This window comes from Arachis hypogaea, chromosome 10 (genome assembly GCF_003086295.3).
Source record: "Arachis hypogaea cultivar Tifrunner chromosome 10, arahy.Tifrunner.gnm2.J5K5, whole genome shotgun sequence".
In the NCBI taxonomy this organism is placed as follows: domain Eukaryota; kingdom Viridiplantae; phylum Streptophyta; class Magnoliopsida; order Fabales; family Fabaceae; genus Arachis; species Arachis hypogaea.
In genome coordinates, this window is record NC_092045.1 from 4,848,100 (window position 1) to 4,990,730 (window position 142,631).

At 32.6% G+C, this 142,631-nt stretch overlaps 12 protein-coding genes and 1 long non-coding RNA gene across 32 annotated transcripts; 6 read left to right on the plus strand and 7 right to left on the minus strand.

Moving 5' to 3' along the window:
* Positions 1-3,889: 3,889 nt before the first annotated feature.
* Positions 3,890-12,208, minus strand: LOC112714798 (dynamin-related protein 3A). Its single transcript, XM_025766464.3, has 20 exons — positions 11,468-12,208; positions 10,013-10,295; positions 9,898-9,926; positions 9,694-9,795; positions 9,442-9,510; positions 9,299-9,358; positions 8,849-8,962; positions 8,689-8,737; positions 8,387-8,496; positions 7,663-7,755; positions 7,382-7,474; positions 7,171-7,308; positions 6,499-6,609; positions 6,284-6,379; positions 6,143-6,185; positions 5,846-5,994; positions 5,617-5,763; positions 5,090-5,142; positions 4,887-4,986; positions 3,890-4,690 (listed from the first exon to the last, which is right to left on the minus strand). The coding sequence occupies exons 1-20, from the start codon at positions 11,837-11,839 to the stop codon at positions 4,421-4,423; spliced, it is 2,481 nt and encodes an 826-aa protein (XP_025622249.1). The 5' UTR covers positions 11,840-12,208; the 3' UTR covers positions 3,890-4,420.
* A 2,344-nt stretch (positions 12,209-14,552) lies between these two features.
* LOC112714799 (probable glycosyltransferase At5g03795) lies at positions 14,553-17,274 on the plus strand. Its single transcript, XM_025766466.3, has 6 exons — positions 14,553-14,874; positions 14,959-15,246; positions 15,730-16,016; positions 16,147-16,379; positions 16,482-16,639; positions 16,827-17,274. Exons 1-6 carry the CDS (start codon positions 14,632-14,634, stop codon positions 16,929-16,931), a joined length of 1,314 nt encoding a protein of 437 aa, XP_025622251.1. The 5' UTR covers positions 14,553-14,631; the 3' UTR covers positions 16,932-17,274.
* A 1,080-nt stretch (positions 17,275-18,354) lies between these two features.
* On the minus strand, positions 18,355-30,399 carry LOC112714800 (KH domain-containing protein HEN4; the record flags this gene model as incomplete). The annotated part of the gene is made up of 17 exons (XM_025766467.3): positions 18,355-18,641; positions 18,766-18,837; positions 18,930-19,010; positions 19,229-19,297; positions 19,486-19,554; positions 19,803-19,859; positions 20,539-20,653; positions 20,757-20,864; positions 21,032-21,165; positions 21,261-21,356; positions 21,687-22,033; positions 25,959-26,070; positions 26,610-26,692; positions 26,766-27,437; positions 28,293-28,565; positions 28,677-29,219; positions 29,809-30,399. Coding segments are annotated over 7 exons (2,340 nt in total), but the record flags the coding sequence as incomplete, so codon positions are not given.
* Positions 23,180-24,379, plus strand: LOC112714802 (costars family protein). Its single transcript, XM_025766469.2, has 2 exons — positions 23,180-23,652; positions 23,957-24,379. Exons 1-2 carry the CDS (start codon positions 23,572-23,574, stop codon positions 24,134-24,136), a joined length of 261 nt encoding a protein of 86 aa, XP_025622254.1. The 5' UTR covers positions 23,180-23,571; the 3' UTR covers positions 24,137-24,379.
* Positions 30,400-35,461: 5,062 nt separating the features above from the next.
* Positions 35,462-39,243, plus strand: LOC112714805 (isocitrate dehydrogenase [NAD] catalytic subunit 5, mitochondrial). 9 transcript variants are annotated; one of them, XM_025766477.3, is made up of 4 exons: positions 35,462-36,494; positions 36,600-36,674; positions 37,199-37,369; positions 38,902-39,243. In XM_025766477.3, exons 1-4 carry the CDS (start codon positions 36,222-36,224, stop codon positions 38,911-38,913), a joined length of 531 nt encoding a protein of 176 aa, XP_025622262.1. In that variant the 5' UTR covers positions 35,462-36,221; the 3' UTR covers positions 38,914-39,243. The 9 variants fall into 9 exon arrangements, with proteins under 9 accessions (XP_025622262.1, XP_025622263.1, XP_025622260.1 ...); XM_025766478.3 differs by having other exon boundaries at positions 38,906-39,243; XM_025766475.3 differs by lacking the exon at positions 38,902-39,243 and adding an exon at positions 38,186-38,789.
* Positions 39,244-39,703: 460 nt separating this feature from the next.
* On the minus strand, positions 39,704-42,236 carry LOC112714807 (uncharacterized). Its single transcript, XR_011867043.1, has 2 exons — positions 42,002-42,236; positions 39,704-40,198 (listed from the first exon to the last, which is right to left on the minus strand). It is a non-coding gene; the product is annotated as an uncharacterized lncRNA (long non-coding RNA).
* A 4,336-nt stretch (positions 42,237-46,572) lies between these two features.
* Positions 46,573-50,361, plus strand: LOC112714803 (uncharacterized protein At4g38062). Of its 2 annotated transcripts, none has more exons than XM_025766470.3 (2): positions 46,573-46,748; positions 47,200-50,361. In XM_025766470.3, the coding sequence occupies exon 2, from the start codon at positions 47,213-47,215 to the stop codon at positions 49,964-49,966; it is 2,754 nt and encodes a 917-aa protein (XP_025622255.1). In that variant the 5' UTR covers positions 46,573-46,748; positions 47,200-47,212; the 3' UTR covers positions 49,967-50,361. The 2 variants fall into 2 exon arrangements, with proteins under 2 accessions (XP_025622255.1, XP_025622256.1); XM_025766471.3 differs by having other exon boundaries at positions 46,619-46,748; positions 47,205-50,361.
* A 104-nt stretch (positions 50,362-50,465) lies between these two features.
* Positions 50,466-51,745, minus strand: LOC112714804 (uncharacterized). 2 transcript variants are annotated; one of them, XM_025766474.3, is made up of 4 exons: positions 51,354-51,745; positions 51,107-51,278; positions 50,902-51,018; positions 50,466-50,787 (listed from the first exon to the last, which is right to left on the minus strand). In XM_025766474.3, exons 1-4 carry the CDS (start codon positions 51,464-51,466, stop codon positions 50,623-50,625), a joined length of 567 nt encoding a protein of 188 aa, XP_025622259.1. In that variant the 5' UTR covers positions 51,467-51,745; the 3' UTR covers positions 50,466-50,622. The 2 variants fall into 2 exon arrangements, with proteins under 2 accessions (XP_025622259.1, XP_025622258.1); XM_025766473.3 differs by having other exon boundaries at positions 50,466-50,821; positions 51,354-51,530.
* A 1,936-nt stretch (positions 51,746-53,681) lies between these two features.
* LOC112714809 (uncharacterized) lies at positions 53,682-57,858 on the plus strand. Of its 2 annotated transcripts, none has more exons than XM_025766484.3 (2): positions 53,682-54,324; positions 57,720-57,858. In XM_025766484.3, the coding sequence occupies exon 1, from the start codon at positions 53,773-53,775 to the stop codon at positions 54,280-54,282; it is 510 nt and encodes a 169-aa protein (XP_025622269.1). In that variant the 5' UTR covers positions 53,682-53,772; the 3' UTR covers positions 54,283-54,324; positions 57,720-57,858. The 2 variants fall into 2 exon arrangements, with proteins under 2 accessions (XP_025622269.1, XP_025622268.1); XM_025766483.3 differs by having other exon boundaries at positions 57,638-57,765.
* On the plus strand, positions 55,104-55,712 carry LOC140172887 (uncharacterized). The gene has a single exon (XM_072204054.1). The coding sequence runs from the start codon at positions 55,104-55,106 to the stop codon at positions 55,710-55,712; it is 609 nt and encodes a 202-aa protein (XP_072060155.1).
* Positions 57,859-58,085: 227 nt separating the features above from the next.
* Positions 58,086-65,829, minus strand: LOC112714808 (probable ubiquitin-like-specific protease 2A). The gene is made up of 16 exons (XM_025766482.3): positions 65,486-65,829; positions 65,147-65,403; positions 64,972-65,065; positions 64,837-64,886; positions 64,001-64,198; positions 63,855-63,930; positions 62,828-62,936; positions 62,284-62,358; positions 61,819-61,950; positions 61,218-61,418; positions 61,080-61,135; positions 60,912-61,005; positions 60,282-60,372; positions 60,077-60,196; positions 59,613-59,987; positions 58,086-59,002 (listed from the first exon to the last, which is right to left on the minus strand). Exons 1-16 carry the CDS (start codon positions 65,676-65,678, stop codon positions 58,400-58,402), a joined length of 2,724 nt encoding a protein of 907 aa, XP_025622267.1. The 5' UTR covers positions 65,679-65,829; the 3' UTR covers positions 58,086-58,399.
* Positions 65,830-67,719: 1,890 nt separating this feature from the next.
* LOC112718140 (MADS-box protein JOINTLESS) lies at positions 67,720-74,247 on the minus strand. Of its 4 annotated transcripts, none has more exons than XM_025770037.3 (9): positions 74,100-74,247; positions 73,690-73,872; positions 71,033-71,111; positions 69,970-70,031; positions 69,432-69,531; positions 69,290-69,331; positions 68,719-68,757; positions 68,429-68,526; positions 67,720-68,075 (listed from the first exon to the last, which is right to left on the minus strand). In XM_025770037.3, the coding sequence occupies exons 2-9, from the start codon at positions 73,869-73,871 to the stop codon at positions 68,057-68,059; spliced, it is 621 nt and encodes a 206-aa protein (XP_025625822.1). In that variant the 5' UTR covers position 73,872; positions 74,100-74,247; the 3' UTR covers positions 67,720-68,056. The 4 variants fall into 4 exon arrangements, with proteins under 4 accessions (XP_025625822.1, XP_072061776.1, XP_072061777.1 ...); XM_072205675.1 differs by having other exon boundaries at positions 73,690-73,859; positions 74,100-74,206; XM_072205676.1 differs by lacking the exon at positions 69,290-69,331 and having other exon boundaries at positions 74,100-74,237.
* Positions 74,248-92,597: 18,350 nt separating this feature from the next.
* Positions 92,598-108,403, minus strand: LOC112714811 (MADS-box protein JOINTLESS). Of its 6 annotated transcripts, none has more exons than XM_025766486.3 (10): positions 108,015-108,403; positions 107,659-107,806; positions 98,824-99,009; positions 96,675-96,756; positions 96,522-96,559; positions 94,115-94,214; positions 93,779-93,820; positions 93,587-93,625; positions 93,445-93,498; positions 92,598-92,857 (listed from the first exon to the last, which is right to left on the minus strand). In XM_025766486.3, the coding sequence occupies exons 3-9, from the start codon at positions 99,003-99,005 to the stop codon at positions 93,472-93,474; spliced, it is 510 nt and encodes a 169-aa protein (XP_025622271.1). In that variant the 5' UTR covers positions 99,006-99,009; positions 107,659-107,806; positions 108,015-108,403; the 3' UTR covers positions 92,598-92,857; positions 93,445-93,471. The 6 variants fall into 6 exon arrangements, with proteins under 6 accessions (XP_025622271.1, XP_072060579.1, XP_072060580.1 ...); XM_072204478.1 differs by having other exon boundaries at positions 107,750-107,806; positions 108,015-108,401; XM_072204479.1 differs by lacking the exons at positions 107,659-107,806; positions 108,015-108,403 and adding exons at positions 99,175-99,277; positions 99,458-99,524.
* Between the last annotated feature and the right edge of the window lie 34,228 nt (positions 108,404-142,631).

A 142,631-nucleotide genomic window follows, 5' to 3' on the forward strand; every position in this document is an offset into this window, starting at 1 on the left:
TGATGGATATGAGACAACAGAGGATGAGCCTTACAAGTCTCCTCCTTCTGAATTTGAGACAGATGATAGCAGTAGTGAGGAAGAAAAAAAAAAGAAAAAGGTTCCAAAAAAGGGAATTTTAACAAAGAAGAAGATGAGCAATGAGGTTGCTGGGTATGAAACTAAAGATAAGAGTACTGATGAGGACCTGCACTTGTAATGTTTGGCAACTTACTGGTAATTTTGATTATTGATCCATCCTTATTTATACTTTGATTTATTGTCTTACTGTGACATTGATATGTAATTCATACTTATATGTTGTGGATTGCATGTCTGGATTGTGTTTGTTTTTAGGAATGCCTTGTTGTCATGCTGTTGCAGCAATGTATAAAATTGATCTTAAATCAGAGAATCATGTGCATAAATGGCTCACCATGCAATCAATTAATGCAAAAAACATGCATTGCATCAAACAGTTAATTCAGCGGAGTACTGGACCCCTTGTAATGCTCCAAAGACGGAACCACCCAACATTAAGAGACTAGCTCATCGCTCCAAAATGAAGAGGAAGGTAGATCCTGTAGAACCTGAGATGCACGCAACTAAAGCAAGGAAAACTTTTGAAGTGACGTGCAGTAAGTGTGGACAACTTGGCCATTACTACAAGACTTGTAAGAATGACCCAAAAGATTCAAACTAGCAACCATTGACAAAGAAGGAGAGAAGAGCTGCTAAGGGAAAGCGGTTGCAGATTGTACCCTTTGACCCAAACCAGAACAGAGGTCAGGTAATTGGAATTCAAATTGGATCACTTTATAAATTGTTAGGGGTTTAAGAGTCACATCTGAAAATTGTGAAGGGTTTATGTGTCTCATTTTAAAATACCACTCATCATAGCTTGTTTATATGAATAGGATGGAAGTTCTAATGTTAATCTGAACAATGATAATGTACAACCCGCACCACCTATGTATCCATTGGTAATATCTTATTGTTGTTTAAGTTACACATTTGAATCTCTCTATACTAACATGTTTATGTTACTGTGATAAACAAAAGCAAAGAAGAACAAGAAGAAAATTCCAAAGACATTACCCAGGAAGGGTAATTCTGACCCTCAGGAATAGAGAGATGAAATTCCCCTTTTACAAAATGCATCCCAAGCAGAAGAGGTATAGTGATTTGTCACTGTTGTTTAACCTGCTTGTTCCTTTTAACTCATTAATTTTTGTTACAGGTTCCAAAAGAAACTATCAAACTGAATCAGTCACCCCCTCAACCCAACTCCACCCCCAACCTTAATCATGCCCAGAGAAGAAAACACCCTATTGTTAGGCCCCTGACTGCTCCTATATCGGCTCCAACTTCATTTGGACTATCTACTCCACCACCTGTTCAAGCAGCATCAGATCTCAAACCCTATGTTCCAACTGAACAGAATGTGAATCCGAGGACAACAACTGCTACTGTTCCTCTTCAACAAAGTGTTATTTCTGTTGAGACCATGGCTGCAATGAGTCCCGGGATTGCAGCAAGGCTTTTCAAGTTCATTCCTACCTCTGGGTTTAGACCTCCGAGACAGACTTAATGTCTGTTGCATTGCTGTTGAGATAGATGATATCAAATTGAACTCCTTTTGTTATTATTTTAATGTTGGTGTTTATAAATTTAGGAAAAGCTTTGCTTTATTTGAAAGTGTATGTATGCATGTTTAAGTCAGTTTGAAACTCTACTAAACTGAATTGGAAGATGTTTTGGGTTTAAGGCTACATGTTGGCCTTCTTTTTATTGTTAAAGGATTATATGTTGTCCCTTTCTTATGCTGAACAAGGACATGATTGGTTGTTTTGTGATGTTTTATATAAAGCATCTTTTTAGTTTCTTTATCCAACATTTTTCATTGATTAATTTGTGTAATTACATGCTGCTAGAATGCATCAAATTAGTAACAGACCATTTTCATTGAATCAAATCATTATCTCATCTGAAATAAATACTACTTCTGCAGTTAGTAACACAAATTAAAAATTTAATAACATACACTTTAAACCTAGTATCACATAAAGTTTCCTGCTAGCCAAATGCCTTAAACAAACTTGGATATCACAATTCTAAATACAAAAGCAATAACCGTAACTTTAACATTAACGCAGCTAGTACCACTATTGGTATTACAATTTTTAGCTTCCAACTCTAACCTAGTCACTCTACCCTCTAGTTTCTTGAGTTTTTCAGCATCAACAACAGCAGCATTGGGTATCTGACTTTGATCTAGCTTTCAACCCTCCATAAAAGGAAAATTTTTGGGTAACTCTTCAAATAATGCAACATAATTATCCAACCATGCAAAAAATTTGCAACTCTGTAGAATATACCCACAGCTAAGAAGATGTCACAGGGAGTTAAAATCAAAGAAACTTAAATTAAATTTCAGATTACTTTGAAGTGTGAACATTCATAAAATAACATGTTAGGATTTAGCTCTGTTGAAGAGAGAAACAGTATCGCATGCACCCCACAACGGCATCGTGGAGCAATGAACTTCTTCTTCTTCTTCGGCGCACCAACACTTCCTGCAAATACGCTAAGAGCACTTCTGCCTTCCTCTTTAAAAACTTCTTTTCCACTCTCATCAATGGAACTCGACGCTCATGCTTCCTGATGAGTTTTCTTGAAAATGTGATGGCTGGAGGATGAGGTTTTATGGAAACACCACGTTTCAGAAGCAACTGAAACGTTAATTTCCGCGCGAACGACGTCGTTTATAGGGTGAAGGAGTTGGATAATTTAACCCCTGTCCATTTGAACTTGTCCACCTAGCCACTGAATGAACACGTCATCTAGCTCATGTGACAGTCACGCTTCAAACATGACAGTTCAGCGTTTTCCGTCAAGTCTCGCCGGAAAATAACGTACAAGGACCGCGTTGTGTGACGGAATTAGGGGACAGGGACCGAAGTGGATCGATTTTATTTTGAAGGATCGCGTTGTCATTCTTGAAAATGGACAGGGTCGGGTTGGTAGTTCACTCAAAGTGAATATGAACTTCCAAGTTTCAGAAAAAAATAAAATAAAAAAGTCCTCTAAAGAGGTAGCTTGATATTCTTTTATAGTGTAAAGCTGTTTTAAGAAGGAGTCTATTGTTCAATGGTTACAATGTGATGTTTAATCTATTCTTTTTATCCCAAAGCTTATTACTAAATAAGGTAGTTGACAAAAAAATTTTGTAGATATTCTCATCACGTCAAGTCTTTTTAGCTAGAATCAGAAGAAATTGATTCCACAAGTTAAGCTAAAATTCTATTATGGGTGTCCATGACAAAGAAATATTTGGATAAAAAAATACTCATGATATGTGACATTAGTGAAAGAACATGTAATTTAATTTCTTTTTAACTAAATGACACTCTTTACACTCCAAATTCAACCAAATCCATTTTTATCAATTTAGTTCTTACTAAAGAAAAATTCAACTCCTCAAAATGTTCTTTTAAATTCCATCTTTTTACTCAACACCTTTAAAAAAACTTGACTTTTTTATTATATTTTTGAATCATTTTAAAATTATTTATATACAAAATAAATTTATATTTTGGTGTAAAATCATAGGGTGAGACAAGTAAGATAACAACCCATATGTTCAGCGGGAATTTTGATATCAGCATGGCGGGAGTGGCACTGTGGCACATAATAACTGGAGGGAGGACCATTCCTACTAAATTTTTACTGCACATTTTCTTACCAGAGTTCTGTTTACTTCATTACTTGGAACAATGTGAACTAAAGCAAGTCAACAATAAAAATTCAACAAAGCGATTAAATTAACAAAAGCAATCTAAATAATTTCCGTAACGATCACAATGACCGGGAAATCAAAGCCATAAAAAGTTTAGTAGATAGAGAGAGGTTTAAATTAAACATTACGTATAAAAAATTAAAAATATAGGTTCAAACCTTTTGGCGATCAATGTAACAAAATTCACAACGGAAATCCCTGCATCTAATGAAAAAAATAAATAAATTCAATATCGGTGGACAATTCGCATAGTTAATATTTCCTACTATTACTACCAAACAAACTGCGGAACTGCGAAATTGCTAGGTACGATGACTGGTCAACCGCAGGGGAAAAAAAATATACAATATTACTACGCAATCAACCCTTCAAAAATGTGAAGAACCTCGTGCTCCTGTGTTATTCTCTTTGGAGCCTAATAAATAGTGACGACGCAAAGCTATGAGGCAAAAGTGAACTTAAGCAACGAAAACAGTGACCGACATTCAAGACCACTTCAGTTTAGTAATAGTAAAATCTAAAATATCACGCATTCCTGCGAAGGGAGCAGAATTCCTATTTCCCGAATGTTGCAGTGTAATCAAATGAATAAAATGCCTTTTGGGTTAACTAATTGGACCAATGAGCAAGGTTAGATATAGCTCACGCATCAACCGCAGGATAGAACCCGGATGGGAATGGCCTTCCATTTCCATTGGAATCTGAATTAGCATGCAACGGTGATTGAAGTTCCCCAGAATGGGAGGACCTCTTAGACTTGGGGTTCTTAGGAGACGCATAGTAGTCTCCAGAACTGCTTGTAGAATACATTGATGAAGTTGGTAACCCATGAATTTTAGGCAAACCAGTTGTGTCAGGCAAACTGAATCCTCTTTCAACTGTTTCAGCTTCCAGAGGCAGTTCTTCCAAGTCCTACCAAGATTAAATACAGTCATCAGGCAAGGATTATACTTTTCAACCATTGTTATAATGGTAGAAATGCTAAATAATATAAATATAGGAGAATATGTATCAAGAAGTAATTTTGTATGTGTGTGTGTGCAGTGCGTGTGCCTGTTTGTGGGGGTGGGGGTAACAAAATGCTGAATATAGCATTCAGAGGACCCACCTTAAAAGCCTGCTGATAAGCACGGAGAAGGTCTCGACAGCGCTTCCTTTTCGTGGCTATCTCATCAGGTTCTTGCAACATCTCTTCAAATAGGTTGTCTCTGTTTCAAATGTAAAATACAAAGCACAATCAAAAATCAACGTATAAGAATTTTATGCAAGTTTAGAATGAATCTGCAAGCAGCAATTCTTCCACTACTTTACCTGTATAGCTTTTTAATGAAGACATTGTGCAGCTCTTTCTTGGTGTTGTTTACCTGGCATTATTCAGCGTGAAAAATCACTCATTCTCAACCATTCCAACATAAATAGCATGGACTATTTTGTCAACTATTTTGAAAAATGCCAATAGAACTTCCAGGCACCAAAAAAAATCTTCCAACTAGTCAACAACACCATTCAGATACCTAAATTCAATACTCATGAAAAACTATTCATATCTCTTTTAACTATGCAAAAGAATAAAGCTACCTACAAGTTAGGAGCGCAAAACACCTCCTGGATTAAACTTACTGAGAGCACTCCAAATATTTTCCACTGGTAAGAGGATATAAATCACATATAGAAGATACTGACATATTGTCACTTCAAGCAGATGACAAAATGGACTTAATATGGCAATATGTTTATGTATATTGCATATTGGAAGTTCAGCATTGATAACAAAAGGCTACTTGTTCAAAATGTATCACTGTAACAATATGCAAAGCTAAAAGAAGGATATGAATTACCAAGAAGTGCATAATAGCTTTGGGGACAAGATCCTCAACATTTTTTCTGACAATATCATAGTATGATTTCAAAAGCAACTTTATTACTGTAATTTCAATAGTTTCTGTCTCTGAATTGCTCTCAGATGGCCTCAATACAGGAGGTGGCTACAAAAGCAAAGCAAATTAAGATTAATACCCATGGAATATTTTGCTCAAACTAAGTATAAATGTTCACGTATGTATATACCTCTCTCAAATAGATCATAGAAAATGATTGCTCCATGCTGTTAACTGGTTCAATATGTGGTTTACTGGCTGTATTATCCTTCACAGCCATACGGCTGTCACCTCCGCCAAAAATGGATGAGATACCCCAGCTTGATCCGCTAGGGTTTCCTGATAAATTCCAAAAATTCAAAATTTAGAAAAACGAAGCTTGATGAATGCATCAAAAATATTTTATTGAAATTGGATAACCAGAAAGCACAAGCAAGAATATAATAAGATTAATAATATCAAACAATATATACAAGAAGTAAATTACCAGAGGGTACAACTTTTTCAGCATCCAAAGGAACACGAACACCCTGGTTTAAATTTGTAATTGGAAAGACAAAATAAGATACTCATTCAAATAAGAATCGTAAACAAAATTCTGGTCAATTGACAGGATATGATCACAAACCGGATCAGCAACTACCCCATTAGCCTGTCTGGCAAGAATACCTCGAGACTTCACACTTCTTTCAGAGGCTGATCCCTTATCAGAATCCAGACCATCCTATTGGAAATTCATATGAAATTTTTAAATCAAAATAAAACGGTGGCATAAATTAATATCATTTCTCTAATGAAGAAAAACAAAGAAATATTTGGAACTCAAGCCTGCAACATGTATACCTTTGGCTTAGAAATAGGTAGTACCCTAGAAGACTTGCCATGTTGCATTGCCATTTCTAATGCCTTACTTCCACCAATAAAATTTGGATGGGAGGTGTTTATATAATCCATCTGCAAAATTGTGTAGTATAATAAGAGATTATGGGCAAGGAAATTGCATATTCCATATGATTGAAACACCACTGCAATCAACACAAATGACCTGACTGATTCATGACATGTCAATGGTTTCCACTTGATTCTTCTATTTTTCAAACTTATTTCATGATATATAATACACCAGTGAACCAAAGTTTTAACACAGCTAATCAAGGCCCAAGCAATGCTCAGCCTAGTAAGCGGGAGGTAAAACTCATCCCAGTTATGAAATTTTTGAAACCCTGATCCCATCAACTAAAATTTGCAGGCTGATTTCCACAAAATGAATTCATTCTGCCAACAGCTATCAGTATTCACTTCCCAAATCTATTTGCATTGTATGATTCTGTCACATACTCACATGAGATAAATTTAGCAAACTTAGGAGTTGAAATCACTTTGAATTTTGAATAAGACAGACAGGTCAACATTGCACGGTTAAATTTTGGCACTGTAACCAAGTTTAGTTTGAGAATGAATCATACAAAATATACATACATTCACGTACTTCAAACTACTCAAATTTCAGTATACCTCCATTTCTATGAGGTGTCCAATCATGTTTTCTGAGGGTTCAAGGCCTTCCCGTAAAAAGTTCCCTATTACTTCATCCATGCGCTTCCGCAAGAAAGGGAATCGCTGCAGTTCAGTAACCATACACCGATGGCTGATCTGAAGAGAAAGATTTGTTTAGGCACATACTTGGTAAATGAGACAGCAAAGATGGTGAAACTTTAACCCCTACCTTTATTAATTCATCATATATAAACCTGGCACACTGAAGACTAGGATCCAATAGACGAGATATTTGCCTTCGTACAAGGACTTCAAATGGCACCTATTTACACAAATAACATATAAATATGCTCTTGAATATGGATTTTTTTTTATGAAACTGATTAGAATTTGGATGCACAAGATTAGGGGGAAAAAATCAACTGAGAAAATTATAAAATATATTTGCCTCGGTATTTTTCAGAGAGAAGGGTAGGTGGAAAAAACTGAGAGGGGGGCAACAAGACTTACTTCAGGAACAAATAATGCTGATTTAGGCCCAGTTGCATTCTGTATGGCAGTACGAATATCATCATCAGTCAAGCCTTCACATGGATCCACCTCCTGCAAGAAACATTAAGTTACACAATAAGGCTCAAAGGAATGAACAGAACAGCACAGTCTAGCCTGTGATGCCGGTGCTGGTATTTTTGCCTATTGCTCAATTTTCACCATAAATGAGCTCACAATAAACTAATGGTTTCCCCGACTTTGGATGGAAACATGGAAACCTAACCCAAGTAATTTTTCCAGCTATAAAATTACATGCAAAAGAATCATTTAACATCTACAACGCCAAGGTTCAAACGGAATTTGGATGAAAAATGAAATTGCTTAGTTTAATTGTCAAACAGTATATACACTTGCAAATATTTGATAATATTAGTCAATAAATAACGTATAAGTAATATAATATATGATAACATAGCATAAAATAAAAGAAGGGGTTGGGTTGGATTGGGTTTTTGTTGTGGTGGGGGGGGGGGGGGGTTTAGTAGTGGTCGAGTATCCAACATCCATCCATGAATTCCAATAAGTGATAGACAGAGTTAACAGAAGGTGGGAAGGTCAAACACTCCATATAAAAACCGAACATAGATCTGCTGATTTCTTTATTATTAATATCAACTGCAACATAGGCAAACATGTTAGCATTAGAACAGCTATACTGTTTAACACTGCCACATATAAATACCTCTAGACTCCTCACAAAGATAGATTGAAAAATGTAATGAATTCGTGCTCCACCAGATAGCTCAGATGTAGACATCTCCTCATTCTTTCCCTCAACCATGGATGAGAAAGCTGTTTTTACAAAGAGAAAAATCGAACAAATAATGAATAACAAATAACAATTTTAACGAATTAGTAAATACATAAGCTTGCAAGCATGTGCATGCGCACACAACACACATGGGGAGAGAGAGAGAGAGAGAGAGAGAGAGAGAGAGAGAGAGAGAGAGAGAGAGAAGAGGAGTTAACAAGCTAAATAAATACCTTCAGAGTATTTTGAAAGAATATTCAGGAGAAGAGCACCCTGTCCAGCCTATCAGAGATGAAAAGTCATAATTAAAGCAAAAACCCAGAGGAAACAAAACAGAGAAAAACATGCTGCTTTTTAAAACAACAAGATCCGCTATACAGTATAAGCACATACCTTAGACTCGGTGATTTCTCCATAGCTTGCGTGCTCCTTTGCAACAGCAACTAGTGAAGTGCTTATGCGTGCTCTCAGGCCTGGTAGCACAGCCTTGATATGTTGTGCTAGAATCTGAAAAATAACGGGCAGGCAAATACACAAATGGCATGTATCAGTCCAAAAACAAAAGGTAATATAAAAATTCACCATGTGATCTTTTATAGGATTTGAAAGAATTAAGCTCTATGTCTTTCCCATATTCACTCATCCATAATTCCCATACAATAAAGAAAAGAGGGAAAAAAATCCCAGATGTTTGAAGTGTCACATAAAGTAGGGGAAGGTAGCAGACGGATGACAATCGTGTAGTCTTCATGAAGAAGGCTGAAAATGGTAAATAAAGCTGGCATTCTGCAGAGCAAAGTACAAAATAAAATACAACTTGTGTTTTCAACATTGTTACTCTACCTGGTTCAATTTTTTTGCTAGTTGAGGAACGCCACAACTATCAGCTAGCCCGCTGTATACCTATGAATAGCATAAATGGATACAACTTAGTAGGTAATACATAATCAAGAATGCTTTATAACTGCTTAGAGGTACTCCCTTACAGGACGGCTGCGGAAAAACTTTTCTTCAGCAACAAGAGCATCCTTTATACTCCGGTTCATTAAGATATCCTAATTTGATAACACAATAAACAAACAATTTAGCATTAAATGTTGACCTGAAGCTAATCAAGTATTCATTTATTTATACACAATAAGTGTACCTAGTGACCACAAATCTAACATAATAACCAATAGAACATATGTGAATGTTAAGTGTTCAATGCCTTCATCACAGCAGGAAAATAACATTACCTCCTGACTGCGATTTACAACACCTACATAACCAAGTCGGAGGGGAATAACTTTTCCTAGTAATAGATTCCGGGCATCAGTACCTCTGTCCATGATATCCAACTACATTCCAAGAATGCATGCTTAACATGTCAGAACGAGGCAACAGCATACCTAAATTCACATTTCATAAATACAAATGTAAGCTATAAGAGTATTCTGAACCTTTGTGATCACGCCAATTGTTCTATTACCTGCAACCGAGAAATAAACATTCAAAAACCAATCAAAGACACATAAAAAGGATTATTGATTTAAGCACATGCAAGTAATAGCCTACCCTCAGGATCAGCAACTCCCGCCATCTGAAGAGCATCTGAATTGGCCAAATCTGAATTTGCTGGAGTGACAGCCAGAATGAGACAGGTCGGGGTTTTAATATATGACATGATCATTGTTCTGATTCGGGCTTCAATATCAGAAGGCTGGTCACCCACAGGAACCTTTGTTATGCCAGGGAGATCAACAAGCGTGATATCAAGAACATTTGGTGAAAAAATCTTCAGTCGAATCTGCTTGTCAGAGACACCTTTGTTCCCTCCTGCTTCCCTATCAGTTTCAGCCTAGACAAAGGGGGAAAGGATATACAGGTAAACAGTGAGATTGAAAAAAGGACTACACTAGGACATTGTATAACTTATCGACACATCATCAAGATTCAAGAGCAAATCGCATGCTATATAGATCCAAATAATGGAAAACTAAAGTTTGACTATTTCCAAGCTTTATTAACATGAAAACCTGTTCCAATGGATGAATGGAACTTTGACCAAGAATGCTACTAGATGCCAATATTGTAGCAATAAATCTACAGCAACTAGTGAGAATACAGTATCTTTCAAAATTCATTCTGTCATTTCACATTTAATTATATTGCATTTCTTTAATATCAGTAGATAAAGCCTCAAAACAAGAATGGCTTATTCAAGAGTTTAACATCAATTTTATCCACTCTAGAGACATGAATGTTGGGAATCACTATCAAATTGTTTGCATCCAGGTTCAACTTAGTTCCATGATGGTTAATATGACTGAGTATGCATGTCCCTAAGGGGAGCTTTATTCTGATGTAGACATGCGAAATAAACATCACGATAAGATGTCCAATAGCTGTAATATTGAACATAATTAATTTGCAATAGAGTTAGATTTCTCCTTTAGGTACATCTTTTGGGAGAAATGGCTGGCAATCTTAAGGTAAGAAACTAAGAAAATATTTTATGTAGCTTATGATTAATCGTTCAATCATGATATATCCTAAATAATTCGATGTAAACATAGTCATAATCCCAAAACCAGGAAAGTATGAGAGTTCTTTCTATGTTTTCAAGACATCAAATGCATTTAACTTTGTACCTCATTTATGAATTAAGAAGAAATTAAGAAGAAAATTTCAAGGTTATATTATTATTCTTGGGTGATCCCTAAGAATTCAACAGCAACTTCATTTCTTGCTCGTGTACTTAAAATGTGCCTCATCATCAGTCCCTACAGCAACAACTTTCAATGACAAAATGATCACAACCACCGAATGAAAAACTAAAAAACCATGATATTTGAAACTACAGACAGAAAAAGCGAAAATCAAAACTCCACGCCACTGTAAAAAATCCAAACATAGAAATCTCAAGCTACGCTCCTAAAACCTCGTTTCAAATTGTCACTTTCAGCTACTAATACAAAACTCAGAGATTATAAATGAAGCAAAAATGAAAAAATAAATACGAGTTTTCACCTGGATTTCCCTACGAATCTCGGAGAAATCGTAAAACCTTTTCCCAGACAAGTGTAGGAACTCGCCGTACTCTTCCTCGGAGCCGTCTGGCTTGCGCTTGGTCTGAACGAGCTGCAGAACGAGCGGGCGGCGCGTGCATATGTCGTTGCCGCGAGGGAGGAAGTCGCGGCCGACAAGGGCCTCCAGGACGCTGGACTTGCCACTGCTCTGGCTGCCGACCACCGCCACCTGAGGGAGGTCGATGGTGGACTGACTGCCGACGCGGGAGAAGATGTCCTGGAGGCGGTTCACGAGCGAGATCACGGAGGAGCCGAGCGGCGCGGTGGCGGCGGAAGATGATGGAGGAGGAGCTGTGGTGGCATCGTCCGCCATGATTGGATTGGATCAGTAAATGAGAAGAGAAGCAGCAGCAAGGGCAGAGGAAGGAACCCTAGCTAGGGTTTCTGTGATTTAGAGGCGGATGGGGGAGAAGAAGGGCTTGGTGAATGTGCCTCTCTTCTCTCTTACTCTTCTCCTCTTCTTGTGTTTCAAAAAATTGAAGTTGAAACGAAAGAGGTGATCAAATAACAGAGAGTAAAGTAAAGATGTGATTGGTCCTTGTGAGCTGTGTGGGGCTTTCAACTACTTGCTGGAATTGCTGCAGTGGTTGTTTTCCAATTATACGCCAACGGAACCAGACACGGGGGCCAAATGGGTAACTCAGACTCCGTAATAATCATTTCAAGAAGAAGTCTTAAAGTCAGTTTTTTTTTTTTCCAAAATTACTATTTATAAACCAATTAATCAAATACTCACTTAATATCTGTATAAAAATATAATCATTATTAATTAATTTATATTTAAAATACTTTTTAATTAAAAAAATAAAAAATATATATTTAATTGTTAAAAAATATTAATATTAAAATAGTATTTATTATAAAAAATATTGTTCATACCTTCACTCAATATACAGCTAGACCTAAAGTGAATAAAACCTAATCTACAGACATTTGTCAGGTCAACACCAACCTGATCTTATAAAAGTTGGTCATAATGACGTTAGACTTGGAATTACTTAGCTGAATAAGTAATCATTTCTTACAATCTCTCTTACTCATCTACAAAGGAGATTTTAATAACTCCCCTAATAAAAGGGAACAACTACCCACCATCAAAGGTGGAACGACTTTAAAAGACAGTTATTAACTCTACATCTATATTTATAAATACATTGATACCTTCAGATATAATTTGAACCCAATTTACTAAAAACCTGCATAAAATCTATACTAACTTAAGTATCAGAGTCCTTTGCAGGTACTACCCCCATCTCTGCTTACAAACAATTCGGAAGGATTCATTCTCGTTAGAGAAGACGTCGGACAAATCATCTAAAGGCATTTGTACCTCATGTTCAAGTCCAAAGCAACCCAATTTTAGGTAAACGTCAAAACATTGGCGTCATTGCCAGAGATATGGAAGTCTACACTCAATCATGACGGATGATCAACCTGAAGACGGACATACGACATTCGAGTCCGAACCAGAATATCACAACAACGATTGTGCAATAGTGATACTTCCACGTCAAGATAGAGCGGACGACTCAAATGGGAAGGGACTTCACAAAACCCTCAACCCAGATGGATAAACTCATAAATTCATCCACCTAAGGACATGGTGAACCAAAATCCGGCAAAACTTACAAGTTTGGTACACGGACATCATAGGCGGTTGGATCAGCTCGAGATGAAATTAAAGCGACAACGAGAATTTGAACAAGCTCTAAACAAGGAGGTACGACAACGAAGAGATCTGGAAGAAAAACTCGAGAAATTAAAGGCCAACCTTCGAGGTCAGAGACCTCATCCGGATCGGAAAGAAACTCCGTTTGGAGGTGAAGATCCATTCACGCAAAACATCATGCGGGCTAAGGTTCCCACGAACTTTAAAAATCCAGACATGAACATCTATGATAGAACGACCAACCCGAGACACCATCTTAATAACTTTAAAAGCCGAATATACTTGGCTAATACGTTGGATACAACTCGTTGCAAAGTTTTTTCTACGACGGTAACCAAGGTGACAATGAAGTGGTTTGACAGTTTGCTATCCCAGTCAGTAATTTGTTTCAACGACCTTGCAAGGAGTTCTTTACCCGATTCTCTTTTCATAAAGACAAGATCAAACACGCTTCAAGCATCCTAGGGGTCAAGTAAGAAGTCGGAGAAACTCTCCGAACTTACATAGAAAGATTCAATAAAATATGTTTGAAAATTTAAATTTTGTCTATAAAAACGGTTATAATAGGATTAGTCAATGGTCTCAAAGAAAATCTATTTTCACATTCCATATCGAAAAGGCACCCGACCTCTTTATGCGAGGTACAAGAGCAGGCCGAAAAGTATATTAACATGGAAGAAAATGCTCGGACGAGAGATCCTGCTCCGAGATAACATAATCAATATTCGCTTTGAGACAAAGATAAAAAAAGAAGAAGAATATAACTCAAACAAAACTCGAAGATACTACAATAAAATTTCTCAATCTCTTATTTATTAATTCGAACAATTTATTCTCATCAAAAAAAATATTGGACAAATTATTCAAAAACATTTAGACCTCACGATCAAGGCAAAAACAACCAAATTTTAGATAATTTTTGAAACAAGTATTAAACATAAGGGAATTATTTTTTTTATATTTGTGTGAGATATATTATGAGTTTATGACTCTAATAAGAAAGAAAACATAAGCTCATTCTATTAATGTGGGGAACATTAATATTCTTTTCTAGTATTTTTTCTTGTTATTTTCTTTTGGAGTCAATATTGCAACCATGGCATGAGTCATGACATATATGTTGTTGCCTTGTTGGGCTTTCTGGTTATGATCTATCTGATCAGGCCTTATTGACATTAAATTTGGGTCACGAATTGGCCCACGGGACCTTGATGCATGGCATTCACAGTCACATCACACTGCTGAGTGCTGACTTGCTAAGAGCTAGTTGAGACGTTGACTGGTTTTGTTTATTTTATCGTTAGGAGGTAGTTAGAAAAATTTTAAAAAGAGGAGCCACTTGAGACGTTGACTAGTTTTGTTTACTATCTTCCCACCAAACAAGTTTTGTTTACTTTCTCGTTAGTAGTTAGTTACGAAATCAGTAAGCAGAAGACATGAGAAAAAGAAATCTGTTTCAACTACCTTCCGAGAATCCTCATTTTCCCGCCAATTCCATGGCGCCACCTCCACTTTCTCGAGAAAACTCATTTCCCTTCCCAAATTTTCCCGGAATATTCCGCAACCACCCTCGCTGTCGATACCTCTGCGTCTCCACCGCATGCATCCTCCTCTACCTCCTTTACACCCTCACGAGCGTCTTCATCTCCGCACAGCTACTCTTCAACCTCGAGCTCCAAGTCTCTCTCTATCTCTCTCTCTCAAATTCTGGCTCACCGTTTTGATTTTTTGACCTTTTTGTCTCTTCTTTCGGTGATGCACAGCGCGATTTCGATGCGCCGCGCAGAGTAACGTTGCATTCTTCTAGAGTGTTCCACTCGCCGGAGGCATTCGAATTGGACTACGAGAAGATGGAGAAGGAGTTGAAGGTGTTCGTGTACCCTGACGGTGATCCTGAGACCTATTTCCACACGCCGAGGAAGCTCACCGGGAAATATTCCAGCGAAGGTTATTTCTTCAAGAACATCAAAGAAAGCCGTTTCTTCACTGCCGATCCTCTTCAAGCTCACCTATTCTTCATTCCTATTTCTTGCCACAAAATGCGAGGCAAGGTATGCATGCCCTAGTTTCACCTCCAAGAATGATTTGCATAATTCTCAGGGGTTAACTCACATCTCGCAACAAGAAACCTGTTCAATTGTGCAATATATTTTCTGTTTTTATTTATTCAAATCAATGTTTAGTTAGTTATTCTTGTATAGCAAATAGCTGAAATGTCAAATGTTCACAAATCACAACTTTTAGGTTGAAATTGCTTAATACATATAAAGCCAATTTTGCATTTGTGGAAGATTTTGGGTGCCACTTGTTTTCACAATTTCACAATTCTCATAATTGTTTCTCAAATCACGTAATCATTGAGGAGAACTGTTAATTTGTACATATCTAAGCCCGAATAAAATTATTCAAATACTATCAACAGATAATAGAATATGGAATATGCTTAGCAGATAGCACTACGCATGAATTCAACAACCTAGTGTCTAGCATAGTTCTCAATATAAGAGTCTAATGCGCGCATGTGAAGTATGCAGGGGTTGACTTATGAGCTTATGATTTATGAAGTTGGGAAGTATGTGGAGAGCCTAAAGTTCAAGTATCCTTATTGGAACAGAACATTGGGTGCTGATCACTTTTTTGTGACTTGCCATGATATCGGTGCCAAGGCTACGAATGGGGTTCCATATCTTGTCAAAAATTCCATTCGGGTGGTTTGTTCATCCAGTTATGACGGTTTGTTTATTCCACACAAAGATGTTACCCTCCCCCAAGTTCAGCTGCCATTTCTTCACCCTGCAGGTGGAAATGACATAAAGAGAAGGTGGAAATTGTTTTCTTACCATAAAATCGAATTCTTTTGCTTGTTAGAAACACAATTTTCAGTTAAGTCACCTGAAACTGTGCCATCTTTATGAATTTTAATACCAATTCCTATCCGGAAAATACTGCAGGAAAATACTTGCTTTCTGGGCTGGTCGCTCTGATTCTAAATTGAAAGATGAACTTGCAGCTGTGTGGGACAATGATACTGAACTTGACATTCAGAATAACAGAATTGACCGTCATGCTACTGGATCTATTGTTTATTTGGAGAAACTTTATAGATCCAAGTTTTGTTTGTGCCCTCACGGTCCTGTTGGTAGCAGCCGTATCGCGGACTCAATCCATTATGGCTGTGTTCCGGGTAAACTACATCTGCATGACTTTTGTTGCTCACTGATTACCCATCTCTTCTGTGAATTCAATCTTCTAAGTTCTAACAGAAATTCTTGTCCTCTATCTGCAGTAATCATGTCAAACTATTATGACTTGCCTTTTAATGAGATTCTGGATTGGAGGAAGTTTTCTGTAGTAGTGAAGGAAAGTGACCTTTATCAGCTCAAAGACATTCTGAGAAATATATCTGAGAAAGATTTTGTGACATTGAATCAGAATTTAGTAAAGGTAATAAGTTTCAGTTTCTGGTTTTTAAAAATATCAGTTAGCTGATAGTTGGTGCAATTATGGAATCATATCCGTCATGAAGCTACTTATGTTTGTGATTTAAGACAAAAATTTCATACGTTGAAATAAATCATGGCGTCTTGTAAGATGATAACACACTAGTTTTAATTTTCTGTTTATGGTTCAGGTCCAGAAGCATTTCCAGTGGAATACACCTCCAGTTAGACTAGATGCGTTTCATATGGTCATGTATGAACTCTGGCTACGCCGCCATCTCACTAGGTACTTTTAAGAAGAAACTCAGACAATGATATCTGAAGCAAGGAGTTTTATTTGTACATACGATTCACAGTACGATGTGACCCCAACCTGTGAATCCCCACCGCAAGCTGTATCCTCAAAGTGAAACATGTTTGACCACTTAGAGAATTTGTGTGTAAAATGAGCATTAGGAAGGCAGTCTTCTCAGTAAAATAACAAATGTATATGTCTGCACGAAACCCCCCAAACCCTGCAGAGATAAAAGATATTTGGTGATAGAAGTCGGTGACTGTTAATTGTGAAACAAGAGATGCTGGTGTTGAGCTTGGAATCCATGTTAGGGAGAGTACTCCCATAATCTTTTTCAGCCAAAATACATCGTTCGTGGTAAATAAGACATTTCTGAAGCATCTAATTTTAGCTCTAACAAAGAAAAAATGAGACTTGGTTCTTCTTTTTTCATTGTGTCATTTAACCATGTGTCTAACGTGGCAAATCAAAACTAGTTCAATATTCCATTTGTTGATCCAATGCCAGAAAGGGTTCAAGAACCAATATGGTGCCTAAAACTAGATTTCAAGAAATAGTATATTAAATTTTAAAAGTCATAAATCTCAATGATCAATATAGAGATTTAGTCCTACGATTAGAGTATAAAAGTATTAGAGTATAAAAGTATGAACTACGGACGATGTACTAAGACCATACTACGACTCCTTTGTCCAAACCAAATTCAAATCATCACAAACTCTTAAGTTGCATTTAGAAGGGAGAGACTCAGACAAAATTAAATCGTTTTATTGTGTTTGGTATAAAATATATTAGACTATGTTATGTGTAAGTATCACGTTTGGTTTAAAATAAATATGAGAATTGAAAAGTAAATTTAAAATTTGAAAAGTTAAATAAAAATATTTTAAAAAAATGTTATTAAAGTTTTCGTCTATAGAAATTTTAGTCTCTTCTATCTACACTTTCTGAAGTATTGAGTCCCAAAAATTTTAATTTCCTTTGTCTCCACTTTTTGTAAGTACTAAAAGAACTGAAATTTTATGTCTTGGAACTAAAATTTTAATTCTAGTTTCTAAGCACCGAACACAATACTAAATTACAGCCTATCAATCTCAGTTCCAGTCTTTTAGAAACAAACAATGCCTTATAGACCGAAAAAATTTATCTCTACTCATTTTTAAAAACTCATCATTGTAGACAACAAAAGAGACATAACAAATGGTAAATTCACCATTATTTGTTTGTTAACACCAACCAGCTTTGACGAAAGAGCTTTATAAATGTGTACCCCTATTCTGTTCCGCCCGAATATAGTATAGTAATTCAAACTTCCCAATATCCAATAATGCAAAATCCAAACTACGTAGATGTCTAATACGATATTTGTATTCCCTCATAAAACGGTAAAGAAAATAAATTCACTTATATTTTGAAGAGTTAAGGGCAAAAACGGAACTATTCACAATATATAAATCGAATCCAGTATTGATAGGATATACAGAAATGAGAGAGAAAGAGAGAGAGAACCTAAAAATCTAATTCTACAGTCATAATTCACATTGCTTCCAGAAATAATTTGTCTATAAAACACAAACCATCCCCAGAAGTCGTATGTTAGTTGAAGCAGCATAGCGTATTAGGTTGTATCACAGAAAATGCATGTGTGGATAATTGGCAACTCTCATAGCCAGTAAGTCCTCATGTTGGAATCATCAATGTCAATGTCAACCTGTAAGTGTGCTCACACAATTAACTGATCCACACACACAGGCTTTCAATTCAAGCCTTCAAGGGTCTCATCATGTTCTAAGAATTATGATTCATGATAAGTCATCAAAAACGAAAAAAGGTACCTGCTCATCAAAACAGGCAGGAATATCAAATTCTGTCCCAGAAGCGTCGGCAAAATCTTCAAGCTTATTATCCTGCAACCATCAAAAATATTACATACAAACTGCCAATTTCCAAATGTTAGGAGCTAATATTACCGCAAAACTCTTTCCAAACAAAAGAATACCTCTTGATGTATGCTGAGAGCATTATTCTCCATTTGGATAGATGAATCGTTGGTAACTGCTTCCGCAGTATCAACTGTATACTGTAAATCAGAGAATTCGACTTGATGACAAATATTCCAAAGTTGACATTTTTCAGTATATTCAAGACTACAGCATAAAATTAAATTTGATGACAAAATACTCCAATTTAGCTTCGTATCACATCCTTCGGTTATCTGGTCAATGGAATTTCTCATATGACCATATAAGACAATCATAGCTTCCACTGAGTAATAGAGGGATGAAAAACTTCTAGAACCTGATCATTGTTCCTCTCAGGTGACTGTCTCGAATCTATTGGCACAGGTTTGGCTTCCTCTAGGCAGATCTGATAGAAATAAAATTGAGTAAATATAATGAATGACAGTTCAATAGAACAGAATCAACTATCTATGTTCCACTCATGCAAGCAGAAGAACTCAATCTATATGAGCACATTTGATAAATAATGAGTAGCATTTTCCACATTAGGAAAAGCTTTATTAATTTGTTTAGTTCAATCCCATGGAAACATACATCCTCGTTCTGGTCAGGAGAAGAGTTCTCTGGTTCTGTTGGTGAAGGTTTTATATCAGCTGATGTATCCTGTTGATAAAGACAAATGATTAGAATTAAAAATCCAAAATCTTCTGTTGAGAATTAATTATAATAAGAAAATCTGAATTAGGTGATCACTAGGAGCAAAATTATAGGTTCAACACATAGATTAAACTCATTTATAACTAATATATACTCGAATCATTTGTAACGTTATACAGGCTACAGCAGTATCTTCTAAACCAGGAAGACAAGACATTGTTAGGTAGCAATATTATAAAAACACCAGTACGAACCTGTCCATTTTGTTCAAAGGTGATTCTTGATGCTTTGCTGAGATCTCTCAGAGTTCCCTTCAGTTCAATTAAGCATGTAATTAATGATAAGTAATAGCATGATATAGATAAGATTACTGTAATCGCATTCGGCGACATGGGAAAATGCAATTAAATTATTCATGCATGCTCATGACAATCCATAAAAGCAAAATAAACACCTTTCAAACAATTGCAATTCCATGTTATGAGTTGATAACAACAACAGGCATAAATGTTGGATGGAAGAAACATTTTCATGTTCAGGTTAAAATCAGGACAGTGGGTAGCATAAAGAATTTTCATCAATTTTACACCAAAAGTAAAAAGATAAAATTACTGAGGATACACATTATTGTCATCTATCAAGGATTCACCAATTAAACTTGAAAGCACTTACGGAAAAGTTGTTTGTTTCCCTCATAAACTCCTCAACCATGGTTACATCAAATAGACAACTATATGTTAACAGTCTTCGTGGCAACATGACAAGCTTTCAGAGACAAAAAGTGGACAAAAAAGACCTTCTTTTAAATAATTGTACACAAAAGTACTACTCTTTAGACATGGCATCTAGTTACTGTAAAAATAAAAAGAAAAAAACAACAAATTAGATACTTAATTGCATGCAAAACCTTATTATGGAGGGCAGCACTAGCTACAATCAATAATAAGAAACATAAATCCAAATCAAGCTTAATATACGGATATTATTCACCTTATTTGCCCACATAAGACCACAGGCGTTGCACAGAGATCTTGGACCAGAGGGTCCTCGACGCATAGCCGGAGTTGACTTCTCACCAGTTCCACAATGCTGACATCTACGTTCACTAAATCATGGCAGAGGTTGAACAGAATAATAGAACATATTAGTTCCAACATGTAAATTGTGAATTTTAAAAATAAAACACAGAGATTTAGCTTGCAACTCACATAGACTGTGAATAAGTATCACCTCCACCATTGCTTGAATCGAAATTTTCAGCGGGAGATTTGTAGCCTTCCTTCAGTGACGCAAACTGTCCATTCTTACGATGCATCCTGTTAGAGATTCAAATATAATCAATCTCAAGAAGAACAACAGCATCAATATCCAGAGGTCAAAGAGTGCAGTGGAATAAACCCATTTGAAATACAAGACAAGCAGTGGGTATGGGGGGAGGGACATGCCAACCATCTAATCCAATTTCCCAAAGCCCACACCCTACCTCTGGGCAACCTCTTTACGGCAAGTGTACCGGATTTTTTTCTCAAAGCATCGGTCTTTTCGCTTTTCACGGAACCTTACAAGTGATTCAATTCTTCGTGAAACCTTTGAACCGCGGGAAGCATCATTTATTCCCTGCACATATAAGAAAAGTAGAAAACCCAACAAATGTTAAGAGACAAGAAATGATGGAATCACCAAGAAAGAAAATTAATTTCCAAACAGAGCACCATAATCTGCTGACAATTCTGCTGCAACGAAGAATCAGAGCTGGCAGCAATCCTGGGCATCTCCTGGGCTCCCAAGAGTAACAATACAGCCTGCACCTATTTGTTCAGGAAAACAAAAATTAAAAATACAAAATACAAAAGCAGTGAAATTTTATTGAAGAAACGAAATTAATTTCATGATGCATCCAATGTAAACTAATGATAGCATGTAAGTATCCCAGCAATCACAACCTGAACCATATATAATAAGAGTTCTTTCTTCCCAAAAAACAGAAAAGTTTATCATCACAAATTCAAAACAAGGGCACCTAATCTATGGGAAACAATTCTCAAGCAAAAATTTCTAATCAAACATTGAACAACCAATGGGGAGAGAATAAAATTAAAAGAGCATCGATCACATAACAACAAAAATAAAAAATGGACCTTTTCTGGGGTAACCGCTGGGAAAACATAAACCTCGCCTTCAAATGCAATGGTGAGCTCACTGGTTCTTGGCTGAACAGAAGTAGCAGTAGAAGACAACCCAGAACTCACGAAAGCTTCTTCCACCTCGTGAGAACCTCCATCAAAAGGGTTCAACGCACCATTCACCTGCATGGGAACAAGCACAGTTTTTTGTTGCTGTTGTTGCTGCGGTTGGGCTTCATCATCATCATCATCATCAAAGGTTCTTGCTTGCAGCCTCTGCTGATTCGCAGTGTCCATTACTCAAGCATAACTAACAGCAGCTGCTCTCTCTTTTGTTTCTCCTCCAAGTCGTGAAATTTTCTCTGCTTCCAAACAGAAAGTTAGAAGCTTTTGGGTAACCCTAATGAAGAATTGAAGAAGAGTGGGTGTAGGAAAGGAAAAAGCATAGAAATGGGAAACATTGAAAGCTTTCCCTACGAACACTTTCGTTCTCGGAAAACACTGAAACTAGACACAGCAGCAAACAAGTAACAAAAAATTTCTAAGTCAAATCAAATAAAGCAAAAAAATTGAATTGCTATTTAATTATTTAATTTAAAATCAAAATATTGCACTTCGACTGTGGCACAACCTGATTTTTTTTTTTTTAAATGAAATTGAAATTTTTTACGATCACATTTTTATCCTGGTATTGGTACTTTAATTTTAGATGGAATCTTATTGACTCTGATATTAAGGTGGGGAAAAAGCTTATTAAATCTAGATATCAAATATAAATTAATTTCCAAGTTTTCGAACCTATATATATACTATCACACAATTAGAAAACGCGTATATTGTAAAAAAAAGAAATACTAAATGATTTTTTTTTTAAATTAGGAGTAAAATTCAAATATGGAATTTCTAGATGAGTATGGAGAAAGTTTGAGTATGGAGAAAATAAAACTCAAATTTAAAATTTTTAGATAGGTATAGAGAGACTATACTATAGTATAGTTCGTGGCATAAAAATGTAAAATTATTTATAGATAGATAATATTAAATTTAAAACAATTTTATCCTATGGTGATTATTATAGTTTCGTGAATTTTTTAATTAGGTCCTATATTTTTTTTTAATTGGATTCCTGCACTAAGTTTTTTTTTTAATTGAGTCCCTACACTTTTTTTCCTTTTATTTGAGTATTTGCACTAATTTTTTTTTAGTTGGGTCTTTATATAATGAAGTCAATTACTACTGAGAGGGATCTAATTAAAAAAATAATTTAGTACAGTGACTCAATTAAAAAAAAATATAAAGACCTAATTAAAAATTTTGTGAAACTATAACAACTAACAGAATAATTAAACCTAAGTAATATTCTAACCAACTTGTCATACTATATTTTTAAGATTAAATTTGTGAAATTCTCCAAGATAATATAACAATTTTAACTTAAATTTCTATAGAATTATGACATAAAGCGGAGCTTAATTAAGCAAAAGGGGACAATGCCTCTAACTTTAATTTTTTTTTCTCATATAATTATAGAAATTCAGTTTAGTCTCTCCTAAAATTTTTATTCTAATACACCTTTAATTGCAAAATAATTTTTATTTCCTCTCTAAAATTCACCCTAATTATGCCATCGGATATATAAAGTCCTTTCTTTTAATAATGATAATGTAAAAGTTGTTTGAATGAACTTTGATCGTAATACAACGTTAGTTATAAAACTTCATTTTTGCTAATGTAAAATAAGTAAATAATAAATAGTGTAATACAAGTGCATATTATAATTATTATATAAAATGGATTGAGGGGAAAGATATTTTGTATTGTTGAGAACTTGAGGTGGGTGTGATCTGAGGAGAAGAGAAGAGGAGAGAGAGTGGAAGTTGGAACCATAAATCATTGAAGGATGAATGTAGAAGAGGAGGTTGGGCGCCTCAGGGAAGAGATCAAGAGGCTTGGCACACTCCAATCAGATGGTTCTTACAAGGTATGAAACTTTTATTCTCTCTTTTCCTTCCCACCTTCACTATTCATTATGCTCCTTTTTAGTTTCAATCTCTATTATGTGAACTTGGAATCTATCTTTGTGGATCTAAGCCTAGTATCTGGAAATGAAAATAACAGGGAAGATTCGGATAATAATAAAAAGACCCATGTATCCTGATTTGTTTCATGGGATAGGATCTATATCATTAGATCATTGTAATTAGGATGCAGACACTTCACTGATGCCTTTTTCTTTCACTCTGTTGTGTTTTTTTTGTTCCATCTTCCATTGTGTTGATGTGAAGGTTACATTTGGGACACTATTTAACGATGACCAATGTGCAAATATATTTGAGGCGCTTGTTGGGACACTGAGAGCAGCTAAAAAGCGAAAATTGCTCACATACGACGGTGAACTACTGCTTCAAGGAGTGCATGATAATGTCGAAATCACTCTTAATCCAACCCCTGCTGCTGCCAACTGATCCACTTGTTTGTTTGCTTCTTCAATTAAATTAACTCATTTTCCCTAAGAGTTGGGGACTTGAGAATAATAATGTCTTCTTAGTATATGATTTGTGTAATATACCAATTTGTGAAGGTTGGGGGACTTCAGAAATTATGAGGTATCATTGTACCAATGCATGTATGTATGAAATGCTGCGGCTACCTTTGCCGTGTAGCATTCGATTTTACTATTGAGTTAAAGAAATGGTTTCATTTTCCCACTCCTCGAAATTGTTGTTTTGTTTTTTAATTGCCAAAAGCTTTATGCAGAACTTTAATAAATATATACTTTTACTGTGAGATAATCAAGAAGGATGCAAATTATGAACAATTCCCTGGAAAATAAGAAACGTTCATTGCATAGAGTGAATTGGAGAAACATAGTTTCAATAGTAGTGGCCAAAAATATAGATCAATAATTGAGTCCGGAAATGGTGTAAGGCAGACCAAACTGAATTCAAAAAACCTCGCTGTTACCAAGGTACGCACCAAAGAAAGAATCAAGTAACTGACGAAAAATAACTACACTGACAGTTCAATAGACAGCCTAGGCTGAATTAATTCAGCAAGGATGAGAATGATAAGGAATGAATGATACAATGCCAGGAAACCGGCATAATACATGATTTCAGGTTAGGGAAAAACTGTAAGTTAAAATACAAAATATATTTTCTTTAAAAAAGAAAAAGAAAGGAATTAAAACTACTAAAAAAAGTATCTACGAGGAGAACATTGGGACATGAGTGAGAGGATATTGTCATGATGATCCACTGAGAATGAATGCTTGGAGAAGGCTCTGTGCGGCTTGGGTTTCATCAGGAGTACCGGATATTACAATAGTCCTGTCACTTGTTCCAGGACGAGGTTCATGTATGACAACCTTAGCGCCTGAAATCTGTTGATGGCAATAACTTTTATGTTTTGAAAGACACAGGAAAAATCAAGGCTTCATAATATCTTTGTTAGCAGTTCAATATTTTATTATAGCAATTCCATATATCCAAATGAAAGTAGAAAAAAGACACGGGGGAAGACAAATTAGGAAGGGTTGGTCCAATGTTCAAGGCTCCACCTATGAGGCTTGAGAAGGGTAGATGTACCAAATCATGCCCCGGAAAGCCAGAGAGGCTATTTCCAATATCACCCTCTGATACAAGGGCACATGGCAACAATCTTACTGTTTGGTCAAACTTTACTCTAGGGCAAAACGAATTAATGCTTCCCAATATCAAATCTTTTAGCCAGAGCTTTGCAATACATTTCTATGTTATTTTTGGTTATGATATTTTTTTTTATATATAAATTATATTTAACAATTTTAGTTGTGATAGTCTGAAAGAGTACCTTCTTTTTGCATACTTTTTCCATAGTGTTCTACTATATTCTAGAGACCTTTTAACATGAATGTGAGATCTGATTCAGCATATGTAGGTTCTTTTTCTTATATAATGTAGCATGAGTGGCATGTCCAACTTCCCCAGTTTATATGAGAATTGAAAAAGTGCCATGCAAGTATATATTAATGAATGTTGTTTAATGTATAGGTTCATATATGAAGATTTGTTTGTTGGTGAAAGCTTAAGTATATATTATGGATTGAAAACTATGGAATCAATCATCTTGCAGCAATGAAATTGCTGAAAATAATTACTTTGACAAGGCCTTTGTTGCAGGAGCAAGGCTTAAAATATAAATACATAGGTTTCAGAATAATTGTTTAAATGTTCTTTTGTGAAAAACCTAACACTAAGTTCAGCATCAAAGTATCGAATGTGTATATGAACATGACCAATTACGTACCTGTCTTAGACGAGCCAAATTGCTACCATTTTCCCCATAAACAGAGTCAATAGTATCATCAGGAACCACAATTTCCACAGTTGTACTAGTCACAATAGCAGATTTACTTCCACTGAGGACCAAAAAAAAAAAAATAAGTAAAATATAAGTTTTGTGGCATCTTCTAGCTCAACTGTGTCCACCACAATCAGAAACCAAGTTCTAGTTAAGTTATAAATTCATTCCAAAGCAGGATTTGAAATGAAAGAGCAAACCAACGACGAACTAAGGAGTAACATCAAATGAAATAGTATTATGCACGACACAGAACTACTGAATATTATTGAATTCTAAGACTGCAGGTATAAGTAGAGTTGCAAGAGAGGTAACACACACAGCTACATAAACATTGCACAGATAGTGCAGCAGAATTCATACTAAATAACAAACTCTTTAGTGCAAAGAAGTAATTTCATTCAAGTCCATGATTTGACAAAGTTTAAGAAGGTTTACACCACAGACATCCATAACCCATCATATAACACCATAAATAGCACTTTATGTTATTGAAATATTGGAACTTGTGATGCTAAGAAGAACTGCAGTTTGTTTTAATAAAATATACATTTGCTTTGAAACCAGGATAATTTGTCATGAATGTGAACAAACTACCTGACAAGTTCCAAGCCTCCTTTTCGAGATGTCATTCCCCAACTAAGATCATTAATTCCCCTTGAATTTATGCCAGCCACTGTCTGCAGCCAAATTTAATATAAATAACTAATAACTTGTGAAGGTAAGCCAACTAGCCAAGAGAAAGAGATATACCGATGGTGCCCATAACCCTGGGGAAGAAGGATGGTCTACATTCCACGAAAGAGCATGATGATCATTGCCTTGCGACAAACCATGCCTACCTAGACTATAATCTAAATTCTGTGCTAAAGCATGATGATCAATGCTTTGTGACAAATTATGTCTACCCAGACTATGATCTAAATTTTGTGCAAAAGCATGATCATCAAGGCTTTGTGACAAACTATGTCTACTCAGACTATGATCTAAATTCTGCACAAGAGCATGACGATCGAGGCTTTGTGACACATGTCTACCCATACTATGATCTAAATTATATGGAAGAGCATGATGATCAAGGCTTTGTGACAAAGAATGTCTACCCAGACTATGATCCAAATTATGTGCAAGAGCATGATGATCAATACTTTGAGACAATGTATGTCTAGTCAAACAAGGAGAAACGCCAAAAGCTGGTTGGCCACTAAGAGAAACCGTATCTCTTAATCGCCCATACGGACTGGTATCAGCTCGTGCAGAGGATAGGCTGGTGTCAGCTCTTGCAGAGGAAAGGCTGGAGTCCGCTCGCACAGAGTTTTGACTCCTTGTTCCAGCACTGTTCTGTGAACTGATAATAAGATTATCTCTCAGTCTACCAGTTGCATTGTACAACGCATCTTGCACACTTGAAAACTCTCCTGATATCTAGGGAAAAGAAAAGAAGTATATAAATACGGTAACTAATTAATACTCAAACATCTAAGATATGAGCTGATATCTACTCAATTCTAGGGGTCTGCTTTTTTTATTTCAAAAACACCTCTGAAGGTTGTTTTGATAGCTTTACTTGTGATGTTTTTTAGATTTTCAGTAATCAAAAGTCATTACAACAGTTTTAAACTTTTAATCAAATTGGTTGTACAACTTGACATTTCGCAAAAAGCTATTTTTCGTACTCTTGAGAAATTGAAAATCAAGATTCTACAAACCAAAAAGAAAAAGTCTCCAACCAAATTTTCTAGGAACAAGTGCAAACATAGAACAGTATTTTTGTTACCACTTATCCAAATATGGAATAATTTGTTCATAAATTACTTTTCATATATCATTTTACATAAAATGCTAATAATTATGCAGGGTGAAATGGTGAATTCAGAAGCAGTATTACATTGTCATTGCACTGAAGTAATTATGAAGTACTGTCTTGGGGTATGCTGTTGGAGCAAAATTCTTGTAGCAAGAATAGAATTAGAATGCAAGTTTTGTGAAATAGGCTTAGGTGCTTGCTTTCAAGCAGTGCAAAACATGTTATATTTTTGGAGGATTTCAGAATCAAGAAGCAAACAAGCAAGAAGAAATTACATGTTTAAACTATGAATTATAAATATTTTGAAGCATGTATTCCACAATAGTGTTCTTGAGGTCTTCAAATTTCACAAGATTAAGAGGGAAAGACTTGTTTGAGTTTGTAGATGCAGAAAATAACATTTATCAGAGAAGAAGGTATTCCTCAGCATATTTTAATTATAAATGAAATAAAGAAAAGAATCATGTCCAGACCTGTACGACTTGATCATTATCTGATGAACATTTTGGAGCCTGATCAGAACCAATTATTCTAATGGAAGCCCCCGTTGCCTTCCGCATTTCTGAAACAATTACACCGCCTTTTCCCAACAAACAACCAACTTGGTTCGATGGAACCAAAAGTCGTGCAGTAACAGATGACCCCTTGAATCCAGAGTCTAGCCCTTTCTCAATACCAGCTTCAATGGACCTCGAGTAAACAAGCACAACAGCCTTCTGTGCTGGGGAATATTTTGACTCAGAATTCTGTTAAAAAAAAAAATTAAGCCACCAACGGCCAACTAAAAAAGTTAATCACCAAATAATAATAATGACACGCATACAACTACAAGACAAAAAAAAAATTAGTTAACATACCTCTGAAGCAGTGACAGTAATTACTCGATCCTCACACTCGCCTACTAGAGGACCGATACTTATAGTTGCCCCTGTCTCATTTTGAAGAGCTTTCACAATAGCACCACCTTTTCCAATAACACCGCCAACCCGATCATTTGAACAAAGAATTCTAAAGCAGACTTCCAGCTGAACCGCCTTTGGCTCCAAGGATGACCCTATATTATCTTCAACTGATAATGAATGAATTCCAGTGGCATAGCTGTTAGAGCTGCTGGAGAAAGAAGATAGCAAAGAGCTTCTCTGCAGAAGATGGTCCACATGAAGATCATTTAAAGTCTCACGAGGAGCTGTGGTGAAAGTCTCATGCGGAACTGCGGTAAAACTCTCGCGTTGAACTGCGGCTAAAGTCTCATGATGTGGAACTGAAACCAAAGTTTCATCCTGAACCACTTCATATGGTTTGCTTCCCATCATCTTTGTTCTATCAGGAGGAGGAAAATCTTGAAGACGGCGAGAAACCGCAAGAAGTGCCTTCTTAACGGATGACACATTGCCTTCTATCTACCACAGATCAGAATGTTTTCTCAGAATAAAAGGGAAACAGCAGAACTATTCACTACGCGACAATGGAATGAAGTAACAGCATTGATGTTGTTCCCCGATGATAGAAAGAGAAATTTAAGCAATTAATAAAAACTCATGGGTATCCAACCACACAACACGACATAACATTCTCGATTCATGTGTCATTTCATGAGTTGCAGTTTGTACAGCACCGCATTTGTTAAAAGCAAACGCTTTGCAATACATAAACAAACCAAATCTCATCTACCATGTTCAAATACCCTTTGCTTGGTCAGTTGGAAGATGTTACCAACTCCTAAGCCATGAAACTAAAATCCACTATCCCTAGCCCCCTCAAGACACTAGCAACCAAGTAACATGCAAATCCTTCAGGTTCAGCAATTCAACAACAGACCAATCACAAGCTTCAGAATTCAAAAGTCACCATCCTATCGAAAACAGATAAGATGCTAAACAAGAATAGGACATTCAATAAGACTAGTTTTGAGATTCCTACTCCTGAAAATGCTACACTAATTCGTGACTTGCAACTAGAAACTGGACATTCAATAAGTTACATCCATACCTCAATCACTTCGTCGGAAGAGGAAGTGGAAGGTGCCGAATTGTCGGTGAAAGCCCTTATTCTACACCCAGTGTCCTTCCTGATCTTATCCACAATCTTCCCGCCCTTCCCAATCACCGAACCAACCTGCGCCGCGTCAGCCACCAGCCGGCTGCAAACAACCCTATCCCCAACCTCAATCCCCTCAGTCTCCGCCGCAACCTCTAGAATCCTATCAAACACCTTCAAGAGCGCTTCCTGTGCCTTTGAAACCTCGACGGCCTCGCCGCCGCTTAGAGAAACCCTCCCGGAAATTGTCCCCTCGCCGACGACCACTATGAGCCTGTCCTGCACCTCCGCCGGCGCGTCCTCGATGCGGATCTTGGTGCCAGTGGACTGCTGGAGGCTCTTGATGACGGAACCTGACTTTCCGATGACGCCGCCGATTCGGGAGGCCTGGCAGAGGAGGCGAAATGCGACGTGGCCCTGAGGCACGGAGAGCGGCGGTGGCTGAGTCTTAGACGAAGACCTGGCGCGCTTGGAGGATCCGTTTGGCGGAAACGAGTTCGAGTCGGGTAGAGCAGGTACGGAGCGCTTCGCTGAAGGAGAGTATCAATGTTATACTCTCATAATACTAACAGTCTAACACTATAACTTCAAACTACATAATGCACACTCTATAAATTTAATGTTCACAAGAAAAAAATCCTCAACTTGTTCTCAACCAATTCATACACAGGAAACTAATGCCTATATCTCTTAACTAGTTGTCGTCTTCGATGGATCCCATGAATCTAGACAGCAAGACTGATTTGTTAAGACTCGTTATCGTCGTTGCCATCTCCCTCCTCCTCTGTCCTAGCATCCCTATGACCACATTGTCCACCACTCCGATCGTTTCTTTCAACTTCTTCTCTGAACCAATGTTCAGTAATCGTTTCAGTTTCCATATGAGCGGCAACAACGACATTGCTAATTGTAATAGCTTGGATGCGAGGTTGAAGCTGTCTGCCAACTTGGACTCCAGGAAAGAAGGAATGAAGCACTCGGTGTCTATTTCAAATGAGAATTTGCATATGATGTCGAAGAAGAATCTTCTCATGATGTCCTAATGTCCAACAATTTATATTACTTGCTGGAGAGTGGAGAAAGGCGTGCCCTTGGAGTAGTTGCGGGACTTGGTCTTGAGGATGTCGTGGACGTTGTCGGAATTGGAGGTGATGTTATCAAAGACGTGGAAGTGGATGCTTTTAGTGGGTGAAGTGCAGAGGAGGTGGATGTACAAGTCACAAAGATTTAGGAAGTGTGTGGTTCATGACATGTTGAGGTAGGTGCGACACGTGTAACAATTACACCATGGTTTAATCTTGGTGTTAAAGAGGAGGAAGAAAAAGATGGAAAAGAAGACTGTGAAGGTGAAGAAGGAGAGTATCAATGTTAGGGGTATACGAGATATGATAAAAATTGGGGAAGAACAGTGTCGTTTTCGAATAAAAGGGTCAGAGATCATTTTGTCCCTCGTTAGAGTTGGCAGGAATCATTTTTTCTCATGTTAGAGTTTTCAGGGACCATTTTATCTTCCGTTAGAGTTGATGGAGTTAATGACCTAAGTGATTGAGTGAATTAATTGTTAGAGACCAATCGAATAATTAATTTTAGTTGGAGACTAAAATATTTGGTTTAAAATTCTTTGATAACTAAAATGGATATATACTCTAAAAAAACTTAGTCTACAGATTACATTGTATTAAATAAATTTAGAATCATCCCACTACGTTTGTTTTTTCTATAATATCATTATTTTTTTAATAATCAAATACATATTTTATTTATTTTGTTAATTAAAAAATAATTTAAATATAAAATAAACTAATAACAAAATATTATGTTTTACATTCTCAACAAAAAAATTTATTTAATTTATCATATTTGACAAAATTTGATTATGTTTTGCGATCTTTAATTTTTGTGTCGTAAGATAAATAACATATTTTATCACTTTAACTTAACGACTAATAAAGAAATTTAACGTAGTGCTATATTTTAATGACATACATAAATTCCTAAAAATTATGGTAAAATGGCACAGATTTAAAAATACTAATTTATCTTATAATTATTTTTAAAACTTAATTAATTTATAATAAAATTGATTAAAAATTTATTTATATAATACATATTAAACATTTTATTGAAAACAAACGTGTTCAATGAAATTTCTTTTGAAGACCTATTTTAAATAGAGAAAATATAAAGAATCAATGTATGTAGTGTATAATGTGTATATGAGAGTTAAATTAAAATTAAAATCAAATTATAATCAATTAATTAATTTCTAATAGTTTTTAATTTGAAATTTAAAAGAAAGAGTAATACTTCAAATAGGTCCCCAAGAAATTTACCATCCGACAGTTTTGTCCTCCACAAAATTTAATTAAGATTTTGACCCTGAGGTTCTCAAATATCCCCCAGATACGTCCCTAAACCCGTTTGATCCAATTAAAGTGGTGACGTGTCAGGTTAACTGTGACATGTCACCTTTAGGACATTTCAGTCCCCATCCACGCTGGACAAAACGACGTCATATTGGAACCAGGGGCAAAACGACATTGTTTTGGGGAGGACAAATTCGTCCCCACTTAGACAGAGAATGCAAACGGCGCCATTTTCATGTGGGAACCTATTTGCCTTATAATAGTATCTTAGGGGACCTATTTGACCTATAATTCGTGATGTTAAAAGAAGCTATAATTACTTCAACGCAAACCTTAAAAACACATTGACATTGGTCTGCTCATTTATCAAAATGGTAACATAAACCTAAGAACCCAAACATGTTAACCACACAAATATTTGGCTTCAACAGCAACCCAAACCAAATCAAGTCAAAAGAAGGTTTATTTTCTTCAACACAAACTAAACGAAACCATTCCAAATAACATAACGTCTTCTTCCTCCAACATAACAAAAGGTGGTAACATAATTAAGACAACAACTTTCACACTTATTCTTAGAAGCATCATTTCTTGAAAGACTGGTTCAACCCTCGTGTTGGAATGAATTTGAACAACTTAGATACTGTGCCACTGGTTGCAGCTGATATTGTCTCAGCATTAACAATCCCCGAATTCTTGGCCATAATTATTGTCTCCTTTGGATGTCTAAAAGAAAGCTGAGCTTGGAATAAATAGTATTGTTATCACCATGTTTCAGCAATACTGAAATTTTGTGTGAAACATGGAGATAATAATACTGTTTATTCCAAGCTCACCTTTCTTTTAGACGTCTAAAAGAGACAGTAATTAGGGTAAAAAATTTGGAGAGTGTTAGTGTTGAGACAATATCAGTTGCAACCAGTGGCACAGTATCTAAGTTGTTCAAATTCATTCAAACACGAGGGTTGAACCAGTCTTTCAAGAAATGATGCTTCTAAGAATTAGTGTGAAAGTTGTTGTCTTAGTTATGTTACCACCTTTTGTTATGTTGGAGGAAGAAGACGTTATGTTGTTTAGAATGGTTTCATTTAGTTTATGTTGAAGAAAAGAAACCTTCTTTTGACTTGATTTGGTTTGTGTTGCTATTGAAGCCAAATATTTGTGTGGTTAACATGTTTGGGTTTTCAGGTTTATGTTACCATTTTGATAAATGAACAGACCAATGTCAATGTGTTTTTAAGGTTTGTAACATTTCATGAACTGAATATCATTTTAAAGTTGTTTTGCACACCTGTTTTGCATGTTTGGGTCTGCACCGTCTCATTTTCGCTCTCTGCTTTGCCAATTTTTTTTACGAGCTATTTCTTCGTTATGTGTGTTTTGTCTCTTTCCCCCCTCCCCCACTCCCCTCTCTTCATTTATGGCTCCCTCTCCCCGGTTTGACCCCTTAAATTTATTAATTAAATTAGTTGACTCGATTTTATTAAATTAATTATTATTTTAAAATTTTAATAATTTATTAATTAATTTATGTTTATTATATATTTTAGTATTTATTAAGAATTTTTTTTATTTTAAAAAATGTGTATCATTAAAAAAGATGATTAATTTGAAAAAAGTGAATATAGAATTAAAATAAAATTATAAATATAAAATCATTTAATTTAATATTATATAATATATATTTTAATTAACGTATTATATAAAATCTTGAGAATTCGGGTTCAAAATGTTAGGCATGAATTCTAGCTGTTGCATCCTCTAGGGTCAACCGCATTCTGTATATCCCAGCAGGAGAGCGGAGCATTTCAGGTTGGCAAGGCAACGCTGCAACCAATCAGACGAGTGTCGGTGAGTGTCGTATCCAAAATGTGTCCGACACACAGACACGACAACTCAGTGAAGTGTCCGTGCTTCATAGCTGCTTAATATAGGTAATTAATATTAGGTATACAATAACTCAAAGTTACTTTATATTTAACTTAATATTTATAATTTTATAGCAAAGATCATAATTGGATCTTGTAGCAAAAACAATCCAATCTGGCCCATTCTCATAACAAAAATATTCAGCCATAAGGATGAAAAATAATTTTATATCAATGCTAAATATTTTTAATCAAATTGGGCTTGCTGTATATTTCTTTTATTTTCGGCCCAATTAGCATCATAGTTTCAGCCATTATAATCACAATAAATTAATATCAAGGCTGAGTATGAATTCATGTTGGGCTAGCCAATTTCATGAACTTCTACTTCCTCTCCAATCATGATGTTATGGATCATGATAGCCCGATCAATAGTCACTTCGAATCGGTTGCTAGTAGGAATGATGGAGCGTTGGATTCTTGTATTTCCGGGAGTAGGTCGAGTTCTTCCCTTTGAAGTTGGGAGTTGGCTTCTTCATTATAGTGGATCACTCTAGGCGACCCTTCCTCAATCTCTACTGGGATCATTGCCTCCATTCTGTACGCTAATCGGAAGGGTGATTCCTTTGTGGTGAAATGTGGCGTTGTTCGATATTCCCATAGGACTTGTGGGATTTGTAAGTACAAAAACATCAAATTTTTTATTCACTATACATAAAACGAGATATTTATACATTTAAAAAATACAAATACATACATTTTCAAAAGAAATTGACCAGACTAAGTCTAAGCCATACTGAAACTTTTTAAAAATGTATTTAATATTTTTTTTCTTTTTTAGATCTATAACTCTAATTCGAAAAATTTTTAAGCTAAAAACTTACTTGTTTTTTTTATTAATATAACTTATAATTTCATGATAAATTTCTTCATGAAATAATTGGAAGCACAACCGCGTGCCCATGCTCCGGATGATGAAGAACAAGTACAGCTGGATGCACATGTCAAAACATAAACAAGGAATTATTCATGCAAGAAATAATCATCTATTCATTGTAACCATATTGTTGTCAAGACAACCATAATTTTTAAAACCAATGAGTTAAAGGATAAATACCTAAAACATCATCAAAAAGGAGTGTTTCCTTAGACGGATAAGCTGGGATGTGGGGTTTCGTCCTGTTGCCGATTTTCGACGCGCCGCTGTTGCCGTTGCTGCCTCCGGCGTAGCGCATATCAATTCTTATTCGTCCTCGGTCGTGTGAATCCATCATCCTTGGCAGACCCTTCCTAGCCACAGCAAGGGCTGTGATTGATGTTGATAGAGGAGAGTTGATCATTCAAGTGAATGGAGAAAAAAAGTTAAAATATAAAATTCAGAAAAGTAAAATATTAAAATATCAAAAAGAAAGAAGAGTGGAAGAAAGAGAAATAGGAATAAGCCACAAGTTAAATAGATACATCACTTATTCCTCTTGACTCATATGCTCTTCCCTGTGGGATCGACCTCACTCAACAGTGAGTTATTACTTGGCGATTCAGTACACTTGCCGAAAGAATTTGTGTTGTGCAAATTTCCTGTCATCAGCAGCTTCTTTTAACATCACGAATTATAGATCAAATAGGTCCCCTAAGATACTATTATAAGACAAATAGGTCCCCAACATGAAAATGGTGCCGTTTGCATTCTCTGTCTAAGTGGGGACGAATTTGTCCTTCCCGAAACGATGTCGTTTTACCCTTGGTTCCAATACGACGTCGTTTTGTCCAGTGTGAATGGGGACCAAAATGTCCTAAAGGTGACATGTCACAGTTAACCTGACACGTCACCACTTTAACTGGATCAAACGGTTTTGGAGACGTATTTGGGGATATCTGAGAACCTCAGGGTCGAAATTTTACTTAAATTTTGTTGGGGACAAAATTGTCGGATGGTAAATTTCTTGGGGACCTATTTGGGGTATTACTCTAAAAGAAATAAGGATTTCTGTCAGTTATCTAAACCCTCCTAAAAATTGCCTTCCTCTCTCTATTTGTTGTTACCTCCTTTTCAGCCGGTCTCCTCCTAATTCACTGGTGCCGCTCTAAAGCACACACCAGCCGCCGTCTGACACAGATTCGGCTGACGCCAATGTCTACAAAGGCGACCGCCCAGCAGCACCCTCCATTTGTGTGCGTCGTTCCCGCCGTCCTGCAACTCCCTAGACGTGCAGCCATTCCCTCGCAGCCGGCATGTTTCTCCCTCCCGACTCGCCCTTTCTCTGTGACGGAATCAACCACGGCCACCGCCACCGCCGTTCACGAACACTTGCAACGTCCCTGCAGCCACAAACAAGGAAGGCGCTTGCGTCATCCTCGCAGGTATCTGCTATTCACAAGGCCAATGTTATACAGAAGACTAAAGGTCTTTTCCTCAAGATCTATCATTATCTTCCAATTACTTATAAATATCTATCTTATTTTATTTGTGAATCTAATAATAACCATCTATTTTTGAATTTTGTTTTAGGACAGTCGTGAGGTTGTAGAGGAGTACTCTGAGATAAAGTATGAGGAAGTTATCATTGAAAATGGCTGCATGATGGTATATTTGTGAATTTGGATTTAGAGTGTAATTGTATTTGAAAATTCATTTTGAGTATTGAAAATGGAATTACTCTCATTTATTTTTATAATCTACAACTTGTAAAAAATTCTACTCTTTTTGCTATCTAGTGATGTCAAACCTCTATAGTAATATTATTAGTGACTTTTGTGCTGGCTTAGTTGGGAATTTAGGTTAGAATTTGGGTTTGACAGTAAGATAAATTTTGCACTTTGATCGATAAATTCTAGAAGTTACAATCTTATCATCTGACATCATTTCATACATGTTTCTGCTGCAAGATTGGTGAAGGAGGTATTATCATCAACTTATTATAGAATATGAGATTTGAATGCATGTTTCATGAAGGTGCTCAAGATCAGTTTGCCCTTGTGATTTCATAAAACTAATTTGATCTTCTCTTTTTTTGAAAAACAAAATTGTGAATAATAATTGTTGTCAATTTATTTTTGTGGTAGTGGTTATAAACATGTTCTAATCTATAAAACTTTGTGCTTGTGTAGAATATGGCAAATCCAACTGCTTTAATGTTGAGTGGTGTTTCAATATTGCGCCATTTGAATTTTCATAATAAAGCGGACCAAATTCAAAATGCCATCTTTAATACAATTGTAGAAGAAAAGTACCGAACTGCTGATCTTGGAGGCAAAGCAAAGACAATCGAATTTACCAATGTAAGTATTGATCATCTCTAAATTATGCTCTTGAGTAGACAAGGAATTCTTATTAACAAGGGAATGTGCTCTCATTACCGAACTACAAATTGAATATGACTTTATTGTATTAGTTTTAGAATAGTGCTATTCTTGATTAATAATGCAGGATAATATACAATGAATAATTTACTTATGTATTGCTACAAATAGACTCGGATAGTTCCGTAATGTCTTTTTATTCATGTAATTGATTAATACAATAAGTATTATTGCTGTTTATATTGCTCTTATTCATTGATTTTTTTCCACATCAATGATTAAGTTGCATCATGTACTATACTTTAAACCATTTAAACTAGTAGAATGTTCATTTTACTATGATTGCAGATGGTTCTTTTCATTCTAAAGTGGATAATTATTTTGGGTATACCATTTGTAGTATAATTTAGGGTTAAGTACTTTTTTCGTCCCTAAGGTTTTAGGTCAAAATCAAAATCGTCCCCAATCTTTTTCGTATTAAAACCATCCTCAACGTTACAAAACGTTATAAAATCGTCTTTTTGTCCATAAACAATTTTTTTCAGACAATTTTGCCCTTAAAAAAAATCCCTTTTCCTATTTCTCTCTTTCTTTCTCCAGACTCCTGCTCTCCCTCACCAAATCATCAAAACCAAACTTTTCCTTCCGTTTACTCTCCATGATTTAGAAGCACATAAAAGATTATAACTTTGATGGAATAGGATTCAACAGCTGAAGAAACTCGATCTGGGTCTGAATGGGAGCACGATTATGAGAAAATTTTTATTTTTGTTCTTTTTTTCCTCTAAAATTTAGGTAAGTGAGAGAAAGGACTGAGAAGAATGTTTGTTTCTGGGGGAGACGACAAAGCACCGCAGCAGTTCTGCATCAGAGCGATTATCACCGTCTGATTCGAGATGGCGTCGGGATGGGTGAGAGAGGAAGTGGAATTGGAGTGGGAAGCATTATGATAGGAGGAGGGGTGTTCAATGGGGAGGCCTTCGAATTCATCCTTGTCCAGAAATCAAAGGTGGTGGGCGGCAGTTTCGGGAGATCGGAAGGTGCGGGTTTGGGATCAAGTTCTGAGAAAGGGAGAGGTGGCGCTTGTAGTGGCTGCTGGCTTTCGATGGACGGCGATGGTGGGTGGCAGTTGGAAGGAAGAGGAAGAAGAAAAGAAATGGAGGAAGAAGGAGGGTGGAACCGGCGCACTGAAGGCGGCGGTGGCCAGAGGTTGATGGCAGTTGGTTCCCGCACCATCACTTTCTTCCTTCTCTATTCGTTCTTCCTTTTTTATTTTTTTTATTTTTGAAAAAATAACCATCATTTCTTTTTTTTTTAATTTTTGTTGTTGATTTTGAATCTGAAGTTGCGATTGATGATTGCTAAAATTGTTGTTAAATTTAAAATTTTTGTTCATTTATTTTGTGGATGTTGTTGTTGCTATTGATTTATTTTGTTGTTACTGTTGCTGAATTTACTGAAATTGCTGAATTTGGTTATTACTGTTGCTGAATTTAGTTTGTGGTTGACAGATAGTGATTTAGAAAGAAAGAAGGTGTGATGGTTATTGTGACAATGGTGATGACGAAGAGAAAAGAGAGAGGAAAAAGAAGAGAGATGCGTAGCGATGATGATACAGAAAAGTTAGTGGTGAGGTAAGAAGGGGTTTTTTTGTTTAAGGGTAAAATTGTCCAAAAAATATCGTTTACAGACAAAAGGACAATTTTATAACGTTTTGTAACGTTGATGATGATTTTAATACGAAAAAGGGTCGGGGACAATTTTGATTTTGACCCAAGACCTTAGAGACGAAAAAAATACTTAACCCTTTAATTTATTACCTTCTCTTGATATAAAAAAAATTTAAAGAGAAACTAAAATAGGCCGGATATTCATTTCACTAGGTAAGACGATGGTTATTTGCTTGTAATTTGGTTGTTTGTTTGATTTGGATTAGATTTAATATAATTTTTCTAGATTAAAAGACTTTGTTAAAAAATATTATGAGTGTGGTGTCTATTATAAACTAAAATTTTACTAACACGCTTGATCCTATTTAAGTTAGTTATTTTTTAAAACTATAAATTAGTAAATTATAAAATATATGTCACTACAATCTCATTATTACACAATTTATCATATGCACTAATGATTTTTTCTTTAAATCAATGATGTTCTAATCTTCATTTAGCAGGAAATATATTGTTATTGACCAATTATATTTCACCATGTCTTGGAAAAATTAACCACATCATTTTTTTCCTTTTTAATTAGTAGTAATTCGATAGTTAAAAAAAATTTATTCCTGCAATATATGTTCAATAAGATAATAAATAAAAAATATAAATTGATTGCACATTTGATAACCAAAAGAAAGAAATCAGGTACAAGAAAAATCCACCTTATTATGTTTTCTATACAAAATTGTAGAAAGATTAAAGCGATGAACTTTTCAATTTAATAGCTATTTGTTACTACCTACTACTACTATGCATATTTGAAATAGAAGATATAAACAAAATACTTAGCATAACTACCACTCAAAAATATCCCACTCATCATTAACAAGATCCTTGTGATCATGATTTTTTAATTTTTTCATCTTCTTCTCCGTCAACTTCAGCTTCTGCTTTAACTTTTGAAAATTGTAAGAACAATCCTCCGACATCTTCAACTAAACAAGTTAAATTGTAAACAACCTTATCAAAGAATTGCAAGAAACTTATCCCTTTCTTCAGACAAATCGAGCAGATGAAATTAAAATTCCTTAAGTTTAGTTGCAAGAATTTTCTTTTCTCCATAAACTCTAGCACACCCAAACAGCAATATCTGCAGTGAAAATCAACCATCCAGATAGATATTAAAGTAACCATTTGTTTTATGTCAATTTAGAAATGAATATTCGAGTCCAGAGCTTGTTTTAAACATCAAATATACATTTGGTTACTTAAAAAATAAGACATCCCTCAAACATCACTTGATTCAAACAAGCTATTAATAAAGTAAAATCTACATAGGAGTTACTATGATGAAAACCAACCATCCAAATGCATATTAAAATAACCATTCGATTTGTACCATATCACATCATGTTTAACATGAATTATTAGCAAAGACAAAAGCAACCATACATCTAATATTAAGGCAACATGGTTATATTGAATTATCCCCAAAGACAAAAGCAAACTGATATTTAATTGATCGACTTATTGAGTACATCGCTCGACTTGAGAACCATATATGCATTTAAATTACTTCAACAAATCTTTAAAAGGACTCAGATACAGAGCTTGGTTGCTTACAAACAAGAAATGCGTCAAACAACACCGGATTCAAACGAGATATGTTGCCCGGAGATTCTTTAAAGAGCTATATACACAAGAAGAGGTGCCAGAAGTTTACATTGAAGATGGCCTCCTACCAAGAATTACAGCTAAGCAGGCGGAGAAGCTAGAAATAATCCCAACTGATGAAGAAATACCAAGGTTGCGAGAACCGGATCGGTCAATAAACCGGTAAGGTCACTGGTTCAATGGTTCACTGGTTCGACCGGGATTGAACCGGAGTTCAACCGGTTTAATTAAATATTAAATAAAATTATTAAACTTAATAAAATTCAATAATTTATAACTTAATAAAATTTAATATTTCACATAATAAATTATCCATTACTTAAGATTAGAGGTTCACAAACAACTTCAAACATCAAAGACAAGAAAGTCAAAGACAAGAAATCAACTTCATGCAGCTTGACAGTCACAGAAATCAACTGAAGATTCACGAAGCAGCAAAATTCATGAAACAGCAACTCCAAATTGAGGATAATATTATTGAAAAAGACACAAGTTGTTGAAAGAAAAACCACCTGATGAGACAATATGATTAACCTCTTAATACATTAACAGGATCAAATAACATAAATTTCGACAAACTATTTAACTGTCTTAACTTAGTTTAGTATAACGTATAAACTTCAAGCAATCAAAGTTACATTGCACTATTTATTTCTATTTATTTATTTATTTATTTTTGAAGTGTGAGATGAATAAATGGCCACAATTATTGGTGGGTGAAGTTGTTAAAAAATTCCATTACTTGTTTTGAAAAGTCTTGGACAGAGTGAATAAAACCAAAACAGAACAGACAAGGCCACAAACGAATTTAAGTAATTGGTGCAATACTCAACAACATGGTCTCAGAGGTAAGTAAATGCAACATCGTATTAATATTAACTATTCTAGGTGTACACAAAAAATAACCAATAATATAGATATTGACCAAGGAATAGCTATAATCTCCATTTTTAGTGCGCCAAGTTACACTGTATTAAGATTTAAGACTCTTATCATGTGTGAATTTTAATCAGTTAAATCCATATTAAGTCGGATCCAGTGTCCAATGTTAACAGATAAAATGGAGATTCTGGGGAATGGGGTGGGATGCGCTCGAGGGACAAGCCATGAACAGAAACATCTTTAGCCCAATTTAAGCAGCAAAAAATTGAAGCATCAAAATTAAACAGATATAGGAACAGAAACATCAAAGATAAACATGAAGTCATGAACAGAAAGGAACATGAACAGAGAGCAACATGTTTTCTGTGATAGAGAAGAACAGGAACAAGAACAGAACCATGAACATAATCATGCCCGCATACATGAACCGAGGTGGAAGGAAGAGTATTACTGGCGAGCTGGGCGAGGTGGAGAGCTGGGCGACGACGGTGGAGGTGGGGAGCTGGGCGACGGCGATGGAGGAGAGGTGCGATGGCGATGAGTGGCTGTGGCCTGTCGGAGGGTGAGAGGGTGAGAGAAACTGAGTGGCTGTGGCTGAAGAGGGTGAGAGGGTGAGTGGCTGTGGCCTGTCCGATTTAGGGTTCGTGGCTGAAGAGTGAAGATAGCCCTTTTCTTTTTTTTTTCCCTTCAAAACGACGCCGTTTTGAAGTTTAATTTTCAAACTAATAAACCGTGAAAAAATCGGACGGTTCTCCCGGTTCACCGGTTAACCGCCGGTTCGACCGGTTTTTTCATCGGTTTTTTGTCAGCCGATTTCTGACCTTACCCGGATCGGTTAGGTGACCGGTTCTCGGTTTTTCCAGTTGAACCGGCCGGTCCGGTTCAGTTTTTAGAACCATGAGAAATACAGAATGCGGTATGGTCATGCGAGTCAACAAGAGCGTCGAGTCCGGATGGGTACAACCTTGGATTTATAAAAAAAATGTGGGGTACATTGGAAAAGGAGTTCTCAGGTATGGTGAAGGGTTTCTTTGTTGAAAGATGCCGGAAGAAATCAATGTAACATGGGTGGTATTGGCTACAAAATCAAGAGGCAAAAAAGAGATAAATGACCTTCGACCAATAAGCATGGTCAGGTGCGTTTATAAGGTGATATCAAAATTGATGGTAGCAAGGCTGAGACCGCTCATGCAAGAGTTAATTGGGGAGGCTCAAACAACATTTGTGCAGGCCAGATTTTAAATGGGACGCTTATAGCATGTGAAACAGTGTCTTGGTTGAAAAAAACAAATAAAGAAGGAGTTGTGGTAAAATTAGATTTCAAAACGGTATATGATTCCGTTAGGTGGAATTTTCTTGATCATGTGCTTCAGAGAATGGGGTTTGGGGTTACGTGGAGGGCATGGATACAAGGAATGTTGGAGACAGCAACCATGTCAGTCATGGTAAATAGCTCCCCGACTAAACCGTTCCGCATAGAAAGAGGACTCAGACAGGGTGATCCGATATCACCGTTCTTATTTGTCCTGGTGGCTGAGGTCCTAAATAAACTGGTGGAACGAGCATTAAGTGTACAGATGATAGATGGTTTAGTGGTGGGTAAAAGAGGGGTATCGCTTTCGTACCTTTAGTTTGCGGATGATACTATTCTCTTCTGTCCTCCTAAACCTGGGGTCCTGAGAAATCATAAAAGAATTCTGAAGTGGTTTGGCTTAATGTCAGGGCTAAATATCAACTTTCAAAAGTCAATCATCATCCCGGTGAATTGCAAACAAGAGGACATAAGAGGATTGAATGAGGCAATGAGTTGTGAGGTAAGAACACTACCTATTACATACCTTAGCATTCCATTGGGAGCAAGTCCAAGAAGAGCTGCAACGTGGCAACCGATCTTGGATAAGATAGAATGGAAGCTAAGTAGCTGGAAGTCGAGTTTGTTAACAAAGGTGGGGAGATTGGTAATTATAAAATCGGTGATAAATAGCTTGCTTATGTATTTTCTTGGCCTCTTTAAGATGCCAAAAGAAATTGCAAATAAAATTATACAGGTAAAAAGGAGATTCTTCTGGGGAAACAAAAAAAAAAGAAATTTATGCCAACAATCAAATGGAGCACTATTCAAAAGTCTAGAGAGCACGAAGGACTTGGAGTTGGGGATATAGAAATGAAAAATGCAGCCATGTTGTTTAAGTGGTAGTGGAGGTACTCGAATGAAAATGAATCACTGTGAAAGAGAGTAATTGGATCTTGTTATGATATAGACAAGAACATGCCGGTTGAAGAACACAATGATAAAAGATTTAATGGTCCATGGAAGGAGATTGTGAACATTGAAAAGAAGAATGAGTTGTACAGAGAAATTTGCAAGGAGGGATGGAGAAAATGTATTAGAAATGGTAAAGAAACAAGGTTGTGGAAAGATATATGGATTGGGAATGTATCACTACAAGATAAATTTCCAAGGCTATTTGCGGTTTCAAATCAGAATAATAGCACTATATATGAGTGTGGGGTGTGGATCGGTTCATCATGGGTGTGGAGTCTCCAATGGCAAAGGAATTTTTTTGAGAGGGAGAGAGTACAAATAGAAGAATTAAATAACATTTTAGATAGTGTGTTCTTATGTGCAGGTAACAGGGATAATGCCTCATGGAGATTTAGCTCGGATGGAAGATACAATGTGAAATCATTCATCAACGTAGCCGAAGGAAAAATATATGGGGAGCCAACTATGAAGTATGTCTTTGATGATCTATGGAGAGGATTGGTACCACCTAGAATTGAGATGCTCATATGGTTTGTGATAACAGATGGGTTAAATACAAAGGACAAACTAATAAAGAAGGGAATCATAAGCCAAGGTGAAGGGACTTGTGTTTTGTGTGAGAAGGCGCAGGAGTCGGTAAATCACCTTTTTCTTCATTGCTCTTTTTGCTCAAAATTGTGGTATATGGCCTTGAATGCGGGTTTTGTGTGTTAAGTAGGAGTAAATGATGTTAGAACTTGGCTTGAGGATTGGATCAATTGTGATGTGTGCAATATGTAAAAAAAAAATGGATTATGTTATTCTTTTGCTATTTTGTGGACTGTTTGGAATTGTAGGAATAGGAAAATATTTGAGAATAAAATTATTATTTTATAGAGAAGTGAGTGGAAAAAAAGTAAAAACAATAGTAAACCAATGGTATGAGGTGAAAAAAGTGAGAAGTCGTGTATATAGGAGAGAAGTACAATCTGAAGAAGACAGAAAATGGATATGGTGGAACTGTATTTGGTATAAACCAGATAGAAATATATTTTGTGTTGGTGGATATTTATAGGAACCAAATGAAGAAATACAATGTTATATGGACAATTTGGTGAGTCATGAGTCAATGAGAGATGCATTACTGTTGGGCTGCAAATGTCCTTACAATTTGTTCTCGAAGAGGTAGGTGTAAAAGAATATTGTAAGTGGCTACATGAAAATATGGATACAAATTGGAAGTTGAGATTTTTAAGAAACAAGACAAGTTTTATTCCAGAATACAAATGTGGAGTTCAAAGAAAAAAGTGAATACAAGTAAAAAAAAAAGTGGAAATCAAAGGCAATAATTGAAGACCATAGATGGATAAAGTAGGAAAAGTGAGTACATTGGCTTCTTATGCAGCAATGAAAGTACACAACAAAAAATTTCAATTCAACGTATTACATTTGAAGAATGTTTTTATTCTGTATGTATTGTTTACTTGTTTATTAGTTTATGAATAATCAGATACTTCAGTAAGATTCATTGCATGTAAAACTAATAGCAAGAGAAGCAGTTATCATCACATTAAGAAATCAACCAGTAGCCTCCGATAGATCGTCGACCACGTTAGGTGTTTGGGGTCTGTAACAGCAACGAGCTCGACCCCTTCAACTGTCACGGGTTCAAGGGACTGACGCAGAACGGTGGCTGCAGGACGCAGGGGGCGCATACGGCAGTCTCGGTACTGGCGTTGAGGCGAGCTGCGATCCAGCCTCCTGCGATGTGCAACTCGTCGACGATGAGGCCCTCCGATGAAACACATGCGTGACCCGCGATGGAAACAAGGGGCGACCGCACTGGCTGCTGCCGGTGACCAAAGAGGCGCACGCTAGAGGGTGAGCCGTGGGGGTCTGGTCAGCGCCGATGGAGGTGCGGTGGTCGGATGGTCAGTCGGAGGTAGTGAGAGTTGGGTTGGAGGGTTGCTGTAGGTGCACAAATAAAGAATTGGAAGAAATTTTAATTAGAGATTAGATGGTTATAATTAAAATAAAACTGAATGGAATTTTTGAAATTAGGATAAAAAGTGAGTTAATTTTTATTTTTAATTTATATTGGATCAAATAAACAACCCATTATAAAACATTGTAGAGATGCCCTATTATCTCTCCAACGAAATTTCGATAGTCTTAAATTTAAATAGTTTTATAATGTTAAAGAATTGGAATGTGTTTTTATTATGAGAACTTTTTCTTTTCTTAAAATTTGAACTCAAAATTAATAATTGTTTAGAAAAATTATAAGATTTTTTATGTTTAATTAATAAAATATTAAATTATTATGTACATTAATGAATAAAATATTTTTGTAACAGAAATAAATATTTTTTTATAATTTTTTTGATCGATAGATTAAACAGCTCTCAATTTTAGGTATTACCCACTGGCCTACACTACACTTACACACACAATAGGTTCTATCACACTCAGCAACAGCTGCGAATCAAACATGGGATGTGACTATATAAAGCTGTGACTATATAAAGCCAACAAATAGGCCATCGGTACAAAGCCTCGCCACTTTTATAATTCAATTGAAATGTGTGGGTAACAGTCAATTTGAACTTTCATTTATTTGGGCTGATGTCAGTTGTACGCAATGTCCAAAACCAGAAGAAACCAAAAGCCGGACAGCCCAATCTATCTATATTAGGTGGGCCTGGCCCGGAATGGGTAGATACAGAGCAAGATTCAAAAATTAAAGAACGCAGCGTTGGTGCGCGCTCTGTGACTTCAAAGTGAGAGATCTTCATTCACCAGCTTCAGATTGAGATCCAGCATTTTAACTCAGTGAGTTTCAGTTCCATTAACTCCACAGAATCCCTTCACTCTTTCTCAATAATAAATCTAAACTAAGGTAACCTCTCCAACCAAAATTCTAGTCGTTTTGTTTTGTTTTCTTCGTGTCTGTTTCATATGTTGGTATACAAATGATGTTGTTCAAATTTCATAAAAATATCATGTTTCGTAAAGCAAAAATGTTATTTGCACACTAAAATCAATCACTAAAATTAGTTACCAATGTATTTATGTATAAATACATGTGGTTTAATTTATGTTTAATGTGTATTTTTATTCTAACATGTAAAAATACTGATGGCCGATTTTGGTGGCTGATCTTGGTGTGCACGTAGCGACGGTAGCGTAGTCTGTCTATAAAGTTTCTGACTCTTATAATAATAACTACCTCAGAAGTAATACAAATACTGCTGCAGGTGATTCTGTAGCTTGTAGATCTATTACTATCTTCCTATCCTATCTATGAAGCTGTTGTGAAATTCCCAGGTTTAAATGTTTAACTGTATCAGGGAAGATAAGAGAATGGATGGTGTCCAGAGAGAGTTAGAGGAAGCAAAAGAACAGGTGGAGAAGCTTAAGGAAGAATGCCGAATCAAAACACAGCTGGTTGAGAGTTTGAAGAAAGATTGCTTTGAAGCTTCTCGTAAACTTCAAGAAGCTAAGCAGCAGGGTGAGAAACAGGCTAGCCGACTCCTTCTTAATTCCGAGGAGATATTTGAACTGAAGAAGATTCAAGAAGATCTCAAGTCTAGTTTGCGCGAGAAAGAAACACACATTGTGTATTTGAGTGCAGAGAATAAGAAGATCCAAGCTGATTGTAATGAGAGAATGGTGCAATTGGAAGAAAATAACAGAAAGCTGGTATTGGATTTAGATGAAGTAAATGCTAGAAACACTTTTCTGGAACATAATGCTTGTGCCAGTAGTAAGGAAATCTCGGGCCTCAAGACACTTCTTTCGGCTACAGAGAAGAAGTGTTTGGAGGCAGAAGAGAAGGCTAGAGAAGCTAAAATTTTGAGGAGGAGAGATGATGTGATTCTGCAATTGGAGGAAGAAAATATAAGCACACATGACAAAATTAAGTGGAGGAATGAACAGTTCAAACACCTCGAAGAAGCACACGAACAGCTGCGAGTTCAGTTCCAATCAAGCAGAGAAGAGTGGGAGAAGGAGAGAGCTCTACTGATTGATCAGTTATCTTCCTTGCAGATTAGTTTGGATTCTCAAACAAGAATTGCTGAGGGGCTCCAATCCCGTTTAGAGATGTGCAATCATGCATTATCTCGTGAAGAAAGCAAGAGGAAACTCCTGGAGGCTGAAATTTCCGAATTCAAGTCTCACTTCGAGAATGTTTTTACCCAGTGTGAAGAGAAAAAGTCAGAGATACAACAATTGAACATACTGAGAAATGAAGAGATAGTGCAGCTCAGAAGTTCATTAGGGGACAAGGAGATGCTGGTGAGGGAAATGGAACATAAAATTGTTCGCCTTGAACAAGATAATAAGGAACTGGGAGAATTACTCAAAGAACTTAGAGAAGCTCAAATCCATAATGCTGGGGCAAATTCTTTGGTATCTAAGCTCCGCAACAAGCTCAAAAAGTTGGAAGAGGTGCATAAAAACTGTTCCTTGATGCTCAAGTCTAAGGAATCAGAATGGAGTTGTCAAGCGGAAAAGATGGAAGCAGATATCAGTACTTTCAAGTCTACACTGAACACCAAAGAACAAGAAATAAGGGAGCTTCAAACAGAACTTGAAAAGTGTTTTTGTGCAATTGAAGAGAAACATATGGAACTCTTGATCTTTAAATCACAACTTGCAGAGGCTGACTCCAAATCATTTTTGGCAGAAACTGATAAAGCAGTTTGTATCAGTGAGAATGAAGATTTGCTTTGTCTCAGTACAGAGCATATGAGATTGAAAGATGATTCACAGAAGGCTATGGCAAGAGAATGTTTAGCGTTGGAGGAAGAGCTTGAACGACTGAAGAAAATGCTAGACGAATCATCTGAAGGCCAGCTTGTCTTGAAAGAGCAACTCTTGCTGGTGGAAAACACCCTAAAATATGAAAAGGGTGTCGCATTTGAGGCTCTAGAAATGCTGAAACTTGAAGTGGCCAATAAAAATGATGAGATCTCCCGATTAGATTGTGAATTACAGAATTGGAAGTCAACTGCCGAAGCCCTTGACATTTCTTTCAAAGAAATTCAGGCAACTTGTGAAAAGATGGAAGCTTCCCTTCTTTCACAGGCTGAGAATGAAGAACTCCTTAAGCATGAAAACGGAAACCTTATCCGCATTGTCAAGGATCAGGAGAGGAAAACTGAAGATCTTCAGCAACAGATAGCTTTATTGGAAAAGCAATATGCAGAGATAACGGAGGAAGCAGAAAGATGTAAGCAAGAGAAGAAGGAACTAGTCCAAATTTCAGAAGAAAGAGATTGTTGCATAAATAATCTTCAAAAAGATATAGCCTTTGCTTGCTTGAAGCAAGAATCAATGAGAAAAGAAATAGAAGATGCAATTGTTGCACAACTAGCTGCTGAAAATGCCCTAGAGCAAGAGAAAAAGATAATTTTGAACATTATAGCCAAGAAGGATCAAACTATCAACCACTTTCAGGAACTAGCTTCAGCAATGGAGCAAGATTTGTTAAGTGCAGCGTGCTTGGCTTTCTCAGAACAGGTGGAAAATTCGGTTGAGGTCAGTGTGCTTCATGAGGCCTTAAAGGAAGCAGAATCCCTGGCAAAACAGGAAATTGAAGAGAGGAACATGAAAATAGTAACATCAGAGTTGGAAATGACCAATTTGCTCGAGAACTCTCTGCGCACTGAACAATCATTCTTATGTTTAAAGCAAGATTCAAAGCAGCTTCAAGCGTCTCTCGAAGCCATGAAGTTGGAAACTGAAAGATTGTCTGATAAACAGCACAGCATGGAAGGTATAATTACAAAGCTCAAATTTGAGAGAGAAAATTTGCTCCAAGAAATCATGAAATTAACAACAGAAAGGGACAGTATGTTGCTATATATTGAAGATGTCTGTGATAGGATTGGAGAGATGTCTAGTGAGGATATGCACTTGATGGAGAAGTTGGGAAATATACTGAACACCTCCATAGATGAAAATGAAACAGGCATGGACTCGGTACTGTGCGACAAGCTGCACGATTCTGATAAAGCAAATGGTTTTCATTTTCCTCTCAGAACTAAAAGAGTTGAAGAAAATTTAGATGGACGATCGCCACTGAGAGAGGTTAACAGTTGGCATGTGTAACCAGAAAAGTAACTTGTTTTCTTGCTGAAGACATGCCAAAAGGTATACTTGATCAAGACTAACTTCCTCTTCACATTTTGCATGTTTAGTTCTATATTGGCTTCAAGTGCACTGTAGTCAAATGATCTGCAAAACAAAACTCTTTTGCTGAAAGATGCAATAGGTGTAGTCAAGTAGCTATGGTGCATGAAGCTCACAAGTTATAACACATATTATGAGCTGCATATGATTTTCTTTTGATTAGTTCACATGTTTTCGGCTGTTTCATTATTTTCCAGATGTAGCGTTCAGGGATGTTTTATATCAGCTAAGTGGTGAAAGCTGTGCATGTATGGATAAACCTTCTGTTGTACTTATTATATTAAAGATATTATCAATTTTTATTGAGAATTTAAGCATAAGTTGCATTATATCCAATGTTAGCTAACACAAATCACCTGCATTTTCATGAATTTAATTGCGCTGCTGAAAATATTTCACCCTTTTTTCATAGAAGGGGTTCAATCCACACAACTTCAGTTTACTATTCTATTTCATCAACAATATAGGACATTTCTGTTTGGAGATACTAAAATCTAGATTTCACCATTAAAAGTACTCCCTAGATTGGGAGTGATTGATACAACATATTTGGGTTTTATGAATTATGGGAGATTTCAACTGTTGGAAGTATCTGGCTTCTTAGAGTACTTGTCCAACCATCTCTGCTTGTTCTTCTGAGATGCATTCCAGTTTTGAGAGAATCTTGTAAGCCCTTCTCTTAGTGCTCCAAGGTTGACCCCATTCCCAACCAAGATGCTTGTCACTCCCATCTTTGATACCTATGATCCCAATCATACCACTCTTACAACTCAGCTGGAAAATTTTCAGAAAGCTAACATTGAACAACAACAACAACAGCAGAAACAATAATAACATGGTTTTTATTTGATTACCGCTTGGATGTTCCTATTCTCATCATCAAAAAAGAGCATAGAGTTGAAGGGAACCCCAGTTGTGGAATGAATTTTCTGGAAATGATCTGTTTTGTGGGTCCAACTTGAAAATATCTCCTGAACAATAAAAAAGAAGATAACAAGAATTGAATAGAAGGACGCATGTAATGAATGGAAAAGAGAGAGAGAAAGAGAGAGAAGGGACCTGGGCAACAAAGATGGAATTAAGGTTGAGTTTGTTAAGGAAAGAAGAAGCGATGTGAGGAGTGGGGGATCTAGAAGCAATGGCAAGATGGATGCCTTTTTGTTTGAGAGCGAGCAAGATGCCAGTGGCATGAGGATACAGAGAAGGCATCTCGCGCTTCGACCGGCACTCACTGAAAATGAAAATCAATCAATGATAGAAATAAAAAAAGAAATAACAAGGGTGGGTGCAGCGAGTAGGTAGGTACCAGTAGAAAGGCCAGAGAGTGTAATCGAGATCGAAAACCACCAGTTTAGGTAAAACCTCTGACGCTCCCAATATCTGCATAGCCTCCTCCTTCACCTTCTCCACATCCCCCATCTCTCTCTCCCCTGCCAACCGGAAGCTACAAATATTCCGTATACGGCCATACCACGAACTTTTTATTTTGATTAATGAGATTGTGGTAGTATTTTTAAATAGGTGAAAATTTCGGTACAATTTTTCATCTGAAGTTGATAGTCGAAAACAATTAGATAAAAATTTAGTCAAATCAACTAATAATTCTCAACTATTAACTTCACATGAAGTTAAGTGTACCTAAATTTTTACCTTTCAAATAATGCAAAGAATTGACGGTATTTTTCCTTTGTGTGAATGGTCACAATAATGTGGAGAGTTGATGTTTTTATTTTATTTTTTAAATATATAGATCTCATTCTCAAAATTATATTCTACTAAATTTTAACCCAAAACAAAAAGTTTAATTTGTGTAATTACAAAATTCACACAATTTTAAAATTGGAATCCTTTATTAATTTTATAATTTCTTAAATCCAAGGTAAGATTTCATAACTAAAAAAAATAGCATCCATAAAAAAAACACACCACCTTACCACTGATATTCCATCTCTAAAAAAACCTCTGTGGATGCTTGTTGAAACAAAAAAAAACACGAAAAAATAAAATAAAATATAGAACATTTAATTATATTATTTTAGATTGAGAGTGTTGCGAGCGGGGTGAAAAATACTAAGAGGGATAGAACTAGACATTTTAGTAGAGATTCGAAGATTTAGAATCAAAAAGAGTAATGTTATTTGAAAAATGATTTTTTCTCTATTTTTGTAGATCATCTTCCTGAAAATATATTAAAGAGAGAGTTGTACCACTTATTCAACTGGACTGGACGTATAAATGATATCTATCTTTTACGAAAACAAAAAAAATAGTAATATATACGTTTTTACATTCATCCGGTATACAACGAAGGGTGGCGCTATGAAAACTATTACAAAGATGAATAGAATGAGATTACAAGAAAATGTTATTTCAGTAGGAGAAGCTAAGTATCAACGTACGAATGAAGTGGAGAATAGTAAGAGACATAATGAGGCAGATGACATCCAAAATATTGTTAAGCTCCAACCTCAACATGAGGAAAGCTGAAGGTTTTCATAGAAGAATGTGAAAGAGCTGAGGAAGGATGGAAAAAAAAAAGATCCACATGGCAATGGGTGGACAAAGAAGATGAAAATTTTAGTGACAAAAGAAAATCTGGACTGATTACAGAGGAGTCTAATAGGTGGGACGATAAAGGCTATTGACTTTACTTCTTTGAAGTCCATGATTGGGAAGAATTTGTCTCAAGTTGTGCAAGTACGAAAACTAGGAGCGTACAAAATACTCTTGACTTTTGATAGTGTCTTGAGTGCAGAAGAAGCTTACGCATTCAAAATAAACAACTTGTTGCAATTTTTCCATAGCGCATGGAGATGAGATGAGGAGGATCATAGTGAAACTTGAAGGCTGCGGTTAGAGTGCTTTGGTGTTTCTTTGCATACGTGGTCAACAGAGACGTTCAAAATAATAGGAAGCCAATGGGGAGAAGTTATTGGGTGTGACAAAGCCACAGAATCATGCCTTTCATTTAGTGTGGGACGGGTGCAAATTGATACTTGTTTCATGGACATCATTAACGAGTGGATTCACGTCACAATTGGTACTAGTGGATTCGATGTCTTGGTTAAAGAGGTTGTTCATGAGAGTTATGGAGTGGAGTGCAAGCTTGAAGAGGTAGGTTATCCTTGTTTTCCGAAAACATGCGAGAGGGTTGCAAGTAGTTCGAGCGCCATAGCGCCGGTGGAAAGCATAGATCCGGTGGTTGAGTTGGTGATGGCAATATCAAGGGAGGAAGAAACGGATAAAGGTAGAGTAATAATTTCAGAGAACATTTTGAATGGATTGAGTAATTACAATTCAATTCAAATTCGTGTAGCAAGGGAAACGGTTGATCCTGATTCAGAGGGAAGATATAATATTTGATTATTAATGATGCTGAAGAAGAAAAAACAATTAGCTGTGATATGATACCGATGGACTGAAGAAAAGGTTTTCTTGGAAAAAAAAGAAACAAAAAACAGGCTCCTTAGTAGGCCCAATAATAATTTCTGTAACAATTGTGCCAAAGGAGGGAGCTTAGGCCTCATTTCCTTAATTAAAAGCCCAGTGCACGCTGATGCTACTGGAGGAGGCGGGCTAGTGAGTCCGGGTCGGGCAAGGGTTGAAGCCGCTCCACATCCTGAGTTATGCACCGCGGTCCAACAGTAGATTGAAGGGGAGATCTCTCTTTTGGACGGCGCAATTGTTCCACGTAGCATGGGAGAGCTCCAAGCCGGCGAGTAGAGATGGTTGGTGGAGGTGAGGGGGCCATCGGGCCTGTAGCGATGGATGCTGGGAGTGAGCTGCAACCGATGGGACACCATGCTATGGAGTCTGTGTCATCGCCTGGGTACCGCTCAAGGCCGGCAATGGCAGGGCTGCATTCCTCCATGGACGGTGGGTTCGACAAGGATGTGGCGGTGAGTTGTTTAGTGCCTGAAAAAAATGTTGTGGGCTTGCAAGTTGGTTTGGTTAGAGATGGAGAAGACTTTATGGAAGACTATTTAACCTTGAATGGTGCGGTGATTGATGGAGGCAGTGTCGGAACTGGGTTTGCCATGGACATTAGCGTTGGAATTCTGAAAAACAGTGATGGAAAGGCTTTGGAACGGGAGGAGCAGATGCTGAAAAATAGGAGGGCGTGGAAGTTGGCTGTTGAATCAGGAGCCGTGCAGTACAACGATGAAGATGATATAATGGCAATTCTTCATGGACAGAATAAAGCACTAGCTCAAAAGAGGAGATTAGCGAAGTAGAAAGAAAAGGCACGGAGATGCAGACCCAAAATTTTCAAAAAGGTATGTAAAAAAGTTTTAAAATAATTTTAGCTCTTGGAATATTAAGGAGTTATGGGGTGTTAGAAAATTGAGTATAGTGAAAGAACTAAAAAAGAAACAAAAAGTGAATATGCTAGGTTTGGTTAAAACTAAGATGTAAGTTATAACTAAGTTTGATATAGTACGTATTTGGGAGAGCGATGTTGTAGGGTGGGAATTTGTAGGGTCGGAAGGCACATCTAGGAGACTATTGTTAATGTGGAATGACATACTGTTTAAAATGAATAATTGTTATAAAAGGGGAGAGATGATTATGTGTTGAAGGAGTGCTTTTAAAAAATGAGTTCAATTGCGTGTTTTGTTTAGTATATGGTGCTCATACTAGGATAGAGAACCTAACTGTGTGGGAAGAACTGAGCTTTATAGCTGGGTTATGTCAAAGTACGATATGCTACATGTGAGACTTTAATGAGGTTATACAGGTTGAAGAGAGAAAAGATCAGGATAGGTTAACAGCATCGGCAAAAGAGTTCAAGGATTGGATTCAAGATATGTAGTTAGTGGACTTACCATTGAATGATCGAAAATTTACATGGTTCAGAGGCCGCTCCTGCAGTCGTATTGATAGAGTTCTATTGAGTGTAGAATGGCTTGAGGAGTTTTTGGAAATTCGATTAAAAGGTGGACCGAGAAGTTTGTCAGATCACTGCCCGATTATAGTTGAGGATTCCAAATTCAGAGGTGGTCCACGACCTTTCTGAAGCTTAGATTCTTGGTTTACACATGAGGGTTTCTTAAGAATGATTAGGGAGAAATGGAGGAATCTTGACAAGTTGCAGTTTACAGAGAAGATGAAGGCTTTAACATTGCCTTTGGGGAGATGGCATAAAGACAATTTTGGTGACATGGACAAGAAAATTCGATGCTTTGAGGAGGAGATAAAGAAGTTAGATGAGATGGCTGGCAATGGATTTTATGATGGTACAGTGGAGACTAGAAGAAAGGCTCTGGTAAGCTGTTGCAAACGGTGGTATGTGAAAAAAGAAATACACTGGAAGCAAATGCCGTGGTCCAGGCAAGCGAAGGATATGGATAAAAACACTAGACACTTCTATAACTTGGCGTCGGCAAGAAGGAGAAATAATAGAATTGATGCATTGGTAATTAATGGTAGGTTAATAAGAAATCAAGATCGGATCAAGATTGCTATCAGAGAGTTCTATAACGATTTGTATCGTCAGGAAAGAGCGTCGGTTGTGGGGTTTAGGGATGGATTGGTAAATCGGATTGATGAAGAAGAGTCTGCAGCATTGGAGAGAATGCCGACAATGGAGGAGGTTAGAGAGGTGGTTTGCGATGGTAGGGGAGGCAGTCAGAAACAGACGAATTTCACCTTTGCTGGTTGGTAAGGATAATATAGTGTTATCACATCTCCAGTTTGCAGATAACACTATATTGTTTTGCCCACAGGAGGCAGAGACTATCAGAAACTACGCCAGGTTGCTAAGGCATTTTGAGGTGATGTCGGGGTTAAGAATTAACTTCGATAAGTCTAGTTTGATCCCAATCAATTGTGAATAGCCGTTGACCTACAATATGTGCAGCTTATTGGGATTTAAGGAGACTAACCTTCCAGTCAGATATCTTGGCATTTCTTTAGGAGCAAACCCAAGGCGGGTCAGCACTTGGAGACCGATAATTGATAAAGTGGAGGAGAAGCTTAGCTTGTGGAAGGCAAAAGTGCTCAATAAAACAAGTAAGTTAGTCCTTATTAAATCTATACTGAATAGCTTGCTGGTAGGGGTGGAAAAAGGACATGCGGCCTGCCAGGGACCTGTAACCTGGCCTGTGTTTGGCCTAGCCTAGCCTGGCCTGTTATAAAATAGGTACAGGCCCAGGCTCCTATAAAAGCCTTATTATATTAATAGGCCAGGCCTAGGCTCACTAATTAGCCTTATTGGCCTGTCAGGCTTGTCTGGGCCTGTTAGTACATAATTACATATATAAATAATTTTTTTATTATTAATAAAATGATGAGATATTTCAAATTTATTATATTTAATTATAAATAGTTTTGTATATTTTAAATACTTTAAAGTTTAAAGATTCTTATAAATATTAAATATGACATATTACAAATAAATATGTTTATTAAAAAATAGTTTTTTGTAAATAATACTTTTATTTTTGTAAAAAAAAATTATCAAGCCTTTTAACAGGCTTCAGGCTAGGTCAGACTGAATAACAAGCCAGGCTTAATACTTTAAAAAAAAGCCTATGACAGGCTGTAGGCCAGGCTCAAGCCGATGAACTATATGACAGGTCAGGCCTGTTAAGAGCAAAACCTAGCCTGGCCTGGCCTGTTTCCACCCCTACTTGCTGGTATACTATTTGAGCATGTATAAGATGACGAAGGCAGTGGCAGAAAAGTTGATTTCATCGCAAAGAAAATTTCTATGGAACAAGGAAGAAGGTAGGAATGGTTTGGCATTGGTTAAGTGGGAAGTGGTTCAGGCTCCTAAAAAGTTAGGTGGATTAGGGGTGGGTGATGCCTTGGTTAGGAACACAGCTCTCCTATTCAAGTGGTGGTGGCGTTTCTCAAAAGAGAAGTGTCCATTATGGAAGAAGGTTGTATGCTCTTGTCATAACTTGAACCCCAATGTAATGCTATCATCTCAGACATTGCCTAATAGAGGGGGTCCATGGAAGGATATATGCCAGTTGCAGTTCAAAGATCATAATGTAAGAGATAAAATGATTATTGAGTTGTCTATGGAGGTGGGCGATGGTAGGAGGACTCGGTTCTGGGAAGATATTTGGTTATAAAGTGGTTCGCTAAAGATGAGTTTTCCAAGGCTCTTCTCTATTTCAAACCAAAGAGAATCTGTCATAGAAGATTGTGGATTTTGGGATGGGTTAGAGTGGATTTGGAATTTCCAGTGGAGACGGGATTTATTCCAATGAGAGTTGGAATTAGTCGATCAATTACATGAGACTTTAAGGCCTGTAAAGATAGCATGTGATACGCAAGATAGAGTTATATGGAAGTTTGACAAGGAAGATATTTTTTCAACTAACTCTTTTGTGCATGTGATGCAGTCAGAAACACTTCCGGAGGATATTACCAGCTATAGTTTCACCAAAACATTATGGAAAAGTTTGGTTCTGCCACGGGTGGAGTTATTTGTCTGATTTGTTTTGATAGGAAGAGTGAATACCAAAGAAAGATTACATATGGTAGGAATTATTAGCCACGGTGATAACATGTATATTGTGTAAAAAAGATATTAAACATATCTTCCACTTGTTTCTTAGTCGTGAGTTTACTTAACAGGTGTGGTATAAATGGCTATCTGACTTTGGGAGGCTCTGGTCTATTCCAAGTTTACTGAAAGAACACTTTGAAAATTGGACAGGGGTCGTCAACAGGAAAGAGGAGCGAAACAAGTGGCTCATATATTTCGTTGCAGTTATTTGGAATATTTGGCTAGAGAGGAACAGACATATCTTTAATAATAACGAGACCAGAATGGAAGAAGTGTTTCACAAATCTTTGACCAATTACAGAGAATAGTGTAGTTTAGATCTCTTTTATTGTTGATGGCAATGTTGGAGATAACACTAAAGTTTGTTTTCAGGTTTTATTTCATTGGATATTGGTGTTTCGGACTTTGTTTGAGACTCTGTCGTCGTTCCCCTTTATTGTGTTGAACTCGCTTGTTCAACCAAAAAAAAAATTCAGAACACTTGAAACTCTAATTACTTAGCCTGAAAATCAAGACTTTCCCAAAGTTATTTTTATGTTCTATATAAGGAGATCGATATTTACACATAGAATACTATTATTAGTCACCCAAAAACAACAATACTACTATTATTTACAGTTTCTTCTGAGTGGCTGGACTGTCAAAGACTCAAAGCTAACCCTCCCAAAATAGAGAAGCAACCTGCACGAAAACATGAGGCGACCTGGGGGAGTTTATGGAAATAAGCTTACTTTTCCATAATGTAATTTATATACGACAAAAGCTCTACCCCATTTCTCTACTGCTTTCAATATGAATGCTTGCCCATAACCATCCTAATGCTACTATCACTATTCACAAGATATCACACGTGCTTTTTTTGACATGCTTCTTGTGAACCTTCGTCTTTGATCACGCACATTCATGACTACCTTCTGCCTTTTGGCATCTTGTTCATCGGAATCAGCGTCAAGCACCAATTTTTCACTACCCAGAGTATCGTCTGCAAGACTCATGCTCTTCCCTGGAAGTAAAATTTGACGAATTACTGAATTCATATTCCCCCGTAATTTTGTACAATATTTCACTCTCTCATTGGCATCATCCCCTTCATTTTCTTCTTGAGAATCCTGGACAAAAAGATCTTCCATTTCCTCACTAGAGGTCGATAAGTACTCAATTGCATCGGTGTTGTATGGAACATTATGCCCTTCAGTTTTCCTCCGAGGCTGGTCTTCATACGATCCGGTCTCCAATGTGTTACAGCAGAATGCATGAGATGTATGACCTCCAACATCTTCCACCAAATCCACAGAGAGCCCCTGCAATGCTGTTCCTGGTACTTTATTATCTTTGCTGATGTATGACGTGGATGGGAGATCAGGTGTCAATATGGCTGCCACAGAATCTTCTCCGTCTAATGTAGTAGTTTCCTCCACAGATTCTCCAGTTTCCTGCATCAAGGAAAGACATGTGACGTTCTTTATTTGGCCCAGAAACGTGACTGAGGAAAGCCTCATCACTAGTTGCTTTAAGCGGCTTATTGATTTCCTCATAACTTTACCACCCCAAGCAGATTATTTTATATCTATAATTCTTTATCACCTAATTTAGTATTTTATTTTCTTCAGTTTCATGCTAGGCAGTTGGACTAACCCATCCAATAGCAACTTTCTACAGAAGGATGCTTTGAAAAGTATTGTTGAATTCTTTATGCGAATAACACAATTCAAGGATTTATCAGTATGGAAATGATCAAGGTATTTAATGAACATCTACAGCTTCATATAAATCTTCATATAAATGCAATTCCTAAAGTTAAGAGCTTTGTAACACAAAATGCAATTTTTGTTTCCTGACACTATTTTCGAGACTGATTAGAAGAAATGTGAGATACTTGTAGGATGCAGTTTGATTTCCAGTTATCCACTTGCTTTTCTCGATGTGAAAGCATATAGAAATATTAAACAAGACCAAGATCCCAGATATGCATTTAAGGCAGGCCCACAGATTTGGCCTATAAAATTATCGCTGTAATCAACTCAGCAAAAAATAATATTTTACCTCTATTGGTGACAAGAAGCCTCCCCGACAACAAGGTGACATCTGCAGACAACTAGGAAAATTTGAATTCAGAACTGGCCCTTGTGAGTCCTCGAAAGCAAGTCCAAGTCCAGGTTCTGGGGACTGAATCTCAGTCACATGTCCAGGACGGGAAACTGAAGGACTTCTTGCATGCCAAATAGGTAGACAACAGTTCCCCAGGGGGGAACCTGCTTCTTTGTGGTTGGCAATGCCAGGAACTTCAGGCAGAGCTTTGTCAAGGCAATCATCAGGAGGCGATTTCAACAAATTATCATAAAAAATATCATGAATCAAATTATGTATATAAGATCGTTTCAGAGATGCCTCCATTGGAGGGAACCAATTACTCGTCAACTGAAAATGGAAAGAAGAATTTAACTGAGTACAAGTCAGAATGTCCAAACCATTAAAAATTAGCAACTCGTAAATGGGAAGTAACTCACGAAGTTGGAGATCTTTGTAGTCTTAAATGGGTTGAAGTTGACCGGAGCCTCTGAGAGAAAACATTCCACATAATGGAGGAGAAAGATACCACAATCATAACAATTTTCCTGCTGAGGCAACTGAAATTAAATTGAAAAGAAAAACATAAGTCAAACTGGAGCTGCATTGTACTCCATATATAAGTGATAGGAAGAGAGAATACACCTCTAGTGAGACAAATCGCATCTGCAAAAATTTTGAGAAAACTTCATCCTCCACATCATGGTGCCTTTCTTTCCATTCTTCACCAAGGTAACTGCCATTACACAACAAATAAAACACTGCCAGAATTAGGGATTTAGGCTGCAATAGAAGAATGAGATATCTACTATGCAAGTTTTCACTTGATTTCCTTTCAACTAAATCTATTTGGTGATTGTCTGATACAGACCCCACTTCCGCATTTTTTTCTCCTTCTGTGAAATAAAATAAAATAAAATGTGACTGATTTAGTTTCCTTTCCACTAATGGAAATATTTCTCTTAGATAGGTCTTCCACAATTTTGTCATACAGTTGGTGTAAATATATTGGAAATGATTTATACCAAGGTGTAACTCACCTTGAAGCTATCCTAATTCCTAGATCAGTCTGATTTCCATAAAAGTATATTTTTTCACTGATATTTAAGGCTCCATTACATGATTTATCCCAAAAAAAAGAGCATCCATTCCTTGACCACATCCCCCAATATATTGATTTCTACCGGAAATTTGAAAAATTTCAAAAGCAACTTCAGAAAGCAGCCAAAAATCAGAAAACAGAAGTATCCATTGATTCCGTTCTCAACATGTTACCTTTGGAAAACATTCTTCAGACCCTTATGACTTCCTTTCAGGGAATCCATGTGCAAAATACAAGGTACTTTGGAAGATTCTTTTATATCTTCATCTGCAAGAAAGTAAATAAAATGAATGATATCCAAAGAAAACAAAGAACAAACACTCAAAGATAAGATATCTTGCCTTTGAAGCTTATCACTTCACCAGGATGACAAATGACAATCAAACTCCAGTGAAGACTGTCATCAAGACACGAGCAATTCTTATTAGGATGCAGCAAATTCCAAAAGGGCAAGCAAGGCACATCTATAAGCCTCTCACCTGTAGTTAACAGGAATAAAGATATAATCCTTCTCAAAAAGGTTCAGTTTCCTTGTCCATTTGCGAACGCGTTGAAATGCTGCTTTACCATCACAAGCACTTGATGGATCTCTGTCTAAATCAGCAAGCTTCCGAAAGAAGAAGCTATTGAAAAAGTGAAACCTGTCTTGTTCATTGGGAGGCATTTTATTTTTCAAATACCTAAATAATATTAAACAAATGCCAGTTCATCAGGTAATTATGATGAAATACTGTTCATAATAAGATGTAAAAATCATTATTCAAGGTGGTAAAACAGAGGAGTCACTATACAAGAGTTTCACATGAAATAGAGGCCAAATGTCTTAACCTATCAAACCAAACTTTGCTTGTCTGAAAATCTATTATTGAAGGTGCAAGAATTACAACATGGGCATACATATTGCTCACTCTTACAAAGATTTGGCCTCCTTACTTCCCTGGGTAACTGATGAGATACAGAGATAACACATATGCATGTACAAATGACAGAGAGGGGGAGAAAACCAATTTCTGAATAATACAAGCAGTACATAGTCATTAAAATTATAGCAACAGTTACAATATCTGTTATCATGCTTACTTAATATAAAAGTCAATGATAGTATCATTAATGAATGTCTCTGGCTGTAAAAGCTCGACATCTCTCTTACTAATAGAAACAGCATCAGGTTCCCCCTTTGGAAAAATAACTTCATCAAAAGCCTCTTCAAAACTGCAGTGATATTACAGTAAAAGTCAAGTCATTGCTCTAAAAAATCATCATCACCATTGCCGAAAAAAGCAAACAAAAATAAATGCAAGTCAAGATTTTAAATCTCAGACCATGGTTCATGCAGTGATATGCTAAATCAGGCTTAGAACGCAACCTAAAAGTGATTAACAATTAATGCATGCTCCATAATAGCCATATGCCTATATCTCTCAAATCCCATTCAAGGAAATAATTGGGGTCATGCACATGGCCAACAAGGATTGAACTCTTTAGACATGAATGAAGAGACTCAAATACTATCAAGCATATAGGGCAAATGTCTATTTGACTTACTTGGGAAAATAATGCTTCTGGGGGAAAAAGCTATCCTGCCCCAATGAAGTATTTTCATTGTTATCTATATCATTGCTGCATGGAAACAAAATATAATACAAACTTGTGTATCAAAGGCAAAACAAACAAAAATAATAAAAATTTTCAAAGAATAATGTGTGTGTGTATTGGGGATGTTAAGAAAGGGGGGGGGGGGTGTCAGAACATAAACACAGAAAAAACTAAAGCTAAAACTAAATTCATCTTGTCATGGCAAAAAAATTAAAACTCCATGGTATGAGACACATGAAATAGACATGCATGAAAATCCATGAAATCCACCTCACTTGAAAATGACTGTCCTGTTTAATCATACATTGGTACGGGAAGAAAGTATGATGTAGCAACACTTGCAGATTTTATTTTCATCTCCTTCGTTAGAGATAACAGGAGAATTTGCATACTTTCTTCTATCCAGACAAATATATAGATAGGACTGTAAAAGCAAACAACACTGCACTAATGAACAGCAAACTTCTCCTCAAGGGTAACGCAACAAACTTACTCAAAAGTAGTACTCCATAAATCCATATATCTTGTATCTAGTAATTTGATAGACTGTTCTATCTTGGCCCAAGATGGATCATAAACAGCAAATTTCAACAGTTTGACCCCTGCATGAATTGTAGGGAAGATCATGGACGTTAAGAATAATATATATAGGTATGACTGTCTGCATTATAAAAAGATAATTATGTCAGAAAACCCCCTAAAATCAGCAAATATTCCGTCAATTTTCTTTTCCTGGATATGAAAGGTTCTAGTAGAAAATAAAACATCAAATACAACAAGCATCCACTGAGACTGGTCATATATTTTGCTCATTAGTCACCAAGGCAATTGCAATTAGCAGCTTAAGGTTTTGAAGTCATTAAGTCAAAGAGATATATGGAGTAAACATCCTCAGTAAAGTTACATATTCTTTTCAAATAAGGATGCTTTATGGCTTACATAACCAAATAAAACAGATCTATCTCTTGTTTCCCTTCATGGATTTCTTGAGGGTTGTGGTACATGTGTAATGTGAAACATTATACAATTTGTTTTTTCCATGTGGCTTCTTCCCCTCCCATGTCCTCATTATTTGTTTTCCCGCCTTCTAGTAAAAATTACTTTAAATGACAAGTGCTTCAAACCACCCCATGATATGGTTGGTAGGAGCAAGCTACTACAGCCATTTTTAAAAGATGGAGTTTAAAACAAAAACTGGGTAGACTATTTTTGGACGACAATATCATCCAACCTCAAGGAATTTAACCTCTAAAAGCTTGTATCCAAGAAACATCTGTGTGCACTATGGCCTTGAAAAACCTGGAACCAAAGGCTAAATTCACTAAAAAATCCAAACCTTCAAACATAACAAACTTCTGAAAGACCAAATCATCTAATAACTTGCTTGAAGGTTAGATCAGCAAAGATTTAACCAAATAAAAAGCAATATTCACTGAAGAATACAGAAAATACTGTTCATCAATTTTTTGTTGACATTATTGCAAATAATAGCCAAATAACTGATTACAAAATAGTGATACCTGGATTTTGATCTGTGTTTCCAGCTTCACTAGAATTTTTCGATTTAAGGAGAAGCTTGATCATGACTGTTTCAACCTACACAGAATACAACATGATCAATTTGCCAGAGATTAAGCGAAAAATAATCAATAAGTATGTAACTTACCTTTCCAACCCAACATGATTCAATTTTCATAATATCCTCTGTTGCCCACTCCATTTTAAAAGTTCCCCCAGTTCCATTGATTGTAGAGCATCTAAGTTTTATGTAGCTACTCGAGAATATTATCTGGGAACCGGTGGAGTATAAATCTTCATAAAGAATAAAATCAGGAGAGACATTAACCACCTCTTTGATGCCATCCTGCACATAAAATGCAACCATTAACCCAAGATACCTAATTCTAACAAACACTAAACAAAAACAAGAAATCAACATAAAATACCATGAAGAACAAGATTAAGCATATAATATTTCACTTTGAAGCAGATACAATTAAATAAAAAATATTTCCAGTTCAGGACACATTACTTTTGCCAGGAAGACTGAGTTGGCTAAATTAGCATAAGCTAACCATAGGTATTGTAGTGTTAGCGCTCCTAAAGGGTAAAAACCAAGAGATTCTGGCTTTCAATATAATTTCAGGTAATACTATCTTCAAGGGTAATAATCCATACTTGACAAGGTCCAGAGGATTTTGCAATCGAGAGAATTCACTTCCATTAATATTAAGACCAACGATATCATTCCTAACATCAATCCCATATCCTTTTTTTTTAACCCTTCAATTCTTCTAGAAAACTAAAGTGTTGTTTTCCCAACTCCTATTGTTTAAGGCTTAAGACTACTAGTTACTAACATACTCCCATTGTTTCATTTTTATCCTCTAAAGGAAGAGAGGTGAAGAAATGAGAGCAAATTTTAATCTTTATTTTTCCTTCTGAACCTGCCATTTTGATTAATGAAGCAATCAATTACACAAAAATGAAGAACACACTTACAATTTCACAATCGGCAGCACCATACCCCACTACCTTGTCCTCTAAGGAAACTGAAATCACAAGAATAAATTCAAATAATCAGCAAACCAGAACCAAAATTGCGACAACCAGTGACTCTAAGAAAGCAAAAGTTACCCTCCTCTTCTGAAGAATTTCCACTTGAAGAAGAAGAACTTATTTGACTGCCGTCATCATCATCCTCCTCTAAATTGACGCCAAGTGAATGATTCTGAAACACGATCAAATAAACGATCACGAAACACACATAAACGATTCTCATGAAAAGAGATAGAACAATTTAAGTGATTACTTTCGAGTCAGTGCAGCAATCCACAACGCTGGCAAAGCCAGGGATAACTTCATCATCTGCAGAGTCTCGCAGTGCCACGTCACTTGAACACGAATTAGCGCACGTGCGTCGATCATCATCACCATCATCATCAACCTCCTGTAACGGCTTGAGGAGAGGCTTCTCCGTGGAGAATTTGGCTTCATCGTCGGATTCAGACAACACAATGGGATCAACGGCGACGTCTCTGGATGGCGGAAATTCGGAACCACGCGCAACTGCATGGAACCGGAAATCACAGAACAAGAAGGTTAAGAATAACACTGGACAGTGAAACGAGGAAGAGTGAGTGAGACTCACAGGTTTGGAGGAAATTGTATTTGGTAACGGGGGAAGTGCGATCGCGAGAACGAGTGTCTCTAGGGTTCGAGAAGTTGCTGAGGATGCGGCTAGAAGCATTCTCGATGTGCTCGTCATCTCCGCCGAACTCGAACACATCGAATTTGCTGCTTGAAGCTGCGGAAGAAGACGATGATCGCGTGCGACGAGTCATGGAGCGAGTTCACTGAGTGGGACCGAGTCGAGGAGAGAGAAAATGAAAACTAAAGGAGGGTTTTGCGCTGTGTTTGAATTTGGGGAAGCATTTCTCTTTTCAGTCATTTGTCTTTTTTAATTTTTCCAATTTTTTTCTTTTCTTTTCCTTTTTTTCTTTTCTCCTTCCCCTGAAAGCCTTCTTTCCTTCTTCTTCTTCTTTTTTTTTCTTTTCTTTTCTTCTCCTTTTATTTAAAACTTAAAAGTCATTTTCTTTTCTGTCATTTTTCTTATGGTGTTGAATTCAAATTTTAGGTAAAAACTAAAGATTTTTTTTTTTTAAAAAAGGATGGAAAATAAAATAAAAATCCGTGATAATAGTGACAATGATAGTTAAAATTTCGCAAGTCAAATTATGAGTTATTGGTTTTTATAAATAAAAGAAAATTCTTTTTAATTTAATAAAATTTAATTATTATCTATTTTGTCACTTATGGTTAATTATTTGTCAACTATCAATCATACTAGATGTACACTAAAATAGTTATTACTTTCTAATATAAAATATATATTAAAATATAAAAAAATAATTAAATAACACATATATTTATATATAAATATGACTAATTTTGACGTATAAATAATATTTTTATTCAAAAATTTTGGTAAGGTGTATATGGGTCAAGTGGAACCTAGTTCGTCTTAGTCCAACTCTTGCCCTAAATATATACCGGATATATTTTTTAACTTTAATCCGACTCTAGATCCGATGAAACTTATACATATTTGGACCACAATTATAGCAGGTAAAAACTTGATAACCTAACCAAGTTGAGTTGGTCTAATAGTTAACTCACTAGTCTGCTTAAACAAGTGTTCAGAATTACCGCGACGAATTAGTTCTTAACTTGTCGGATTGGGAGATACTGTGAAAAACCAAAAAACAAAATAATTAGAGAAGAGAAGAAGACGACCCAAAAAAGAGAATGGAACAGAGATTACAGGACTAATATGTACCCTAATTTTAAAAAATGCATGCTCACAAGACGAGATCTAGGTGACCCAAACTATGGGCCAGTCTTATTTAAGTATTCTTTCAAGTTTCATTCTCCTTTCTCGGATTAGACCCATACCACTTCGAGTCCGAACTAATATGTCCCAATCTTGGAACCAAGATCATCTACACTGTAAATACTGGTGTGCCATTTTTTGCTATAGCACAAGAAAATAGTACTAACATTTTGGACTAGTAATTAGTACTGACCATTATTGAGTAATAATATATTTTTAAATTCAACCAAAATAAATAATAAGACTTAAAATAATATTATTTATAATTAATTTTTGTCATTATAGACCAACCTGATTAAATTTTATTAATAAAAAAAATTTTTTTGGTGACTTAAATAAATAAATAAAAAAACAAAAAAACAAAAGAACTGTTTAAATAGAAGAATTGTACTGTTTAAGACTATTCTTAAATTACTCACAAAGAAAAGAAAGCTCTACATGATGAGATTATCTTTGTCATGATATTTGCTACCATATTTAAATATTTCATAATCAAACAAAAGTCAGCACTCAATTTCAATACATAATATCTCTTATTTTGAGTACCAATGAATCAAAAAACCTAAAGTTATTTTGGTAACTAATAATAAGATTAAACCTTTTGGCTTTTACACAATTAATAAAAAAGTTAGATGTATAACATTATTCACCGTTATTATTTTAAATGGTGTATAATGCATATAGAATCATTTAGGCTAAGGGAGAGTAGGTTGAGACTTGAGAGAACACATTAAATTAAATACAATTTAAGGTTGAATAAATTAATTTATAGAACAATCAAAATATTAGTTACGGTGTATTATGAAGTGGATAACGCACCTTGTAATGGTTTATCGTTACCTTTTGGCTATAAGCCTATAACCATGCATGTTGCATGTCCTTTACAATTGTAGCTTATATCATTCTATGTAAAATATTCAAGGGCTAAGAATATATATTACGAAGCAAAAACAGAGGAAATTGCACCAAAGGAATCAAGGTTAATGCAAGTGTGACATGATAATTATATGCACCATTTATTACGCAAAATATCAATTATTACAGAAGCTTATAAATACAGGAATCTAAATAATATTAGATTGTATTGTTTTGGCGTCGACATCTCATGTCAGATGGTTATTAATTTATTATTAACCTGTTATGCTAGGTAACAGTATCTTTGGTGATCATCGATAATATAAGAACCATATGTATCTATCATCATTCACCATTATTATATACTTACAATTATAGATACTACTACTTACTACTAATAAGGATATTATTTGAGCTAATAATGAAAGAGAACACAACTGCGCTTCTCCCAAATTAACTTTTTACGGTTTCATTTCATTCGAACATTGGAAGCCTGCAACAAATTATAATTGAAATTATGGATGAGCTTCTTTTAACTCGCAAAAATAAATACCTAATATTAGGTATAATAAATGTATAATTATGAGTATTTCATAAACAAAATTATTTAAATATTAAATTAAATAAAATAATTTTAAATTATTGTCTCCGTAATGAAAAACGATTCATCACTAATTGATTAAACTAACTGTATAAAATAATATATACGCGCTAAACTGTTATCTAACTAACTACTTACTAAGAGTGAAGTGAAATACACGTGCTTAACTACACTCCAACAGAATAACTAACAATGACAATAAGAAGTTATTTTTGCTTTTTAAATAAGGTGAACTCATGACTAACCCCAAGTTGAGATTAGGAGCATCATGATCACGGTTATCTGACTCTTCAACAGAGTTTGACTTTGATGATTGCCCTTGGCTGTTTGCTTGACTTCTCATCTAAAAGAAAACACACATTCTGATTGATTCCTTAATATTTATTTATCTAAAAATTCTAAGAAAAAAAAAATTGTCAAATATTAAAGAACAGCGTTCAAAACACTTAAAATACTTTTATTCTCTTCAACGTGTTTCACACTCTCCTAATTTTACAAGTTTTTAAATAACACAAACATTTTTTAAACCAGTTACCTTTTTCAGTCGATGGTTGTCTTGCACCATTTGAAGTCCCTGCATGAACAATAATTTTGGATATCATAATAAGAGTGGTGATGGAATCAATTACGAGGGTGAGTGATGCTTTGCTATAATTTATATGTAGAATTGGACCGAACACTCACATGTAATTGTAATTACGGAAAGTTGATAATTGAGAATTATTAAATAATTTGATAGGTTTAATTAAATTGTTAACTAATAATAATTTTTAATTATCAACTTCACATAAAGATAACTACATGTAAATATTTACTACATAATTAACTTATATATAGAAGCATTTGCTTTAAATCTCATATTTTTTTTATGAATAAATATAGAGAACCAATTTTTATTTGGGTAATATTAACCAATTTTTTATTATAAAATTATTTGTTTAATCATATTTTTTAAAGAATTTAGAGTTAGGATATAAAATTTAAAATAATAAGATCTTTTATTTATAATTTAAAATTTAAAATAAAAATATTGAAAAAATATTGATTGATATTAATTAACGATAAAAGTTAAGTCAATAATTAAACTCAGACACATATAGCCTTACCCTTTTCTTCATCTCAATAATATCTTTAAGATTTCTTTGATCCTGGAAACAAAAAATATGAAGATTAAATGTTACGTAACATATAGCATATAATCCAAATCTAAACCAAAAATGCATATCCAAAATTGATCAGAGAAATAACCTTTTCTTTTGAAACACGAGCCAAACCCTTTTCTAACACTCTCTCTAGTTTTTGTAGTTCATGAATTTTCAATCCTTGCAGCTCCTCTCCATTCAAGTGCCTGTCAAGAATTTATAATTGAATATATATATATATATATATATATATATATATATATATATATATATATATATATATATATATATATATATATATATATATATATATAAGTGTTAAGCTCAAATAAAAAAGATTAAGGTACAAGAGCTACAAAGCCTACAATAGAGCACATAATAATTGGAGTATATTTGAAAAATATAATAAAGTGCAAAAAATTAAGGAATTAATTAATGTTGTACAACATTGTATTTTATCATTTTTGGCCTTATTTTGGAGAATGCAATCATAGCCAATTGTCTTTCCTTTTATCTCATCACAGTTCTTAGAATTTAAAATTTAAATAAAAATATAATTTCAAAAAATTAATTAATATTGACTAAAAAATAATTAATTCAATAATTGAACTATTATGAATAATGTAGCCACAATGTGTTTGCACCTGAGTCCAATAGTCTTATCTGTGAGTTCCTTGCACTTCAGGTAGTAGGTGTCCTTCTCAAGCTAAATATATATGCATATAATATTTGGTGAGGCATGCATTCTCTAACAAGATATAAAATAATTGAGTAAAAATTTTTTAAAATGAATTAAATTACACATCTTAAAAATTTAAATTTAATTACACATGACCAAAATAAGAAAAAAAAATTGTTCTTTTTAGTTTTAGTTTCTTCAAAATGAAAAGATTTATAACATATGAAAATAAAACGAAAAAATAATAAATAGATCTCTAACTTTTTAATTTAAAGATAAATAAATTCTTAACTAATTAAAAATACAAAAATATCCCTTACATTTTAAAATACGAAATATTTAAGTCCTTCTGTTTAAAATATATAAAGAGAAATAAATTCTTTAAGAAAAACTTAAATATTTTAAAATTTTAAAAAATAAATAAATGACATTTTTATTTTTTTATTAGTAAAAATTTTATTTGTCTTCGAGTTAGAATATTAGAAACTTAATTTATCTTATTCTCAAATAAAACACTAATAATAATCATAACAACAGTTATAAGTTATAACTTTCCTTATGTATAAAGTATACTACTAAATTTAAAATAATTAAATCTCATTTCTCATTTGATCCACCTTATCACTTCATATAAGAATCCAATCCTTTGTAGTTTGTTCTGTTGTTTCCATTTGAGAAAAGTGGAAAAGGAGAATCTCAGAATATCTTCAATGTTAGTTCTAATTTTATCTTGTTTTAAATTTTATAAAAATATTTGTAAAATTATATATCATAAATAATAATTTAAAATTAAAAGTCAAATTAACTCCTCTAATATTTAATATTAATTTAGTTAGAATTTTATATTATTTTATCAATATAATTATATATATAAATAATAAAATTTTATTAGTTCTTCGTCAAAATAATATCGTATTTCTAAAATGATACTAATTTTATTTCATAAATCAATTTTAAATTGATTCATTTCTTACAAATATCAAAAAATGATACTTTAAAAATATTCTATTAAAAATGCTCTTCCTTACTTGAAACTCATGAGACTGTTGGTCTTGTGATCTGTAAATGCTTGTTTGCATATGATATCTTTCAGTTACTTCCTGCACACTACAATGAGCATACGCTTAATTTGCTTTTTCATATACATATATACACCAAAATTTACACACAACATAATATAATTTATTTATTAAAAATAATTTGATATTTATGCTAATTAAATACTAGTCAAAATTAATAAAAAAATGTTTACCCCTAAAATTCTTTGATATATTAACTCCTCAATGCAATATGAAATAATTATGTATTTAACTAATTTAATGATTGTTAAAGTTTAAATAAAAACAAACTTGTAAAGACACATTAATAAATATATTATATTTTAAAATTATATAAGTATTTTCCAAATTTTATAATTCTATAAGAATAAAAATGATAGATGCAGTACTTATCTAAACTTTGGTTGAAACATATGATGTTTTATATTCAAATAAAATCTCTATCTGAATTCAACATGTATTAAGTATATATGTGTATAACTAAACTTATTATGAAAATATAAAAAAAAACTCTTTAATTTTTAATAAATAAATTTCATAAAAGTATTATAATAGCAGTTAAATTGTCATAATATACAACTAGACCATGCATGTATGGAAATGTTGGGACCCGCCTACTACTAGGGCTGACGATAAATAGAGTATGGTAGGGTTTGGATTCTGCTACTCTTATCTACGGATTGAAAATTTCTTAAAAATTATATCCTACCATATTTGCGGGTTGAAATCTCTCAACTCTAATCCTACCCGCACCTTAAAATTCTAAACTATATCCTACTCGATCCTACCTGCAAAAAAATAAAAAATTTTTAAAAAAATATAAAATTCAACGATTCCAAATTTTATACATATTAATAAAATAAAAAATTAAATTTAAATTAAAATTAAAAATAATAAAATTTTTAAAAAATTTACATAAAATTACAAATAATATATATAATCATCAATTAGTTTAGTAATTATTTTAATTTTTTATAAAAAAAATTTAATACTCACTTTTTTTACTACATACATAACTTTTATATATATTATATAATATATTAGAAATACAAATAGAATAAGATAGAATATACTCTCAATCCATACCTTACTCTATTCACAAACAAATTTATATCATATCCTATTTTACCCACAACGGATCAAATAAACAACCCTATTCAAACAAATTGATTCGAATTAGATACCTGCAAACAAGATATATATTACCAATCCTACCCACTACTACCCACCACCAATAACGAGAGAGAAGAGGGAGTGAATGAGTAATGCATTATGCATGAGCGTTGACACTTGTCAAAGAACATGCAATCCTCAATTGAATAATACAACTAGCACTAGCATGGTTCTACAATTTACACGTATTATTTAATTTTGACACCTAGTACCAATAATTTTATCACACACAAATTAAACCAATCATGCATGTATATAATCAATTAATAATCAAGAGCTTCCATGGTTCGTTTTATATATGATAGTCTTACTACTATTTGTATCAGATTCACGTTTGAAGATTCGTCTGAACTCATCAAAAGGCATTCATTTCGCAACTCCTTATATAATTTGTTTCTCAACTCACTGCGGTTAGGAATTAAATACATAATATAGGGTATACATATCAATTAATTTCACGTTTAAATTAAAGGACTATTATATATATTCATTAACTAAGCCTCCTAGCCTTACATATGTAAATTAAATCCAAGTCTATTATTAATGGTGGGATTTGAAAGAGAGATTAAGAGATTAAGATTGAGAGTTAAAAATTAAGAGATAGACTCAGTTTTAATATTGTGTTTAGCATAAAATAAAAAATTAAGACTGTAATAAAAATAAAATTTTAATTTAATTTATACAAAAATAAAGTTTGAATTAATTAACTAAAATAAAAGTATTTAAAATATAAACTGTTGCTAAAATTTTAGTATTTGTTTTAAAAAATTTTAGTTTTTTATGTCCCTATTTTTTAAAGATATTAAAATATTAAAATTTTAAAAATAAACCTAAAATTTTAATATTAATTTTTAAACCAACAAATATAATATTTTTTCCATCTCTGTTCTAATACCTAAAAACAAATACTATCATGTGAGGTGCTTATTAACCGAGAAAAATCAATGTTCGTCATCGATACTTGTCACTTGATATTATTTGTGCATGTTCACTGCACTGATTGACCGTTGACGTATTGAGTTATGAAATAGCAAATAAAAAAGTTAAAATGAATGTGTGTAATCTATATTTCCATTACCATACATAGAGGATATCTATGTGTTTGGATTTTTAAACCAATTATTTAAAAGACCATTTAAACGTATAAATTTAACTAGGTTGACTGTATAAAATCCTTTATCCAAATAAATTAAACTTTATTATTATTATTGTTATTTGATTATTTCACTTCATTCAAAATATGACAATGAGTTTTCATACTCGTATTTTAAATTTTAACACACGCTCCTCCTTCAAATACAGAACTGATCAAAATCACACTCAAGAAACATTTAAAAAGCGTATCACTCTTGTTAATTAGAAGCTCTTAGTAATGGTGTATATAAAGTATCATAATCACAAAGAGTAAACATTATTATGATAAACATTATATTAACGATGAATGAAATAAATACCTTGAGGAAGCGAAATCGAAGAGCTTGCCAGAAGGAGAAAAGACAATGAGAGCCAAGTCAGCATCACAAAGAGTTGAAAGCTCCTTAGCCTTCTTGAAAATCCCTCTCTTCCTCTTACTAAAGGTGGCTTGCCTTGATGCATTCTTCTCTATCTTCTTTATCTCCATCTTCTGTTTTGACATTCTTAATAATCAAAAATTAATTATTAATTACTTTTGTTTCATCTCAGAACAACAAGGGAATGAAAAATAAATAAATAAATCATATACTTTTATCTAATGAAATTAACATTAATCCAATGCAACACATTATTTTCCATATATCAAGTAAAGAAAACCAAATAATTAGCTCTCAATAATAATAATAATAATAATAATAATAATAATAATAATAATAATATAATGGGAGACCTTGAAGATGGAAGATGATTCGAAAAAGGAAATCAATAAAGAAACACCAACTTAGGATATGTGGTGATATGCATGACCTAGCCTATAGATATATATAGAGAAGAAAAGTTTTTTTTTTTTTTGTGGAGGGGTGTAAAGTGTTGTGGTTACTGGAAGAGAAAAGAAGAATTTTTTCAATCATAAAGAATAAGAGATAAGAAATTAAAGTTGGTGCATATAGAATATCCCAAAGGAAGAAAATGGAGGAGGAGGAGGGGAGGAGGTGGTTCTTTGGCACAAGAATCTTTAACCCTAAACCCTTAGATGTAAAGAAAGCAGAATGCAATAAGATAAAAGAGAGAGATCCCTAAAATCCAACCCAAAAAGCAGCCAATTCCAAACCAAGATATTATGTAAATGGATGTGATGGGTAGAAATTAAAATAACTGACCCACTTGACCACCATTATTCTTTTGGCATTGGCAAAAAAAAAAAAAAATAGAGAGTAAAAATTAAAATAAATAAATAAATATTAGAGTATAGTATAGTCACATATAATACTTGGTCATTATTTTTGTGAAAATAATTGTTTTTGGACCAGAAGATGATTCTTATGCTGCCTATTACATTGCATAAGGTTTGCTACTTTGTTGTTTTGAATTTTATTTTATTTTATGTTTTTACCAAAGGTAATACTTGAATTTTTCACTATTATTAGTAATATTATAAGACATTATATGCGACTTATTCGTTTATGCGGTAATTCATATAAACATTTTTTTAGAATAATATAAATTTGTAATTAGACTGAATTATCATATATGTAATTCATTATTTTTTGTAAAAAAAATATAAATAATTTAATTTAATATTATCTTTTTTTATAAGCCATCAGGGCCAAGGCCCAAAAAAAAAACCAAAAGCTAAAATTATTCATTTTTTTATTATTTACATATAGAAATTTCATGAAGCACGGTCTCGGACTGATTAGGGCAGTGATGACAATTTGGACTTGTTCCCATAATTTTTGCTTTTCTTTCGGCTGTTAGGATTCTTCCATGGGTTAGCCTCCACATTAGGACTTTAATTCTCTCTATTCCTTTCAACTTACAAATATATTTTCACATCGCTAGGTCTTCCTGATAATTATTTCTTGTCAGCAGTTTGTACACTGACAAAACCGTAACTTCACCGTTCGAGTTATGATTTCACTTGATGGTGTCTTTCATCCGTTGTTTTGGTGGGGGTATGGTTTGAATCTTCTCCAAGATTACTTGCGGGAGCACCCTTCTCTATTCATGGAAGTTCCATTCTTCACTATCATCCGTCCAATCTGTCACTTTTACCTTGATATCAATGTCTTCGGTATGCAAGAGATTCTTTGTGATCAAGCATTCTTCATCTTGCACCCATCTATTAAGCCAAAACAAGGTTCTCCTCCCATCACCTATGTTGCAGCTGCAGTTATCTATTAGTAAAGAATAGAGCTTTACAAGTTCTTTCCACAAGGGTGAATCTGCCTGTTTACTACACAAATCTCCTGTAGTATTCGTATCGTGAATGTACCTATGGCAGAAGACTTTGACGACCAAAGCATCCTTGTCAGTGATCAGTTTTCATAGGAGTTTCGTTAAAAATGCATCATTGATATTCTTCATATGTCTAAGCCCAACCCCCCTTCGACCTTCGGGAGACATAAGGTGTTCCAACTAATGTGATGAATTCGTTTTTGTTGTTGCGATTCCCTCCATATGAAACCTCTTTGTATCCTCTCAAGTTGATTGCATATACTCTTTGGTAGGCAAGAGTGTTGCATTTTAAAATTCGCTATTGAGTTGAGGACTGATTTGATCAAGGTTATCCTCTCCGCAAGAGATAAGCAGTTGGCTTTCCATCCTTTGAGTTTGCTTTGAACTTTCTCTAGCACATTTTTAAAGCGGTCTTTACCTTTTCTATAGTTAGTGATCATGGATCCAAAATACCTTTTCAGATTGACTTTTTCCTGGTATTGGCATATGCTAGTAATCTGATTTCTTTTCTTTCTCCTTGTGTTGTTAGAAAAGACTATGGATGTTTTTTCCACACTAATTTTTAAACCTGATTGAGTGCAAAAATGGTTGAGGCAATCTTGAATGTTCTGTATTTGCTCCATCCCCACTTCCGCAAAAACTAACAGGTCGTCTGCGAATAGAAGATGGGATATCTCCGGCCCTTCTCTTCTCACCCTCATTGGCCTCCACCTTTCCTCAGTGACCTCCTTTTCAATCATTTGAGACAACTTGTCCACTGCTATCACAAATAAATATGGTGAGATAGGATCTCCTTGCCTTAACCCCTGAGATAGATTAAAATTGGTTGTCTTCTCCCCATTCTATAAGATGCTATAAGACACTGAGCTTAGACAGTTCATGATTAAGTTGATTATGTCTTCACTCAGATCAAAATCAGAAAGGCATTTTCTCAAGAAGCTCCACTTTAGCCTGTTATATGCTTTTTCAAAATTAAACTTGATGGCCATGAATGTCCTCTTGCCTTTAGCCCTCTTCATCACGTGAGCTAGCTCTTTAGCAATAAGGATATTATCTTGTATTTGTCTCCCCGGAACAAAGCTAGACTGGAAGGGTCCAATTCTATCTTTGGTTGTTGGTTTCAGTCTTTCCACTAAAAATTTTGCAATGCACTTATAGCTCACATTGCATAGGGAGATGGGCCGAAATTGGTTGATAGTCTTTGGCTGCTTGACTTTCGGAATTAGAGTTATATAAGTTGCATTTAAATCTTTGACTTGCTCTGGTTTACACCAGCATTGTTGCATAAACTTTATCATGTTCCCGTACACCACTTTCCAATTTTCTTTAAAGAAGATTAAAGGGAAGTCATTTGGTCCTGGCGCTTTGTAGTTTCCGATATTAAAGATGGTATCTTTTATCTCCCTAATTATTGGCGTCGCTTCTATCTTTCTCCTTAGATCTTCCTCTATAAGAGGGTACTGATGATTTTTCTCTGAATTGATTACTTCAGGGTTGTCATCTTCATACAGAATTTGGAAGAATTTCACGACATTGAGCTTCAGTTGCTGCTTGTTCGTGATCCAAACCCCATAATTGTTTTTTAGAGCCAAAATTCTATTCCTTCTTCTTCTAATAATAGTTTTGGTGTGATAATATTTTGTGTTCCGGTCACTATTTATCATCCCCTAGTCTCGCGATTTCTGATTCCACATTTCTTCCTCTCTATCTAACAGCTCATCTAACCCCTTTCTTAGTTTCTCCTCCAGCTCTTCTAGAAAAGAGTTATTTTCGTAATCAGCAGTTTTCTGGATTCCAGCTATTCTGTTCATTATTCTTCTTTTTTGTTTGCCACATGCCAAAAATATCTTTGTTCCATCTTAGGAGCTCATTGGAGAATGTCTCCAGCAATCTGTTGTCCTGATAATTATAGTTCTAGTTTCGCTTCACAAAATCTTGGAATTCTGGGTGCCTACTCCACATAGCCTCGTATTTGAAAGGCTTTTCCCCCTTCTTTCAACCCCTGGATCAGTGGTTATAAGAAGCGGGTGGTGGTCTAATTTCTTCCTAGTCAGAACATCGACTCTCGCCTCTGAGAACCTTAACCTCCAATCTGCATTTGTGATTGCACAATCTAACTTTTTGTAAATCCTGTCCAAATTCTCCCACTTTGGACCTCTCTGGGTAAAACAATTTCCCACTATCCCAAGATCAATCATGGCGCAATCATTTATCAAGTTCTTAAATCATCTGCATGCATTAGTATCCACTCTTCCTTCCCCTTTCTTTTCTAATGGTTGTAAAATTTCATTGAAATCTCCTACCATGAACCAGTCCTCTTTCACTCTCCCTCCAACACCCTTCAATTCAATCCATAGCTCCTTTCTTCTATTTTCTTGTGGGCTGGTATATACTGCAGTTAAGAGCCACTCCTTCTCATCTCCACTAAGGACTCTCATATGGATGTACTGAAATTTTGACTCAATGACATTGATCAGTAGATCAGGATCTTTCTATAAAATTCATATTCCTCCACTATACCATATTGCTTACTCAATATGCCAGTGATCAAAGCCACACTTTCTTATGGTTCTCTCTACTGTTTCGCCACTGCACCGGGTTTCTAGCAAGATTACTATAGTGGGCTTATGCATACCAACAAATTCCTTCAAGGTGCAACAAAAAGCACTGTTTGTCGCCCCTCTGCAGTTCCCAGACACAATAATCATTGGGAGATTATAATGGAAAAAGTGTTTACCAGCTTAATCGTTCAAGGGCACGACTTCCCTTTCCTGATCTACTTCATCATCTGCAAGCTGCATGCCTTCCTCTTGTACTTCATCTTGTGGTTCATCTTCCACCATATTGTGGAACGGTTGCTGCTTTCTTCATATTGTTTGATGGCTTTCAGCATTATCTCTGTTTCAATGGAGTTAAGGTCTGGAGGCTTTGGGTCTGGTTCCACAGCTTCCTCCATTACTTCATCACCCTAGATTGTTTCTGGAACGATCTCCTCCTCTAAATGTGAGTCTTATATTATATTCATGGTTGTCACATAGGTGGTCTCTGCTCTCTGGGTGGGTTTCGCAGGTGTTGTAGCTTGAGTGGTTTTCTGGTGTGTTTTTCGAATCAAGGCTTACAAGGATCAGGTTATTCTGCTCTTGGGTGATGGTCCTTTTTTGTTGGGGTTCTGTTAATTTTTTAGGTGTGGTCTTTTGGGTAGTATTTTGATTTTTCAGTTTTGGGTCTATGGTTGATGTTTCTTTATTTTTGTGTTCTTTGGGTTGGGCTTTTATGGTGACTTGTTGTTTTTTGTTGGCTTAGAATTTTTTTTGTGTTAAGGGGCTTGGCTTGATTTTGCTCCTTAGTACTTTTTGTTTTTTCAGCATTATCATTCTTTCCCTTGTGGGAGACATTCTCTTCACCCACATGATTAGCATAATCCGAGTTGTGTTCATCAGAGTTGGTCCCCTCCATATTCTCTAAAATATGATATCTCGTACTAGTCATATCATTTTTGTCATTCACGATCTTGCTACTCGTTTCACCCTTGCCTCCACTACCTGCATCAATATTTTGTTTTGCTGCTCTCTTACCACGTGTTATTCGTTGGACCGTCATCATTGAGGGTCCATAAGTACTGTTTCCTTCTTCTATTATATTTTTACCCTTTTCTTTTGTGCCATTTCAGTATTGCCCTTGTCCTGTCCATCGTTTTCACTTCTTGACTTTTTTGCTCTCGTCCCCTCCTCCATGGCCGCTTGCTGTGGACCTTTTCGGGTTACTTCAGTTGTGATTTTTTTTGGACAGTTGTTTTGCTCATGTCTCACCATACCACAGGCAAAGCAAATGTTGTATAACCCTTCATATTCCACTCCATACTTCACTCCATTAATTGAGCATTGCGCCACCAAGGGAGTTGTGAGATCCAGTTGCACACATATTCTCGCAAATTTTCTCCTTGATTTATCTGCTGTATTCACATCCACTTTCATAGTTTGACCAATCACATTTCCAATCTTCTTGAGTATCTCTTCATCATAATATTCAATCGCCAGACCGAGTAGTCGCACCCATGTTGCGATAGTATCTACTGTGGCTTCGATTGGGTTGAAGTTTGGTTTCCATGGCCTAATGGCTAAATAGTGGTCAAAAATTTTTCAGGGGCCTCCTGTTAGCACAAAGTCTAAATCTTCCTGTGAAAAGAACTTGACAATGAAGAAATCATTACCTATGTTAATAACCTCAATACTTCTTTGCTTTTCCCACATTATTTCCAATCTTCTACTAAGGACCGGTAATGAGATTTTTCTCCCTAGTAATTTCACGATTAAAGTATCCCACCAGGGGTGTCTTAATGCCTTCAAAGCAGCTTCATTGAGGATGAAATTAACAATTCCATCCACTTTTTTCACTCTGATATCCGGCTGCTGGCTCTTCTCCAGTGTTCTTCGGTTGTGACCTTTTTCAGGTTTCTCTTCATCTTCCTCCAAGCTATCCCCTTCTTCTTCAGGTGAGGAGAACTCATCATCTTCTATTTCTGATTCCTTAACCGGATTTAAACCTCCTTTAACCACTTCACTGAAGGTTCGGATTGCTGGTGCTAAGACTACTTGTCTCTCTGTCTCCTCTATCATCTAGTCTTCCTCCTATGGTACTAGAGAGTAGAGACAGACTTCTAGTGAACTCCTCCTCTTCTCCAGCCCTTTTTACTTTCTTCCCTTGTCTTCCTATGCTCTCAAGCTCCATCGTTTGTTTCTATTTTGGTTCATGGGATCTTGAGTGTCCACCACGGGCATACCCACCTCTCATTGCAGTGGAGGACGTCGTCCTGAACCGATACAACAGTATTGTACGAAGAGAAAAAAAGTATTGCTTTTAAAAAAAATTGTTTATAAGGTAAAATTTCCTGCTATGATCTACTTCTTTTTAGTCCAAAACAGAAAAGTACACAAAACTTTCTTGTCAATTAGGTTAAACCGTGAAAAATTTTGGGCTTATCAAGTCCCAGATCCAACATTTTTTATTAATAATTACTACTAACAAAAAAAAGTTAAATTGATCTAATTATTAGCTTATTAGCATATTTAAATTAGTGTCAAAATCTGACAAAAAAGTATCAGAAGTTTAAATTCTACTTTATACATATAGTAACTTATTATTTCACAACAAATATTTAAATAGAGCTCAATTTCAATTTATAGTGGATTAATTCTTAGTTTGTCAGACTGAGATTTTTCTGTGAAAAACCTAAAAAAAACAAAACAAAACAAACCCACGAGCAAAACATAAAAAGAAAAAGCATAATACCAATTACCGAAACAAGAAAAAGACAATGGAGAAAAGTCATATGTGGACCTGGAAGCATATGTATCTTCAAAGTTTAGATAGGTTGCCATATGCCATCGCCCATCAGCTTTAAAGGTTCTAGATATCCAAAAGACCGAAACCATAAGCATTTATTCATTCTAGGTGATTACTCTCCTACTTATTCAAATTTTAAAATATGCAGATACAAAAGAAAAAATAAAAACATGTTTTATATATGGATTTCCTTTCTTTTCTCTTTTTCTTTTCTTTTTCTACATATTATATATCCTATGTACTTTCTTACCGAGTTACTGTGTATATGAAAACCACCCGTATACTAGTTCGTTACAAATGTTAGTAATTTTATTAGGAGTTGGGCAAATTAATTTGGTTTCAAAGAATTTTAATAGGAGGAGTTCCAATTGAGTTATATACTTATATTATATATTGCATCCGTCAAAATAACAAATTTTGACGTGGTTGGCAGCAAGAATTGGCACATTAAAAATTTAAAAATTACACATTTAAAATTCATATTAATTGATTTATCCTCGCAACATTAGCATACAAGATTGGTAGCTTTTCAAGCTCCTAGTCTCCTTATTGAATGAGTTAAATTAATTTTATACTATGAATAAGTTATTATTTATATCTATAAAAAAATCTAAATATTTATAAATTTAGTCATAAACAAAACTAATATTTGAATATTTTTGTTCATTTCTAACATTTTACTGATATCTAAAAGCATACTCCTTAGAACATAAGATACTCATAGTTAAAAAGAGATACTGAAACTGATAAGTGGTTTTATATAAATTTAGAGTTGGTTCGTTAAATTTTTTATTTTCCAAAAATAATTTATCAAAGCTGATATTTATAAGTTATTTTTTTTTAAAATAGTACTACTTATATTTGGTAAATCAAATAAAAAATGACTTTCAATAAACATAAACAGTAACAAATGTATTTAGTAAAATCATTTTTAAAATTTGAAAAGATTACAATAGACATAAATAAAAGGATAAATTTAAATATTTGTTAATATATGAGAATGAGATTATATTAGATATTTTAATTTTATAAATATATATTTACAGTGAAAAATACTTTTTTAAATACTTTCAAAAGCATTTCTAAGTTTTTTAAACTTCAAACATAAATACATGATATTTTTCATTTAACAAAAAAATTATATTATTTGTGCTTTTAAAAAGTAAAATCACTTTTTTAAAAATTTTAACAAACCAAGCCTATAATCCTAGTTGTGTACTATCAGTTTTTTTTTTTTTGGGTATTAATGTACTTATCAGTTTTTTTTTTTTTTTTGCGGAAATGGCTATACATTTAAGAAATTTTGCCTTGGATTTTCTTTTGGAGCGAAATGCTTCATTTGCATCCTTTTTTTTGGACTTGGATTTGTAAGTCTTTTTGGGTTTAATTCACAATTGAGCCCAATTTGTTGGGGTTTCATCAAAGACCCATTAAATTCTTTCTCTTCACCATTTTGGTCAACAAACTGTGCAAATGTGCATCCATTTATAGTATTTGTTTCTCTCTAAAATTATCCATCTCAAAAATGTTGAGTCTAATTTTGATAAATTTATAAAATATTTTGCAACTATATATTTAATTAATTTTATTATTTAAATTATTATTCATCACATAATCGACATAAGAAATAATTATTTTTAAGCATAAGAAGTATATACAAGAAACAATTCAAGACAAGTAATTCCATGTGTTTTGCTATTTTTTTTTTAAATTTGTCATGACAATGATTGACTATCACATATTGTGGATGGATATATCAATAGAAATTCAAGAATAAGAAATAGAAGAAGGAGCGTTTGAAAAAAAATTGAAATATAAATATATACATTTAACTATATTTTGAAATTAGAGATTAAAATAAAAGTAAAAAGGAAAATATAAGTTGAATGAATATTTAGTTTTTTTCTGTGTATCTGTTTTTGTTAGTATAGTATTAGAATATTTAAATTATTTATCAAATAGTCACCAAAAAAAAATTATTTATCAAATAGTTTCAACCTATTTTTCTAATCCTAAAATTTTTATTTATAGACAATTCTAAAAGTAAAAATTATAATTATAATCTAATAGAAGTTATTTTCATCTAAGGAACTATAAAATCATTGTCGTGTAATAAAATGCTTCCAATTCTGTGTCGCTTATGGGTGGAAACAATTTTATTTTCTTTTATTTATTTATTTATTTATTTTAACTAAGGTAGAATATATTTATTTTTTATGAAAGAATTTTCTTTTTTAAAAGTGAGGACTTAGGAGTGAGACTTGAATATGAAACTTTTAAATGAGAATAAAAAGATTATGTCATTTAAGTTATAGCTCGTTGACTTATTTATAAGGAAGTTATTATTCGTTTTTTGTGTTTAAATTATTATTCAACACTTATTAATTATTAAACTTAAAATATTTAATTTTACTAGGACTCAATAATTAAAAAATATTTGTACGGTTATCTAATAATATATTATAATTTTGACTTAGTGTTAAAAGTGAGTCGAGACGAGTTAAGTTAAAATAAATTCAAATTCTGAGTCCATTTGTAAAGATAAAGTTCAGTTCACTAAAAAGTCACGAATCAACTTAGATTACATGAAAATAATCTACAACTTTATATAAATAAATTACAATTTATAGATAAAAAATTATCAATTATATATTTATTTTTCTATCAATTATAATTTATATCTTTCGTTAAAATTATATATAAAATTATACGTATATTTGTAAATTATATATTATTACTATAAATTTAAAAAATATATATAATCAAATAAATTCAAGAGCTAATGATGAGTTAAATTTATTTTAGCTTAAATTCAATTTGTTTAAGAGAAATTACAAAGAGACAATAGAAAAACTAAATAACATAAATAACCACCTAAAAAATTAATTAATTTTAAATTAGTTGTAAAATCAGATTTTCAATTAATTAGAACAATTAATTCTTGAATTTGAATTAGAAGAGTGTTAAAAGTTTTGTAATTTGTAGCCATTAATTAGTTATTATTAGTGTTTTTAATTATGTGAGATTATATCTAGGGTTAAGTACTGTTTTCGTCCCTAAAGTCTAGGGTGAAAATTAAATTCGTCTCCGACCTTTTTTTGTTATTAAAATAATCATTAACGTTACAAAACATTATAAAATTATTCTTTTATTCATAAACAATTTTTTAAATAATTTTACCCTTCAAATAAAAATAAAAATAAAAATAAAAATAAAAAAATATTTAAAAAAATTACCCCATCCCACCCCACCTCCACCCCACCCCTTATCACTACCTAAAACAGAAAAAAAAAGAAAGCAAAAGACAAACGAAAGAAGAGAGAAACAAAGGGGAAGAAGAATGAAAAGGAAAGGAAGAAAAGGAAAGTGACGGTAGGGAAGAGTGCGGCCGCCGCCGTTGTTATTGCCATTGTGTCGTGACTAGAGAAAGAGACAAAACGAGGAGATGAGAGAGAGAACGAGAGAAGAGAGGAACATAGGGAGAAGAAAAGAAAGGAAGAAGGAGGAGGTGACGGCAGGGAAGAGTGACGGTGGAGAGCTGCTCTGTCGGTGTCGGGCTCCATCACCGTCGTCGAGCTTTTGGTGGTGAGGGGCTCTGCTCTTCCTCCTCGCTCGATCTGTCATCTCCTCAGCCACAACTATGACGATGACGGCGACGACGACGGCAGTAGCTTCCGTGCCGTCGCTTCTTCCTCCTCTTTCCTTCAACCGCTACGGCGACGGACGGCAGCAACACCACCCCTCTTCTCTGAGTTTTCCTCTTCTCTCTTTTTTCTCTCTTCTGTCTTCTCTCTTTTCTGCGTTCTCTCTCTTGAGTTTGAAGGATTGGAATTTGAAATTTTCTGTCTTGAATTTTGAAGGATTGTTGTTATTGTTGATGAATTTTTGAATCTGAGTATATTGTTGTTGTTGATTCTGTGTTAGTTTTGTTTGATTTTCCCTTTGTGTTCATTAACATTATTATTGTTTGTTTGTTCATCAACATTATTATTTTTCCATTACTGTCTTGGATCTAATTACTTGTATTGGATCTAATTTTTAGCTTAATGATTATATGATATTGTTTTGTCAAATTTTTTTAGCTTAATTTTTAGTTTAATAGAGTTGTTGCTGCCAAGTTTTTTTTTCTCTTTTTTTACTTTAAAATTGAGTTGCTGTTGTTATTGTTGGTGTTGTGATGGGTTTAGGGTTAATGGATGAATGAAGAATGGTGTGGTGATGGTAGAGTGATGACTGATGATGCAGGGAATAGTGGTGATAATGGGGGAGGATTTTTTTATTTTTGTTTAAGGGAAAAATTGTCCGAAAATTTTATTTGTGGACAAAAGAATGATTTTATAATGTTTTGTAACGTTGGAAATGATTTTAATAATAAAAAAGGTCGAGGACGAATTTGATTTTCACCCAGACTTTAGGGACAAAAATAGTACTTAACTCTTATATCTAATAGTATAGGATTGTTTACTTTCCTTTTACTGGTTAAGTGCTGGCCAGATTTTAATAAAACTGCTAGTCCCAAAGGCTTTATCTTTGAATTATTAGGATTTGGCAACGTAACTTCTTCTCAACATACCGTCATACCACATTTCTATTCAATCTCAACCCTTTTCCTCTTCTGCCACTCACATCACCGTTCAGCTCGACACCCCCTCCTCCCGGCAATGCGCTCTCGCCAATTGTTGAAGCTATATCGCGCTGTTGCTGCTTTCTTATGCCGCTGCTGTTGTTTTCACGCCACTCTTTTCTGACGGCATTGCTGCGGTGTCGCGTCACCCTCTCGTGGAGTTGCTGTTGCGTCGTGTCGGTTTGTCATTCCGAGGCGTTGTAATTCCCAGTAAAAATTTACTGGAGAGTGAACCATCGATGGAGCCATCAATCCATTCATCTCGTCGTCTAAGTTGGTGCTACCGGATGCTGCCACGCGAGTGATGCCATCGCGCGCGTTCTTCATGCGCCACTGCAGTTGTCTCACATTCCACGGGTGCCACTGCTGCTGTCTCGCGATTCTTGAGCGGCGCTGCTGCTGTCTCATTGCCATCCTCTTTCTGTCGTCGTGGTCCTCCTCCTCCTCCTCCTCCTCCTCCTCCTCCTCCTCCTCCTCCTCCTCCTCCTCCTCCTCCTCCTCCTCCTCCTCCTCCTCCCTTTTTCCGGGTGTGACTTTTATTCTTTAGTTTAACTAGGTGAATTGTTGTTCATTTTATTAGGTATGCAGATGGTTATTTTTATTCTAAAGTGGATGTTTATTTAATTTGGATTGGATTTAAATAGATATAGTGAAATTTGTTGGATGTTCATTTTACTAGATATATTGTTGATCGAAAATATTTTTCGATATAAATAAGATGAATCGAAAACAACTTCTGTGGTCTTTTTTAGAAGGTATAGGTTTAAGATGAAGTTTGAAGGTAATAGACTCTATTTTAGGTTTCGATTGAGATGTCGATCGAAAAAGCCAAATCGAGTAAGAGCCTCGATTCGAAGAAATTAGGAGGAGTTTTCGAAAGAGCCGTTCGAATATTGATGGAAGCGGGAAAGTTTATGGCTTTTATCACACGAGAAAAATATTGAAAATATCTACAATCACACGATGGGAACGGTTACCAAGAGTGATTGCATTTGAAATTTATAATTTTTCCATTTAATTGTAATTAATTGTAATTAAGTTAACTGTTATGTAAGATAGTCTATAAATACTGTGAAGCATTAAGGAATAAGGGTTGGAACTTTCACTCATAAAAACACTCTAAGCGTTCTCACATCTCAGCGATTTTCTGAGTTTGCGATCGAGTTACACTTTCTGTAGGGTTCCTTCCACTTTCTTTTTGAATTCTTTTTCTTTTTCTATAAAATTTAACATTTCAATCAAGTTTATTTTTCTAATATTTGGTATTTTTTTGTCTATTTAATCTTTCTGCACTTCATTCTGTTTAATTAGCCTTTCAATTGAATTTTAATCATTGTTATTGCTTTCTTTTAAGTTTTAAGCAATTCTTCTTTTTCATAATTTAGTTAATTTTTCAAGAACTTCAATTTCTAAAATGCACTTATTAATTTTACAAATTTATTCTATTTCTTATTGTTAAACTTGTCTAATCAAAGACGCTTTGATGCACTTCTAGAAAATTGATACTCGCATAGAGGAGTTGGTTTCGCTCCCAGACCATTAGAATCGAACCACCATCGATTTGCTGAAAATCGACAGAACATATATAAATGGTTATTTTCATTCTAAACCGACGACTTGATGGAGAAGAAGCTCGGCGGTACTGAGGTTGGTTGGTGAGAGAGGGCCGGCGGCATAATGAAGGTTTGGGAAGAGAGTATGCGACAGTAAAAGGGTTAGAAAGTGAATGGTTAAAGTGTAAAAGGTGAAAGTAAAGTTTTGGGAAGATAATTTGTGATAGACGATAATTTTTTCACCTTCTGTAAGTTGAGAATACAACCCATTATTCACATTGTATATAATCTCTGTTGTTTACCTAACGAATTATTTATTTAATATATGAATTCATACTTAGACTTAAGTTTGACTTGCAAATTTATAAGTTCATCTTATCAAACTATTATTTAAACTAATTGACAAATTGATTTGATCGAGTCACTTCTAACTCTATTTTAACTACTATATTTCTAACAAAAAGTAATTAATTTACTATTTTGATTCTTTATATTTATTAGTACATTTACGTAATATATTTTGACTGCTTATAAAAAAAATTGCATGATTTAAATGTTGATAATTAAATCAACTTACAAAAATTATTTACCACCATTATATACAAAGAGCTTAGTCAAAATTTGGTCAAAAATAGAAGAAAGTAAAATTGTAATGATTATGAAAAGCAACTAAAAAAGTTACAAAGGATCATAATCAAATATGTTCAAAGATTTACAACTGAATTATTTGATGACATCAACATGTAATACTTGTGATAAGTTGAGTTTCTTCTACAATTTTCAATAAGTTACCGCCTTTATATCCAAGCTTAACTATTAAGCTTCGTTACAAATTATTTTATTTTGAATCACCAAATATAACTATAAATAGATGGTATCTAATCTCTCCATATGAATTAAAAAATGTTTAGTATTTGTTTTCAAAAAATTATTTTTTTTTATTGTTTTGAGTGTTACTAAGTTTGAGAAATAAAAAATATGATAGCATTATTTATATAAATAAACGATTCTGAGGGTCAATATAAAGTAGGTATTTTACTTTCATTTAATTTCAAAGCTGGTTAATCCAGCGCCTAGTATTTGAGAATTTGTGAGGTGTGGGAGAGTTATCACATAATTGTTTGTTCATAGAGTCAGTGTTGTAAACACTTTTAATATTGTGTGATCCGGTCCTAAATTAGATAAAAAAACTTGATTATAGTTATTGGGAGACTTTGATATCTGCCAATTTAAAGGCTGGAATTTTATTGAATTGGGTTTGCAAGAAGGAGCAAATGCTGTCCAACAAAAGAGAGATCAATTAGCGCTATCTCAAATTCATCAAGGTGTAGATTATACTGTGTTTGGCAAAATAGCAAATGTCAAAAGTGCAAAAAGACATGGAACACGTTGAAAGTGTCATACAAAGGCGTAGATAAAGCTCAAAAAACAAAGCTACAGTCTTTTAGAAAAAAATATGAAAGGTACAAAATGTTTAGCTCAGAAACTGTTGAGCAATATTTTACTCGTGTTACAAATCTTGTCAATAAGATGAGAGTCTATGGAGAAGATATGCCTGATAGCAAAGTGGTGAAAAAATTCTCCGCACCATGCCAATGAAATATGACCATGTGGTGACTACGATACTAGAGTCTCACGATATGGATACCATGACGATTGCAGAGTTGCAAGGAACCATGAAAAGACACATACTGGAGAAATCACAAAAATCAACCGAAAAAATCCTGAAAAGTTGAGTGAATTTAAACAATGTTGCAGAATCAAGCCGTACACAAGAAGGACGAGGTCGTGGTTTCAATTTTCAAAATAGAGGTAGAGAAAGTTTCAGAGGTAGAGATCGTGGCAATTACAACCAAGGAAGTTATAATAATTTTACACCACCTAATAGGTGGAACAAATTTCAGGCCAGTCAATCGAGAAAGAGGTCGAGACAATTTTTATCAAGAAAGAATCAATTTTAACTGCTTTCATTGTGGAATTATGGACACAAAGCAATAGATTGCATATTCAAAATGATAAATAATAATTAAGCACACATTGCAAAAAATTAGCATCAAAATACTGATGATAATTTGGGTACTCAAATTTTATTTTTTACAAGTAATCCATGTGCTAAAGATGAAAATATATGGTACTTGTATAATGCCTATAGTAATCATATGTCTGGTAGAAAGGAGTTATTTTTTTCACTAGATGATTCAGTTAAACTATTATTGAAGTTTATTAATAATACAAGATACCTATTGAAGGAAAAAGGCACATACCAATTAGATTGAAGGATAGTTTTCTGAGTTATATTTTTTAATATTTTCTATACTCTTGAACTTGATTACAATTTACAAAGTATGAGGCAATTATCTGAGAAGGGATATAAGATGATAACTTATCGTGGATATTACACTGTGTTTGACAACAACAGAAGGTTCATAGATAAAGTAAAGATGACTTCAAATAGAATGTTTCCGTTAAAATTCAACATGTTAATCCGTCTTGCATGAGTTCTGTGATACTTGATGATAACTAGTTGTGGCACATGCAGTTTGGACATTTTTATTTTTCTGGTCTAAACTACCTGTCAAGAAAAGGATTTGTTTTCAGACTATCACGGGTTCATATTTCCAATTGTGTTTATGAGATTTGTCAACTGGAAAAGAAGCACAGAGATCCACTCCCTACAAGAAAGTCATAAGAGCCAAAACTTGAAATTGTACATTTAGATATCTATAGAAAAATCAAGCAACAATGGTTGCAGGTATTTTATTACTTTTATTGATGATTTTAGTAGATATACATGGGTATACTTTCTGAAGTAAAAATTAAAAGCATGTGATACCTTCAAGACATTCAAGGCGTTTGTCAAAAAATAAAGTGGCTGTAAAATCAAAATCCTAATAACAGACAGAAGAACAGAATATCTTGTGTGTTCGAATTATTTTAAGCAACACGGAATTCAACACCAACTAACAACTAGATATACTCCTTGATAAAATAGAATTGCTGAAAGAAAGAATAAACCATCATGGATATGGTCAGATACATGCTCAAGTCAAAACAAATGTCTAAAAAATTTTGGGCAAAAGCAGTCAGCAGTTCATATTTTAAACATGTGTCCAACAAAAAGTGTTCTTGATAAAACTCCAGAGGAAGCTTGGAGTTGAAAGCGCCCTTCCATTCATCATTTTAGAGTCTTTGGGTGTATCGCTTATGCCTACGTACCAGATTAATTAGGAAGAAGTTAGATAACAAAGGCGAGAAGTGTATCTTTATCGGCTATAGCACATACTCAAAAGCATACAAGCTGTACTATCCAGAAACAAAGAAAGTAATCATCAGCAGAGACATGATGTTTGACGAAAAAGATATGTGAGACTGGGACACAAAGACAGAAAAACAGCCGATTGTAATTTCAAATACATGTGATGATGAAAAAGAAAGACAACCGGATGCAATTGAACAACCAAAATCATCTAGAATACCTCAAAGAGAGCGGAGACTACCTGCTAGATTAGCAGATTATGATGTTGGCAATGACAACGATCCGTTCAATGAAAAAATCATAAATTTTGCTCTATTTTTATATTGTGAGCCATTAAACTTTGAAGAAGTCTCTAGAGACACCAATTAGAAGAAAGCTTTATACGGGTTAAAGCAAGCACCAAGAACGTGGTACAAAAAGATTGATTCTTATTTCACTCAGAATGGTTTCAAAAGATGTCCATTTGAGCATACACTTTATATCAAGTTCATTGAACCTGGAGATATCTTGATTGTGTGTCTTTATGTTGATGATTTAATCTTTACTAGTAACAATTTGAAGATAATTGTTGAATTTAGGGAGACTATGATAAAGCACTTTGAAATAACGGATATGGATTTGATGTTTTACTTTTTTGGCATTGAAGTAGCTCAAAAAGATGATAAAATCTTCATTTCATAGAAAAATATGCAAATGATATTTTGAAAAAATTTCAAATGGAGCACTCAAAATCAGTTCCTACTTCGGTCAAAGAGAAATTCAAGTTGATGAGAGAAGATAAAGGAAGAGCAGTAAATCCTACATATTACAAAAGCTTGATTGGAAGTTGAGGTACTTAATTGCAACCAGACTAGATATTGTATTTGGAGTTGGTTTGCCTAGCAGATTTATGGAGGAGCCTTGTACCAACTATTTGCAAGCGGCAAAACAGATTTTTCGATATATCGAAGGTACTTTAAATGATGGTATTTATTATGAAAATACTAATGAAGTGAATCTTGTCGGTTACACTGATAGTGACTGGACTGGAGATATAGAAACAAAAAAAAGTACTTCAGGGTCTGCACTTCATCTTGGTTTTAGTACAATTTCATGATCTTTAAAGAAACAACCACTAGTTGCTCTTTCTACAGCAGTAGCAAGTTGTGCAACACAAGCAGTTTGACTAAAAAGAATTTTTGAGAAATTGAACGAAAAACAAAGAGCTCCAACAAATCAGCTATTGCATTTGCAAAAATCCTATGTTCTATGAAAGATCGAAAGCATATTAATATTCGATTTCACAAAATTAGAGAGTTGGTGAATGAAAAAGAAGTTTTGATTGAGTACTGTCCCACTTCCATTAAAAATCAAATTGCAGATATCTTTACAAAGCTATTGAAAACATAATTATTTTATAAGGAGGAGTGTTAGGGGCCAGCACTTTTGTTAAATTCTGGCTCGCACTTAACTATCAAAAGGAAATTGAATGATTCTATACTATTAGATACAATTTCACACCATTAAAAATATCATTAATAACTAATTGATGACTAAAAATTATAAAAATATGTTGGTTTCTATCTTATTCCTTTTATAAGTTGAAGAAAATACTTGAAATAATTAATTTTACAAACTTGATTTAAAGAAGACAATGTTAATAATTAAATTAACTTGCAAAAATCATTCCCCACTATTATATATAAAAGTTTAGTCAAAATTTGGTCAAAAATTAAAGGAAGTAAAATTTGCAATGACTATGAGAAACAACTAAAAAAATTACAAAGAATCATGGTAAAATATATTCAAAGATTTACAGCTGGATAACTTTTAATAATACATATGACAAGTTGAGTTTCTTCTACAATTTTCAATAAATTACCGCGCTTATATCCAAGTTTAACTATTAAGCTTTATTACAAATTGTTTTATTTTGAACCACTAAATATAACTATAAATAGACGGTGTATCTATTTCTTATATTTAATATCTCTATATGAACTAAAGAATGTTTAGTATTTATTTTAAAAAAAAAAATTTATTGTTTTGAGTTTTAGTAAATTTGAAAAATAAAAAATATAATAGTATTATTTATGTGAATAAATAATTTTAAAAGTCAATATAAACTATAAAGTAGGTATTTTACTTTCACAAAAGTATATGGTTTTATTTTAAATTAGTTTGCTAAGCTATCATGCATGCAACAAATAAATAAATAAATTAAGCCACACTCCATCTGTTAAGACATTTAATTGAAAAAAAAAAGATAGTTTAACTTCTTATCGACATAGATAATTACATTAAACAGACAATATAGACAAGTATGGTCAGTGACACCATTTCATTTGGATCAAATTATTGAAAGTAAAATATATAAAATACAAAATACATGTTATTAAAGTTCAGCTGAGTTTGTCATTGGAGAAGCCATGGAAGACAAAACACAGCTCCCAAGCACTTTTTCATTATATTTATAGACAAAGATGGACAATTTCCTGCAACATAAAATAAGATCACAAATGAGAGCATAAACGAATTTTTTTTAAAAAAATAAATAATTTAATTATTTTATTTATTAAAATATATAATTTATAATATATTTATTAATTTATTCACATATTGATTTATCTTGTTTACCGTGTAAATAAAATAATTATGAATGTATTTGTAAACGAGATATATTTATAGTTATATCGTTTACATTATGAATGATACATGTGTATTACTATTGAAAAAATTACAATTAAAATAATATCAATTTTATTCATTTGAGTACTAATTTAAATGAGTTAATTCTTAAAAAAATTAATATTATTTTAATTATATTTTTTAATAATATTATATATATTTTATTCACAATATAAATAAGATACATTTATATGTAAATGAGATATATTTATAATTATTTTATTTATACAGTAAATAAAATAAATTAATATAAAATAAATAAATAAATACGCTATAAATTATATTTTTAATAAATAAAATAATTAAATTATTTATTTATAAAAAATCCTGCATAAACACATTAAAAAATAAAATATAATTTGAATACACGGCAGAAAGACAATTAATGTATAACCTGTAAATTGATGATAACTATTTCAACTCATGCTTGTTCTTTTTCATCAACAATCTACAATATAAAAATGATAGTATTAGAAATAGAAATTAAACAATGAATAATAATTTGAACAACCAAAAATTAATTATAGTCTTTTTACCTGCAGCAATTTCTTATTCTCTTGCATTAGATCCACTCCCTACATGAATACGGAGGATGAACATTATTGATGGAATGATGCTTAGCATGTTAACTATATAAAGGAATATGACCTTTCACTTGGTAAATAGACAAGTTATAAATTGTTTTTTTAAAAGATACATTTATGGATAGTAATAATAGTTATTAAAACCTTTTTTGCGAGGACAGTGATGTCATTTGCCATTCTTTCATCCTGAAATAAACAAAAAATATTTCTTTATATACTAAGAACATGTACATAATTATTATTGTTGCAAAAATTAAATAATATATTTAGATATATTAAAAAATTAAAAATATTTTTGTATATAATTTTTAGCTAAAATAACTATTATTAATAATATTTATCTATAAAAATATTTTTGATTATTTATAAAAATTTATTTTAAATTATTTAATTAAAATATAAAATATTTATTATTTTAATTAATTTTTTATATTAATTAAAATACAAAATACATGAATGTATATAAAAGTTAAAAATTACCTTAGCTTTTAAAACGCGGGTCAGACCTTTGAGTAGACGTTCTTCAAGTTTCATTAGTTCTTGAAATTTTAATTCTTGAAGCTCTTCTCCATTTAACTGCCTGATAATAATAATTAATTATACTAACTGCCTGATAATAACAATTCATGATAGGTTGATATATATCAATAATTGAATTTGATTTATGTATTTTAAATTTTTAAAATTTTTTAAACACGAATCGGAGAGTTCGATTTACATACTTAAACACAAAAAATTATCACATTAAAATATAATACTCATCTTACTTCTATATCTAAATTTTTTAGCCAGCATTTGCCCTCTTTCACTGCAAATAGAGACGAGTTAGATAAAATATTAAAAAGAGGTTAAAAATATTTACACAATAAAGTAAGATTAAAATAAAATTTTAATGAGAGTTAAACTAAAATTTACATATCATTTATATATAAAAAATTAAAATTAGGAGGACTATCACCCTTCTTTCCTACCACCTAGCTCCGCCCGACTTTCTAGAAAAAAAAAAAAAGAAAGCTCAGAACGACTTATTCAATGCAATGAGCGTCTTTGCCGACATTGAAGCAGAATGTCATTCAAGAACGAAGGTCCACAAGAAAAAAATTTCGCTCTCCTTTCCTTTCTTGCTCTCTCTTTTACAGTTTACTCAAGAAACGAAGTTCCAAGAAATACAATTTTTAGCATCACCTTCATTTTCGAAGTACAACCAAAATCAAATGGACAGGTAGCTTGTTATATTTCAATCTTTTTTTTTTCATATATTTATATCTCTTCCTATCTATTTAGGTTGAACGGAGAAAGTTTTCATTTCAAAAAACAATTTTTTAGTTGGATATCCAAAAAATACTACAATACTGATTAATACCACCAATACCAAAATTTACCAATAAATGCTTTTGGATCTTTTGGTGATGACAAAGTTAAAAAACATTAATAAAACGAAAAGAGTACGTAAAGGGTACCTAAAGATAATAAAATTGTAAAAAAATAATAAAAAATAAAAATAAAAAATTTTAATAATTATTAATTGATTAAAAATTATTTTACAATTTTATTGTCTTTAGAAATTCTTTCCATTTTATTAAACATTATTGGTATCTTTACAATTATGTTTGAGACATCAAATTCTCAACTGTACTTAATTCTATTTTTTTTAAGAAATATTTAAGTGTACCAGAAGTACCAGTGTACTAATTATTTTAATCGTTGATCTGAATTATAAAAAATATATATAATATATTTATTAAAATCAACGGTTAAAATAACTGGTGCACCGAATATTTTTTATTTTTTGTGTCTTAAAAGATAAATTTGCTTTATCTTTCAGGTTAAAAAGACTGAGTTTTATTTTAAAAAACCAGTATTCAATAAAGGACGATAGGTTTTTGATTTGGCTGCATCCAAGTTCTTTGAAAAAACAACAAAATAATGATCACTATCATGGAACGATTCGTCGTTCTTCTAAAATTTGGTTTGATAAAATTTTTATTTTTTTTTAAAGTAGTTTATAAAAATTATCTTTTAAAAGATAAATTTTTAAAAACTGTAACACTTCGTTTGATAAAATTAAATTAAAAATAATTTTTAATAAGTACAATCACCACAATTATATTTAGTAAAACAATTTTTTAAACTTAAAAAAATTATAATAAACATATTTATAACGAAGAATAATTTATTTTTTTAAATTCTTTAAAATTTTATATAATATTTTAAAATAAATAATTCATAATAAACATAAATATAATAAATAAATTTTTTATATTTTAAATTTAAAATTTTATATAAGTATCATAAAAATTTATTTTATCCTAAAAATCATCATTAAAAATACTAAATTATCTAGCTCAAATTTTAAAGACTAATAGTTTAAATATATATTTGATTGTACTAATATAAATAAAATTTTCATTAGTCAATAATAAAATTTGTATATAATCCAATGTTAGTACTAGATATATCTATTATCCATCTATATATATTTTTGTACTAATTACGTTAATTATCCACCTAAAATTATTATATATTAATAATTATGTACTCTTTTTGTACTAATTTAATATTTTTAAATTATTTTTTTACTATAAATACTTTCCCTCTAAATAAGTGAATGTAATATTGATTCTATTTTTCAAATTATAATTATAAATTAACATATGAGAAAAAATAATTATTTTTTAAAAAATATCAAGTAACTAATATTTTTCATTATATTTATTTTATATTTGAGTCAACAATCAATTTCTCATTCTTTTGTACTAAAAATAATTGAGTAAAATTTTAAATTTTTTTAATGATGATATTAATAATTTAATACATTTAAATATTCTCTTACTCTGAAACTATGTTTAAAAGTGAATAGTTAATTAAAAATGAGGATATACAGTACCTTAATTCATGAGTCTTATCTGCCACTTCATTGCGCATCTTGAAGCACATACACAAAGATATATAAATTCCATCAAATATTGTATGCTCTATAATACTTTTTATTATCTTAATTTTTTAGTGATAAATTGTTAATTGAAAGAGTACATCTTACTTGCAATTCCATTGGAGGGTGATATGATGATTTGTCGATGCTTGAATGCATATTTTTGTGCATTTCTACTACCTGTTCCACACTGAAAATATAACAGATAAAATTGATTTATTCATTTTATTTATTTTTCTTTTAAATGGAATTTAAATTTAAGATAAATTAATTTTTAGTTTATCAAATTATAAAAAAATTATTTCATGAAAGTCCCAATTAATAGTTATTTCAAGTAAAAATATTAAAATGCATAAATTTAACAAATAGGACATGCAAAAATAAATAAATTTTTATGATTGTGAAAAATTTGGGAATAATGAAGCTTTTAATTTTATAAGTTTACTTAATATAATACATATTACATGTAATTATTAGTAGCTTTACATTTATACGTTCAAATATTGCTAATTCAATCATTTCATTATAACTATATATGATCATTAATGTTAATTATTTGTGTGAGAATTGGAATAATATGATCAGGTAATTTTTTTTATAAAAAAAACTATGTACATACAAAAAAATAATTACTAAATTCATTATTATATATTTGTATATAAATATATTTTTTAAAATTTATTTTCAATATGTATTATGTATTTCAATAATATTTTATACGAATAATTAATTTAGTAATTAGCTTTTTGTGTATATGTAGATATTGTTTTATATACACTTAAAAGTTATATATTACATTGATTTAAATATTATATCATATTATATTATATATTTATATATATCAAATAATTTGGGTTAATATGATATTTTGTAACTATACTTTATGATATGCAGATAATCGGTTCATCATTTAATTCTAAAAAAAAATCTTATAAAATTTTCAGCAAGATGCAAATTTAATCTACAACAGTGTGAAAAATTGAAAATATCCTCATATAAGTAGTATATCATAAAAATAAAATTTATACACTACTCAACCTAATAACCCTTTTTTTGACATTGAATTTTATCAATCTAAGTAGTATTAAATAAAAAAAACAAAACGAATTTTTCCATATCTGTCCTATATATAATAGAAATTGAAATCATTTTGATGTACAATTTTTTTGTTATTAAAATGTATTTTAATATATATTTATTAAAAAAAACTTCTTTTTCTACTTTTAAAATTTGAAATTTAAAGTTTTTTTTCTAGGATAAAAAGTATTTACATTTTGATTAATTTAATACATAAATATTTAATAGATAAAAGGTGAGTTAATAGACATATTATTATTTATTGATAGGCTATGTGTGTATATAATGACGTTCAGCTGTTGTGATTATGTGTGGTCTTTTATAGAAGTTGTATAATATATTAATATATAAATATCAGAAATTTTAGTATTTTTAGTAATTTTAATCATTAGTATAAATATTAAATTATTTCTAATAAATAAATTTTATTAATTTATAGGTGCAAATTTTAAAAAATATGAATGTAAATTATATTGGTTCATTTATATAAAATTTTGATAAATATATATGTAAATTATATATTTTTTGTATATAAATATTTATAAATACGATGTAAATTATTACTCATTAAGTGCCGATCCAACATAATAATATTTGCTTGTCACTTGCATTGCTCTATAAATAAAATAATTGATCAAATTCGTTCGTGAAAGATTATTCGTTTTTCAAATTGGTTCCTAAAATTTTTTTAATTAAATTTATTTTTTAAAAATTTTAAGTTAATTACATTAATTTTTCTACCATTTTCTTTATTTATGGTGTCAAAATTTGCTAATATAGTATATCAAATGGCACCACAATATATATTAATTGACTGTTAACATAATAAGTTTACAAAATTAGATCAAATCAAAATTTAATTGAGAGGAGAATCTAAATTTAGAGTTGATTTGATATAATTTCGTAAACTTATTATGTTAACTGCCCATTTGAATTAATAAGTGTGTGTTGGATATCACTTAACGTGTCATATCAACAAATTCTATATATGTTATTAGCAATGGAAGTAACACAGGACTAACAGTACTAATTTAAAATTTGTGAAAGGTAAATTTGATTAAAATTTTTTTCAAAAATTCATTTAAACAACAAATAATTTTTTAGGATAATTTGACCATTTATTCTCTATAAATATTTTAATATAAAAAAATTGGAAAAAAAAAAGATAAAGGAGAGAAACCTTGAACTAGAGTGTTGGAAGAGTTTGCCAGTAGCAGAAAAGACAAGGAGCGCCACCTCTGCATCACACAGAGTTGAAAGCTCCCCGGCCTTCTTGAACAGACTTCTTCTCCTCTTTGAAAAAGCCACCTGCCTTGCTGCTATGTTCTCTATCTTCTTTATTTCTATCTTATGTTTCGTCATATTTCTACAAACACATCAGACACACAAATTAATAATTAATTAAGGACAAAATTATTAGTTTTAATTTCTATGTAGAGAACAAGATACAAATAATAATAATAATATTATGATAGAATATGATGCAAAAAATTTGATTGAAACTAGCGTGCTATGATAAAAAGTGGGAAACCTTGAAGGTGAAAGAGGGGTTATAAGATCGGAACACCACGTTGTAAAGGGTGTCAATATATATATGCATGACTAGGAAGAAACGAGAATCTTAAAAAGGAAGCCTGTTGAGAGAGAGGGGAAAAAAATCGAAAAAGAATTATCTTCCAAAAGAATAAAAGATAAGATTTCTTCGTATTTGGAATATGCACAGAAAGAAAGAAGAAATAAAGGTGCCTCCTCTTAGCAAGAATATTTAAGCCATTCCGTTTGATAAAATGGAAAGAAAGGGGTAATAAAAAAACCAGGGGTTGAACACTTGAACTCCAATCGTTACCAATCACACACGCCTATGCAAATGGGAGGATTTTTTTTAAGTGATTTTATAATATTTAATATTTTATATATTCGAGTATGTGTGTGTGTTTTTTTTATAAATTTTTAAATAAATAATTATACATAATAAAAAAACGAATCAAATATGTTAGCTATGTAAGATATATATAAGTTGGCCACATCTCATTCTGCAAAATTTTTTTATTAATTGGCTGATTTTATGAGAGTCTCCTTTGGTACTTTCAGATAATCAGAACTTATTTTTAATATGGAAAGAGAGATAGTATTTTAATTGAATATTGATATTTAAAATGTATTATAATATTATAAAAATTATTTAATATATTTGTCATGTGTTTAACACGTTTTTATGTGTTAATTTTCTATCAAAAAAATTTACACATTTATAATTATATCAAATACTCTTATTTTTAACAAAAACACTAATATTTTTTTTATAAAAAAAATTTAACCGATGATCACTTAGTTCTTTTTTTCTTTTTTAAGTATATTTTAGGATCCCTTGTGCATAAGTCGGTTAATTTTTCCCTTTATGGTCTGATAACCGATGCCAGCAAAGTAGTGGAGTATAAGTGAAAACTTTTTGGGCTGATTCTTGTCGGCTACTGTAGTGAGTGATAACAAATAACCAATGATAGCAAATTTGAATTAGTCCAATGCTCAATTTATTCATTTGTTTAAGTAAGTATCGAAATTTAAATTTTATATTATATATGTATTAATTTATTAACTAATAATAAAATTTTAAATAAAATTTAATTAAGTTCATGACAAATTATAAGTAAAAAGATATTGTAAACAATAAAAAAATAAATAACCAATGATAACACAAAAAAATAAAAAAATTCTCGAGATAATTATAAGGAGCATCCTTTTGAATAGTCATATTTAACTATATAAAACGAAAAAAAAATTAAGGAGCATCATGTTTTAATACATCTGTATTTTCTATTTTTAACTTAATAGCAGATCATTTTATTTTATTTGATCATTTTCTTGAAATATCAAAAATAGATTTAAAAAATAGTTTTATCTTCAATTGGAAGGCAACTCCTTTCGTCTTATTTTTTTGGTAATCAGATTGCTTCAGCATGCAAGTCCACTCAATATGGAACGTACTACACTGGCATGGCTGAAAATTGTAACACTTGGATTTTCTTTGCTCCTTGAGATATTATACAGTAAGAATAAGTAATAACACACTCCATAAGTCCATATGCAAAATTACGTTGCACAATGCAATTTATGATCTGCTGATAAAGATTATAAGATGTTTGAGAGAGAAATATTTATAAATTTTATTAATGTAAAATATTTTTAATTATATATTTATTTTTTTAAATAATTATTTATATAAATATCTAAAAAAAATTATTTTTATTAATATAATAATGTATAATTAGATATATGTATAAAATTACTTTATTATAATAATCCATCAAATTAAATTCTTAATTAATTCCACTAAATGTTAACATAACAAGTTAGATATTGAATGATATGTTTTGACTTATCACATAAACGGTTAATCTATTATGTATTTGATGAAATAAATTAATAATAATGACTAAAATAAAAACTTTTTAAATTTTATAAAAGCCAACAATAACAGATATTTTTTGTTTTTTATTGTATTTTCTAGTCTGATAATAAATTATTGTATGTATAAAATAAAATTCAAACTTTCAATACTTATTTAAATAAATTAGTAAATTAACTATTAAATTAACTCAATTTAGTTCATAGATTTTATTAAAAAAACTTATTTAAACTATGGTTTATGATTTTTGTTGGATAAGGCCATAAGGGTCTATCTTTTTTGTAGGAGAAAAGAGATAAGGACCTTTGGTTGGGTAGTTTGTTAGCGCTGCAGCCTGCAGCTTTTATATCTGAGGGGCACTGGCGCACTGCATCAGCCTATCACGTGATCCACCACGTGTTAAAAATAAACCGAATGCTCTTCTTACAAGTGTCGCCCATTTGAGTGCAACAATCAATCAATTAAAATGGCCAACCAATCATACTATTTTTGTTTTTGAGAGGAGAATAAGATAAAATAATAAAAATAAAATATAAAAAATAAAAATATAAAATTTAGTATTTTTTATTTTATTTAATAATAAAATAAAATAAATTATAAAAATTGAATTTATTTTTATTTTTTATTTTAAAAAAATATATATAATAAAAAATATAATTATAAAAATTAATTAAAAAATAAAAAATAAATTTTATCTTTTGTTAATATTTTGTGTTTTTCTAGTTAAAATAAATATAAAATATACTAATTTAATATCTTTAGACATTATATCTCTATTTATATTTTATCTACTTAAAACAATTTTGTATTTTTATGTCTTTGTATTAGTATTTCGTCTTTATAAACAAATACAATTTTACAGAACAAGTACAAATTTACAATACCATATCTCTCATAGAAATAAATATAATTTCCTGTAAGTTCTATCAATTATTGACAGTTTTTTTTAAGATTGACAGTTAACTAATAAATTATTATATATAAAATAAAATTTAAAATTTTAATACTTGCTTAAATAAATTAATAAATAAACTACTAAACTAATATAATTTAGTCATTGTAGACAAAATTAATCCAATTCTAAATTACCTCTCTTTGAGGGAAATAACTTATTCTAATGCAACCTGAAGGATAACCCTTACAAATCTCTCTACTTTTGAGTATATGAAATTAAGTTAGACCTATTAAATGGTACAAGAATTTGAAAGAATTTTTAATTTTAAATTACTTTAAAAGTTTGATTACAAAAACCTATTCCATACAATGATTTTAGAAAAAGATTTGAAATTGTTTAGCATTATATCTCACATCACATACTTGGGTGAAATTATCTTTTCTATTTAAGAATAAAAAAATACACATAATTACTAATTCGTATTAAAAAAGTATAAATTGAAGTGGATGGTTCTTTTAAATTTGTACGTATACTTTAAATAATTTTTACTTATAATTTATTTTTCTATTGAAAATATACCATAAAAAATAATATTTTTAAAAAGATATCACAAAATCAAATGAGTGTATGAAATAGTTATCTTTAAATTTTATTTTATTTTTAAACATTATATTATAATAAATTTAATTTTGATACAATGATAATATAAAAAATTTATGCAAACATCAAATTTAGATCATACATTTAGATGACTTTTTAAATCATGTATTTAAAAATTATTTTTACTGATATAATTATACTCAATTAGTTATTTGTGGAAAATTCTTTTGAAAATACACAAATTATTTTATAATTATTTTGAATTTTTAAAAATAATTTGTATCAATACTGTCCATGTGATTTTTGCTTGTTAAGAATTTTTATATAAAAAAATTTCGCTAGCTAATTAAAAAGCTAGAGACCATTCCACATACCAAACCAAAACTAATCTAGCTATTACTAGGAATTTAAAACATCCATCTCCCACACATCTCATCTCATAAGATATACTACTTCTTCTATCTTTAACACTATATTTTCATCTCCTATACATTAAAAGGAGAGAAGAACGTCATGAATATAATAAGTACAAAATCTATTATGAGATATACAATTTAAAATGAACAAACAATGTTTAAGAGTAAAAATACTACATAAATGTAGGGTGTGAAATACATTTTGAAATCACTTGATTTTTCACATGTCAAAGTTTTTAAATGAATAAAAATTTTGGTTGAACATTTGCATTTGTATACTCATCAAAATCCTCATGGACATTCTTCTAAGATTATCCAAGCATAAGATAGTTGTCAATACAAGATACAATGTTATACCCTGCACATTTTTTTGAAGAGTTCTGCCATACAACATCAAGGTGAGTAATAAACAGTAAAAAAATATACAACCTAAATACTTATTGTCACCTGTTCAATAATTCTCTTCTCATCTAACTTAAAGTTTTCCTATCTAAACAACAAAGATAGCATATTATATTTAAATTAGTAAAGGATATAGTCATATAGTACATAATTATAAACCGAATATTAAATAATATACTTTAGACAAAGTTACAACACTCTTATCTCTCTTAAAAAAAATTAACTTCTATCTCTAACATTAAATATCAATTATTTATTATTTTATAATAAAGAATTAAACATCAAAAGAAATTACAATATAAAAAATAAAATTATTTTAAAAATAATTTTAATAAATTTGATAGAAATAATATAAAAATAAGGAATTGAATATTCTTACGTGTGAATACATTTTTATTTGAGTACTTTAAATTTTATATTTTTGAGTTAGTATTATATTTCATTTTGTTATGTTAAACTCTTTTCTTTATATTATATTATATATATATATATATATATATATATATATTCTAATTTGATAATTTCAAAAATGTTATTATAATAAAAAATAATTTAATGATAACATAATTATTAAAATTATACTAATTTGATTTAATCTCAACTCATAATTATATTTATATTATAATTGTACTTCATCCTTATACTGTGTGATTTTTTATTATCCACATGCATTATAGTCATAAGTTTGATTATCAACAATAATTTACACAATTTTGATTACACAATCTTATTATGTCCAGTATGTATAGTACCTATACATATTATTATGAAAACATGATGCTTCATAACATTAAATACACGAGGTATACTCATAACTATGTCAAACAAGTATCTATCATATTGTTATGTTATCCTTGTAATATGAAAGCTAATTTTTGTAAGTAAAAAATAATTAAGAAGTTTTACCTGTAGTCCAAAATTTGTAATGAATATCATTTCTGCCTATATCAAGAAGGTGATTGTTGTGGTACTAAAAGTGTTTGTGTCTAACGTACTAAAAATAAAACAATTAAAAATTAATATTTAATTTTAAAAATATAAAAATAAATAATTATTAAATATTCAAAATTTATCATAAAAAATAAATTAAAAAAAGTTAAACGCTAAATTATAAATATCATAAAATTCACCTATCAAAAATTTCTGATACTAAAACTTCTTCGTACGAAAAGAAACACAGCTAAAATAAATCAAAATATATTAAACTGTACGATAACTTTAAATTTGATTGATAGAAATGTAGATCTTCCTTCCATTTGAATTGCAACTTATTTAATATTATACCAGATATAGTCAGATGACATATGTGTCGATGGATGAGTAACAAATTTTAGTGGTCTAATGGATGCTAAAAGTGACAACTATAATGTTATAAAAGATTGGAAAACAAATACACCATAATCCATTACGAGATTTTACAAGTCATCATCGAAAGCATTGAAGTAAAAAGATGAAAACCAAACAAAAATTGAATGAGTTTTGCAAAAAGAATAAAAAAAGGAAATTTCAAAACAGCCCTAATAGAGGGTTAAAATAGTGCATGATAAACTATATATTCTAATGATTTATACTATAAAATGTGAAGTGACTATATATATATATATAAATGTTAAAAAAAATCATAATTACATAATAAAAATATAAAATTTATTAAAAATAGGATTATTTTGTCTCTTCATGCTTAAACTTTTTTTTTTTGAAAAAATAATTTTATAATATATCATACAAAATCAAAATATATATTTACATGAAAAAATATATTAAAAATTAATTATTATTTATGTGTCTTATTTTATTAATTTAAATTTAAAAAAGTAATTTTATAACAATATTAAAACCGAATCTTCATTCAATCAATACAAGATATATAAAAATACAATACTAACTCATACTAACCTGAGTAAATATATAAATATATTCTATCACGCAAATTGAATCTACAAAATCTTGTACTATAAGGACATTGGAACCTGTCTTTTTTTTTTCTTTCATTAATTGAGTTTTGGATAAATATTCTTTTTTAGGTTGAATACAGAACAGATGTTCTAGCATTTATACTCAATTATTTCTCTATCAACTTTTCACATGCCATGTTAGTCATAGGAATTTTTACAGGGCACTATAAAATTTTTAATGAGTAAAAAATATACCTATCTTTATTCTGCACTGTATATGGCAACATAGATAGAGATACCTTTAATAACCCACCAAGTTCAATATATCCATTATCCATATCATGTTATATATATAAAAATAAAAGACTAAGTCGGTCGTTTGACTCATATAATTTCCAAAGGCCAACTCTTAGCCCGATTGTGTTGTCTCTGACAAAGACATCATGAAAATATTTTTTAACATAGATACCTTTAATAACCCACCAAGTTCAATATATATCCATTATCCATCATGTTTTATATAATATAAGACTAACTCAGTCATTTCACTCATAATTTCCAAAGGCTAATTGTTAGCTTGATTATGTTGTCTTTGACAAAAACATCATGAATCTTTTTTTGTAAAATATTTAGAATAAAAATATTTTAAAGATTATAGTTAAACTTAAAATAATTTTTTCTAACACCATATCTTCACTTAATTTTTGCAATCAATTTATTTCTAAAATTTTAATATTAATTAATAATTTAATACCAATTTTTCAATAAAACACGAGTAATAATGTTATGTTTATATTAAAATAAATGATTAAAATCAGTTGTAATATATTTATATATAAATAATTTAATTCATTTATAATGTATATTTTATACTTTAATAAATATTTTAATTAATAATTAATTTTAATATACATCTATTATAATTATATATTTGTTTTATTTTATGTTATTAATATTATTTAATTAAAAAAAACATTATGTATACAAACAAAAAGAAAGAATATAACGCAAAACTAACCTACTAATGATGATTATTTCCAAATTTAAATACTAGGAGATACTAATATATTATTATGTAAAGATTGATCTCAATATCAAATTTATGTTAAAACTTCAAACTATTTAACAGATTTATATTCATATCATTCTAAACAAAAGAAATGCACAAATTAGTTATCATAAACTATTGTTTATTAGAAGGCAAAGAAGAAAGTATTTTAATAATGGTGAAAACTCACGTTCAATTGTTTTCATTGTTTTCATGTGAAATTGATAATTAAGAATCATTAAATTATAATTTAATCAAATCTATCAAATTATTTAATAATTTTTAACTATTAACTTCACATCAAAATAAATACAATGTGTCTCTACCTTTAATAATAAATATAATTATAGCAACTATCAAATGACACAAAATACATATGCTTTCCAAGTATTTATAATTCTTTAGTTTCTTCATATTAGTTATTATTTCTATGTTAAAAAACATTATGAGCAATACTTGATATATTACTGCATAGCAATCATCTAATTAATTCAAGTAATTAATATGATATTTGAAGATAAAAATATGTGAACCTCTTTATTTTTTGCCAACTATATCGCTCTATATTTTCTATTTTATAATATTAAAATGTTATAGACTATGTAATTTAGCAAGAAGGAGAGACAATGAAAGAAACATGCTAGCTTGTTAATTATCTTGCCATAAAGATAAGAGGGGAAGGGGAAAAACTTTAAGGAAAAATAAGGAAGAAAATTATAACTAAGTCAGCAATATTTTTGAATACATGTTGAGCACACAGGAAAGACTCTCATCTTTTTATTTATTATTTATCTTGTAATAAGCTCTATTCTTATGATGTTGAGTTGTTTTTTTTAAATGATAATATATATGAACAAAGTCTAAAACTATTGAATATATTAAAGGATTTGTAATATATTAAGGTATTTAACAAAACTAGAAGAAGTCACCACCAACTTTGCAAATTAAAATAGTTTCAATTTCACTATGCACCTTATAAATAATATCCTTTATGTTCATATATCACTCCCACAAGGCAAACCGAACATTAAGTCATGATATATGTGAATATATATCATGTATATCCTTTAATTGCTCTACCATATCATCGTATGTTATGTTTTTCTTTGTATATAAAAAATTTTCTGTAGGATAAAAAATTGTTTATACTCATCTAGGCACTAAGTTAGTTGCTGTTATCTCTTAAACTATAAGATCTTTAGCTAGTGATGAGTTAGAAACACAAAAGAACATGATGAATATAGGAAAAAAAGAGAGCATAGATGGTGACTTTTGTAAAACTCTGAGTCTAAACATATAATAATGATACAGGTAGACATCACAGTACAAAGGGAAAGGAATATATAGAGGCACCTTGAGATACACCAAATATCTGAAGACACATACAGCTACTGTAGTTTTGCGGATTGGAGGTGAAATAAGAAGAGTAGCAAGTTGTATATACCATATACAGCGCAGTAGATCCACGGTTGAAGTCTATATATCTTTCTTCCTCATTTACCTGAACAAAAAATAAACAAATAAACAAATCTAAGAGCGGTAATTAGGGATAAATCAAAACTGGAGTTACACTCAGAGGGAAGACAGTGAAAAGAAGAAGATCGAACTTATGCACAAATATGTATTGAAACCTCAGATCCAAATCGGGAGTGCAGATCAGAAAATAATAAATAATTATTTTTAGCTGAAAGAGATAATAGAAACGTAACCTTGCAGAAGTTAGTAAAGTGAGACTCCGATCCCGTGAGCCAGATCTGAGAGAGGGAGTAGCGGCTGCTTCGTCCGAGAGAAGGATCGGAGATGAACATCGTCCTCAGGAATCACAGAAAAACTTAAAACACAGACGTTTTTGGTTATTTACTATTTAGAGAAGGAGATAGGTACAGGAGTTCCTTTTTTTTCTTTTTCTTTTTTTTTTTCTTCGACCAAAAAGGGATAAAAAAAATTTAAAAGCGAGGTAAGAGTGCAGCACAAGTCACAAGTGAAGGAAAAAGGGAACTTTGCTTAACACTGATGAAATCAGGTACGGACATTACTAATCCAAACCATGCGTAACATTGGAGCAGTGAGTGAGGGTAAGGAATGGTGGTAAGCCCGTAAGGGTGAGGGAGCGAGGGACGCACAAATAAGCTGTTCGTACTAATGACCATTTTCCATTATTTTTTATTTTTTTATTTTTGGAAACTCTTGAATTTTTTATTTTTTATCTTTACTTTCCTTTTCTGGGCTGCTTTGCTGGCACCTTCTAGCACCACACGAGATTCAGCATATGAAAATTCTTCCATCACTACAACAAATTTATTCTTCAATAAAAAGTGTGACTACAAGTCTAGAAGTGACGATTTTACTAAAAATTATGCTTATTTAATTATCGAGAGGTTTTAACCGAGATTACTTACGAAATGAGAGCATATTATATTATTATCAAAGACATCGCTTTTCAATATCAAAATTTATATTTTTAGCGATATAAAATTTTAGAGACATAAATAGATTATGTTTTTAAAATATATATTTCCAAATTAATTCTCTAATTTATTTATTTATACTTATAGGTATTAAGAAAATTCTAAATATACCAAAAAATACAGGATAAAATCCCAAATTATATATTCATCAAAAAGAAAAGTAACAGACAATAAAATTAAATATCACATTTAAATTTTTAAAAGATCATTATACAATAACCTAAAAATAGAAAATTGGATAAATAATCAATAACGCTCATAAAGTGCTCGAATAGAGAACGCTTTAAAACCCCTCAAATAACTAGATTACAACCAAAGCCATAATCAATAATCTACAATAGACTAGTCAATGAAACCCGTAGATTCCCTTGCATACCCTTTTTCTCTTCCTTTGCCATTGTTTCCACTGATTCCTCTGAGCTAACATAGGTGGAAGAAGCAAACAGAAGGTTGTTCTGCACTCCAGACAATACTTGAAATTCAAATTGTTCAAAGAACAAAGAAAGTATGAAAACATGTTCATGTGTATATCATATAATTACTTTTGATTTAGACAAGCTGCTATCCAGTTTAAAGGATACATATCAGCTTTGTCTTCCCTGTTATTCTATCCTTTACATCCTGAGTTTCTTAGGGGACCAAGGCTGCATAAGCATGATAGTTTGTTTAAAAGAATTATCAACTTTCTTTACATTTTATATGCAACAGGAAAATACAAATGCATACGAAATCCTCCAACCATCAAAATTAAACAGGTAGTTTGAGAATTATATCAATCTCATTTTATAAGTCCACTGAAACTTGAAATCAAACCTCTATTTGAAAAAGAAAAAGAAAATTGAACTTGAACATCTTAAAGTTGCTGGAAACTTTATTAGCAGATACAATACATGAGGACAACTCTAATAAAAAATATGCAAAAAAAGAGAAAGAGGTATTAGGCATGTAATAAGAACCAAAACAGGGGACTATTTCTGTTGAGAACAAAACGACCCATTCCCACAATAAAGTATGTACTAGCTAAGACCAGCACATACAAGTCTTGTTTCTTGTAGTGTTCGGGTAATGTAGCTTGCTAATAGTTCTCACTTCTCATGATAAAGAACAAAGAATCAGCAAATGCAAGTTCTTGTTCCATAACTTTGGGGTTCATAGCTGCAAACAGATTAGCAAGTACCTGTTCATTTCATTTGCCTTGTAAGGAAATCTGAAACCTTATAGACATGTAAAATAGCTTGAAATACCTTAGTAAGTGATATCATGTGAGCTGCCTTAGCAGATAAATCTCCAAACATGAGATATCTGCAAAAATATTAACAGTAATGAATCACTTTATGCACCCCAAAGGCCCAAAGTAAGAATATAAGAATTTATATCATATTCTACATAAAATATTTGAATTTAATTTTAATGCATTGTTAGTGTAAAGTAGTTTTAATTGTACATCTAATTACGTAATGCTACATCTACAAAAATAATTACTTTTCACATTAACTACATGAATAGTCATCTAAAAGAACAGATGTGATTGTACAACTGTGTAAAACATTTTACTGATAAGGTTAGCAACTTAGCATAAAAGAGCCATAAAACAAGACTATTTATCTTTATTCTTCTCTTATGCTTTATAACAACACGGTAGAAAAATGGTAGCTATTTTTAGTTACTTCTCTTAGATAGATGTCTGAAACAAATATTTTGGAGTCCATTGTTGAATACACTACACCCTTTTTGGAGGTTCACATCAATTACTCAAAATGGAGATGAGCTAATGACAATCTGCACATACCTCTCTAGAGCATTAAAACGATTGTGTAGAACATGTCTGGGGAAGTTGGTGGATCCACAATATATGTCACTATGAACCTCCAACCCATATACCCGGAACTGGAAGTGCAGAAATTTACAATAGCATTACCATTCAAATTTTCATGAATAAAAGAGGAAACAAAATTATGATAAGTATGTTTAAATGTAAACATCCATATAGCATGCCAGTTTCAGAAGCACCAAAAGCAAAACAACACAGAAGCAACAAGCAAGCTTAAAAAAATAGAACTTATTGAAATTCTCAAATAGCAAGAGAAGCCATGTTAGAAATATAACAATTACTGTTGTCTTCTTATATCAATTTAAATTTTTTGGATGAGTGGTTTTATGAAAATTCTTTGTCCGTGAGGTTTAGAATTCACCCAAAAGTAAAAAATAGCATAAACAAATAAATGAGAAAAGAATGTCTATACAAAAGTCAAACAAATTTAAAAGAAATTTTTGTTTTGAGGGAGAATTTTCTCTCCTATTATTTTAAACTTTTGAAATAAGTGATTTTATGACCATCAAAATGGTACAACAGAATTTCACAACACAATGGAACAATGACCATTGTGTTTCCTCCAAGAAATGCAACATATAATATATAATTTCACAATAACCTCAAGAAATGGAGCAAATATGTATAAAACACAAATAGAAAATTAGTCGCAAATTAATTATCGTTTAACATTCTGAAAGTAAAAAATACTTATGGTTTATCAGTGGCTAAAAGAAGGAGTGGTTGAATCTTAGCCCATTTTTCACTTAATAATATTTGTTGTCCTTTTAGGAAACTTGAGGAGATATTTCTTGTTTTTGTCTCGTGTCTAGTCGAGAGATTTTTTCTTTTTGTCTCGTAACCAGCCAAGAGATATTTTCAGTTTTGTCTCCTATGCAGCAGAAACAGAAATGGAGTAGAAGAGAGAGAAAATCACACCAAGATGTATCCTGATTCAGCTGCTAAGTGCAATGCAGCCTACATCTAGTCTCCATCATAACAATGATGGAATTTCACTATAATCATCATGATTACATACACCAATTCTCTCTAGGAACTACCCTTCCTATCCGGAACAAGTCCAGAATCTAACCCCTATCCTGAACTTTACTTGGTTACCTACCAAACGTTCAACTGCTAAGTGCTAACCCAACTTGCAAGGGGATTCCCACAGAATCATGAAACACAACACAGATATACAAAGGACCTCTAAGGACATCTATGGCTTTTTCTTTTAATTTTGTACACTCTGCCTTTTTCTACTTTATGGTTTTTACTTACAAACCTCACTGTTTGCCTTTTTCCACGAGACTCAAGATAAACAAAATTAAACAGAAAAATACAAAATAAAGAACATTGAAGGAGAAGAACTTCTGTTAGCTGGGGTAGCTATAGGAATACTATGCTTTTACTCTTTTCCTTACTCCAAGCCCTGGTTGTTATTCCTTATTTATAGAAAGGGAAGCCTCCAAGGTTAAAACTCTTAAACCGAGCTAAACTTCTTCTTCTTCATGCAAAAACCGGTTCGGCCAGAGAGAGAGAGAGAGGAGAGATAACGGAATATAAAATCCAACATGCAATTACCTCTGTGTCTTCCCTTCACACCAAACTTCACTAATCTGAGCCATCCATCTTGACTTACACTCCAAGAAGGATTCCTAGCCCTTGATGAGTTCTTGATTATGACAGCTCGCTCCATCTGCTCTAACTTTTGCCTCCTCCATCACGTAGCTACTGTAGCTACCTCCTGTGGTGGTTGATCAAAAGTAGAGACGAGTCATGCCTCCAAGGATCTTCTTCCTTTGACCGAAATGATCTTCTTCCATTTTAGGGTATGGAGAGCTTAAGATTACTTCATCACATCTTGCCTTTGTGGTAAAGATATTAGCCACAACATACTTCAAATTTTCTTTTTCTTGATGCCATCATCACAATAGCTTCTAGCTTGCTTCTAGCTTCTTCTTCTTCACTCTGATATCTTGCAAAAGCTTTCATATTTCCTGTGAAGTGACTGAAAGTGAAGAGAGAGTAGAGAGAGAAGAGAAATAAATTGAAAGACTTTGAATTAGGAAAGAGAATGAAATTAATTGAGTTTGTTTCTTCCTTTTTGCTGAGTAGCGTGTATCATTAATAATGGCAATAAAATCAATTGCTATTTCTCTCTCATGATTCCAATGCAATTAATGTGAATTGAATTTAATTTGAAATCCATCTTATGATGAGAGGAAGAGAGTGACCGAACTAAGCATGCAAGTTTCTCTCTTTCTCATTTTTTAATTTGGACCAAGCTAGTGGATCTCTTCTTCAAAAATGATCTGGGCTAATATTTAAATTTGGCCCAACAAGTATAATGACAATTCAGCCATAACACCTTAAACAATTTTGGACCAAGGCTGAATATTATATTTACATTGGGCTTGCTAATTTTTCTTTCCTTTTTGGCCCTAAAACAAAATCTACAAATAATCAAAATTATTAATTAGCAAATATGAAATTAAAGTTCAAATTAATAATTTTGTAATTAATTATATTAATAATGTTTGATCATCATCAATTTAATTTGGAGTTTTCCAAACTCATCAATCTCCCCCATGATGACAAACATTATTAAAAATTGAAATGGAAAGAAATTAAAGATTAGAGTACTCCCTTTGAAGATTAGGATTCCTCCCCCTTTCCTATTGTCACATAGCTTCCCCTAAATATGAGCCATTTTACCAAGAAGAGCATTACCTGTAACAATTTTTATCAAGCCTAAAGCCATAATGTCTTCAACATATGGTAATTTGAAATGTTGAATGGCTTGATTTATGAGTAAAAGTGAAATGATAAACAAAACTAATTTGTTATCATGTAAATGATTTTCTGCTCAATGACAAACAAAATACTTAAGTACTGAGTACATAGCACCCGAAAACAAAAATCGTTGCCTAATTATTTGATTAAATAAACAACATTTTTCAGCCATCATATCAGACCAAAAGTTATCAGTTAAAGCAAGGAAAACATATTTAATCAAACATAATCATATCAGAGCATACAAACAAAAATTTATCCAAGATGTCACAACACAACAATTTTCTACACATCAGAGTACAAAAAACACAACTAAGTTCCAAATACAGCAAACATTTCAACAAAATAATGGAACATAGAGTTTATGCGCATGGGTGATCATGAATCCAGAAGGATTCCAGCCCCTGTTTATTTTTAATTTTCAACATTTTCTCCCCCTTTAGTCATCAAAGGGGAACCTGCAAGAAATCAAATGGTATGCAAACAGATATAACCAGAACCAGAATATTCAAGAGTTTTAACAAAATGATAGTGGTCCATAGTATCCAACAGCATACAGTATATCAAAATATAACATAATCAAAGTTCAATAAGATCAATCATCAGACAAATTGTACTCAGAGCCAGATGCATCATCCTCATTTGCAGCACCTGTTTCTTGTTCTAAGTTCTGAATCATCAGATTCACTCTTTCTGTGCATTTGTTCCATGCCTTTTCATTCTCATATGCCTGTTTTCGAGCAGCCTTGTAGGATTGCACCATTAATTGTGACATGTTGGAGAACTCCATGAGGACTTCCTTGATGGATTCTGCCACCTCGGCTGGCTCGGCTGGGCGAATTTCGAGATCACTGTCAGAACCTGTATTTGGCACAGAGCGTTTTCCTTTGCCTTTCATAAATCTCGCAACTCCTCCTCCTTTGATTGTTGAAACCTTATTCTCTACAGCCTCATTAAGTAGATCAACATTAAAGTATTCAAAGATGCATGTAAGAAATATGCCATAGAAAAGATTAGCCTTTTTGGTACTTCTAACACACTCCCACATGTATCTTATCATGAGATATGCAAAAGAAATAGAAGATGAAGTAATAACAGCAAAAAGGACTAAGGTATCAGAAACAGTTACTCTATGGTATGAACCACTCTGTGGCATCAGGATGTGAGTGATGATTCTGTGAAGGATAACTCTTTCAGGGCCAAGAGCCTTGTGGGTTGGAACCGTGCCATCCAGACAGAAAGGTTCTCACAGGTTTGAATCAAAGTAGTCTGGTAGGTGATCCCAACTTGTGAATTCCATTTTTCTGTCATGTAAGCGGCTGCTCCCTCATCAACATATCCCAAGACACCGCTTATTGTTTCTCTGCTTAAAGTCATGTGCACTCGCTTGACATGGGAATGAATTGCACCATCAATAAGCCTCATATTCACATAGAATTTGCGAACTAAGGCAGGATACACTGGTTTCTGAATATTGAATAGTGGAGTCCATTTCATGTTGTCAAAGAGTGTGACAAAGTTAACGCCTTTTGCAGCCAGGGTTTCCAAGTGTACTATTTGGGAAGTACATAGATGACGTTTCTTCAAGACTTCATTGTGAAACTCAAAGGACGCACAAGAGTTAAACCTTGCAGGGTCAAAGTGCATGTGAATGACCTTTGTTGTCTTTATTCTTGAAATCCAGTGATTCCAGGTTCGGTGGTTCCCTTGTATTACGTAACACGTAACCTTTGGCATGCTGAGAGCTTCGACCCGATAAATGTGGGGTTGCCTTCTTTGGTGGTGAATGGGGAATGGAGGATTGTGACAACTCTTCTTCTTCCATTATTGGTTCCTTGTCCTTTCCTTTCTTTCGAGATGAAGTTCTTTGGGCAATAACCTTTCTTCTCATGGTTTCGGTGGATTGGGAGGAAGGGGATGAGGAAGATGTAGAGTGAATGTGAATATGAGTATGAGTTTGAGGGGTGAAAGAAAATGGAGATTTTTTGGTGAGGAGGATTCGGTCACTTTGGTTTGGAGCAACTTTCTTTTTCATAATATGAAAAATGGTGAAAGGAGAGGGAAGATGAAAAGGGGCCGAAGAAAGTGATGAGAGGAAGGAGGTTATGGAAGCATTTAATGCTGAGTGGAGAGAGGATTGAGGGAGTTATTACCCATTAAGGGGCACAGTTATTAACAAAGAAAAGATTTTAAAATTAAAAATGAAAGTTTAGCTCCTAGAATCAAGGGATGAGGAAAGGATAAAGATTTGATTTTACAACAACTCCTTCCTACAAGATTTAATATGACAGCTACCCAAAAGTATGATTAAAAAATGAGAAACTCAAAAATGGGTCAAAGTAAGGTCAAAGAGATTTGGTGGGGCCTAGGATAATTAACTTCGGTTCAGTCTCCCCTTGTATCATGGCCCGTTCATCACAACCTGAAATTTGTCTCTTGCTTTCCTACGAGACAAAACCAAACAGAATAAAAAAATTCACAAATTATCAACAGAATTTAATTCTATCATTCCCAAACTATTTCTCAAAGAGCAGAATCTATCTTCACACTGGGGTTTTGTAAAAATGTCAGCAAGTTGTTCTTCGGATTTTACAAATTGAATATCAATAGTACCCTTTTGCACATGCTCTCTAATAAAATGATATTTGATTTCAATGTGCTTGGTTCTTGAGTGCAGAACAGGATTCTTAGAAATGTTTATAGCACTCATATTGTCACAAAATAAGGGTATACTATTGATTTTTAATTTGTAATCTTCTAATTGAGTTTTCAACTAAATTAATTGTGAACAACATGCAGATGCAGAAATATATTCAGCTTCGACTGTGGATAGAGCCACTGTGGCTTGTTTTTTGCTTGATCACATGTTGAGTGAGCTTCCAAAGAGGCAACACATGTCGGATGTGCTCCTTTTATCCACCCTATCTCCCGCATAATCTGCATCACAAAACCCCACTGCACAAAAATCATCAGATTTTGGATCCATAAGTCATAATCACTAGTTTCCTTAATGTATCTAATGATGCATTTAACAGCCAAAAAATGGGATTCTTTTGGGTGAGATTAAAATCTTGAACAATATCCGGTCTAGAGGAAGTAAGATACATGAGCGAACCGATCATTCCTCTATACCGTGTTTCATCCACATCTTTGCCATCATCATCCTTTTCAAGTTTAGTGTTTGGATACATTGGTGTTCCCATTGGTTTTGAATTTTCTAGGCCAAATTTCTTTATTAATTCTTTAGCATACTTTCTTTGGTGAATAAAAGTGCCACTAGGAGTTTGTTTAATTTGGAGGCCAAGAAAGAATGTTAACTCTCCCATTAAGCTCATTTCAAACTCACTAGTCATGAGTTTCCCAAACTCTTCACACAAGGATTCCTTGGCCAACCCAAACACAATGTCATCCACATAAACTTGAACTAGGAGAATATCATCATTAGATGCTTTAATAAATAAAGTAGTATCGGTGGTACCCTTTGAAATTGATTTTCCAACAAGAAGGCACTAAGCCTTTCATACCAAGCTCTTGGAGCTTGCCTAAGACAATAAAGGGCCTTTGAAAGTTTAAAGACATGGTTTGAAAATTCTTTATCTTCAAAACCGGGGGGTTGTGCCACAAACACTTCTCTATCAATAAATCCATTAAGGAAAGCACATTTGACATCCATTTGGAATATTTTAAAACCCTTATGGGTAGCATAGGCAAAAAGCAACCGAATTGCTTCCATTCTTGCTACCGGAGCAAAAGACTCATCAAAATCTATACCCTCTTCTTGATCGTAACCTTGGGCCACTAATCTAGCCTTGTTACGAACAACTTTACCATCCTCTTCCAATTTATTTTTGAAAACCCACTTAGTATCCGTTACCTTCTTACCATTCGGATAAAGTACTAATGTCCAAACCTCATTCTTGTCAATTTGAACTAGCTCTTCTTGCATGGCTTTGACTCAAGAAGGATCTTCAAGAGCTTGCTTCACATTATTAGGCTCCATTTGTGACAAGAAAGCAAGATTTCTTGGTTCGGATTGCTTTTTGGTTGAGGATCTTGTTGTTACACCTTGTGAGGGATCACCAATGATAAAGTCATGAGGATAACCCCTCATGGACTTCCATTCTCTTGGTTTCCAGAGTGATGTTGAGCTTTGATGAGTTTCAGTGGGTTGTTCTGTTCCAGATTCTCTTGCTAGCTGAAGAGACAAAACAGAAATGTCTCTCCATCCTGATGAGACAAAATTGGACGGACAGATTCTTCATTTTGAACAGACTTGGGACTTTCTTCACTGGCTTCCTTGTTGACAGCATCTTCACAATCTGTATCATCTTCTATCACATCACTGGGAATTGAGTTAGAATCACAAAAATATACGTGTATGGATTCCTCTATGGTTTTATGTTCTTTGAGGTAAATTCTATAAGCCTTGCTAGTGGTGGAGTATCCAACAAACATCCCCTCATAGGATTTTGGATCAAATTTACCAAGATTTTTGTTGTTGTTAAGTACAAAGCATTTGCATCCAAAAACATGGAAATACTTAAGATTAGGAGGGGTTCCTTTCTATAGTTCATAAGGAGTTTTCTTTAACTCTTTTCTAATGATGGTCCTATTCAAAATGTAACAAGCTGTATTTACAGCTTCAGCCCATAGGAATCTCATTTTCACATAGCATAGCCCTAGTCATCTCTTGAAGGCTTCTATTCCTTCTTTCAACAATCCCATTTTGTTGAGGGGTTCTAGGGCATGAAAAGTTATGAGCAATTTCAAAGTCATCACAGAATTTTTCAAAGTCTTGGTTTTCAAATTCCTTTCCGTGATCACTTCTCAAATGGGTAATTTTTAAATCTTTTTCATTTTGAATTATTTTGCAAAGGGTTGAAAAAGCATGAAAAGCATCATTTTTATGAGCAAGAAAAAGTACCCAACTGAATCTAGAGTAATCATCCACCACCATCAAACCATAGTATTTACCTCCTAAACTTTGCGTTTTTGTTGGACCAAAAAGATCAATGTGTAACATCTCTAATGGCCTCTTGGTCGAAATTTCATCTTTTGGTTTAAAAGAGGATTTTACTTGTTTGCCTAATTGGCAAGCATTACAAGTAAGATCCTTATCAAATTTAATATTTGGAATTTCTCTAACCAAGTTTTTCTTGGCTAGCTTAGAAATTTGGTACATGCTAGCATGACCCAATTTCTTATGCCAAAGCCATTTTTCATATTCAAGAGAGGTAAAACATGTCACTTTTTTATCTTTTAAATCCTCAAGAGTCAATCCATACACATTATTGCATCTTTTAGCTTCAAACAAAATATCCCCAAATTTTTCACAAATAACTAAGCACAGCAATTTTCTAAAAACAACTTCATATCCAAGATCACATAATTGGCTAACATTTAATAAATTGTGTTTCAAACCATCAACAAGAAGAACATCATTTTTAAGAGAAGAAAAAATTTTACCAATTTTTTCAATGGCCACTATTTTTCCTTTACCATCATCACCGAAAGTGACAAACCATCCATCATATTCATCAAGCTTAATGAAGAATATTGCCTTTCCGGTCATATGCCTAGAGCATCCGCTATCCATGTATCACATATTGTCTTTTCGCTTGGATGCTAGGCATACCTACAAAATGAGTTCAAGTGACCTTAGGTATCCAAATCTTTTTTGATCCTTTAACGTTAAACGATCTCCTTTGTCCCAAGCCATTGTAATCACAAACAACTGTACACACTTTGTTTCCAATCATTCTTTTAACAAAAAAACATTGAATAGGAAAGTGACCATTCCGGTTGCATAATCTACAAAACTTTAGAGTTGCTTTTTTGTTAAAGCTTGTTGGGCTTTAAAACCTTGTGTCATTAGAAGATGAGGCTATGTTTACAAAAGAAGGTTTCTCAACAGATTTCAAAGTTTTATAAAAATCTAAACCAGCTTTATCATAAAGAGGTCTTTGACTAGCCAAAATTTGATTTAAATTTTCAAAACTTTGAGTGAACTTGGCTAAGTCATCTTCAAGGCTTTTGACCTTTTTAAGCAACTCTTTATTTTCTTTAAAATAGTTTACATATGCCATCACAGAATGATTACTTTCACAGCTTCTAAGTTGAGCTTTTAACTACTTGTTTTCTTCAACAAGTTCAACAGCAGTTTCAGCCTCCCTTAGTTTATCTTTGAGAAAATCATTTTCATCTTTAAAAATGGTGATTTGTGATTCAAGATCTTGGTTATCAAGCAAGAAACATCTAATTTTTTTAGAAAGGTGGTCTATCATAAGATGAAGATCTTCAGTGTCAGGGTTATGAAAGACTACCTGTTCAATGTGATCTGTCATGAGACATGGTTGAGACTTGGTTTTTGATTCTTCATCATCTTCTGAATCATTTTCCAAGTCCTCCCAAGAAGCCATCAATCCCTTTTTCTTTCCCTTTTTTGGCTTCTCTTCCTTCTTTAACTTAGGGCAATCAGATTTGAAATGCCCAGTCTCCTTGCAATTGTAACATGTTACCTTGCTGAAATCTTTCTTTTATTTTCTTGAGCTGCTTCCCTTGCTTTTGAACTTCACCATTTTTCTGAATTTTTTGGCAAACAACACAAATTCATTTTCAGAGGAATTATCACTGGATTCACCATCCAGGGGGTTAGTAACAGATGTAAAAGTTATTCCTTTCTTTTTTGAATCTTTTTTCAAATAAATGTTTTCAAAAGTAAGTAAATTTCCTCTCAAGTCATCATATGTCATGGAATCAAGACCACTACTCTCAGATATGATTAATGCCTTAGTTTTTGACTCTTTTGTGAGACATCTCAACACTCTTCTCACAAGCACAGATTCATAATACTTTATTCCCATAGCATCCAAGCCAACAATGATGATGTTGAATCTTTCAAACATTTCATCTATTAATTCTCCTTCCTTTATTGAGAATATTTCATATTCTCTGTTCAACATGTCTATCCTTGTCTTCTTCACTATGGTGGTTCCTTCATGAGTGACTTGAAGTTTGTCCCAGATTTTCTTTGCCGTTGTGCATCGTGATACCCGTCGGTATTCCTCAAAACTGATTGCACAGTTGAGCAAGTTGATAGCCTTGGCATTGAGCTCTACCTTCTTTCTGTCTTCTTCAGTCCAACTGGCTTCGGCTTTAAGAGAGACTACTCCTTCTGCACTTGTGGTTGTTGGAAATTGAGGACCCTCCAGGATGATCTTCCAAAGTCTGTAATCTACTGCTTGCACAAAAATCTTCATTCTCTCCTTCCAATAGGTGTAGTTTTTTCCATTGAAAAGAGGAGGTCTATTGCTTGACTGTCCTTTTGTTAGATTGTAGGACACCAGATTTGAGCCACTGTTCTCTGCCATCTGGATCTTTTCTCCAAGCTGTAAAGCTTGATCTCTTTGAGACCAGGCTCTGATACCAATTGATGGTTTATTAGTGGCTAAGAGAAGGGAGGATTGAATCTTAGCCCCTTTTTCACTTAATAACACTTGCTGTCTTTTTAGGAAACTTGAGGAGATATTTCTTGTTTTTGTCTCGTGCCTAGTCAAGAGACTTTTTCTTTTTGTCTCGTAACCAGTCAAGAGATATTTTCAGTTTTGTCTCCTATACAGCAGAAATAGAAAATGGAGTAGAAGAGAGAGAAAATCACACCAAGATGTATCCTGGTTCAGCTGCTAAGTGCAATGCAGCCTACATCCAGTCTCCATCACAACAATGATGGAATTTCACTATAATCATCATGATTACATACACCAATTCTCCCTAGGAACTACCATTTCTATCCGGAACAAGTCTAGAATCTAACCCCAATCTTGAACTTGACTTAGTCAAGGAGATTCCCACAGAATCATAAAATACAACACAGATGTACAAAGGACCTCTAAGGACATCTATGGCTTTTTCTTTTAATTTTGTGCACTCTGCCTTTTTCCACTCTATGGCTTTTTCTTACAAATCTCACTGTTTGCCTTTTTCCATGAGACTCAAGACAGACAAAATTAAACAGAAAAATACAAAATAAAGAACATTGAAGGAGAAGAACTTCTATTAGCTGGAGTAGCTATAGGAACACTGTGCTTTTACTCTTTTCCTTACTTCAAGCCCTGTCTGTTCTCCCTTATATATAGAAAGGGAAGCCTCCAAGGTTGAAACTCTTGAACCAAGCAAAACTTCTTCTTCTTCATGCAAAAACCATTTCGGCCAGAGAGAGATAGAGGAGAGATAACCGAATGTAAAACCCAACATGCAATTACTTCTGTGTCTTCCCTTCACACCAAGCTTCACCAATCCGAGCCATCTATCTTGACTTACACTCCAAGAAGGATTCCTAGCCTTTGATGAGTTCTTGACTATGACAGCTCCATCTGCTCTAACTTCTGCCTCTTCCATCACGTAGCTACTATAGCTACCTCCTGTGGTGGTTGATCAAAAGCAGAGACGAGCCATGCCTCCAAGGATCTTCTTCCTCTGACCGAAATGATCTTCTTCCATTTTAGGATATGAAGAGCTTAAGATTACTTCACCACATCTTGCCTTTTGTGGTAAAGATCTTAGCCACAACATACTTCAGATTTTCTTTTTCTTGATGCCATCATCATAATGCCTTCTAGCTTGCTTCTAGCTTCTTCTTCTTTACTCTGATATCTTGCAAAAGCTTCCATATTTTCTGTGAAGTGACCGAAAGTGAAGAGAGAGTAGAGAGAGAAGAGAGAGAAATTGAAAGACTTTGAATTAGGAAAGACAATGAAATTAATTGAGTTTGTTTCTTCCCTTTTGCTGAGTAGCGTGTATCATTAATGATGGCAATCAAATCAATTGCTATTTCTCTCTCATGATTCCAATGCAATTAATGTGAATTGAATTTAATTTAAAATTCATCTTATGATGAGAGGAAGAGAGTGACCGAACTAAGCATGCAAGTTTTTCTCTTTCTCATTTTTCAATTTGAACCAAGCTAGTGGATCTCTTCTTCAAAAATAATCTGGGCTAATATTTAAATTTGGCCCAACAAGTATAATGACAATTCAGCCATAACACCTTAAACAATTTTAGACCAAGGCTAAATATTATATTTACATTGGGCTTGCTAATTTTTTTTCCTTTTTGGCCCTAAAACAAAATCTGCAAATAATCAAAATTATTAATTAGCAAATATGAAATTAAAGCTCAAATTAATAATTTTGAAATTAAAATATTAATAATATTTGATCATCATCAATTTAATTTGAGTTTTCCAAACTCATCAAATATTTATTCACAGTTTCACACTTCACGGAAATACAGTAAAAGGCTGAGAGGGAGGACGATACCTACCTAAACTGACGGCGACGAAGAGCAAGGGAGATGTTAGTGCCAAGCTGAGCAGCGATATCTCCGACGAGACCTCCAACGATCAGAATTTATTGTAGACTTGTAGTGCATACAGACTATCCGATCTCAATTCACTACTTAACGGACGGTTGAATTTGCATTTTTCACTGTGATTGATCCTTCCTCTTATTATAACTGTATTCTTTACTTTACTTCATTTTTTAAAAATATTTGATAACAAAAGAAAATCGGTTAAAAATAGCTATAATTTATGTTATTTAATATTTATTAATTGTTACAATAATTAATAATTACTAAACAAAATAAATTATAACTGTTTTTTTGTTTTCTTAACGTTATTGTTTATTTTATTAATTTAATAGTAAAAATAGTTTATGAAAGATTAAGAGTGCATTTATATTATCTTTAAAAGATTAAATATATCGAATTAGTATTAAAAAAATATAACTATCATAAAAAGATTAATCTAATTTAAATTTTGTTTAAAAAATTAGAGTGGTTGCTGCATATGCAATATATGATTTAAATTTTGATATTTATTTAAACATAATAAACTGATTATTCAATTAATTTAAATTAATTATATTAATTTTTAATGTTCGAACATAAAGAGGTTGTTTTAATTTTTAATTTCAAAGTGTAGAGTTAACCTTTAGAATTGTGTTAAGCCTATTTATGTTTATTAGTTGGCGAATTATAATATTATATTTTAAATTAATTTTATTAGATATATATTAAAATTAATTATATATATTTTTAATTATTAATATAAAATATATATTAAAATATAAATATAATTAAAAATAAATTAAATAATATATATTTATATATAAATATATAACGATTAATTTTGTCGTATAAATAATAATTTTTATTTTAAATCCAAAAAAGGCATACTAGTTGTCTAGTTCTAAGCAATTATGACCACTTAAACTTAATATTAGAGCAGTGCAATTAAATATTTTTATATATTATTTGTTATTTAATTTAAAAAATAAAAAATAATTTGTTTAATGTTTTAAATAATTAATACATAAAAATAGATATTTAAATTAATTAAATAATATAAATACTTAAAAAAAGCTTACCAAAAACTAAATTTTAAAAGACCGTAGCATTTTTCATACCATTGATTATAAGCCATTAATTCTACTATTTTGGATCGTACACTAAGATAAGATCATGCTTCTCTTTTGCGGACCGATTATTACATTGACTCTTACCTGGCTGCCTCTGTGCTGGATATTTTTTAGCGAGTAATACCCCAAATAGGTCCCCAAGAAATTTACCATCCGACAGTTTTGTCCCCCACAAAATTTAACTAAGATTTTGACCCTAAGGTTCTCAGATATCCCCCAAATACGTCCCCAAAACCGTTTGATCCGGTTAAAGTGGTGACGTGTCAGGTTAATTGTGACATGTCACCTTTAGGACATTTTGGTCCCCATCCACGCTGGACAAAACGACGTCGTATTGGAACCAGTGGCAAAACGACGTCGTTTTGGGGAGGACAAATTCGTCCCCACTTAGACAGAGAATGCAAACGGCGTCGTTTTCATGTTGGGGACCTATTTGTCTTATAATAGTATCTTAGGGGACCTATTTGACCTATAATTCGTGATGTTAAAAAAAGTTATATTTACTTCAACGCAAATCCCTTAAAAACACATTGACATTGGTCTGTTCATTTATCAAAATAGTAACATAAACCTGAGAACTCAAACATGTTAACCACACAAATATTTGGCTTCAATAGCAACACAAACCAAATCAAGTTAAAAGAAGGTTTATTTTCTTCAACACAAACTAAACGAAACCATTTTAAATAACATAACGTCTTTTTCCTCCAACATAACAAAAGGTGGTAACATAACTAAGACAACAACTTTCACACTAATGCTTAGAAGCATTGTAAGGTCCCATATTGGTTGGGAAAGGGAACGAAGCATGCCTTATAAGGGTGTGGATACCTCTCCCTAGCATGACGCGTTTTGACGAGTGAGTGTGGGGGTCTTCGGCTAACATCCTTATCGTCAAAGACAAAACCGTGAGGCCTTGTGTGCCAAAGCGGACAATATCGTGCTAGCGAGTGGTTTGGGCTGTTACAGATGGTATCAGAGTCAGAGCCCGAATCGATGTGCCAGCGAGGGCGCTGGGCTCCCTTAGGGGGGTGGATTGTAAGGTCCCACATCGGTTGGGGAGGGGAATGAAGCATGCCTTATAAGGATGCGGATACCTCTCCCTAGCATAACGCGTTTTGACGAGTGAGTATGGGGGGTTTCGACTAGCATCCCTATCGTCAAAGGTAAAATCGTGAGACTTTGTGGGCTAAAGCGGACAATATCGTGCTAGCGGGTGGTCTGGGCTGTTACAAGCATCATTTTTTGAAAGACTGGTTCAACCCTCGTATTGGAATGAATTTGAACAACTTAGATACTGTGCCACTTGTTGCACACGAGGGTTGAACCAGTCTTTCAAGAAATGATACTTCTAAGAGTTAGTGTGAAAGTTATTGTCTTAGTTATGTTACCACCTTTTGTTATGTTGGAGGAAGAAGACGTTATGTTATTTAGAATGGTTTCGTTTAGTTTGTGTTAAAGAAAATAAACCTTCTTTGACTTGATTTGGTTTGTGTTGCTATTGAAGCCAAATATTTGTGTGGTTAACATGTTTGAGTTCTCAGATTTATGTTTCCATTTTGATAAATGAACAGACCAATGTCAATGTGTTTTTAAAGTTTGCGTTGAAGTAAATATAGCTTCTTTTAACATCACAAATTATAGGTCAAATAGGTCCCCTAAGATACTATTATAAGACAAATAGGTCCCCAACATGAAAACGACGCCATTTGCATTCTCTGTCTAAGTGGGGACGAATTTGTCCTCCCCGAAACGACGTCGTTTTGCCACTGGTTCCAATACGACGTCGTTTTGTCCAGCGTGGATGGGGACCAAAATGTCCTAAAGGTGACATGTCACAATTGACCTGACACGTCACCACTTTAACGGGATCAAACGGTTTTGGGGACGTATTTGGGGAATATCTGAGAACCTCAGGGTCAAAATCTTAGTTAAATTTTGTGGGGGACAAAACTGTCGGATGGTAAATTTTTTGGGGACCTATTTGGGGTATTACTCTTTTTTAGCCGTACCACTCCAGTTGGAAACTTGGCATAATTTAGGATATTATTATTAAGAATATAATTTTAATAAAATAATAGTATAAAATATTTTATATAGTTATATAATTATATTTATTTTATGAATGATTGTTTACATAATTAATATAAAAATAAATTATTTTTGTTAATATAATTTTATATAATTAGATATATGTATAAAATTATTTTAAATTGATAATGTATTAAAATTAATTTTTATTATTAATTATTAATTTTGATGTATGTCATGATACATGATAGGGGTGTGTATGGCCCGGTTCGGCCCGGTTCGAAGACTCTGTCCGGCTCTAAATATTTTAGGGACTAATTTAGTGTGATTTCATTCGGGTAAGGATCTCAAAAATATACTCGATCATTATTTCGGGTCGGGTCCGAGCCATAACTCGAGTCACCCGAACTCGACCCGGTTATCCACTCATCATACACAATGAATATTTTGTATTATTAGTGATAGATGATGGCTATTCTTATATGAAATTTAAATATTGTAAATCTTAATATTTTGTGTTATTAGTCATTATAAGATTATAAGTTAATGTTTTATGTTTAAAATACATAAGACTTTAGACTAATGCATAATATTGTGTTATGAAAAAGTATATGGAACCAACTAATAATCAGCCAAGAATGGAACAACATAATTAATTATAATTAGTTTTATTAATTTATAATTTAATTTGTTTGTTAAATTATTGTTGACCACGTTCAAAACATGAGGGAAGATACGCTAGTGTTAGGAGAGAATCACGGAACAGATGCTTTAATCATTCATTAGTTGGTTCCATATAATTAATTATGCTTTATTAATGCGTAACACATGAAACATAGAAATCATATCCAAAACCATCCAATTTACAAGAAAAAGAAACATCCGTGTGCCTATCAGTAGCAACATCCGGTTAAAGTCACCGGTGCCTCTGGTTTATCAGTTGGCTGATTCTTGGCTTATATAGAGTTGGTTCCCTAGTATTGTTTATTTGTATTGATTTAAATATTTTGTGTTATTAGTATTGATTATGATTATACTTTAATTTTAAAGAATGATTGATTTTTGTTATATTTTTTCAAGTGAATTTTACTATACAAATTGTGAAATAATGATTAGAGATTAGGTAATTTTAACATGCTAAAAGCCCAGTTTTCATTCGATTTTTATTCGATTTTCACTCAATTTAAAAGTACGTAGATTTTATTGGGTCTAGAATCGAGTTAAGATCTAAAAATTGGGTCCGATCTATATTTTAAATCGGACCTAAATTAAGCTAAACCCAGTATGACTCGACCCATGTACATCCCTAATACATGATTTCTGCTAAAAATAGTTAGATTCTCAATAATGGATGTTATTGCGAGATCAATCTTCACTCAAAATATAAGATATGAGTTATGATATTATGTATATGATGCATGCGTAGCTGAGGACTGTAAAAAGGACTTGCTCAAGAGTCAAGATCCCTCTTGTTCGGTTGTTCCATATACCGCAAATTAGTTATATTGCTTTTGCTTTAATACCCATAAATGAAATGATAACTAGTTTCCCTGGTCAATATCATAAGCTAAATCATGCAATTATTATGCACAATTCTATTGGAAATTTGTATTCATAATGTTATAAAGTCAAGGTTGCGAAAATTGAACTGGTAAATAAATTGATAGAATAATTAATTTAATGGTTTAAAGGTTTAATCGAATTTCAAGTGGAATTCAATTGATTTATTTAAATATAAAATAAAATTATTAAAATTTTAATATATACTTTTAAATATTTAAATTTAATATTTTTAAAATTGGTAAAATTTAAAATTTTATAATTTTATATAATAAATTAATCGTTAAAAATTCAGAAACAATTTTAAAAATCAACATTTATAACTAACAAATATCAAAATGTATATAATACCACTAATAGATATTTCAATTTCATAAAAATAATAATGAAAATATAAAACAACAACATAAATAATGCATTAAAATAATGCACCATAACACCATCAACTTAAAATCAGAAAAATCAATAACCCAGAATCAACAACTCAAAAAAAATCAATCTTACAATTTCAAGAAATTACTGAAAAAGATTAAATAAACAAAGACCAATCAAAAGATTCAAAACTCAAAATGGGCTAAGAAATTCAATTAACCAACTTGAAACAACAAAAATCTGAAATTCTAATATCCATAAAATTAATTCAGAATCTGATATCCATACAATTAACTCAGAATCCATACAATTAACACAAAAATGCAACTTGAACTCCTTGCAATGGCTCATTTTTTTAGTCTATTTTATTCTTTTTCAGCATAGCTTTCATGGTTTCAGCTTGGAACAAAACAGGAAAAGCAATAGCATGCTTTGTAACACCCTATCACACTAAGCTTTACGCTTAAGTCGTAAAACAGAGGTGGTGTGGTATTACGATCTCTAAAATAAAATATGTTTATATAATAGCAGAAAGATTATAATATGCTAGGAGCCTTGAAGAATAGAGGGAATAAAAATCGCGAAATAAAAACGCAACGCTCAAGGAACAAGTTAACTTGCATGCTAAGAAAACTATAACTATTACACATAAGATAATAAAAGTAGGAATAGAGTGTCAAAAATACAAAATAACAAGCTCCTAACTCAACCCGCGAAGTCAAGACTGATCGGAAAATATTTACACATATATATACATATCCAAATCCAAATGTACATAAACACAATCCTACCTCTTCGTAAACCTCTAAAAGGATAAAAAAGAATAAGTTATGCGGAGAGAAAGCTAAGTGTGTATATATATATATATATATATATATATATATATATATATATATATATATATATATATATATATATATATATATATATCACTGTACAACAAAATAACTCAGTAACCACTTCGCTTCAGGTATCCAAACGCCTAATGAGATGCCTCTCGACCTGCATCTGAAAAACAACAACATAGTATGGAATGAGAACCGGAGGTTCTCAGTATGGTAAAGGTGCCACACACATAATATATAAGGTCCTGAGAATGCCAGAGGCAATCCTAGAACGTCGACAGTCAGATTATAGAGCTTAAAGTATTAAACAGAAGTCATAAAAGGTGGTTTTATAAAAGTATCTAAACCTAACTTAACTTAATCTTAAATCTAAGTCCCATACTACCATTCCTCCATACCTCCAACTCCATCATGCATTTCACAGACAAATAAATAGATAAAGGCAAGCACAAGAAGGTTACAAATACTGTAGGTAACAAATATACATTTAACAGAGCAAAGTACACATAGGCACACCCAGTTTATGCACAACAAATAATTCAAGTAATATGCATATGATGCATGTTTGTACTATGGCTGATGAGGCTTATCTATCGGTTATCCAGCCAACCCGACAAGTCCGAAAACCTTAGACTATCCTTCGACGTGAATCCCCAAGAGTCTATGCATAGCTATTTTTCAAATAATAAATATTGCTCAATGAGGGTAACATTCCTGGGAATTTATAGTGCCTGGTCACCCTTACGTTGTAGGGTCAACAGAGTATCGAGTTTTCAACCTGGTACACGTGGTGGCAAGCCACGATACTTTACCCAGGGAATCTCGTATCTCAAATCATTCAAATTCATAAGCCATATAAATAATTCAATTATAATTCATCAACATCCATATCATTCTCAATCGCATCTCATTCATCATCATACATCAATCATACTCAATCATTGTCCTTCATTATCACAACTTCCATTCCGTCCATCAATAGTTCCAATTCAAAGCATAATTCATTCTTTTCTAAATGAATCAAACTTAAAACATACTCATTTTCTTAATAACTCAAAATCAAACCATATAACCTTTGAATCTAAATCTTTTTAAATAATCATATAAACAAAATCTCTAATTTTTATAAAATTTCGACAACATCTCCTCTATAACTCGGACTTTGCCACTCTTTTCGAGTCCAAACCTGCATTCTTTTTAATTCAACATACCCTTCCTCATCATCATAACAATTACCACAATAAATCTACCTTAGATCAACAATTATACTCATACAATATTCAAATCCAACAACCAAAATTCAACTAAGAATCATAGTTTACAAATCCTAAGCTTTTAACACAAAATACCTCATTATCACAACAACCTCCACGATAGTTATACCTCAAATCAATAATTCACCAAATCACCAGTTAATCAACAAGCACCAAACCAACCATGTTCATCAACAAAATACTAAGTATTAAATATACACATGCAATCCAACTTATCCTATGGTCATCTGGCCTAAGTTTTCACAGAACATTATATATTAAATGCAAGAAACCTAAACCATACCTTGGCCAACTTTCACGTAGCGACCAAAGAAATTTATTTAAAATCAAGGCAGCCCCTCAAAACTCAATAAACTCTAGGCTCAGCTTCCTCCAAGTTCCAATATTCACAATTTCAAGCTCCAATTATTTGTTTTCAACCTAATACACATTTATAATACATATATATCCAATTTAATACTCAAAGTTCAAATTTAATGAAATTAAAATTGAATTACGGTATCCTTCCCTTACCTAAGCTTCACATAAGCAAGAGTGAACGTTTTTCTCAATCTAATTGGATCCTAAAACATCAAAGAACAAAGAAATTGAACATTTATATTCAAATTTTGAAAAATTAGGGGGAAAGGAGTGGCTGGGAGTATTTAACGACTTACCTATGAAATTGTTCCGGTAGAAACATAGAGGTCGATGCGGTGAATGCGTGGCCAAAACGGTGCGGTGATCGGAGTTCGGACGGAAGAGTTACGTGAGTTAGAAAGTAACGTAAGGTTAGGGAAGGTTTTCTCTTCTCTCCCCTGTTATGGCTTCAGCGTATCATTTGCTGAAATGGGGAGGAAGAAACTGCAATTCACTTAAACGTGCTGGGCTGGTTGGGCCCATGGGTTCGGTTTGGGCCTGGTTCAACTAGTTTGCCTTGTTCGGTCTAATTTTGGACCGTTTTCTTTGAAATTAGTGTCAAAATTCTTGTTTCGATGAATTCTATCCTAATTTAATATAATATTCGCATTTCTAATATTCTTTATTAAAAATTAATTTATTGACTAATTATCTACTAATTTATCGGAGTTTACATGCTTGATGAACCTAACACAAGCGTTCATGTAGTAGAAAAGAACAAAAGTAAAACCATACTTCCAATCAAGTATTCAACAAAAGCCTCCCAAATCAAATATTCAACAACATAAACCCAGTATCCAAAAATAGAAAACTCAGCATCAAAAGCGAAGAAATCCAAAAACAAAAAAACTAAGCATATAAGCAAGATTCGGAATCATATACGCAACAACCCAACTCAAAACATAAAAATACAAATTCAGCATCCAAACTAAATTCAGATTCTGAATTCAAATATGCCCTAAATTTTTCAATGAATAAAAATTTAATTGAAAAAAATAAAAAACCCATGAAGTCAAATCTGCACAATTCATACAGTTTTGTCATCAAACAAACAAAATTAATTGAAAAATAAAATGATTGCAGAACACAGTACTCACCGCGGGAGAGCACAGAAGGCCGGAGCCAAACGATAACCAATACTTTGATGATAGTGACGGTTCAGTGATGATGACAAACTGACGACCACAACTACAACGACGCCAACGCTTTGATGACGATAACTGTGACGCTTCGATCCGCAAGAGCTGCAATTATAAGCTAAGATATGAGTTTTTATAATATATTATGGAAGATTATCAATTAATGGATTATAAATTTTCATAAATTTTTTATTAATTAATAAATAAATTAAATAAATAATACTCTGCTATTACTTACTTCAAAACATTCATTTATAAATAAATGTTAAAGAAAATGTTTTAACACATAAAAGAGAACACATAAAAATCAGCAAACATAGCTATCTATTTCAAATATTTTTTTTAGTTTTTTTTAGAAGAATATTGTATATGTAATATTAGTGTGAATGTGTTATATTATACACTTATATTAAGTGACACTGTTGCATTTGTTTTTACTAACAAGATAAAATAAAACACTGAAAATAAGATATAAATAATAGAAACATAAAAATTTGTATTTTTGTATTCTGTTTAGTAATAAATTAGAACAAATTATAAAAATTTAATTTATTCTCATTTTATTCATTTAAAAAAATTGAGAAGAAAAATATAATAATAAAAATATAATTATAAAAAATAATTAAAAAATTGTCATTTATTAGTGTTTCTATATCATTTATATCAAAATGGATATAAGATATATTAATTTAATATCTCTGAATATAATATATTTATCTATGTCTGATCTATTAAATATAATTTTATATTTTTATATTTTTATATCTCTATCTTAAATGTCCTGTTTTTATAAATAAATAGAGTCTAATTTCTTACCATCCAAATTAGGCAAAATTGGGAGCCCCAGCTACCACCAAGTAAAAATTAATGTGGATTCATCAATTTTCTAGAGTAGTAAATAATGGGGGGATGGGTGCAATTACAAGGGGATGGGTTGGGCCAAATTCTAGCCGCAACAACATGGCCCATCAACTGAACACTGGACTACTGGAGGCTCACGAAGCTGAGGCCCTTGTTGTCTACCTGGGGATGAACTTAGCAAAAGAGTCATGACCAAAAAAAAATAAAAAATAAAAAGAACTTAGCAAAAGGGTGTTGCTTCTTGGAGATTGTTGTGGAGAGTGATTGCTTCGAGGTGGTGAATGCCTTCAAAAACGGTAAACCAAATGCAACTTACTTTGGTGCTTTTGTGACTGATGCCTTGTCCTTAGTGCGTGAGTTTAGATCAATGTCTTTTAATTATGTAAAAAAAAAAGTGGGAATAGAATTGTTCATAAATTAATAAACATAGCTCTTACCAATCTATATGTTGTGTGGATAGAAAGGTTTCAAATCAAGTTCGAAATTTTGTCTGGTTGGACATTATAAACCCTGTGGTATGAATACTCTTTTTCCTGTAATATATACTAGCGGCTCAACACAGTGCCTATTTAGCCACTCTTTTATTATTTTTAAAAAATTAATTTTATTTTTTTATTAATATATTATTTACTCTTTAAATTTATTATTAAATAAGTATTTTTATTTTAATATTAATGTGACTTTATTTATATCATATTTTATTAAAATTAAAATTACTATAAAAAATCTTTAAAATGTTAAATTATAAAAACTCATAATAAAGAGGTATATATATATTATCAGAAAAAATATAATTTAAAAAATAATGATAATAACATTATCCTGATTCAAAAAGAGTATATATAAACCAAAATACATATATATTAGTTATTTACAAAAGATAAATTTTACTTAAATATCATCGATATTTATATTTATCTTCATCTTTTTTAAGTAGTAAGTCAAAATATGGATATGAATATGAAAAAGCCTTCATTTTTTTTATAAATAGTGAAAAATAGAAGTAATGAGAATGCTTATTTTTTTTAAATATCAAACTATAAGAATAATTAATAAGCAAAATAGGAGAATATAAAAATTGTATATCCAAAAAAAATCATTCATAATTCATCATACATCTCTTTATTGATAACTTCTCGATTCTTGAAAAACGGTCAGATTTATTGATCATATAAATAACTATATAAAAGCTTCAAGATTATTAGTTAAAAATTATGTGTAACAAAATCAAAATTAAAAATTAAAAATATTATTTACAACTTAACTATTTATAAATGTTATTAAGTTTAATTATTTATTTTTAATTGTAGTTAATTTGAGGTCGAGATAAAAATTTATATTCAAAAGACTCTTTATTTTCATACATAATTTCAATTGTTAAAAAATATTTAATTTTTCTTTTTAATTTTATATTTAATTTTTTAAATTTTCTTTAATTTCATTAATTTTTTAAAATTATTAATTTATATTTTTATTATATCCTCCTACTATATTAAACAATATTCTTTCTCTTAATATTATTCTCTAAACACATACTTGTCATTGTCTCATCGCTATTATTATATTTTCTTATTCTTCTTTGTCATATTTTTCTTCTCCTTCCACCTTCTTGTCACCCGATCATAATTAATTATCACCAAGTATTATTATCGTAACTTTTAATCTTGTCTATCACTTTGATTTATAATCATCTATTCTGTTAACTTTTATGAGTTGTTGAAGTTTTGCTAAAAGAAGTAAGACATAAAGCATTTAAAATTTTTACACAAATTATCAAATTAACTTTTAGAATGTATAAATTTATAAATTTAAATTAAATAAGATATTAAACAAATTTATTATGTTGTTATTATGTGTAACAAAATCAAAATTAAAATTTAGAAATATTATTTACAAATTAACTATTTATAAACGTTATTAAGTTTAGTTATTTATTTTTAATAGTATTTAATTTGAAGCTGAGATAAAAATTTATATTTAAAACACTATTTATCTTCGTGCATAATTCTAATTGATAAAAAATATTTTAATTTTTTTATTTTATATTTAATCTTTTAAATTATCTTTAATTTTGTTATTTTTAAAAATTATTAATTTATATTTTTATTATATTCCTTACTATATCAAATAATATTCTTTCTCTTACTATTATTCTCTATACACATACTTGTTATTGTCACATCGCCATTATTATATTACCTTGTTCTCCTTTCTCTTTTTTTCTTCTCCTTCCACCTTCTCTTAACCCGACCGTAATTAATTATCAACAAGTATTATTATCGCAACTTTTAATCTTGTCTATCACTTTGATTTATAACCATCTATTCTGTTAACTTTTATGAGTTTTTGAAGTTTTGTTAAAAGAAGTAAGACATAAAGCATTTAATTTTTTTTAAAATTATCAAAATTTGATGTCAGTAATCCCAAAAAATAATCTCAAAATATATTATTTTTAACTAAAATAATAAAAATAATACATAATTGTATATTTTTTAATTAATAATTAAAAAATTAAGTCACAATTTAATATAGTACCTTATGACAAAAAGCAACCATTGCTATTCATGTTTGACTGCTATTATCTAAGTTTTACATTTATTTTATTGTGCACATTAATTAAAGTGTATTTTATTATTTTATTTTACATGTTTTGAAATAATGCAACTGTATTATAAGAATGAGATTAACTTTTATAATCTAATGCGAATCTTTTTATTATTTTGTTTGTCATTTGAATACTATTCATTTAAAATAGTTACTTAAAGTGAAATATTATATAAAGAGAGATAGAAAACTTTTAGATTTATAGTTTTAGTGTGCTTCTTATTAATCTAACATAATATACTCAAATTTAATAGTTTTGATGGTGGTGAATTTTTATAATTAGTTAAAAAATTTTAACTTTTTATTTCTCTCTGTCTCTCTCTATGATTTTGAACAAACTTAATTTTATTATTAAATAATTTTTTAAGTTCAGAATATTTTTAACTTTTTATATAATAATTAGACTTAATAAATTACTAAAATTCAAACCTATATTCTCTTGAACTACTTCTTGATCATATAATTCGAATCATTTAAACAAAGATCGTTAAGCCCTTAAAATTTTCAAAGTAAAAGAACAATACAATAAAATAAATTAAAAAACCTAATAAAATAAAATAGTTAAAAAATAGAATATATATATATATATAGAAAAAATAATAAATTAAAACTTACATGGCTCATGAGATAGAAAAATAAAGAGAAGAAAAGAATCATAAAAGTTGAAATAATAAAAAATGTATAACATAGTTCTTATCTTGTCACATTTAAATGTTATATATCAATCTAATAATTAATAAAAAATAATATTATCAAATATAAAATAGATTAAAAATAAAAAAGAGATTAATAAAATTAATTAACAAAATTCTTATCTTAGGTCGTCAGATTATTTGAAAAATTAATTAACAAAGTTCTTATATTGCTACATTTATTGTGTTATCTGTGGAACTAATAATCAATAAAAAATAATATTATCCAATGTAAAATAATTACAAATAAAAAATTAACAAAATATGTGTGAGAATTTTTCATTCTACCATTGGTAGGCGTATGTTTTTTTATCTTTTATATGTTAATTATGTGACAAATAAATAATATTAAATTAATTAAATTTCTTGCAATACAATTTAGGAAATTAATAAATACCAAACTTACTCCTCTATATAATTAAATATCAAATGCAGTACTTAGATAGTTTAGGAAATTAACATATTAAAGTTTTTAACGAATCTTTGATAGGTGCTAATTTTTTTGCGTCATATGTATATGCCAATTGAATAACTTAACCAATATGCAAAACAAATAATATTGTGGTAAATAAAATTAATAATTTAATTTAATTTTAAAATAAATATTTATGTATTTAAATTTTGAATATAATACTCTACATAATCAATATTTTAGAAAACTAAAAAAAATTATTGCAAAACAATTAAAAAAATAATAAAATATTTATGAAATTTTTACATAGTCAAAGACATATAAAAAAACATAAAAATAGATATTAAATAAAAAGAAATGGTTTTTTTTTCTGTATCAAATTGATAAGACTAAAAAAATTATTTCTTTTTACATTAAATTGATAAAAATAAAAGGTGATATAATACTATTTTCATATGTCAAAAGTTGGGAATAAATTAAAAAGACAGATAAATGACTGAAAATATAGATTAGTAAATAAACTAAAGAGGAGAAGAAATATAAGTGAATGTTACGCGCGTAAAAGCAGTAACTGCTGCAAACCGAAGGAAATTTGTAACTGCAGTGGATAAAGGCAATGGAAGAGGATGGAGGCGAGAGTGTTGAAGAAAGGAGAATAACAAAACAGCAAGAAAAATATAGAAAAGTAAAAATCAAATTGCAGTGAATGGAGGCAATAAAAGATGTGTTATTATAGTAATAGAAGTAACAAAGCTGTTTTTATTTTAGTGGAAAGTTATTGGATTTTTCAAAATAAATTTTATGTCTATTTTATCCTTATAATTTGCTTTATGAAATAATTTATTGTAGGGTTAATATAGTCCAAAAAAATTGGACACCGAAATCATGGTCAACTCTTTGTATTGGCTTTATATATTGTTATAGATATAAAATTCAGTATTTACTAAATTCGAAGAGCGGCAGCGATAACTTCTAAATGACGATTCTACAGTAGCGTTTGTTTTGAGATATTAAGACGGAGATTAAGAGACAAGTATTTAGTATTATATTTGTTAGTCTAGAGATTGATATTAAAATTTTAGTCTTCATCTCTAAAATTTTAATATTTTATTATTTTCAAAAAGTAAAGACATAAGACTAAAATTTTTTAAAATGATGACCGAAATTTTAATAATATTTTATATTTAAAATACTTCTATCTCTCAGTTTCAGTCTTTTCGTTTTTGTCTCTCTTCCAAACGTTACCGTATTAGTCGAAACCTGTTGTCTCAGTGATAGAATAGCAACTCTCTTCTTGGAGAGAAAGTGAGGACATTAAGTTATTAAAATTTTTATTTTAACGTATTAAAAAATTTCTGTTTTTAAGGGGCAATTTTGTTGTCTTTCTTTGAACTTAGTAAGAATGTTAATAGTTAAATTCAATGAGAAACAAAAATCTTGTTATTTTTGAATAGGGAATAGGAAAATTCACATGTTATGGCTTTATTTTATTTTATTTTTTTGAATAAAGAAAGGTCAACACAATAATGTGGAGCATAAAAGATACAAAATACAAATTAAAGCATAAGGCACTGATCACATAAAAAGGTATAATTCGTTGTCATTTTCGGCATAGTCATTAACAACCAAATGGATCAACACCACACCATTCTTTGTAACTCAAAAATGACCTATTTATAATTCCAACAACATCTGTCTCAGACTTCTGGAAAGCTTTGCTATTTCTTTCCAGCCAAACGTTTCAAATAACCGCGAAGAAACCTACTAACCACTTCTTATGCTCAGAATTATGACCAGTTACTCCAACCCAACTCTCAAAAATCTCTTTAACAGTCCCCATAATAACCCAAGCTCTATCAGCATTCCTCAACCAAGCGCACCACACCTGCCACGTAAACTCACATTCAAGAAACAGGTGATGCACAAAATTCTACATCTTTTTTGCACAAAACACAAACATTATCATTTTGATGAATAATTTCTAGCCTACTCAATATTTCTTTCATGTTAACCTTTCCTACTAAAACAAACCATGAAAAAAGTTTCACTCTTGGAGGAACCAATCCTCTCCATATGGTGCTAGTGAAGCTGTAACTTGTGAGGTCCTCCGAGATAGTATCTTTCTGCAATACCTGCACAAAATTGTTAGTAGAAAAAAATACCTATTTTGTCAAATTTTCATATAATTGTATCCTCTCTACTAGTCGACAATCTAAGTAGCCTTAACTGGTCATGAAGTTGATTGAGAAGTTCTAACTCCCATTGGAATAAATCTCTCCTCCATTGGAAGTTTCATACCCACTCTAACCCTCCCAGAACCCACAATCTCCTATAACAGATCCTTGTTGGTTTGAAATAGAGAAGAGCCTCAGAAAACTTACTTTCAAAGTGTCACCTTGTAACCAATCATCCTCCCAAAACCGAACAAGTCTACCATTTCCCACCTCTATAGACAGACCACTGATAATCTTATCTCTCACCTGTTGATTCTGAATATTAAGCTGGCAGATATCTTTTCACGGACCAACTCTTACCGGTAATGATTGTTTTGATAACATTATATACGGTTCAACTGATTACAAGAACATACAACCTTCTTCCACAACGGGCAATCCTCCTTCGAAAAGCGCCACCACCACTTGAACAGAAGCGATGCATTTCTAATCAATGCATCCCCACCCCCAGGCCCCCTAGTTTTTTGGAGCTTTCACCATCTCTCATTTTACTAGTGGTATACCGCTGTTCTCATCTTCTTTACTCCACAAGAACCTCTTCTGTAGCCCAATAAGTTTTTCTGCTACAGACTTTGGCATCTTATATAAGCTAAGGTAGTAAATCGACAAGCTATTTAGAACAGATTTTATGAGAACTAGCTTGCCAGCCTTGTTGAGGGGCTTTGCTTTCCATAAGCTAAGCTTATCTTCCACCTTCTCTATGATTGGTTTCCAGGTCTTCGCCAGCCGAGGGTTCGCCCTTAGAGGAATAACTAAGTACCTGACAGGTAAAGCAACTTCCGCACATCCCAGCAAACCACTCATATCCGTCACCCAATCCTGCTCACAGTTAACCGAAATCAAATGTGACTTATCAAAGTTAACACTCAAACCAAACATCAACTCAAAATAACGCAGAAGCCTCTTATAATTCATGACTATCTCCTTTTTCTGAGGGCAAAATAAAATTGTATCATCTACGAACTGGAGATGTGACAACTCTATGTTGTCCCTTCCAACCAGCAGTGGAGAGATAAGAACAAACAGAAAGGGTGAGAGGGGGTCTCCTTGTCTAAGACCTCTCTTCATTCTGAACGGCTTGGACGGTGAGCTATTAATCAACATCGACATAGACGTTGTAGTCACACATTCCTTTACCCATGCCCTCCATGTAAGTCCAAAGCCCATCTTCTGTAACACGATATCCACAAAGATCCATCTCACCCTGTCATAAGCTTTCTGAAATTCTAACTTAATAATTGCCGCTTTTTCTTGCACAACTTCAGCCATTGGACCATCTCACAAGCAATAAGCGCACCATAATGTATTTTGCGGCCCTGTACAAACGCCGACTGAGTCTCTCCCACTAATCCTGGCATCACTACCCGCATTCTTCTCACCAAAACTTTTGATATCACCTTATACACACAACCAACCATACTAATCAGAGGAAGGCCTTTTATTTCATTAGCTCCCACGAATTTTGGAGCTAACGATACCCATGTTATATTAGCGTTCGTTGGTAACCTCGCATTTTGGAAAAATCCCATCACCGCTTCTGTAAACTCTTGACCAATCTCACTCCAACATTTCTTGATGAAGTTCATGTTATATCCATCACAACCCAGCGCCCTACTGGATTCACAGTCCCAGACCGCCTGTCGTATTTCCTCAGGCGATGGAACCCTGCTGCCTCTTCCTCACCAATTTGCTTGACCAACCCATCACGGAACCCAATCAAAGGAGCATAGTCCTACCGGTATAGCTCCTTATATAACTCTCTAATTGCAATCTTAATTCTGGCCTGATTCCGCACCAGCCTTCTATTTATTAGCAGGGAGTCGATTCTGTTGTTCCTCCTTCTAGCTGATGCTAAGTTTTAAAAGCACCTCGTGTTCTTGTCCATATCTTTAGCATGTTGTGATCGAGACATCTGCTTCTAATGAACCTCCTTTCTGGTGTACCACTTCGCACAACAAGTCACAAGAGCCTTCCGTCTAGCTTCCACCGTCCCATCATAAATACCAGAACTAACCTTCTTAATCTCTTCCTCCAAATTCTTGATTCTGTTCTCCACGTCCCCAAAGTTGTCCTTATGCTATCTTTTCAGCGGTACAGACAAGGCCTTCAACTTATTAGTGAACTGGTCATTCCCCAACTTTCTCCACTCATCCTTAACCATCCTCAAAAATCCTCCATGAGTAAACGAAGAATCCAGGCTTCGAAGAGATCTAGTGCCCATACTAACTCTTGTATCTTCTAAAATCAACGGACAATGATCTGATAGACCTCTAGGTCTCCCTTTCATCCGAGTATCCGGGAACTTTTCTAGCTACTCTAAACTGACAAGGATTCTATCAATCCAGCTACAAGATCGACCTCAAAACCATGTGAACTTTCGATCTGAAAGCAGTAAATCTACTAGCTGTAAGTCTTGTATCTACTCCTTAAAGTCCTCCGCAGATGCTGGTAAACTAGTAGTGCCATTCCTTTCCTCCAATCTTAATATCTCATTAAAGTCACCCATCAAGCAAAAAAGAACCTGACATAATCCCACCATATAGCTTAACTCTTCCCACATCACCGGTTTCTCATTCCGAACATGGGCTCCATACACCAAGCAGAAAGCACAGTTAAAGTTATTTTTTGTCAGCAGCCCTTCAATGCAAAGCCAACCATCCCCCTTATAATAATTCGATCGTTTAAACAATAGATCATCCTACATCAATAATAAACCTCCGGAGGCACCTACAGATTCTAGGTAGTCCCAGTCCATCGTGTCACAGCCCCACAAACGTGCTACATCAAACTTAGTCACAACCTCTCGCTTCGTTTCAATAAGTCCTAACATATTTAATCTATACTTTTTCTTCAACTCTTTCACCATACTCCACTTTCCAATCCCTCCTAGTCCTCTGATATTCTAACAACTATAAATCATTTTAATAAAGTTTTACATACCTTATTATGTTTTTTGGGTCTGCTCCTCCTACCTTTTTTCTTCTGTTTTGTCATTCTTCTTTTAGCTGCAATAACGTTGTTTTGACTTTGCAAAATCACCATAATGTCTACGTCTTCATCATACAAAATCGCACTAGACTTTTCTACCAATTATCATGTTTTCTCTCATTCTTATTTTATTTTATTTTTTTAATAATTTCTAACTTCAAAGAATTTTTTTGCTTGAATTATATGTTACAATTTCTTATATTTTTAAGAGAGAAAGGGAAAATGGTCTTGAAAACTTGATAGACAAGACAAATCAAAACTTGTTGAGCTGTTTCAACAAATATGATGCATTTCACCCAATATAATCGCCATCGTAAATGAATCCACGAGCAACGTCTAAAAAGAGAATTTGCAATGTATGACCCAAAACATATGATGACTTTGTAATAATAATAAGTGAATTGAGTTTGAATTCAGAAAATAAAATATAAATAAAAAAAATGGAAGAAAGACAGAATTTGGACCAGGGAGATATAAGAAACAATAGTGCTGGTTGAAAAACAATAAAAATAACAGCTAAAAAAACATAATAATAAAAAATATAATTAATAAAAATGTCATTTATATACAAGATTTTGGTGGAGCAAACAGTTTAATTAAATTAAAAAAAATAATTTAAATAATAAATATTTATATTAATGTTCTTTTGTATTTATTTTTTTTAAAAGTGTTTATTTTAAAAAAAATGATAATTTTTTTTAATTTTTTATAAAAAAAGTCAATTTTTAAAACTTTTTCATAAGCATTAAAATAGATTTTTTTAAAAAAATTATAATTTAATTTTAAAAATTATACCATTGATACTATACTTTTTTTATAAATTATTTTTTTTAAGAATATATCTAAACTGAGCCCTAAATATAAGTAACAATGGGATTAGTGGGCAAATTGTGGTGGACAAATAAGTGTGTGTGGATTATACTTTATAAATGGGGTTTGCATAAAATTGAATTTGCAAACTTGATTTTGATAAAAAGTAAGTTTGTGTTAAAGTAATTTATGTTTGACAATTTTTGTATCAAAATATATTATAGTAAAATAAATGTTGTTTGGATTAAACTATTTAAAATCACTCTTAGATAAAAAAAATTACTAAAATAAACATCAACTTAAATAATATTTTTATATTATTCTATCATTTTAATTTAGACATTTAAATATATTTTATTAGTTAATTTTATAATAAAATTAATATTTATTTATTAAAATAAAAATAACATATAAAAATAGACATAATATATTTTTAAATAAAACTAAAAAAATATAAATTTTAGATATATGTATAAAAGAATATTTAATCAAATATGTTATATTTGTTAAGTATCTAACATGAGAATGTTAATTTAATATTTTTTTACCATCG

Bases quoted from the DNA above. Each gene is read 5' to 3' on its own strand.
- LOC112714798 (XM_025766464.3), bottom strand. From the start codon at position 11,839: ATGGCGGACGATGCCACCACAGCTCCTCCTCCATCATCTTCCGCCGCC. The intron at 5,143-5,616 runs GTAATTCATATC...GAATAATGCCAG, and splicing joins AAGCTATTATGCACTTCTTG to GTAAACAACACCAAGAAAGA. The intron at 4,691-4,886 runs GTGGGTCCTCTG...TAATCTTGGTAG, and splicing joins CTTATCAGCAGGCTTTTAAG to GACTTGGAAGAACTGCCTCT.
- LOC112714799 (XM_025766466.3), top strand. From the start codon at position 14,632: ATGAGAAAAAGAAATCTGTTTCAACTACCTTCCGAGAATCCTCATTTT. The intron at 14,875-14,958 runs GTCTCTCTCTAT...GGTGATGCACAG, and splicing joins TCTTCAACCTCGAGCTCCAA to CGCGATTTCGATGCGCCGCG. The intron at 16,017-16,146 runs GTGGAAATTGTT...AAAATACTGCAG, and splicing joins GGAAATGACATAAAGAGAAG to GAAAATACTTGCTTTCTGGG.
- LOC112714802 (XM_025766469.2), top strand. From the start codon at position 23,572: ATGAATGTAGAAGAGGAGGTTGGGCGCCTCAGGGAAGAGATCAAGAGG. The intron at 23,653-23,956 runs GTATGAAACTTT...GTTGATGTGAAG, and splicing joins AATCAGATGGTTCTTACAAG to GTTACATTTGGGACACTATT.
- LOC112714805 (XM_025766475.3), top strand. From the start codon at position 36,222: ATGTCTACAAAGGCGACCGCCCAGCAGCACCCTCCATTTGTGTGCGTC. The intron at 36,495-36,599 runs GTCTTTTCCTCA...ATTTTGTTTTAG, and splicing joins TGTTATACAGAAGACTAAAG to GACAGTCGTGAGGTTGTAGA. The intron at 37,370-38,185 runs GTAAGTATTGAT...TCTAAAATTTAG, and splicing joins AGACAATCGAATTTACCAAT to GTAAGTGAGAGAAAGGACTG.
- LOC112714803 (XM_025766470.3), top strand. From the start codon at position 47,213: ATGGATGGTGTCCAGAGAGAGTTAGAGGAAGCAAAAGAACAGGTGGAG.
- LOC112714804 (XM_025766473.3), bottom strand. From the start codon at position 51,466: ATGGGGGATGTGGAGAAGGTGAAGGAGGAGGCTATGCAGATATTGGGA. The intron at 51,019-51,106 runs GTCCCTTCTCTC...TTTATTGTTCAG, and splicing joins ATTCCATCTTTGTTGCCCAG to GAGATATTTTCAAGTTGGAC. The intron at 50,822-50,901 runs GTAATCAAATAA...AAAATTTTCCAG, and splicing joins AGAATAGGAACATCCAAGCG to CTGAGTTGTAAGAGTGGTAT.
- LOC112714809 (XM_025766484.3), top strand. From the start codon at position 53,773: ATGGTTGGTGGAGGTGAGGGGGCCATCGGGCCTGTAGCGATGGATGCT.
- LOC140172887 (XM_072204054.1), top strand. From the start codon at position 55,104: ATGATTAGGGAGAAATGGAGGAATCTTGACAAGTTGCAGTTTACAGAG.
- LOC112714808 (XM_025766482.3), bottom strand. From the start codon at position 65,678: ATGACTCGTCGCACGCGATCATCGTCTTCTTCCGCAGCTTCAAGCAGC. The intron at 65,066-65,146 runs GTAATCACTTAA...ATCGTGTTTCAG, and splicing joins ATTGCTGCACTGACTCGAAA to AATCATTCACTTGGCGTCAA. The intron at 63,931-64,000 runs GTAAGTTACATA...TATTCTGTGTAG, and splicing joins AATCATGTTGGGTTGGAAAG to GTTGAAACAGTCATGATCAA.
- LOC112718140 (XM_025770037.3), bottom strand. From the start codon at position 73,871: ATGTCAAAACAGAAGATGGAGATAAAGAAGATAGAGAAGAATGCATCA. The intron at 70,032-71,032 runs GTAAGGAAGAGC...ATATATATTTAG, and splicing joins AACAGTCTCATGAGTTTCAA to CTTGAGAAGGACACCTACTA. The intron at 69,532-69,969 runs GTGCAAACACAT...AATTCTTGACAG, and splicing joins GATAAGACTATTGGACTCAG to GCACTTGAATGGAGAGGAGC.
- LOC112714811 (XM_025766486.3), bottom strand. From the start codon at position 99,005: ATGACGAAACATAAGATAGAAATAAAGAAGATAGAGAACATAGCAGCA. The intron at 96,560-96,674 runs GTAAGATGTACT...ATGTGCTTCAAG, and splicing joins ACCCTCCAATGGAATTGCAA to ATGCGCAATGAAGTGGCAGA. The intron at 93,821-94,114 runs GTAATTTTTAAC...TGTTTATTTCAG, and splicing joins CCCGCGTTTTAAAAGCTAAG to GATGAAAGAATGGCAAATGA.